Source organism: Vidua chalybeata, chromosome 6 (genome assembly GCF_026979565.1).
Source record: "Vidua chalybeata isolate OUT-0048 chromosome 6, bVidCha1 merged haplotype, whole genome shotgun sequence".
NCBI classification, from domain to species: Eukaryota; Metazoa; Chordata; class Aves; order Passeriformes; family Viduidae; genus Vidua; species Vidua chalybeata.
In genome coordinates, this window is record NC_071535.1 from 8,493,712 (window position 1) to 8,626,582 (window position 132,871).

At 42.3% G+C, this 132,871-nt stretch overlaps 2 protein-coding genes across 3 annotated transcripts; one reads left to right on the forward strand and one right to left on the reverse strand.

The window, feature by feature from the left end:
- Nucleotides 1–28,183: 28,183 nt before the first annotated feature.
- On the forward strand, nucleotides 28,184–106,138 carry AKT1 (AKT serine/threonine kinase 1). 2 transcript variants are annotated; one of them, XM_053945688.1, is made up of 14 exons: nucleotides 28,184–28,577; nucleotides 35,053–35,228; nucleotides 67,108–67,236; nucleotides 73,847–73,958; nucleotides 76,731–76,878; nucleotides 83,315–83,446; nucleotides 83,613–83,678; nucleotides 85,515–85,583; nucleotides 86,292–86,417; nucleotides 87,705–87,833; nucleotides 92,070–92,284; nucleotides 99,616–99,703; nucleotides 104,233–104,335; nucleotides 104,785–106,138. In XM_053945688.1, the coding sequence occupies exons 2-14, from the start codon at nucleotides 35,183–35,185 to the stop codon at nucleotides 104,862–104,864; spliced, it is 1,443 nt and encodes a 480-aa protein (XP_053801663.1). In that variant the 5' UTR covers nucleotides 28,184–28,577; nucleotides 35,053–35,182; the 3' UTR covers nucleotides 104,865–106,138. The 2 variants fall into 2 exon arrangements, with proteins under 2 accessions (XP_053801663.1, XP_053801664.1); XM_053945689.1 differs by lacking the exon at nucleotides 28,184–28,577 and adding an exon at nucleotides 28,853–28,871.
- Nucleotides 106,139–121,868: 15,730 nt separating this feature from the next.
- On the reverse strand, nucleotides 121,869–124,013 carry SIVA1 (SIVA1 apoptosis inducing factor). Its single transcript, XM_053945690.1, has 4 exons — nucleotides 123,718–124,013; nucleotides 123,418–123,594; nucleotides 122,592–122,748; nucleotides 121,869–122,112 (listed from the first exon to the last, which is right to left on the reverse strand). The coding sequence occupies exons 1-4, from the start codon at nucleotides 123,833–123,835 to the stop codon at nucleotides 122,055–122,057; spliced, it is 510 nt and encodes a 169-aa protein (XP_053801665.1). The 5' UTR covers nucleotides 123,836–124,013; the 3' UTR covers nucleotides 121,869–122,054.
- Nucleotides 124,014–132,871: the final 8,858 nt, after the last annotated feature.

The window sequence follows — 132,871 nt, forward strand, 5'->3', positions numbered from 1 at the left end:
TAGGACATCTTCTTTGTGATAGTCCAGTTGTATTTCAGAGGGAGAGTCAGGGCCTAAGACTGTCTAATACTTGCAGGATTTAAGCTATTTTAAGTGCATTGGTCATAGTGAGGTTTATTTGCAGAAGTTCTTCCAAACTTTTTCAAAGGTTGTTTTATCCCTTGCAGACAGCAGCGAGCATTAGAAGGACTGAATGCTTCATTCCCTCCTGTGAAACAGGGAGGAATTTAACTCCAAAAGATGCAGAGATGCTGGTGGTAAGACAAGGAGCTGCCCTTGGCATCCACGGGACTTCCCCAGTTAGCAATCTCCCCCAGCACTTACCCTGCCGTCAAATCCAAGGTCAGCATTTGGGGGGTTGCTCAGTTTGCAGTCAAGTCATAAAAGTGGGCACGACTTTCCCAAAGATCTTTTCAAGCATGTCACCCAAGACTCCAGAAAGCATTAACTTGCACTGCTGCCATTCCAGACATTAATCAGAGCATATATTGCAGACAGTCTCCTCAGCAGTGCGCTTATGTGAGTCGTATTTGTTTTATGGCTGTCCTGCTGATTTCTCCCCGATAACGAGACCCTGCGTGTGCTGCAGTATTTGTGAATATATATTGGAGCAGCCAGGGCCATTGTCAAATCATCCTACCAAATGGAGAGGCTGGTGGCACTAAGCTGCCTGTATAAATTACATATTGTTCTCTTTGCCATAACGTGGCTGTCAATAAGGCTGCATCAATCTAGGAACACACATTAAAATCAAAAAGGACTCTGCAGAGGTACCACTGGCACAGGTCACATTCTACTCTGCAGTGAGAGCTTGCAACATCCCTGTCCAAGCCAGCCAAGCATTAAATATCACACCTGTACCTTGTCTCCCCTGTCAGCATCTGGAGAAAGCTTTCACTCAGTTATTCATCTTCCATAGTTTCACTCACCCTTAGTTTCTGGTTGTGTAATGATTTTTTTTTACAGTTTGCTGTGTCCTGTTTTTCTAGAAATGGTAAATGAAGGTACCTTTTCAGCCTTTATAAAGCCATTGCTTTTTCAGTAAAGAGAGCATGCTTCTTGCTTTGCAATGGTGAAGGAAATTTGCATGGCATTGACAAGGCACACTCTTCTTTCAGAGTTTTTTTTTTTTCCTCTTTCACTCTGGCAACTGCATTTTCATCACCCTGGCAACCGTATTTTAACATTGCTTGGGTTTTCTTTGCCAAAATTAATTTAAAAATTCAAATAAAATTAAGCATGTTCCTTCCTTTTTAATATTTGTTTTATTTATTTATCAATGCCCAGGAAGGAACCTGAGAACCCACATTATAAAATAACAGGTGTATAGAAGTTTGCAGCAGGATATATAGAGAAGGATGGTGAAAGACCATAAACACCAGTGGACAGTAAGAGACAAAATTGGTGTCTGCTTTGGGACCAGACATAAAATTTATCAGACTCAGACAAAAGTCTTTTAATCAGAATCTGCTGTATCCTCAATAAGGGTCCAGTGTAGAGTTACTAATTTCTTATTAAAGGAGAGAATTTAATTGGCGTTGCTCTATTTGTAAGCTAATAATGCACTGTATTAACAATGCACTTTATTTTGGTAACTCCCAGAAGAGACCTTAATACTGCAGAAGTGTTTTGCTAGACTAGGACTGGGAAATCTCAGGATGAAAATACTTGCTAAGCAAAAAATATAACCTAGAATAAAGGGCTTTCGTTCTAAAGATGTTCTCATACCACTTTTGCAGCAGTTCCTCAGAAAACACTTCATCCCAGGACAAATCAATGTTAGCCACAACTACTGCCCTGAGCTTTGTAAGGCAGAGACCTGGCATATTTATCCCACTATCTGCAAAAGGTCTCTTAAGCAGGATCCATTTCTCTCCTGGGACTTGTGGGGTTGGCAAAACGTGTTCTTAGAACAAGTGTTGGGTTCCTTATTAGATAAATCAGCAATCTCAGGGCATAAAAGACTCTGTCTTTCCACACATGTGGAGTATATAATATCAGTCTTCTCTTTTGCTTTTCCATGGGGTTTCCAAATCAACCTAGCCTGAGTACAAACAAACAAGTATCCCAGATGTCTGTTAAATAAGAAAATCCCAAACATCTTGCTTTTCTCCATTGCCCATACTAAAACCTCCCTGTGTTACACAGTTCAGACTGTCCTTGTTACAATCTCTTACTGTGATACACACTCCTGCCCTCCCAAACACATCCCCATAGCTGCAGCAATCACCTCTACTATTCCTTTATCCTTTTATCAGGTACTGAATCAAAGCCAAGCTGCCTGTTCCCACTCCAAGACCCTCTGTAACTTGGAGTGCTCACACTGGTATCATCTTCTAACCTTATTCCTTACCCTCCTAGGATGTTTTCCTCTTCCCTCACCCTCATAACCTTTTTGTGCTGACCCTTTCAGCAAAGGCAAGTCCTGCTCTTTGCTGTGCCTCAACCTTGCCTTGATGTTGCTCACAACGTAGTCAGAGGAGCTGGGATGAAGATTTTGGTGACACTGGATAGGAAGGATTTTGGGGTGACTCAGGAGCTGTGTGCAGAAAGAAGCTGGGCTCAGTGGGCTGTCTCTGCTTGACTCCTTTGGGAGCTTGAATTCCAAACCTGTGCCTCTGAGAGCAGCCCAGCTCCAGGTATGGAGAGAGAAATGGGAGGCTGGGCATGAGGAGAGCAAGACGGACCATTTTTCTAGTCAAAATGAGCTGCTTTTGTCTCAGAGCTGTACAGTAGCCATCACACTGGTTGCTCCACTTCCCTCTGATGTATTCCAGGTGGAGGGGAAGTCCAGAGAATGTCATGTAAGAAATGCAAATAAAAATGTCTTTCTAGACTTCCTTCTCTTACGTACTGTCTGCCAGAACCTTCGCTCCCCTCTTTTACTGTTTTGCCTATGGATGCATTTTATGTTTTTATGTTGCTCTTCTGGTAAAAGAAGAATTACTTGCTGTGAGTTTACATAACTTGCCTTTTACTGCTCTGGAAATGAATATGGGACTTCAGTCTTAATTAGGCTTTCAGTGTAAGTCCTGCTTTAATGAATCACTGAAAGATGTGAATAACATTAAGCTTCAGAATGTGGCTGCAGAGTTGGATACCTGAAGCTGATCACCCAGCTGGTTCTGTGGGAGGATGAGCACTTAGTAGTGAAGGTGCAGTGAGGGGGAATGACCTCCCTGAAACCTGAGTAAGTTTGAATTTACATGCAGGTAGACCCTTGCCTGTGGAAGAGTTTTGATTTCAGAGCGTGTACTTGTGTATTCAACACTTTGCTCCTGCATCGTGGCTTCACAACAAAGCAACAGACTTCACTGCATCAGGAAGTTCAGGCTGCAGTCTGAGATCCAGGCTATCACGTTACCGAGTTCCTCTTGCAACACAGTGACCAGCCTGAGCTCCACCTGCACCCAGGGAGAAGGATTTCAGTAGTTTGCTCCTGGAAATAAAGTGGGATGGTAGAGATGTCAGAAAATGTACAAAGCCTTGGGAAAAAATACCAGCTCATTAAGATATAGTCCTGATGCTTTTGCAAAGTGTCTGTCTCATCTGGTGAACCTGGTGACACTTGCTAAAGAGCAAAAGACACTCAGCACCACACTTAACCTGGAGGCCAGCCCATAACAGTTAATAAGTGAAAGGAACAACCTGGAATGGTGATCACCTGCCAGGGACCTGCGGGTGTCGCTGGTAGGATGTCACCTGGTCACAGCAGAGTGGGATGAATGGGCACTGCCGTGGAAATGGTGCTGGTGACCGTTTGTAGACAAAAAGGGGTTTTGTAGAAGCTGGCACGACAATGAAAGGCTCCTTTGCAGAAGACAAAGAAGGGGACAAACTAAAAGTAAAACTAAACAGACTGGGAGAGTTGCAGAAGTAGCAGTGGGCCAAAACCCACTGTGGTTTTTACATCTCCCTTTTTTGTCTGACCTTCATGACCCAGACTTGATGATGTGCCTAGGGGGTCCATTGGGCTGGGGTGAGTGTAGGACCCAAGGTTTTTGTAGCCTGCAGTGTGCATGGTGTGATGTGCTGCTGCTCATGCCTGCCTTTAATTCCATAGTCCAAAAGGCTAAGTATTTATTTTCAGCTGAGGGAAGTAGAGATAGCCTCCAGCCCTAGTCCAGAGCAACGTTCAAACTACACCTTTGTAATCAGGATACTCTCAGGCTCTCTGCTGCATCTTAGTGATGAATATAGGAGAGGATTTGTGACTACATGCATTTAGACCTAAGACTACATGCATTTAGATTCCTAAGAAGGCAGGGACAGAAAAGGAAAGCAAAGGTCCTTTTAAGATCAGTTCTAACAAAAAATATAGTTAAAGAGGATTTTTTTTTTAATTTGGTTATTGAGAGTTACCCGAATCCCCCCAGCTCTTCCAGTACTGCATTTGATGTGGAGTCAATACTGAGAAGATCAGCTCTGATGCAGAAGCTGAAATCCAAACAATTTCTCTCTCCTAATTTGGAGATCAGATTGCCCATTTGATTCATGTATACAGGTAAGGTGGGCAAAAGTAGCAAAATTTATATAGAGCAGAGATGAGAAAGAAAGGAATTAAAAGGTAAATAATGTTTGGAATCACAGGGAACTCTAGGGAAATAAGCAAACACCAAGGAACAGTGAAAGGATAAAAATGACAAAAAAATACATTTTATTTACTGGAAAAATAAGATGGGTAAAGGCTAAATCCCACAATCCTTTACTCATGCAAGGATTCCTGTTGACTTCAATACTTGTGTAAAAGTATTTCTCTGGGTAAAGGATTTGTTGGACTGTGTCCAAAAGCGGGTTAAGGTTGATGTTTTCACAGAGGCGGCAGTCTTTCCTATGCCACCCTGGGTAGTAAATGACAATCATGGGACACCTCTTACAGGACACACCAAACAAATGAACAAACAACAACAAAAAAGCAACCTCTGCCGAAGTGCCTGGGGGGTTGAGGGTGGCGGGGGGGCTGGCAGGAAGGTGACTCAGTGGCCTGGGAGGAAGGGTCGGTGGTGTCTGCTCGGTGCAGCGGCCGAGCGCGGACCCTCGGCCGGAGCGCACGGCTGCCAGCACAAACTCACACAAGTTGTTCTGGCACCTGGCCTAGAACAACACGGGGCTGTTTTTTCCCTTCTGTGCTCAACTCTGTTGTGCTGGGACAATGTGAGATTTTTAATTTTATATGCAGAAGGAAGAAAGAATTCGACCTTTTCCTTTTTTTTTCTACTTTTCTGTTTCTCCACTGTACTTATCTTTATGTGTGGTGGTGTTACAAGGCCAGGTCAGCAAATACTTTATTCCAGTGACAAGTTTTTTGTGCAAAGGTCACAAGGGGTGGCCGTGAGTGATCAGGGCACTTCTAATAGTCACAGACAGATGTGCTGCTCCCACCTTTAATTTTCTGCTTCTTCTGTGGGCTGCCAGGTCCAGCTGTTGCTTAAAGAGGGAGAGAACAATGAGTACAGCACTAGAAGGGAGGCATTTGGTGCTTAAAGCCTGACAGACAAATGAGATAAAAAGTCCCGTCTCCCCTGTGCCTTGCTCTTGGCACCAGTGACTCAGGGAGCCACATTGCAAACCTTGCACTTGTCCAGGTGTGCCTCAATGGAGAGGCAAGAACTCTGGCCAGCCACAGCTCTTCCCACATCTTCAGCAGAGCCATCAGAGTGAGCCAGCATGTACCTGCCCAGCAGCACCAGGAAGGGCTCGACTCTGCCAACATGAGCCCAGCCTAAGGAAGAACTGCTCATCAGCCTTATCCTCCTCCAGGACTTTTGCAATAGGTGCCATGAACATGCACAGCCTGATGTCACTGAGGCTTAACTCTAGGCAGGTGCTCCCTGGATCAGGACCTAAATGGTTAATTTTCAAGTGGCTTCTTAGAGCAGATGTTCCCATGTGTATCCCCTCCTTCCTTCTTCTGACACATTTCCTACACAAACAGCAGATTGCATTGCTGCTGTCCTTTTGATCTGAAGGAGGGGGAGGAAAATCCCACACAAATTATATTAGTTCTCTTTTCAGGCAGGCTGGTGACGGTGGGTACGGGCATGTGCCTCCCTCCCACCTCTCCCTGCCCAGATGCTTTTTCTGGGACTTTCTTCTTTAGTCCCTGCCCACTTCTGAAGCTGCTTTTAAGGTTGCTTACCTTAAAGTCTGGAAAGAAAGAGAAGGTAAGTGTGGGCAAATTGTGGAAAAGTTGTTGTTGCAAAACACTGCTGTCTGTCTAAACATATCCAGAGGCTGGGGTACTGCCTGCTCTATCTGCTGCCATGCTGCTGGCTCTCATGCATGGCACTTGGGTACCTGCACTCTTTGTGGGCACTGATGAATTAAGCCACACTGCCTGGGTGAAGCTTAACTGCTTACCAGTCAGGAGAGTCTCTTTGAGCTTGTGTCTAGATCATTCCCAATCCCGAACTTACTGTCCAGACTAGTGGACATGGCCACGTAGTCTCAGGCTGGTTGCAGAGGGACAGCTCTTGCAGCCTCTGTGAGAGGTGACTCAGGGTGGGGTGGCAGGACACTGCAGGATCAGATCATTATGGGGGGCCAGACCTTCCCTCTTTCTTCCAGGATAAGAACCAAGAACAGCAGAAAACTCGGCAAGATTGTGGGTTCAGGATGAATTAAAGGTGATTCTCTATGGGACTGTAGTTAAGGTGTGCATTTCCTTGATACAGCACCTCTAGGGCGTCAAGACTGCACAGGTTTGGAGGACCATGAGAAAATTTCATGGTTAATAAATTCATCAAAAGGTGTTAAATGCAATGCACAGATTTGGGCTTATAAAGCCACACAGTGCTGACAGCGTGAAGAATACTCTGGGGTAGAATCACTGATTGCTTACCCTCTTCTTGCATTCATCTGACCACATCACTGCTGTTCTATTTTGGAGAGAAGACACTAGACTTGATGTACCTCTGGTCTGTCCCAGGATGGCCTTTTTTCATTATTATCCTGAGACAGAGAAGAAAGCTTCCTGTCACTCTGCTACGAGTGGCAGTTGCAGAAGCCCTCTAGATGTGTGATGGAGATGATGGAGGTAAGGTGTGGTGGCCACTAATTTTTCTAGCATCACCCACCTGTGACTTGACTGGGGTGAAAAAAACAAATAGTTCTGCCTGAGCTCCTTCCTAAAAAGACCAGGCATCGCTGCCCAGGAAGAGTCTTTGGGATGTCTGGGAGGCTTAACACTGCCAGTGTCCCTGGCCTTGCCACAGCAGCAATGTGGGTGCACTGATCCAGGGCAGGATGCACATGTGAAGTAGCCTAGCACTGAGCTCGCTGCTGCTGAGACATCTAAACGTAGCCAGTGGAGTTTTGGAAATCAGATATTTTTCTTTATTTAATTTTGTCTTTTTTTCCCTGCTTTAGCAGCATCCTCATTTCTAACCCTCAGCAGTGGGCTAATAGCATCAGTGCTCTCTCCTGTCGCCTTTGAAGGCTTCCATAACAAACACCTGATTATTATGAGGATGATATTTCTTGAGGCAGGGGATGGGAAGGCTCAAACGTGACACTGTGACCAGCCAAAGCAGCAAGGCAGGGAGTGACTGATTGAAATGCTCTAAATAACAAATTCTTTTAAACCAAAACCAATTCCAAAGAGACTCAGCATATTTGCAGATGTTATTCATATAGAAGGAGAATCAAATATCATCAAATAACCCACTAAGCCTGACTTGCTCACTGGCTTAGATGGGATAAGCTAAGCTTTGCGTGTTATTTCGCTCGATTTCTTGAGCTTGTAACCAGAACCAGGCAGTTTGCAGCAGTCAGCCGGCACGTTCAATTCAGCTCCTTCTTCTGCTGCTAAATTTATTAAAATTGCCCAAGAGTGTGCACTGGAGCCATCTCCATGTGGCTGTTCACCAGCATTTCTGCAGAGACATCAAGTTCACAAGGATCCTGGGCGGGTTGTGTGTGTGGGGGAGGGTGTGTGCAGCCGTGCGGGCTGGCCCGGGCACTGCCAGCACCTCTGCTTTCCCAGAACATCTGGGAAAGCGCCAGAACATCTGCCCCTGGCACAGGCCACTGGCGTCAAGCAGTGCTGCTCTTGCAATTGCTCTCACAGCAACAGGCAGCAGTGGGGAAAGGGAAGAACACTCCTGCAAGGAAAAGTGCAGGCTGATTTTCTTTCATGGTGTTTCACATGCAGTGGTTTTTACAGTTGTGTTTGGGATGTTTCCTAGATGGTGATTTATGGATATCTTTGGATTTCACAAAGATCTGATGTTTAGTGTTTCACCCTGTCTGCAGGGAAAAAAAAATAACCTGCCCAGTTCTTTGTTTTCCTCATTTACATTTTTTCATTACTCTTCCATTGCAACCCATCAAGTGAGCTCTCATTTCAAAAAGTATGGGGGTAGAAAAGCTAGTTTGCTGTATTTTCATTTCCCTGAAACTTTTTTGAAGTTTATGAAGTGATGAGAACTTAGAGCCTGCAAAGAAAAAGCAGCCAGAAAAAAATGGGGACAAGTGAATCCCTCCCACTCGTCACCCTGGCATCACCCCAACATCTTTCATTTCATTTTGTTCAGCAATAACAATAATAGGAAACAGACTTTTTTATCAAGTTATCAAGTGTCCTTTGTGAATACTCAAAAAGGTGATTGGTTTTTTTTTTTTTTTAGTTTATTACCATAAGCATTGGGCTTCATTGCTCAACACTTGGAAACGGAAAAGTTAAAAAGAAAAGCAGGTTGTGGTAGGCACAGTCCCAGTCACTGGGAGCTCAGACTGAATCCTTGGGACACAAGGATTCCCCCACAAGCATCAGAACCCTGAGGTCTCCACAGACCATAAGGGTACACTTGCTCTTAGACACTCCGTCCATCAGACCATATTGGCTCTGCAATATCAGTAAAAGTTGAAAGCAATTTCTTCGTGCCTTTCCCAAAGTTGCCAGCATCCCTTGGTCCCACCCAGCATCTGTCACCAGGTACAAGCTCTCCTTCCCTGATGCTTTCACAGGTCATCCCAGCAGTGTTATCAGAGCTCTGGGCTTAGGTGGTTGCCCTTCACATCAGGAGACTGTATGATGCATTTCAGAACTTAAAAAGATAATCTTATCAGTTTCATTGCCTTGTGTGTAATACATGTGTATGAAGAGTGTGTCCATACAATTTATACCACTAAATTTTCAACCCTCTGGCAGCCCTTAGTAACCTTAGATGCAGCAAGAATCAAATTCTTTCCCTTTAACATCAAATTGTTCGTTATTGTGTGATTTATTCAAAGGCTGCAGCGTGGAAAGTAAGAAATGCCAGTTGTTGCCAATAATATAATCACATGTGGGACTTAATCCTGTAAACATGCACAAGGAAAGTTACTTACATTTCTAAGTCTTTGGTGCAAGCAGCCATTTGAATAAACTCCTCAGCCTGAACATGCATCTGTACAGTATTTAACATGTAGGGTTTGAGCCAGCCTGGGGTCTTTGTGCTAAATATATAATAATTATTATAATGAGGGTATTAATGATTTGTTTGTGTGCTGTTCTTACATCTAGTGCCAAATATTATACAGAATGTGAATCTGGGAAGAATTTAGCCCTTCACATTTTATATCTGTAATAATCCATGACTGAATTGCTGGATTCCATCTCATTTGTATATGCCATATTTTTTTCCAGAACATCTGTTTAAACCCACACTGGACAGCTGCCAGATTAGTGGAAAGGATATGGTATAAAGAAGACTTTTGTTTCCTCCAAGCAAGGAGAAAAAATAAGTTACAAGTTGGTGCAGATTGCCGAGAAGAAGCAACTTTTTCTCTCCAGAAGCAGATGTCCTGTAGTGTTTGAAAATGAAATGTTTTTGTGTCTTGCAGGCAAAGGTTCTGTGCTTCAACAATATTGATTGTCAGTTAGTGCAGGCTGTCAGCCTGCCGTGGTTAACCTACCAGTTGTTGGAGAGACAATCACGAGCAATTAAGAATCACATTTCGCAGTTTCAAATGCATCCATATTGCCACTTCATTCAAAATCCTTTTTTTTCCATGTTGGAAAGTACATTGGTGAGAGAGAAGGAGTTTTCTTTTTTCCTCCTGCCAACCATATTTTCATTGCTGGCCAAATTAAGAAAGATATATAATGCTCATAAAGTTGCTGCAGTTTCTTGATTAAAATCTTACATCCAACACTCCTTTCAACATCAATCTATATTAATAAGGAGGGAGCACATTGCATTGCATGTCTCTGTGTTGTGCTTTAGACACAAAGCACCAGGGAAGCATCAAGGAAAGATTCAGCTGCAGAACAAGCAGTAGCACAAAGAGGAAAGGACTGTTCTTCATGAGGATGGACCTTTGTGATTTGAAACAGAAAAATGGATAGGAAGATTAAAACCAAGAAGAGCCAAGGGCTTAGCAGCAGTGCTGACTATGCAGCAGTTATGGGAATGGCTGATAGAGGCAAGGTAGCAAAGTGCTGATATCAACCTGATACACTGAGAAAAACAGCCCACGTGAGATGAAAATGGAGTACTACACATTCCCAAATTCAGCAGTGCCTGGAAAGCCTGTGGCTCTTGCCACCCCTCTGCCAACCATCCTTCAAGGCTTCGGTAGCTGGTGGCCCTTTAAAGAGAAATATCAGAGTCATTGGGTCTGGGCATTCTCTTACCATAACTCAATTTGTCACAAAGCCTGTGCCAGGCACTATGCACGTTGTGTTGTGGCAAACTGTGCATACTGTCACCTTAGTTGGTGGTTTCAGTCCAAACACCTGGGAACCATCTCAACATCATAAACCAGCGTGACTTAGAAGGACTTTAGGCAAAGACAAATCCTGCCTCCTTTTCCAGAACTTTTCCATACAAAATCATTCCCTAAAAGCAGCAAAAAATCCATTAGTTCCTCCATGACAGCACACCACTCACAGCCTCAAAAGAGGTTTTCGACCACCAGATGACTCCCACCATGGGATTTTTCCACACCCCAAACCTCAGAAGCCCCTCCTGTGCCTCTGTAACACACCTCCCATAAAATCCGTTTGTTGTCTGGGTCTATAATGCTTGGGGGAATGGGACTGGGAGCAGCACTTGCAGGTTTTGTTGGTGAGAATATGCCCCTTGCAGACACATGGGGTTCTGCCTTATACACAGACAGAGCAAGAAAATGTCAAGTCCTAAGCAAACCCATATACATTGTTCAGAGATTGTCAAGAGCAACCAGTAGAAAATGTCAGCATATGCTTCACAGCTCAGAGGATCAGAAAAACAAGTTGGCTGTGACCCTGTCCTTGGGAAGGGCTTTTTCCCCATCCTGCACTCCCTTCCAACAGCATTATAAGCCCCCCCAAACACAGAGCAGCATTCAAACACACTAAGCCAGCAATGGACTTGAGCTGAGTCCCACAGAGCTGCTGTGGCATTGCAGCATTGATGGATTAATACAGTGAAATCTTCATGATTTAGAATTTCAGCAGAAGTATTTCAGAAAGGATGGGCAGTTTGGGTCAGCAGTACTGGAAATGAAAGATGCTCAAACCGGGGAATCCAAAGAAAAAAGGGAAATTATGCAGCTGAATAATATTGAAAAACCATTTCCTACATTCAAATGTACACAGGTTCTGATACCAAGGTTGATATGAGTATAGAAATGAAGAGTTTCATCTTTAGTAAGACTTTGTCAATTCAAAACATAGATTAAAATTACTGCACAGTAATCTGTGCAGTAGCTCTCTGACCATCTTCACCTCTTCTCTGTACAAAACACAAGTTTGTGGTTTTACAATCACATTTTCCTATTTTTAAAGCATGTTTTCTCTGCTGTCTTGCTCTGTGAGAAAGACATTGAAACTGCAAGAGAAACTGTCTCAACAGAGGAAACTGAAATGGTTTTGTGCATGACATGTGAACAAGGGAACAAAGTAAACACCGACAAAAATAGAAAGCAGTGCTTTATTTTCTCTCTGATCTTTCATTTTTAGGGGATATTTGTGATTACAGAGAACTTCCAACATTTCAGGCAAATGGGAAATTTTTAAACAACTGATGTAATAGAGAGTTTAGGTGTTAGCATGCGATGAAACAATATCTTATTCTTACTGACAGCAGGATACAAAGATTGTTTGTGTTTAGGACTCTTCCTGAACTGAGCAAGAGCAATGGATAAATGGCTTCAAAAGGACTGCAGATCTTTGCAGTACACTCCGTAACTCTGATAGCTCTGTATCTTTGATTCATCTAGGGTTAAGCATTCAAGAAAACGAAACATGATTTTTCCCCCTTCTCCTACGTCTGTCTTTGAGCTGAAGAAGAGGTTTCTGTCAAGCGATTCAAGCTGTGGAGAAGTACCCTGAGCACCTCACTGTTATTTATGATCCCCAAAATCTTGCTTCTGGTACCAGAGATGAGAAACTTGAGAAAATTACTTGGTCTTATGCTAATCTCGATCAAACTGTTGACACTGACATTAAGCAAACATACTGGGGTGTAATTACATTTCACACTGATCTATGAAATATTCATGTAATAATAACGAATACATACATGCAATCGTACAATATCATCCTCATAAACTGTGGTCAAATACGTATGGTATTTGCAATTCTTATACCTTGTTCATATAAATAAATATTCATTAGAACTGAAACTAATTACTGCATGGTTGATGACAGCTGAGAATATTAAGCACCACTACTGAATTATGCCTTCAAAGGCAATGAAATGACATTCATTTTTAAGTTGGGTCAGTTTATTTGTCCAGCTATGATAATATTTTTTTTCCAGTGGAAAGAATAATGTTTATACTAATTGTCATGAGAATGTCTAAGCATTTTCTGTGACTAGTAATCAAATGAGGGAGCTGCAAGTGTCTGTAACTACACCAATGTTAGTCTATTTTCATATTTAAAATTGGCCTTTCCCACAGCTCATTCAAGTTTATGTTCTAGCCACATGTCCCACAGATAAATAAACAGATGCTCTATATAAAGAGTTAGATCATATTCTGAATGAGTGAGGAACATATGTCATCATTAAGGGAAGCTTCAGTGCCAACACTGGCATTAAGGTAGAGGAAAGAAAACAAGGAGGAACTTGAAATAGAGCAACATAATCCCAAGGAAGTTGTCAAAACCAGAAGAGAGGTTATTTGTGCTAGAGTTGGCAAGAAAATGTTGTTCGGCAGTTTTTACTGAAAAAACAAAAGAATAGCTAGAGGAAATTTTGATTTTTAATTAAAAAACATCCTCTGTTGTTGGTAGTTCTGGCCTGAAACCAAAGAGTATGTTTTTTACCTTAACATGCCAAATCCCCATGTTTTGTTTGCACTGAACTTTTTGTGCCGTGTTTGAGGTGCCCAGTGAAAACAAGAAAACAAATAAAACTGAAATTTCCCAAGAATATTTCTCTTTGTTGGAAATCTAATTTTTTTTTTTCAAGTGAGAAATTTTCATGTAAGTTTTTTTTTACATGCTGCTGATGAAAGGAGGATATCCAGATATAGCTGATGATAGTTCTTTGCTGTCTGAATGCAACCAGATGACATTGCTTTTATTGTTACTGTAGTGTTGTGTGCTTCATAAATAGAGACTGGAAAGACAGTTCATGCCCAAGAGATCATTGTAATCTAAATATAAGTCTAGAGACTTTATTTATAAAATGTACAGAATCAGGGGTTTTTAATTGCATGCAGAAATATTGTTCAGAGAAAAGTACTATGCACACATAAAAAGAATTTTAGTTCTGAAGTTTTGAGAAAATCATAAATGAAAACTCATGCTATAAGTGACAATAAAAAAAAAAAAGAAGAAGAAGAGAAAAGGTATTTGCAAATACCTTAAGGATTTAACTGCAATTCAATCATAGCAAATGAGCAGAGGACTGACACAGAAAACCTGGAAAAGACCAAAGATCTCCCTGAAGAACCAAAGGAGGGAGGTGAAGTCTGTGATGGGCAGAGATCACTGATGCAATCAGAGGGTTTATGCAGCCTATTGATCCAGGTGATGGTTGATTTCCCTAAATAACAATCTTTCTAAGATACATCCAAAAGTGTGGTGAATAATAATGCACAAGGTATTGGAAGGAGCAGCAGAGCTGCTGCTACTCCAATTTTTATTGCTAAATTCCCTAAAAAAGGGTTAATTTTTTTGGTTTCAGGGTATCCAAGCGTAGAAAGGGAAAGACTGTCTAGAGGAAAAGGAAAGACCCAGTTCACTGCTATCAGCATAGGGGGATGAGGATCAGGAAATTGGGGGCCAGGCTGGGGAGCCTCTGGCTGATGGTACATGGAGAGGAGGGAGGTTCTGCATCTGCACATCGTGCACCACCTCCGGAGGAGGCTGCTGGATTTAGCAGCCACTTTTGGCTGCCAGTTGCATCGGTCAGTGGCAGCGTGTAAAGGTTTGGCAGTACACAGCCGGATCTGTGTGAGACTTGGCTGCCTGCACCATCTTTTTATGTACTTGATTTGAGAAATGAGTACACGACAGAAATTTCTCATGGCCTGACGCGACAGAAAACATCCAGTGCTTTGTAAGCTGAAAACCTCCCTTAAAGCCCCAGATCCAGGAAACACCCGCCTGGCACTCTGGATTTGGAAAAGAAACTTCACAGGAAAGTTGTTGAAAGACTATTTGGAGCAGGATCATTTATACCAAGAAGCTTTATGCTATTTCTTGTCCATGGCTGTGCAACTGCCCTTCTGTCCAGGTGTCCAGCATTGCCACTAAATGAGTCTACACCAACCAGTCCCTGCCAACAGGTCCTGGCCTCCTGAAAAGGGAGTGAGGGAAAGGGCAGCCTAGACCGGGGTAGCCACTGTAATTGTCTGCTCACAGTTGTTGTGGCCGCGACCATCTGCTCTGGGTCCCTTGGATGGGCCAGTCTTCTGAGGCTGACTGGAAGAAGAGCAGAGCCATAGGTTGCCAAACCCAGTCAGCAGGCACTGGCAGGCAGTTGGCAATCAGGTATGTTCCTACCTTGCTCTAATTATTTCATTTATGTGACCATTTGGGGGAAACATCTGGCACAACATCTGACTGACACATATCCAGCTACAGAAAACTGATAAAAACCAAAGCAGCCATCAGGGATAACAAAATGCATTTTTGTACATCTTAAGCCTCATTCTCTTCTCTCAGCCACCAGGAGTGAGCCAGGAGTAACTCAGTTGTGGTCAGTGAAGGACAGGCTAAAGATGGTATGAGTTTTGGTTAAAATGTTCCTGCCTGATGAGACATTCTCTTAACCAAGCCATCCAAATTTCCCCACTTGCAGCATCACTGATTTTGTGTAGGACCTGGGATAGTAATTTTTCTTTCCCTCACCTCAGTTTCTGTCTCTAAATGAGGGAAACAAAAGGTTGCTTTGGTCACACAAGTTGATATCTGCCAGTGCATTCTAGAAGAGTTAAACATAATTACAGCCATTCTGCTCCATCAATGTAACTTTTGGTGAACATTTAACAACTAAAGATAAAACAAGATCAGGAGATGGAAAGTGAAGTACTTGCAGTTTAACCTGACTGTAAAAAGCATGTTTTCAGGGCAAATGATGAACCACGGCAACCACAGCTTTCCAGCAACCATGGTGGATTCTCCGTGCAGAGCATTTACAGGCTGCCTAGCTTTTTTCCTGACATTAAAGACAGAGGATCTAGAGGACTAGAAATATGTCTTAACATTTAGCTTTCCTGTATGAAACAGCTGCTGTCCTCACTACTTTAATTTAAAGATAACAGTATGATGTGAGGGAAGCCCAGGTCCCCGTGGGGCTCAGATGCACGATCCAGCTACCGCGAGCGAACAAGCTACCTCATGTCAGGTGAGCTGTGGTAGCTCTGTGGGTGCTTGCTCCTACAAGCAATAACAATAGCTCCCTACAGCAACTGTAGTGTGCTACCTCAGCCCTGCTTTCACCACAAGCAAGTGCCATTCTGCTGCCTTTACAGGAGGCAAAGCCCATGGTTACAGCAGTCACCCCGCTCAGCTGGGCTGACAGGCAGGAACTCAACTGAGACCTCTCCAGAGATGTGGTCATTCTTCAGACATCTTAGAAGTGGACTGTGGCTGTGCAGTGGCAAAGTTCAAATGGGAAGCCCACAATCTTCTCCCCAGGTCTACATGAAGTTCTACGGCGTCACAAGCAGTCACTGCTGCTGCTATCCAAAGTGAATGCTTAAAATACTTTCTGCTGTTGGAATACGCCAGAACAGCCCTCCTCCCACATCCAGCCCCCATATGGAACGATCTAAATGCAAAAGAAATGACTAAAAGGGTGTTTTTGGAAATAATTAGGTCAATTAGAATGTAACAAGGAGAGTGGTCTAGACATAGAGAACATTTAAATTAGAAACAAACTACTCCATTTGGGTTCTTCAGTTCAATCAGCTATTTAATCATCAATTCATCTATGTGAATTCCTAGCAAATTAGGGAATTTGCTAATTTAATGTACCCTCAAGGTGGTGACTAAATTATGTATCAATGTCACTGATGCCTGCTCTGTCTAAAGCATGGAAACACAGTCAAGCTCTTCAGAGCGGGGCTTTGGTGTCACACTCTCCAGGGATCCCACAAACAGATGTGTTTTAGAAAGGTCTGTAAGCTTAAAAATGAGACTTTGTTTCTGCATTAGCCAATCTGAATTTCGTTTCATGTTTCCTTGCCCAAACCTGAAGCCCAAGCACAAAACTGCTAATAAATGAGAGGGAACTGAAATGAATTTGTTTCTCAGCATGTCCTGTACTCTAAAGTGGCAGGTGGCCATTTTTGAAGCCAAAGGTAATAAACAATAATCACTTTTATAACTGATACAGTATAAGCAGATGTAAAAGTGGAAGGTGATATAGGAAACCATAGCATCCTCTTACACGATATGTTAAGAAACTAGTCCTGTGGCATGTACAGCATGTCTCCCAGGCAATATAAAATGCCATCAGTCTCTCCTAGTGGAGCTAACCCTCACCTGGATGAGCCTGGCCCCTGTGCAAAGCTGCACAAGAGTTATCCATCACTCAGGTCACTCCTCTAATTGTAACTGGCACATTAAAAAAATCTGTTCTGACTCTATAATTGATGCCCTGCCAGAAGCCAAAGTGTCCCTCCTCTGGGGCTCAGATGTGATCATCTCACATCCTTTAGGACTGACACAGACTTTGGTGAGACTGAAGTCAAGCTCTGAAGAAAACAAGTGTTTGGTGTGTCTCTGAAAGAGACCTTTGCAGAAAACATGGGAGGGGAGGAAATGGAAGATGAGAAAGTTGGGTAGAAAGGAAAACAAAACTGGAATTTTGGAAAAATTTTATTTTGTGCTGCACAACCTGCATGTTACCCTCTTTGCCATTTCATTTAGCCTCAGCAATTTGAGGAAGCCCCCACTGTGTAGTCAATAACAGGATTCAATCTTGGGTCCTGCCTAGAGCAAAATGAATGCTATTATTTGTCACACAGTAGCTCTGCTTAAACACCCCATAGAAAAGGGTGTGCTCCTGTGTGGTGAGAGCAGGCTGATAGCCCCAGAGATCCTTTCTGGATGGAGTGGTACCTCTACAGGTAAGAGGCAGCATCATTCCAGCAAGAGGTGCTCTTTGTCAGACACTGTCATCTGCAGGGGTTCCTGAGAGGTTACACAGTGACAGGAAAACAGGCTGAACGTCACAGAGTTCAGATGTTCCTTGAGTGGTATTCAAATGCCTGGAGATAGAGGGATGGGTGCAGCCTTGGCAAGATCTTAAAAGCAAGATAAGGAGCAAGGAATAATTAGGCATCTGACTGGAGCTGAAAATTCACATCTCTCGTCAGGATTGGTGAACAGCTTTGGCTAAAATAAGATGCAATTTGAATCTCTGCCAGTTGCCTGTATTAAAGTGAACCCTGCTTTTCTTTTCTTTTTTATTTTTTTCTCCTTAAGATCAGAGATTGCTTTGTTCAATGTTGGAGCACGTCAGAAATTCTTCTGTGATCCTTGGAAGTCTAAGTGGGGGGGAGTGGAGAAGAAGGAGTTGCCATATTGCTGCATTTCACACCTGGTGCAACCAAGTGAATGCTGCCTCCAGGACTGGGTCTGGGATTCAGCAGGGATTTTTGAAATTACAGAAGCTGCATAGATACAGTTACCCACTTTGCTACCTCTCTGTGCCTGTTTTTAGGACATTTGTCTTGGTTAAATATAAACTCCTAAGAGAGGGACCCTCTGCTTATGCTGGGGCTGGCTGTTTTTAGAGAAATTTGCCCTTCAGCCCAGGACCTTGCACAGAGATCAGCTTCCTCCCATAGCAATTTGCTGGCTTTAAAATGACTTGCACCCTTCCCACATGGGCCTGAGATGGCATAGAGCTGGCCTCCCCAGGTCCTCAGGATTCTGAAAGCTTGCAGGCACCATTACTGAAGCCCAGAGCAGACCCAGGAGAGGGGTTTCAAGAAAAATATCCTGTGACTTCACCAGAAAGTGAATGAATAAATGAATACACCAAGTACAGACTAATATGGTCAGATTTGAAATGAAAATAAAGACAATTTTAGCATTCCTTTACAGTGCCTGATTGAAGAATTTGGTCACATGGCAGGAAAGAAGGTCACTGAAGAGAGCTCTTTTAACAGAAGCTCGTTCGTATTTTAAACTGGTCACATGCCTTTTCATTTGTGTTTTCTCTGATGTGAGTTCCCTCTTCCTTCATCTTTATTTACACTAATCTGTTTTCATAATTTGCTTTGAATTGCAAGCAGACTTTTTTCTGTCAGCAAGTTTGAAGGGGCAGCAGAGGTATCCTCCTCAACTCCTACTTGCCTTGTGCCCAAGAGAAATCGTTTCTCCTAAGGAAAGATCATCATTGCAACTGCTTTGACATGATGCATTTCATGCTGACTGGTCAAGATCAATTTTAGAAATAAACTAGCACGCAAGTGTTGCTACACTTCCATTTGCCTCTGCAGTCAGGCTCACGTCAAACACATTCCACGTCACGTCACGGACCAGAAGAAAAGGTTTGCAGCTAGAACAGTTGGACTCACTGCCAACACTATCAGAAGTGTTCCATAGTGATGGCACTGTGGCAAAACACCAATTTCTATTGGAGAAACATAGATCATGCTCAAGAGGACAGCAGTGTTTGTAAAAGCGTGCAGTACATAATGAGGAGAATTTCACCACACACAGCAAGGAGATGTGTCGGCGGCTACAAAGCAATAGATTTAATTCATACCTGCAAATAATTTGATCTTCAATTTTCCTCCACATTACTTTCTACACCCAAACAGCTTGTACAAGCTATCAACGGGCAGAAATTGTCAAGGAGTTATGGCTTTTTAAGATCTGACTTTCTCAGCAGTTGTAAACGCAAGAGCAGAATGCTGATTAGCCCTAAGATGACATATGCATAAAAAAAGGACCCCAGGAATATAATAATTCAAGGCTACTTAAAATGAATTGTGTTTTTGTAAACACTACACAAATAGTGATTTGGGGAATCTGAGCCCCAAGCTGAAAGCCAGGCTGAATGCATTTCCAGGGAATATGCAGTTAGTACCTTGACTATGCTAAGATTACAATGAGCATTTTTGACTAACTATACATTTGAGCTGTGTGGGTCAGCGTGGTGACTCAGCAATCAAAGTTACTTCATCCTGCTGCAGAGGACTGCAGCTTGGTTTCCAGCACCACATTTAGGATTTCCAGGGGGAGCAGGAGATGAGTCAGGGAATTAGAGCAACCTTGCATTACTTAACTAGTGCTTGTGGCTTGATCAATGGCACTGGGAAGGCTCTGCTGTAGGGAACCCCTGCAACAGTGTCGCAGTGTGCTCACTGCTACAGAGCGCTGTGGAGGCTGCCACTGCCCTCAGAAACAGGGGGAAATAGAGAAGACAAAAAAGATACATACTGTGAGCAAATAATGTGAAAAATTACAGTAGCATCACATGGCAGGTACTATTTACCTTACTGTGTGTGAATTGATGCATACTGTATCCCATCTGTGATGCAGGCACACAAAAAACTTCATATTGCATGGCAAAAAAATACTGCTATTTTGTAAGTATAGCCAATCCCTGGTAAACTGGAATGTACACACACCTCACAACATTCTTTCGAGCAGGAGTGTGTCCTCGCTGGTCAGCTGCAACATCGGGCAGGTAATTAACAAATGCCTGGATAAAACTAGCAAGGTCTTGTTTATCAATCAACATCCTATTAATTAGCTCACATGCCAATTTTAATTGAAGTGATTTGTATTAATAATGGTTGTCTGTGCAAGTTGTGTGGCTTACCTGCAAGAATCTGTCCTTGCTCCTGGGCTTAAATTTTGGCAAATATTCCAGCCTAGGAAATACCTTCACAATTTCAGAACACTGATTTTTTGAGAGCTAAATAGCTGTGTAACTGATAACTATTTATTAATAGAACCTTTACATGGGAAACCGTCACCTGATAACTACATCTGAAATGAAAACAAAATAACAGTGTTATGTAAGGAACTCTCTAGCTGAGTCCATGTCATAAAAAGCTCCAATGACACACATAAGGGGGTAACATTATTTGCAAATTATAATAATGGCTTTCCACATCTGTTCTCATGAAGAGGGAAAGCTGTGTGGATGCTGGTATTTTATTTAAGGTTTGAATCCATCCTATATCGCTTTACATTTTGCAAAAAAAACCCACGAAACTATTACTCTTCATTTTACCTTTTCTTATTTTGTTAAAGGCAGAGCTGTAGCTCAGGATACTCGGAGGTTGTCATAATCCCAAGATCAGGCCAAGCCTCTTCTGGAACTGAATTATCCCAGGTGTGCTTTCAATTAAAAATGACTCTGTGAAGACAAATATTAGGACAATCACAGCTGCTTCTGTGCTACTGCACGTGATTGTTATTTTATCATTTATAGACTTGCTAAAGCTCCCTGGTGCTGTGTGCTGTCCTCACACTTCACAAGAGGCAATGCCTGCCCCAAGGAACTTATAATCAAAAGCCGCAGAATGGGCTGGGAGAAGGGAATTAATCAATGATTGACTTTCTCAGCATTAAATACAGGAGTATCTGAGGCATGGAGATTTAATGACTTGGCTAGGTTATGCAGAGAGTCTATAGAAGAATTGGGAATTGAAAGTAGCCCTCTTCCATCTAAATCCAGACATGTTGAGTCATCAGTCAATAACAAGACTGATTTCCATGGCAGTGGTGTTTGGAGGCTTTAATCAGGTTTCATGTCCTATTATGCTGGGTACTGTGTAAATATAGAATAACAGATACTCTCTGCCAGCATGTCCTTAAACAGATCCCTGCTGATTTCAGTGGAACTCTACACGTCCAGAAGGATACCCTGGGGTAGATCTGATTTTCTAAATAGGGATGAGGCACAGTAGGTGGGAGTAAAATCTTCAGGATTGATGGGTAACATACCATTATAGGTAATGGGTAGCAACTTTGATCCCTTGTTTTATTTTGAAAGAGGGTAAATGAATGAGGGAGAATCATAAACTTTTTCAGTGATAGTCTGGTACCTATATACTTCGAAGTATCTCAGTAGTGGTGTTTTACTGTATGTAAATGTAAATTTTTCTGCCCAAGAATAAATCAAAAACACTTAAAACAACTTTGGCAAAGCTCTTCACCAGTGTTGGACACAGTCTTTAGCAAAGAGTAACTTCTTTTCTAGCTGAAAAGGTGGGACTGTGAAAGGTAGATGTAAAATAAAGATGCTATAATGGGAGAACTGTGAGCACGTTTGGAGGACATCTGCTAAGATGTTATCGGTGGCAAAGAAGCCCTGCCTATTCGGTGACATCATTCCCTACAACTGCCAGCCTGTCCTGGCAGGCTCCGGGGCTGCAGCGGGAGCGCTGTGTGAGCGCCAGGCTGCATGCGGCAGAGGAGCACAGTGGGCTTGATTCCCTCTGGGCTGCCAGGCAATAAATGGCTGAGGAGCAGTCGCTCCTCCAGCTGAATGCAGATGACAAGGCTGAGGGCAGTGAAGACGGCAAGGCCAGTCAACAGATTGATTTCTTTCGTGGTTGCCTTTGTTATCTTAAAAGTCAGTATGTTAGATGAGCACCAAGAAGCTCCTGCAGAGATGGTGCTCAGCACTGGACGTGGACATGTGGAGAGGTGGGTTCTGTCCCACACAGCCCTGGGGGGATAGTCCTGTCCTGGCTTACACAGGCTCCTCTTGGACCCAGCTAATGCATGAACCCTTCTGTTCAAGGCTGGGGATGGGAAGCTCAGCAGACAGGAAATGTCCAAGAAAACCGATGCTACGTGCCAAGTATGCTGAGGGGTGGGGTGGGCAACCAAATAGTTACTTGTTACATCAGCATGTGTGCAGGGGTTTTGACTCTGAATTTTGCAGTGCATGTGTCTGATTCTTGCTCCTAATATCTTCTTAGACTTCTCCCTAATATCTACTTAACTTCTGGTTTCAATGCCTTACTCTCTACTAGCGTGCTTGAATCAGGACTGTGTTGTTGAGGCAGACCTCCAGATCACATTGATTTATTGCAGTTAGGTTTGTATCACAGACCATTCTGGGAGTGCATGAACTGAATGCCCTTCCAGTGAACCTAAAGCAGTGTGATCCTCCAGAGCAGTTCACACGAACTCTGGCCATCACTGGGTATATAGTCCATGGGACCCCATTAAAGCTAGCCTGAAGCACCCCCACTTCCCTGAAACACCTTTGGTTTGGAGATGGGGTCCTCAACATCCACAGAATCACTCCAGAAAACCACTCCTCCAGGGTCACTGCTGCTCACTCACACCAAGTGCATTGCAGCTTGTTGCTCTCAGGGAACTTCAGGCTGAGGACAGAGAAAGAGGGTTTGGGCTTGGAGAGGACCCCAGCCCCCTCAGAGCAGGATGGACATAACTCACTCTGGCCACAGAGTGCAGCAGCCACAAGCCTATCTGTAGGCACAGCTAACAAGACCAGTATGGAAGTAGCCAAAGGCTAGAAAAGCACTCAAAAGTTTTTTGATAATAAGACATCTTGCAGAAAAGGAGTACTCAGTGATTTCACTGAAGGCAAGTGGTAGCATAAGCTTAGACATCAAAGAAACACAGAAGAGAGATTCTCAAACAAACAAAAAAAATTTATAATTTCTAAATTATTTCTGCACCTTTCCTTTCACAGGACTGCTTCTTGTATTACAAATAAAGTAGAATCTGTATATAAAGACATCAGTAAGCACAATTTTGTGGTTACAGTAGCCAGAGTGTCAGACCAGAATGATGATGAAACAGTTATTTCTCCCCTTAATTTTCCAAACTATATAATTTTGAGCAGGTGATTCAAAGCATAGCAGATTGTTGTGCGCATGCAGATGCCATTAAAAACACACTGAAGAAATGACAAGCAATCTCCTCTCTTCTAGCATAATTATGAAAATGATAAAAATAGTTGCCAGTCCACTGGGTGAATGTCATGGTATATACACTTTAAAGGATATGGGAAGCCCCTGTCACCATAATGCTTAAAACCTTAAAAACTTGATTGCAACTCTTGCTCTTTAGGAAACTGCAAATGTCATGAGGAAGACTGAGCTGCTCTGTGCTGGCTGTCACCTGGAGAGCCATGTGGCCAGAACCAGTGCTCCAAGAACCCACTGCTGTGCCTGTGCCCTCATCCAGCAGAGTGGCTGCTGCTCCTTTCACAGAGATCTGTATGTGGGGATCTGCAGGGGTAATCAACCACTGAAGTAGCCCCCAGGTTAAGATGCCCACATTGTGCTTAGCTCTGTAATTTTAGGTGAAGAACATAATCAGCACTGAGTGCGTGAGTGTTGGGAATGCAACAGGAACCTGAAAGTTTTTTTGCTTTTCTTTTAGTATGTGTCTATAATGTCAGTATTTCAGTCTCAGAGGATTTGCCTATCTGGTTATAGTTAAGATCATGATGTTCCCTCACACTGATCATTGGAGTTTAGTTTTTTTTGGGTATCTTTCCTGATCTAAGAATTCAAAACAAGTCACTTTACAAGGAAGGGGGAAAAGCAGAGGTTTGAAGCAGACTTCAGTCCCTTCAGATCAAAGCCCAAGTCTTCTGATGTGCCTACAGCGCCTAACAGTGCCTAGTCCAGACTGAAGTGTGTGGTTATTGCAGCAGGGTATGGCACAGAACTGAATATTTGCTATTTTTGTATGTTTTATTTAGTGCATTTTCTATGCAAACCAATTGGGTTCCTATTTATGTATCAAACTCCCCACAGCATGTTTGCCCCTTGTCATGCCTATCATTACTCCTGGTGAACAGGACTGTACTGCTCTCACTTTAGAGTTAACAGCATTGACACCCCACCATCCTAGGGCTGTCTAGCTTTAGCATCCCAGGAACAGAAGCAGGAAACCAAAGAAAGGTCTCCTGTCCAGCCTATTCCAGGACTTCCAGCAAGCCATGAGGAAGAGCAGCAAGGCCTCATTCAGTGCTGCTCTCCAGCAATGTTACCAGTTCAGATGATAGCAGTTTTGTAGGAAATTCATTGGAGAATTACAGACGAACTCATACATCTATTTAGTCTCAAGATGAATTTCTAAAAAGTAAATGCACAATGTTTCAGCATGACTATATTTATTATTTTTTTCCAGATAGCCTGCTATTGTTTTGCTATTGAGAAATGCACCTTCAAACATTGGATTAGTTGAGTTTTAGAAGCACAACTATGTTTATTATATTTGGCACTGTGAAAAGCACTTCTAATTTCTATTTATATTGAGCTAGATTCTTCTCTGAGACCAAAACTGAGTTGTTTGTTTAAAAGCTATTAATGCCTAGACTGAGATACCAGCTCTGTAAGTCTAATAAGATGTCATACAGTTTTTTCCTCTGAGCATGTCTGAGTACAGCCCACCTTTTAAAAAGGGAGGAACAAATTCACTGCTGGCCCACAGAGGTGCTGTCATTACTTGAATCATGGAACAGAGCTTGTTCTACTGGGGGTTAACTCAGTAATTCCACTTCATCTTACCATGCTAATCTTTCTTGTTATGCCTGACTGGATAATTTTATCCAAAGCTTCATAATTTAAAAATTTAGAAATAATTTTTAAAAGTGATGCTGAATTAATTGTTACCTATGTATGTGTTAAAAATGGATGGGAACAGGAGTGCCTGCTCTTTTGGCATGGTATCAATACACTGTCTGGAAATCATCCATTCTTTGCCACTAACTCCTACATTCAGTATTTTCAGGTAATGTAATACCAAGGCTCAGTTGATGCACCTTATCCTGAAGCACTTAATAAACTAGAGTTAACAGATGTGAAATCTGAGGAAGCGCTCAGGGAAATCTAGGGACTTCCCTGAAAATTAGGGTTTATAGACTATAATCCCACTGATGATAGCTGAGTGATAAAACCCACATTGTTTGTATTTATAACAATTCTTGAGTGATTTCATTGTTCTCAAAGAAAAAAAAAAGCTGCTTTTGTTCATTGTTGATACAAAGTCACTCTTGTTGTTGCAGACCAGGCACTTCCTACTTTACCTGGGTATTTTTATCCACAGTACTTTGCTGTGTTTGAGAGATAAGCCCTTACTCCAGACTCTGAATCACACTTCCCCCTCAGATTTGGGGAATGTCAGATCCAGATCGGGATCCAAACTTTCTAGTTTGGGCCTGTCTTTCATCATGGTAAATCAACAGTCGGCAAATCTAAACAATATGTTCATGTTGAAATCTGGAGGGGTTTTTTTAATTGTACTTCCTTTCTAGCAAACAACAGACGTTTATTTTCTTCTCTTCAGGACAGAAAACTGTTTACTCTGTGATCTTATTTTTTAAACTGCTGCTTCATTTGCAGGGGAAAGTCCTAATGACCTTGCTCACCATGCAGCCTGGGAGCTTATCAGTCAGGAGAGGGGTTGTCAGGAAGGTGAGAAAGCTCTCCTGAAATCAGATCTATTACCAGAGATCCCCCTGCCCCCACTGTCTCACGGCCGGTGAACTCCTATACTTACATGCACTCTTTACTTCTGGATGTAACTACAGCCTGAAGGCTCAAAATTAGTTGATAAATTAATTTTGTCCTTGTTTTTGTTAAGTAAAATACACATCCTCTGAGCTGCCTGCAAGTTTTGCACGCTGATGATGAATTTAATTTTAAATACATCTTTAAGGACTACCTACATTTTAATACACACTAAGTATTTTGTAAGTAATGCAGGATAGGTCAAAATGTGATCACAAACCCAAATTTTTCCTTTCCATTACCTTTACATCTTAGAGAGTTCCCACAGCCATTCAATTCTGCCCTGGGTAACTGGGCCAGCACAATGGGGCCTGCTTACTCTGCTAAAGTGCCTGAATGGTACATTTTTAAAATTGTGCTGAAATATGCCCCAGCAAACCTAAAGGTGACACACAGAAAATCCCACACTGGTGTAGCTGCTCTGCCAGCAGCAACTGCTCTGTACGTTGGTGGGAAAGGAGGCATCACTCTTTCTTCACCCTCCATGAAGAAAAGTGAAACATTTCTCTTCTGCTTCATCGTTGGCTCCTCTAGCACACCAGTGTACCCAAAATCCAGGAATCCATTTGACATTCAGGAACTCTGATGACAGAAATCTGATGATCAGTCAGACGTAGCTGACCAAAATGGAAGAAGAAAGTGAATTTCAGTAAACATTTACAATCGTCAAAATGATGTGGTAAAAAAGCCTCTTATATCCAGTAAGTTTGTAAAGGCAGCGCTGTATTCCTCAGCTTTACTGCTGTAAATGTGTTTTATGCACTTTTATATTGCTAACAGTGCAAAGCTGTGGGAAGATGTGCTGTTTCCTACATTCCAGCCAGCTTCCGATTGCAGAAATGTGATCATCAGTGATCGTATGTTTCTGAAGAAATCCAATCAGTTCTTACAACCCAGTTAACGTTTATGGCACTGTCAATTTGAGAATAAGCACGATCTCTTAATGACTGAAGAAGACAAATTTTGATAGTGGAAGGGCTAATCTGTCATAGGGGTTTCCACAGCATTGTTTTTTAGAGCAGAATGGCCCTCAAAAGCCTTACCAAAAATATTGTCATGCTGTAAGCAATAGCTGAAGCAATTTGTCATGTTTTGAGCCATTCCTACTGTGAAAGCAGGACGGCCTCGAGTGCAACATCCAGAATCATTACCCCAGCCCCTCCATGGGCAATTCCTAATGCAGCCTGTCCACTGTGGAAAGGGATATGGAGCATCCTCCAAGGTACCGTGGTACCTCGTTATTTAATCAGCTGGTATTTTACAGGAGTACTGTAAGGGAAGACTCTGAGGGCAGAGAAGCAGAGCTGACACCCCATGCTTTTGGGGAAGCTTGCTGGAAGCACCCCAAGAGGTTTAAAGGAGACTGGCCCTTCCTAGAGTCTGAAATGCTGGGACTGCCTGAGCCTCTCACCTGTGTGGGGCAGGATGCCTCATTTTTGGGGATGCCCTTTGTCCAGAGAAGGGCACTAATCTGGTGAAGGGTCTGGAGAACAACTATTACAAGGAACAGCTGAAAGAGCTGAGGGTGTTTAGCCTGGAAAAAAGGAGGCTCAAAGAGGATCTTATCATTCCGCAGAACTCCTTGACAGGAGGGTGTAGCCAGGTGGAGCTCAGTCTCTCTTCCCAGACAATCAATGACAGGACCAGAGAACATTGTCTTATGCTGCACCAAGAAAGGTTTAGGCTGGACATTAGCAAGAAATTCTTCACAGGAAGGGTGTTTTGACATTGGAATGGGCCGCCCATTTCAGTGGGAAGTGATGGAGTCACTGTCCCTGGAGGTGCTTAAGGAACGACTGAAGTGGCACTTAGTGCCATGGTCTAGTTGACATGGGGTGTTCGGTCATAGGTTGGACTCGATGACCTGTCTTTTCAAACCTAATTGATTCTGCGATTCTGTGAAATTGTCCATGCTCCAGGCAGCCGGTTCATAGGCCGAGTCAGGAGAAGCCACATCCCTCCCCTCCCGGGGCACAGCGTCCCCACCGCTCTGTTCCAAGGCCGGGACGGTGCCAGGGGAAGGGGGAACACCGAGCCGCCCGGGGCCAGGAAACGCCGCCCCCGGGGCCTGGGGCCGGGCCGGCGGGTGGGCGGAGGGGGCCGGGCAGGCGGGCGCTGCTCCGCCGCGCTGTGGGAGCTCGGAGGGTGGCGAGGCCACGAATCCCGTCCGGGGAGCGGCGCGGAGCGGAGCGGGACGGCCCCTCGGCACGGGCGGGAAGCGGCGGCGGGACCCGGCGGCCGCTCCGCGGAGGGTGTGAGCGAGCGCCGCGGAGACGCGCGCGGGACGAGCCCGGCCCGGGCGGCGGGAGCGCGGCCCGGGGCTGCGGGGGGAGGCGGCGGCGGAGCGAGGCGAGGGGCGGCCTCGCAGGGCGGAGCGGCGGGGAAGGCGAGCCGGCAGCCGGAGCGGGCGTGCGAACCCCACGGGCCGAGCGCCTGCGAGAGGGGGAGGAGGAGCCGCCCCGCCGCCCGGGGATGGTGAGGAGGAGGCGGCGGCTGCCGGGAGCCCAGTGAGGCCTTCGCTCGGCGCCCGCCGCAGAGCCCGCCCGCCTCGCCGGCCGCCCCCTTCCCCCGCTCGCTCGCTCGCTGGCTCGCTCCCCCCTTCCCTCCCCTTCCCCTGACTCCCTCCCCAGCTCCCTTCCCCTGCCGCCGCCGCCGCCTCCTCCCCGGGTTCCAGCCATGTAAGTGACCCTCTCTCCGGCTGGGAAGGGCTGGGGGAAGGAAGCGCCGGGGCCGGGGCCTGCTCGGCGCGGCCGCATTGTGCGGGGCCGGGAGGGAAGGGAAGGGCCGGGAAAGGGGGCGGCCTCTCTCCCTTCGCCTTCCCCGGGTGTGGGCTGCCCCTCCGGCCCCCGGGCACGGCCAGGCGGGGTGGGGGACGAGGAGGCCCGGGCTGCGGGCGGCCCCGGTCGGTCGGTCGGTCCGTCCTGCCGGCGGGCCCGGAGCGGACAGGAAGCTGTTGGCTCCCCGGGGATGCGGTGGGTGAGAGGGTGGCGGGGCGGGGGTCTCCTCTCGGGCCTGCCCCCGCCCCGGGCCCTGCGCGAGCATCCCCCGGGGAAACGGCGGTGGGGGCGGCTGGGGGGTGGTTTGTGACATTTGTGAAACAGCGGCGAGCAAAGTAGCCGAGGGCCCCCCATTTTCCCACCTCCCCCGCCCCCATTTTCTTCTCTTGTCTTCTGCGGCCGCGTTGTTCAGCCCAGCTCCGCTTTGCGGACCACTGAGTGTTTGCCGACGGGGGTGTGATTCCCTCCGTGGGCATTTGGCGTGTGTAGGTGGCTGTGTAGCGCTTGTGGACTTGATTTTTTTTTTTTTCTCTTTTTTTTTCTTTTTTTTTTTTTTTTATTTTTTTTGCAGTCGTGTTTTGCAGAGGTGTAGGGAGCTGTCTGCAGAATTCCCCCCCCGCCCCCCGGCCCCCAGGTGAAGCAGTTGCCGAAATGTTCTTAGAGACTTGTAGGACTTGTGTCTGTTTCTTTGTAAAACACATAATCAAACATATAAACGTTGTGGTACTTTCAGTTTATTTTACTGACAGGACGCTAGTGATGCAGATACAGCGTGCACCTTATTGGTGGTGTGTGCCCCCCTCCCCGGCCACCCCTGTGAGAAATATTTAACTGTTTTGCTTTGTTTTCCTACCACCTCTATAATGTAAGAAGCAAATTCATGATTTGCGCTTGTTTGTTTTATTTATACCACAGGAGGGATGTACATTTCAAAATACAGTTATAAAAGGGAGTTACTAACACTTAATGCTGAAGAATATTTGTTTGCAGGTAAATAAATTTGACATACTGCATGACTAGTAATTACTTTCATGTAGTAGTTAGTTTCATGGTGACAGTCACAACATTTGTCTGAGTTAGCAGATTTAAAGACACTCTGGAACTACCTTTGATTTTTTTTTAAATAGTAGGTTTGTGTTGTGTGTGGTGTTTATAGAACTGTTTTTGGTGTGCAGCAGCGGTAAATCAAATACAAAAATTGATCCAGTGTCCACAAGTCACTTTCAGCTTCAGTATTCACTTTACAATCTTATAAAAATGTCCTGTAAGTGATTACATTAACAATTAAATAGTTACACAACTGCCTTGATTTCTTTGGGGACTGAACAAAACTTCATTTACAAATCCTTCAAAATGGAATTTGATTAAATATATCTCAGGTTGGCAGCGAAATTCTGAGCAGCACAGTTCTTAAGTTATATGAGCATAAACTGTAAAAGGACTTGTTCTTGTTTGGGAACATAAAGAAGATTTTGTCTGGGCTGCAGAGGGGCTTATGAAGAAGTCACTTTTCTGCCATCACTCAGTTTTGAAATAGGTAGCTTAGTTTGTCCTATCAAACTGTTGTGTTTGCAGCATGGACAGTTGGATGTTGTAACTATGGCCCCTCACCTGAACAGCATTAACCTCCTCTCTATTGATCAGCAGAGGCAGGAGAGCACAAATATTTCAAATTATGGTTTTGTAAACCTAGTTTAGGCTAATAGATTAAAAAAAAAAAAGGGGGGGGGGATGTGGCTGTAGAGATTTTTGTTTTCCAATTACCATTTTCCCCATAACTTAGTATCTGAGACTCCTTTGTGAACCTTGTGATCTGCTGCACTTGCTGCCATGAAATTCCAGTTTAGATGTGGTGTCATTGGACACACAGAGAGCATAGTAGCAAATACTGGTGGCCACACCTAAGTCATGGCCCACAATGCCTTTTTGTAAGGGAAGCTAAGATGGTGGCACAACCTGGTCCTTCTAAGCTTCCTTGAAAGCTGTCTGCCCAGATTTGGTAACTGGGTCATGGTGCGAAGCTGCTGCAGGCTCAGAGGGCCTTGAGCACAGTGGAATCACTGCTGCTCCCGTGAAACAGCCAGGGCAGGATTTGCGTAACGCAGGAGATGTACTTCACTGGTCAAAGCCTGGTGGGAACATCTATCTGTACGCTCCACTTGAAATGTTGGCTGGAGCCCAACTTTGTTGTGTCTGGGCTGTTTAGGTGCCGTTGGCTGTCAGCTGGGAGCACTGGGAAGAGAGAGTAGATTGCTTATGGCATCCCATGTAACGGGCCTGAACGTACCGCCCTGGCCCAGTCCAGTTCCCGTGTACCCCATCTGCTCTCATGAAAGTGTCATGTGGCCACAGTAGGCAAACTTGGGCAGCTGGATCCTGTTTTGCCTGATCCTGCTGCTGTGCATTATGAGAACATATAAGGATGTGCAGCATGTTTGGGCTCAGAGTGTCCTGGGAGAATCACGAATATGCCACACCAGGGCAGTGGGCATCAGTAACTGGTAGTGTGACAGGGCAATGTGTTAGCCCAGGGGAATGCTTTTTTGTAATCTACTTTCTGATCTGGGCTAATGAGTGCAGCCCAGACACAGTCTGACGTGCCAGGACTGAGGCTGGTGGGTCCATCACCCTTTAGTCCCTTGCTTACTCTCCCTCATGAAGATGAGCTGATTACCATAGGTGCTCCTGCATCCCATAAGCTTAAGCTTCAGCTTAATGGAAGACTTCCTTTTCTTCCTGATCTGCTCTAGGGTATGAGTGGAAACAAATATAAAACTTTACATTGAAAAGAGGACAGGAAGTACAGATTAATATTTCTACTTTCTTAGAGAAAAAAGGTGAGGATAATATATAGAAGAGAATGAGAGGAGCTCTAACACGATTCTCCCAAATATGGAAAAAGGGGTTCTGCTCCACCTTCTGTTGGATGGTTGGTTTGACTTACTCCTTAAAGCAGGTTTCATTGCTGCAGTGCCTACGGAAGTGAGTTATCTCATTATTTATGAAGAACTTAATAACCTTTAAGGAATTAATATGTACACAAAACTGGTGTCACCATGATACAATGCTGATGTCATACCATTCATGATTTACAGCACTTCAGCTGCGTGAGGACTATTGCAGTGTTAGAAAAAGTATTACAGAAATGCGTATTGAAAAACAAGCGAAGAGAAGACTAAGAGAAAGACCAAGTTGTTTAGCTTTTGACAGTATTCAGTCCTGTGCAGAGGCAGACTGGAGCAGCCAGGTCATACTTACCTCAGATGCCCTCTCTTCACTGGGAACCATTCCTAGATGGCCATAAATGAGGACTGTAATCATTCCTTTTCTTTTTTAATTTTTTTTTTCTTTTTCCCCTCTAAGGATTTTATGGAAAAGGAACTTTTTCTGGTTTACACATCTTCAGTAGTACATTGACCTATAGTTAACTTGCTCTTCTACTCCAAGAAATTACTCTTGCTTGCTGCCACTGTCTTCAATAACGTCTCTTACTAAAATAGATGTATTAGGCACAGCTTGAATGTGTGTTTTAAAATACAGTAGATACAGCAGTTTTGCTGCTGCTGGAGCTGTGCCTATGGACATCTTGTTAGACAGTGAGAAGGGATACCCAGCTCTTCACATTGCAAATTAAAAATAGCTTAAGTTTCTCCATGTGAAGTAAGTGTTCTGACATGGCTGACTGAAGGACTGAGGTGGGACCCGTGATACAGGTTGGTGTCAGGAAGTGTTTAATGTTTTTCCACCTTGTTGTGCCATGGCTTCTTTACAAAACTCTCCACCCCTTCACCACCCCTCTCCCCTGAAAGGAGGAGGGCAGGTAAAGACACATCCCTGAGAGCACGGCTTCAGTAGCAAGTGGGAAATGTTTCTTGGGTAGAAATGGTAGGGAAAAGGCAGTCCAAGCTGCTTGGACACCACAGAGAGTAGAAAAATTAGTCCCTCTGAACTTTGTATTTCTTAGTTGATCTGCTTTTTTTGGCTCTGTTGTCATTCAAATTTGGATTATTAAATGACAGTTTAGCTGATGACAAGCAGGAAGCTGCCAAGTTGTAATCCTGGCAAGTGTTAACACAGGAAAACCTGGAGTAAGTTAGCTGCAGATTGGAGAATTCTGGTCCTTCATGCTTTTTCATGTTTTTAATAACAGTATTGCCCTTTCTACAGTCTAGTTTGTCTTGTAGCTTCCTTTTTTTTATGTATGGTTGTTGGAAAGGATACTGATTGCTCAGTGCCTCTAAATGGTTGAGTTCAGGATGCAGAGGTAGGATTGCACAGTCCCTGCACCCTGTATGACACAAAGTTAGAAGCGTTAATTTTCACACCTGGGTGTTGCATTTCCATACTCAAGCTGTGATAATCTTGGGGGTTTTGTTCAACACTTTGCAAATTGCTCAAGCCTCTAAGTGAGGTCTAGTCTTCTCTTGACATCAGCAAGCAAGTCTAGCTTGCATGGCTATTGTGCATTGTGCATGGCCATTTTGAAAGGAAGAAGCCTGCTGTGTTTGTCAGGTTCCATTCTAATTGCTCTGGAGCTCAAGGAGTTTGTTCCAAGGTATCTCTGGCAGCTGTGGATTACTGGTCTCTATTCTGCAGCATAAAGTGTTCTCATATTTATTTATGAAATTAGGAATTACTGCATGTCACTTGTTCCAATGTAATTTTTTGTGTATCTTCCCTCCCTCAGGCAAACATCTGTTTCATGGAGTTGATAATTCTAACTAGTGAGATCGGCAGATTTGTAATTTGGAAAAAAAACCCAAACTCACCTTGCTTTTGGGGAGAACTTCAACATAAACTGTTAACTGGAAAAGCTGAGGAACAGTAACAAACAGTGTAGGTTTGTAGGCAGAGTGTCAGGGGCGTGACCTCCTTTCTCCATCCATTTCTGCTGGCAGTGATGGAGCTTGTTCAAATTCGAGCTTTGTGCTTTGAACGCTGCCTGTTTCACATCACTCGGATGTAGTACAAAGCCCTCTGCCCCTGCTGGGGTTTCAGTTCTAGGTTGGATTCATTTTGACCACCTGTTTTCTTCCATCCAGTGTTGTGTCTTAGTGAGATATGGGGAATTAGTTGCTTTTTAATCTAGTTTCTGATGGATGGCTATCACCTGCATGCTCAGAGATAATTGATGCACACGTGCCAAATGCATGCAGAGATGGTATATATTTGTTAGGTGGGAATGGGGTGTCTCTGTGGTAGGTGAGAGACTCCAGTAAAAGCCAGGTCTTTGGTGGCAGTTTACAAATGCTGCTGGGTTTTGTTTTATTAAACTTGTTGGTTACTGCTGGGAATTTGTCACCAATTAGGTTTTTTGATCACTCAAGTAATAGCAAATTGAATGGCAGCATGGACACTTGGAGAGCACAAAAGAATGAAAAAAAATAGGGAATATTTGTACCACAAGTAGAAAAATAATCAGATTCAATTTAGAAAAATAATAAAATCTAATGCATTTGGGAAGAGATTACATTCAGTGAGGGAGAGAAATGCACAGAATGCTTCTGTGGTAGTCAGCCACGAGCAAGGCACATTTTCAATAAGAAATGGCAATCTTGAGCTATTTAGAGAGGGATTTTGTCTCATAAAGCAGAGGGGTAAAAATCCCAAGTTGTGCTTGGGTATATTTCATTGTGAGAAAGGCAGCAGCAATCTGCAGCATGGTTAAGGAAGAGCAATAAAATTGATCAGGGTGCTGTAAGGGCTGATTTGGGATAACAGTAACGTATGCGAGCTTATCTGTGCTTGTTTGTATACCTCTAGGAGAGGCAGAAGTTAGAACTATCAAAGGTAGAGAAGATACTTTTTGGGGAGTCAAGGAGATCTGAATGGGATTAAGGGGATGATGCTGAAGGTAGGAAAATCTGAAGCAGGATAGAAATATTTACTGTCAGAGGTTTATCTCTAAGACACGCTGTGTGCTGGTTAATAGACTACTATCAGGCTGTAAAGAAACCTTCCAGGAAACGTTCTGGAAGTCTTCCTTACCAGGAAACATTGAAAACTGGTTTTTGTGATATTTCAGAATTTTTATTGTTGCAAAGAATGAGGTGGTGTTGCAGAGATAGAGGTCTACTAGGTAAGGTCTTCAATCCACCTGTAAGTCAAACAGCACCTGGTAGTATTGTGAGTCTGCCCATGATCAGCCTACTCAGTGAAGAAGCAGGACTTTAGCAAACCTGTATTTTGGCACCTCCACCCACCAAGATAAATTCTTGTGGAGAGCTAAGCCCTCATTTAAGATTTGTAATAATAATAGAACAGAAAAATCCCAAACCAACAATGCAGCAATGAAAACTACTCCCTGTTGTATATGTTGTTGTACATCTGTGACATGCTTTGAAATGATGGTGTACTCTTCTTTTGATCCGTTTAGAAATAGCTGGAAAGGAGGAAAACGGAGGAAAAACCCTCGTCCCTCTTGTGGAGCCTTCTGCTGGAGTTCAAGAATTTCAGCTGAGTGATCTTTTGCCATAAACTGGTTTTCAAGAGACATTCCTGCCATTATGAATGAAGTAGCGATAGTGAAGGAAGGTTGGCTTCACAAACGAGGTAAGTGACTCTTCCCTTCTGGACAGTAAAATTATTCCATCCCTCTCTAATCTGGTGTTTAGTAGCATGTCCTCAAGTAATCCATTATTTTCCTGTTCATCCTAGTGGGAAACAGCACATAGGTAGCATACCTTTTTTCCAAGCTTTAGAAAATGCATGTATAAGAGGTTTTCTTGTATGTGTGTGCATGTGTTCACCAAAAATTGGTGTCAAGTGCTTTGAAAATAATGATAAAGGTAGCAAGTGAAGGAGATTAAATTACTTAGAGTGCTAGAGGTTAAACAAAGAATTTTGGTTTGTATGTAGGTCTGTAGCTTTCCTTTTTGTACTAGAAGGGAGAATTAAGATTAATGTTTTTGAACAGTGAAAAATACGCATTTTGTGCAACTGTATTTTGTGAGCAGTGCTGTGCTCTTGCAGAGACTTGCTAGAAAATGTGCTATTCTGTGTGTGTCTGAACTGCTCTGGGTACCAGTGTCCTGGACAGGAAGAATAGCCTTGAGTTTCTGCACTCTGTGCATTTTGGTTGCACCATGAATGACATTTGATTTTTATAAAAAGTCTTTATTCTTGGAAGAGTGGCAAAACTGAAAAGACAGTCACATGTATGGTTAGGCTTTTTGCCTTCTTACGTGTTTTCGTCCCAAAACAGTGGGTTTGGTTTTTTTGGGGAGGTGTTCATTTTTGAGTACCACAGCATTGATTCTGTAGGGTATTATCTGTTCCTTTATATTCTACTTTTGTTTCTTGGAAAGGAGAGAGCAGTATTAGGTACTTTCCATGATAGTGTCATCTTTTTGGACCAAAACCAGAATCTGTGTGCTCCAGCAGTAGGGAAGCTTACATGGTTCTGCAGACTCAGGATTTTTCTAGAGGGTTTGCAGCAACTTGCCTGAAGGTGCAAAGGTGTAGCATAATTATTTATGGAAGAAATTTGAAATGCGTTATCATAACCTTGGTAAAGGCTGGTGGTTCTTCGGCAACAATAAGAAATATCTAGGAATTTAGAAAACATGTTGATAATGTGTATTTAAGAGGGTGGAAGTGTATACTTCTAACAATTGTATATGCAGTGTAGTTTAGCAGATTGATGCCTGATGTACAAATGTTTTGTTCAAGTTTTTTTAGGGGGATTTTTTTTTTTTTTTGTTCTGGTTTATTTCATTTGGAAACACATTTGCACTCGTTAGCTTAACTAGCTCATTCAGTAATTCTGGTGTACCCAGGCTGCTTTGTTCTGACAAAGTATTTGAGAACTATTCTGAGTTTGGATTAAATAGAAGAAAGAAACACAGAGTTACACTTCCCATTCTCATTTATGAATCAAGAAACTCTTCAAATCAGAGATATTTTTTTAGTTTTAAACAATGTTTTCAGGCTGAGTGTTTTTAACCATCTGTTGTTGCAGTTCTTCCTACACTTACCTGTAATTAAAAAAAAAAATCTGTTATTTTGAGGAGCACTGCACAACAATCTGAGGGAAAAACATTTATTTTAAACAATATGGAAAAGGCATTGTCAGGATGATTCAGAGGCACACGTGTCTGAAACTTTTAAACAATCATGTTGTATTTCAGGTTTGTCTGTGTTTAGTTTTGGGAACTGAATTTTTGTTGTTTCTGGGATTACGATAAAGCTACTTTCAAATAAGAAGACCTCTGAAAGAGGTCTTAGTAAAAGATGCCCAGATCTCCTGATCTGATTTTTTTTGTTGTTTTAAAATTGCCTCAGAGAAACAGATTATTATCTCTGATGGATTGTTGATAATATTATGATGAGATTACGTGCTGAGCACATTCCCATTTTCAAAATGTTACTCTGCATGTTCCACATATTCGATGCTGCAAATTTGTGCCCAAACTCCTAAACTGTTAAACATACCGTGGCATTTTTTGGATGCCAGGTTTCCTAATCTTTTTAACCTGTTTCCCGATGTCCTTTTGCCCTCTTGGTATGCACAGTGACACCTATTTCATTCCACTCCATTGACTCTGCAACTGTTAATTCGGTGTTGTCCAAGTGAGGATGTTTTTAGAAAGCAATGCTCTATTTTCTCTTCAGCCTGCTGGTGTCAGCCCTGGGAATCTCTTGGTTTTTGTAGCTATTCAGGGATAGGTTGGCAAATTCAGTTCATTTGGCTCTGTCTTTGCTGGGGAGTAACTTATCCACTCTGTATATGTGTGTGTTTTGTTAAGCATCTTTTTTTTTAAATACTCTACATTTATTACCAGACACTATCAGTTTGCTGGCTCTGCTAGCTCAAGTGCTTCAACCACAGGATGTTTCCAAAACTGATGTCTGATACAGTGAGCTTCTGAAGTCAAGGCATAAACAATAATTAGTGCAGGGAGGGACTGCTAAAGGGGGGATTTCAGATATAAGAAACATATATGTGTGTGTGTGTGTGTATATGTGTATATATATATATAGAGAGAGTATTTTAGATCATTTATAAAACCAAAGGTTGCACTGCATGTGTTCTCTAAAGATCCTAGGACTTTCCACATGCAAGTATATTAGGTAGTGACTGACCAAAATCCAGATTGGGCAATGATGTTCTCTCAACCTAACGTTCCCCATAGCTTTGGTTGGATTTGGTCTCTCTTATAGTTCCTGTCCTGAGCAGTCTGCATGCAGTTAAACAGTTGCCACATCTCACCCCAGCAGTGGCTTAATTTTGGTGGTTTTAATGATTTGTGTATGTATAAATCAAGCTGCAAAGTGCTCTGGAGCCCTTGTGGATGGCAGGTGTAAGTAAGCATAAAGCCATCATTAGCAGGAGCAGGTGTTTCAGCCTGGCAGGGAAGTAGCAGGGCTTTTTAGAACTATGCAGTTGTTTTCTTCTGTCAGCATGCTTTACATTTATGTTTTTGTTTCCAAGATTAAAAATACAAATGGAGAAATGAAATTAAACATTGCTGCCTGACAGAGAGCTCTTGGCAGTTCTCTAAGTCAGTCACTGAAGGAAGCTCCACTTCCAGTAGTGCAGATGTTTGTTTGTGCAGGGGCCAGTTGTGTCCATGATATGTCTAACCTCAGCCAGGCAGAAACAGAAGAATTCATGGATGAACTTTCCCCTCCCCATCCCTTTCCCCATTGGCAGTGCTTGCTGCTGTTACTCAAATCCCAGCAAGGATAGACTCTTGTGACCACTCTTTGAATACCTGCATGGCTGGACTGTTCCAGCACACAGGTGGGAGGTGTGAAGGAGCTCAGGCTTGGGGTTTGTGCATCCAGCCTGTGTGTGTACATCCAGGGTGTGCAGTCCCCGGTTGTGTGATGCTGAAGGTTTTGTTTAGTGGGAAAGGATGGGGGGAATGGTTCGATGCAGAGGTGCTATAATTGTGATTGAATATGAGGGGAGAAGGAGAAAATTATCTGCCCAAATTGCTGCTTGTTGAGCTCGGAGATTATAGGTTTTTTCTGAATGTATGTATGTCATGAGGATCCTTAATTTTGGTTGTGTGTGGGGAACTTTTTGGAGAAGAGAGGTGTGCCCAAGTGTATTTTACTTGCTTTACTGATCCATTTTAAAGGTCTCATTGGATTTCTTGAATCTTTCTGCTCTGGTCCCTGTTTATAAAGGTCCTTCTATTGTTTTCAGTCTTCATCCTGTTTTTTTTTTTTTTTTTTTTAAAGTCTTTCTGCATGGCTAACAAAGAGGGGATTGTGCATTTTGATACTCTGTCATCTCTGTCCTCCCTAGTATGTCCGGTTTTCTTATTAGGGCATAAACTTGTATGAAAAAAGGAGTCTTTTGGAGGCAGGGAAAGAGGAGGAGGGAAAAATATACACTGACATTTGAAAAAGGAAATTGAAAAATCTCCATTTCTCAGTCTGAGAAATCTGAAGCAATTATAAGGAGCTGGAGAGACCTGTGTATTCATCCATTAATATTTAGCAGGAAATGCAGAGCTATTTTGTTTTTAAATAGCATATTAACACCACATAGTAATTTTAACTATGAAAACCATAACATGTCCTCCAAATGCCAATTTTTATGGACTTCAGTCAGGTAAAACTATTTGACTGATGGAGTCTGTAGCTTAAAAAAGCTGATCCAAACTAACAGAGACCCTTAAATGAGAAATAATACATATGATACCTATTCCACTTCTGGATATAACACCTTTTTTTTTTCTTTTGGTTAAAGAATTATTTCTGTAATGAATGGAGTGATACAGACAACCTAATAAATAACAACTGGCCCATTGTGATTTTTCTTGCTCTAGCTTTACTGCATAAAGTGGATGCAAGATCCATATGTAAAATACAAACTAGGACTAAAATGCTGATTGCTGCTCTTTTTCTCTAGCAGAATAGCACAGATGGTGAACTTTACCTTTGTTATTTTGAGCACAGGTTCATACTTTGAGTATTCTGTTAGTGTGAATCAAAAGAGGATTTTACAGGGTATAACCAGATATATTAAGCCAGGGAGTCTTTGGTGTTGCTGTTTTTCTTCACCTCTTCTTTCTTCTCTCTTTTCTGTCCTCACCATGTTCCCTACCTCTTTTCTGTATGTGTGTGTGTGTGTTTTATTTTGGGGTGTTTTTTGTTCTTACCTTGGCTTCTGTCTGTCCCTGGGATGAAGTGATGAACTGTCTTGGTGACCTCTGTAGTCAGAACCTCAGGTTCAGATTAGTTCAAGGGTCATCTGGCTTTCATTGTATTTCAAAGAATGGCTGTGGCACTTGATGCAAAGGATCCTAAGAGCCATCTGAACTTTGAAGATGCCAGCTTTAGAGGGCACAGCTGCTTCAGAGGAAAAGCTGGGGGGAATGGAAAGGTAAGAAACAAGATAGGGGCTGAACAAAAAACAGAGTGGGGCTGAACAAAGAATGGAGTGGGGAAGTTGTGACAGAGGGAGAGAAGCTGATTCTATTTCTCTCATGGTTCAGAGCTGAAGGGTTGAGTTTATAGGGAAATCTGTTGTGCTTCTTGTTGGAAACAAAAGATAAGCTGTGTCAGTTTGTGGTTTTCCTTGTGTGTCTCTTTTTCAACACAAGGGGCAATAGTTTTGCAATTCTAGCTCTTGGTTGCTTTCATTTTGCTTGTCCTGTTCTGGGAAAAGGGGACTGGGGAGGAACCAGGAAATTGTCAACTAATAAATCTGACCTTGGTGGTAGGCAAGATGCTAGAGACATTAAGAAAGGATGAGATCACAAAACATCTGGAGAAATACGAGCTGATAATGGCTAGTCAGCTAGACTTTTGGAGGGTAATCTCATCTGATGGAATTATTTGTGAAGAGATCATAGGAAACAGGCCGGATCCAGTGTACTGTAAAAAGTTTGCTCTGGATGACAGGGGAAGTCAGAAACTGAGAATCAGCTGGTGCAATGTAACTGTACTGTATTTCATCTTTGAAAGAGCTGGTGTAGCCTAGAAATGGCTCATCTTCCTTTCACAGAGCAGACTACTTGTCTTGGAGTGTTTCTGTTACTTTCCAGCAGCCTTTCAGAAAACTGTCTTCCAGAACATTTTTGCATGAAACCCATTCTTTATTCTACAGCTTCACATTTTTGAAGGGTGACATCCAAATGTTTCTTTCTTCAGTAAAAATTACTTCCAAAAAGTCTTTATTCTAACATTTTCACAAAACACTTTCAGTTCTTTAGAGAAGTGATGCTGGGTTAGATGTGTTTTTCATTGATTGTAAACTGACTGGAACTTACTTGGAAGTGAAACTGAGCACTCTCTCTTTGAATGGCAAAGAGGAAGAGCTGGGATGTTGATGCCCAGGTTATTTATGTCAGTCCTGGAAGTTTACTTTCATATTCTGTTTTATTGCACATCAGAAGCGAAACAAACTAGGTCTCAATTTTATCTCTAAAAGTGGGGTAGCGTCATAGATTAATGTTACTTGTTATTAAAAGGGATTTGAGAATGAGGGATCTAGGACATTGCAAGCCCTGTAAAAGTGAGCCTTGATACAGTGGATCATGCAGAAAGTGCCTTATTTGCTTTGATTTTCTTTTTTATGGTTCCCTCCTTTTCAAAAAGAGAAAGATAGGCCTCTGAAGAAAAAGAAAAAGCTCTCCATGTTTTCTGTTCTTTTTTTTTCTCAGTAGGCATAGTGAGAAGTCATCAGGTTTGGATGTAGGAAGAAAGAAGTACTGAGTGAGTATGCTATTTTGAGGTGAAGAGAGCAAGAGAATAAAGCTTGCTCTTTCTTGCAGGGGTGGTTTTAGGCAAGATGCTGTGCCATGCATTTAAAATTTGGCGCCTTGTCCTCACTTGGAAATGTCTTCCCCTGCAAGCCCCTGTGTGGATGCCAGAAGGTTCCTTCCCTTCCAGCTGGTGCTGCTGCCACTGTGTAAGCACCATCAGTTGCGCTCCTTGTCTGTGCCTGTAGCTTCCCCTGCCCAAACTTGCTCCTGGTTATCCCTCGTAGCCTGAGATTTTGCCATCTGAAAAAGCTGGTGAGGACTTTGATGCTCTTAGAGCAGTACATGGTGACGTGTGGTATCTCTCCTTTCATAAACTTTCTGTGTCACTAATAATTCTCTTAAAAATTGGGGTGGTGGTTGCTGTCAGATTAATTTGGGAAACAGACGTTGATATCTATTGCGGAAATAAAAAGGATTTGCTTAATAGTTCAACATTTAATTTTAATGTATTTTAAAAGAGAGAGCATGGTAAAAACCAAATACTTGTCAGCTGTATGGGGTTTTCCCCCTTTTACATATTGGAGTAGCTGATTTACAAAGAAAAAAATCAGTTAAGTCTTATTTAAAAGTCATCTCTCATGGGGGAAGACAGAGGAGGGATTATTATTTTCAGATGCATTATGTTGTAGGTACAATGTGCTTCTTAAAGGGGGAACAAAAACCAGGAAACTATGTGAGGAAAGAGGAAGAAAAATAATGGAGAAAGAAAAGCACCATATTAGGTGTGAAATAGTGTGTTTTTGTGAAAAATATTTACTGCAGCTGAAAGGGGGAAATAATGAAGACTGACTTTGAGTGCAGTTGGTAATGCTACAGACCTCTGGGATTATTCTCCCACCTCTTCAAGTTGAGCCAAAAATGTGAAAAAGATAGCTGGTCAAATAACATTGTGAAACTTGTCAGTTTATTCAAAAGTGCATGGTCATATTTGAGGACAGCTGAGGTAAACAATCATCACAGACTGTGGGCAAGTCAGTTACTGTTTCCCCCGAGCCTCTTGGGTAAGTTGGGAGAGCATGTTTTGAAGTGCTGTCCAAAACCTAGGCCTTTGGTGAACTGCATGTAGAAATACACTTTGGAGTCAGTGGTTCTGTGCATGGTGCAGTGGTATTTCATGCTCATACTGAGAATGAGTGCAGCATCTGAGTCATTTATGGGGCTGTCAAATCAGTCTCCTCTGCCTAGGCTTTACTAATGGACTCCTAATGAGAACCACAGAGAACCAGAGAAGTGGCCTTTATGTTGGTGGTGAACCACAAGCTTCACAGGAGATACCTGTTTTGGGAGGGAGCTCCAGGCTTAGAGTGGTTGGGGTTGGAAGAGACCTTTAAAGATCATCCACTCCAACCCCTGTTTCATAGGCAGGCACACCTTGCACTAACTAGACCATGTTGCTCAAAGCCTTATCCAACCTGGCCTTGGACAGTTCTAGGGGTGGGACATCCGCAACTTCACTGGGCCACCCGTGCCAGTGTCTTACCACCTTCAGAGTGAAGAATTTCTTTATTAAATATTATGTAGTCTAAACCTACTCTCCTATATTTTAAAACCATAACTTGTCACAATAGGCCCTGATAAAAAGCCTCTCTTAATCTTTCTTAAAAGCCCTCAGTATGTATAAAAAGTGAGCAGTAAGGTCTCTCCAGAGCATCCTCTTTTCAGGCTGAACAGCCCCAAACTCTCTTAACCTGTCTTCATAGAAGAGGTCTTCAAGACAAGCATTATTTGTTGATGGAGACTCAAAAGGTTGACACTGGTGTGCCTTGAAATGAACTTCAGGTGCTGATGGAGGTCAGGCTGCTTCCAGCAATTGCTACTAATTCTCAAATTTTAAGTGCAGCCCTTATGTTTATGTTGGCTTTATAAATCAGTTCCCAGCTGTAAAAGTCACAAGATTTTGAAAGTTTTGCCTGTTTTTCTTCATGAAGCAGAGAAGCCTGCTAGTCCTTGTGACATTGAGAAAAATTGGAAAAGATAACCCAAGTGCCTGCTTCATGGTTTAGACTAAGCAGAACAAAAAGGGGCTGTTTAATTACTTGTCAGAAAAAAGCTCAAAAAATAGAGGATTTGAAATAATGTCTAGTGTGTTTTTTTTTTCTGGCCTCCTAGCCTTAGCAGTATTAGTACCCTGCTATTTCTGCAATTGTGTCAGAGGGTCTGGGGATCACAGAACACATCCTGATTACACTTCAGAAAGCAGGCAATATGAAACATAAATTTCTGATTATCTGCAAGATGCTTGACAGGTTTAATTGTTAATAGAAACATAGAAATGAAACTATATTTGAACTGCTTTTTTATTTATCAAATTCCTAAAATATTAAGATTTAAGAGAAAAAATACGTAGCTAAAATTTTGCCATGTCTTCCCATAAAAACCTTTGTATGTGCCATATTACAAATGACAACATACTGCTGCTTTGTGCAGAATGATGTAGTTAAACTGGTGTGGAAAATATTTGCACTGAGTAGGGTTTATGCCTACAAGACTGCACACAATTCTGTATAGTTTTGGTTTTATGCCTACATTGGGGCTTCTCAGTTGGAGTATTAGTAAATAGTTACACCCTTGAACAACCTGTTAAGCAGCTCAAAATTCATTGCCAGGCCTCTGCAGGGTGGGAATACAGCCTTTTATTTACTGGTTGCTTTAGAGGGGCTTCCAGGCATGTGTTCTTACATGTCATACGTATCCCTGCGCCTGTCTATGGTCAATAAACCATCTATAAATAGCAATCATTTAACTAACTGAAAGTGTTTTCTTTGTAATGTAGATTTTTCTTTGTCTTGTTCTATTATTTTTAACTTTTGATCATGCAGTCTCTTTGCCTTTCTGTGCTCATTAAGTAGAATGAAAATTTGGGAACACCAAGGAATAATTCAAGACTCAAATGTGTAGTTGCATAGATTTAGGTGTATTAAGTGTTTATTATTCTTCTGGAAGTTTATGCATGGAGCTGTCTGGAATCCAGTTGTGATTATCTGTGATGACAATTCTCGTTGTAGGATTTGGAAGTAGTTTTCTAGGTGGACTTTGATTTCTGGGCAGAGGATATGAGTCCTATGCCAGTATAAATTCACTGATGAAGTAATTTTATGGGAAGTGCTCTTCATGCTGCTGGGGCAATGTATGGAGAAGACCACACTTCAGTTCATCATGGATTTTTTTCCATAAGTTTTTTTAAAAAGAAATCTTACCTTTTTACATAGTTGTTACTAAAAAAATGGTTTATCTGCTTTAATCATAGAATGGATCTTTAGAGATCATATAATTCAACCTCCCTGCCATGGACAGGGACACCTTCCACTAGTTCAGGTTGCTCAAAGCCCCATCCAAACTGGTCTTGAACACTTCTAGGGATGGGATATTCACAGCTTCTCTGGGCAGCTCTTCCTAGCACCTCACCAGCCTCAGCCTAAGGAATTTCTAACCTCATCTAATGTAAATATTTTCTCTTTGTTTGAAACCATTCTCTGTTGTCCTGTCTGTCTGCCTGTGTGAGAAATGACTCTCTCTTTAATTGCTCTTAAACAATGAAATCAGTGACTTTATTACTGTTTTTGGTGTTATTTTTCAAACAGTGAAAGAGTAGTATACTATTTGACTTTTTCAATTTGAAGTTTTCTTTGCATCAGGGATAGCTGTAAATCTGGTCTTTTCTGATGTATAGGTGTATTTTTACTCCAGCAGGAACATTTGAAAGGTATATAACTGATGTATCTCCTGATATAGAAGTCAAAGTTGCCTTATCACTTGCATGATAAGAAAAGCATTTATTGTAAATAAAAATTAGGTGAAAATTGCATTTTCATTTGTGGAAGACCGCTGCAAACCTGCTGGCAACAACCTCCAGCTGACTTGCAGTATCTCTATAATGCCTAATGAACACTTGCGACAGCTTGTTTCTGTTGTTTCTGCTGAAGTTTAGCCTGTAAAGTCAAGATATCTTGATCCGAGAGATGGGAAGATGGTTAAATTACATCATCATGGAAGAATAGCGGCATACTTAGCTTTAAAGCCATTCACGACTACATTGGCACCCCTTTGTTATACAGTGTAGCTGAAAACGAACTGCAGCAATAATGAACCAATCCATCTAAATCACAGCAGCTGAACAACTGACTGTTCTATCTCAAAATGCAAATGCTTTGTGCAGAATGGATTTAATTGTAAATGTTTGCTTAGTAGGGAATATGAGCCTTTTAGTTTGTGACAATAATTGTGAATACAAAGACCCACAGAATTTTAGGGTTTATATAGCTTGTCCCTACTCTCATAACAATATTTCAAAGTCACTTTTTTAAAATGTACCATTTGGCTTTTTTCTAGCCAGTGAATAGAACTCTAAATGCCCAATCTCCAAGTGGTGTTTTGGAAACTGAAGGATAAATTTAGCTCTATGTACTTAGATCAGGCAGAATTTTCTGTTATATTTCTTTCAATCTATGTTAGGGCTTTTTTGTAGCTTCAGATAATAAGAGGAAAAAAGTGCTGACTTTCAGAGCTTGAATTTGTTTTGCTGTGCAGAAATGCCAAGTGTAACTTAGAGTATTAAGCATTTTCTTTGAGATTCTAGTAAGGTGCCTCTCAAACAATTAAAAGGTTACTGTGAGGAATTTCTTTTGTAGTCAAACTAACAAGCAAACCCCTTCTGTATTAAAATCTTCATTCTTTGTTAAATTCCTGAAGCCTGACTGCTTGAGTGCGGCTTAAGAGGGTGAATCTCTCTCACTGATTTGAATGAATTAAAATTAAAGCAGCATTGTCATTTTGGGAAAGGAAAAAGCTCACTGAGCTTCATCAAAAAAGCAAGAAAGCAGGAATACCTGCCTCCAGGGTGTTTTTAGGTATCCGTGTAAGGAAAAACAGATATAACCTGGAAAACAGACACACACAAAATGTGTGTGTTTATGCTTCTATTGGCATTTTGTGTGTTCTTTAATAGCCTTCACATGTGGATTAGTCCTTCTGAAAAAAAAAAGGCAACCAAGCCCCCTGAAGAATAGGCCTTTGTGACACTGGAGAAGTTTACTGTGCCAAAGTTATGGTAAGAATTTGTAAATTTTGGCTGCTGAAGTACTTCCTTCCCCTGCTATGTTTTTATGTTGGAAACTTGTAAGTGTGGAATAGAGGGTGTTTTTTGGTTTGGGTTGGTTGTTTTTTTTTTTTTTTTTAAATGACAATGCAAACATTCATTTCACAAACTAAACTGCCTGTTCACATGACACTGCTGCTGTATATAAACACCCTGTTGATCTTGTTCTGCAGAAGTGTTTGTTGGGCTTCCTGAGTCATACGGAAATGCTCCACTGCTCTTCTTGGTACTGTGCTGTGGATTTGGGCTGTATCTGCTCAGATTTAGTTTCCAAATTAATGTCCCTGAAAGACATGTTTTTACTTGGACCAGGGCCCTCTAAGTTGGGATGTTCTTCAAAGACTCATTTTGTCTCTGTGTTTAATATTTTACATTCTGCTCTCTCAGGAGTAGGTTTTGTCTTCGTTAAAGCTGAACCTATTGGGAAGATGTTTGGTGCTTCATAGTTGGGAACCTCTCTTCCTCTTATATGTGATACTTTTTCATACAGATCTTGGTTTGTGGCAGGCAATAGCTCAGGCTGAAAGAGCTGTGCAGAGCACACAGGCCCAAGAGGACGCTGGTGGCTGCACTGCCAGGTGAGCCTTCCCGGCAGCCTGGGATGCAGTGATGAGCTGTGCAACACAGTTGACTTCACAGGGGCTTTCTGGAGTAACCAAGGGCAGAATTAGAGTCCAGAGCTAGACTGTCATGGTGACAAAATATTTAGAAAACATTTTCTTGCTTGAAACAAAAGCTTGGATTGTGCAACACAAAGCACTGTCCCAGTGTAATAAACGATGCTGTGTATTTTTAAAGGGTTCTGTGTGTTCCCTGATTGTTAGTTCTTGCCAGCTTGAGCACATTCAGGTAAAATGAGGCATTTTTCCTCCAAACTGTTGCTTTTACAAGCTGGGTTAATTCTTACCCTTTATGCAGTGGGGTTGCAAAGATGTGGCAGCCAAATGTGACCTCAGATTTTTAACACAGTAGGACAGCCCTGTTAAAGACAGATGGAATGGAGCAGTGTCTTCCCTTCAGCCATGGTGGCACAACTGCATTAAGAGCAGTTGGTTAAAACTTACACCTTGTAATTGGCATAGACTGATCTAATTTCTTGTGTGCTCTGTGCCTGGACTTGGTGATTGCTTTTATTGGGTTAGAATGTGCTGTTCTTGCTGCAGTAGGAACTTTTTGTTCTGTAGGTGTTTCATCCTTCCGTAATAACTCATGTAACTTTGCTTTTGTTAATGCCTGAGGTTTTGTGATGCCCCAGTCTTGCCAATATCTACACTCTGACTTGAACGGAAGCCACAGGTCTAAAGTAGATTGATTGGTCTGTAGAAGATTGTTCATTGGGAATAATATAAAATGATTTTAAGATAAGCAAACCTATGAGAACAGAATGAAGACTGCTAACCAGCCATGTTCAGTTCAGCACACCGCACCATTTGGAATTAATGCATATTTTTCCTAGTCTAGTCTGTGTTTCCTGGGTAATATCAGTTGTAATTTCAGAGAAAGCATGATTTTATATGTATCCCGCCTTCTCTGCTTAGAGCAGCAGGTGGCCAGATTTCTTTCTGAAAAATAGCATGTTGTCTCTGCTCTACAGCCGCTCTAAGCAGATCAGCTGCAGAGACTTTTTTAATCTCAAAGTTGATTTTTTCAAAGTTACTGTAGTTGTTGGACTATACTGTTATTCTTGAAAATGGAAAACAAGCAAAACATGGAGGGAGGGAGGGAGGGAGGGAGGGAGGGAATATACTTTCCTAAGGTTTGCATCATCTTGCATCTTTGTATGCTTGGCATGTAACCGTGTCCCATTCAGAGTGCTCGTTCTTTAGGCTGCTGCTTTGTCCCTACCACTAGTTTTTCTGTTGCATTGAGCTACAAAACCAGCTGCTTTTGCTTTTCATACCTATTTTTACCATCTCTAATTTGCTATTAAGATGTTAACTTCTGCCTCCTGTTAGCCTAGCATGTGTCTATACTATGACTACGACGTAGAGGCAAGCAAGCAGTTTTACGTGCTTTCTCTTGTGCTACCCTTTCACACTTGGGAAATGGTCCCTGTAAACAGCTGCAGTGCTGCTTTATTATCCTCTTCAAAAGCTTTGGCTCCTTGTGTTGCTTATAAAAGGGCCCAATGAACTTGTAATGTGTGTGTACTGAGACTGCTGTTCCCAGCAATGCCCAGTATCGGTCCCCTTTTTGTGTGTGTCTGTGTCTGGCTTTCCATTGTCCCTGTCCTGTGACAGGCAACTCTGCAGAGCAGGGACTGTCTCATTGTTCCATGTGTACAGCAGGTGGCTCAGATCCAGATGTGTATCTGAAGTTGCTGTGTACTGCAGTAACACAAATCATTATGTTACAGAAAAGCTGCATCTAAAATAGGGGAAAAATTCAGACACACTCTAGTAAGTTTTATGCACTTTTAAGGGTTGGATTTTAGGTTTGTTTTTTTATTAATCCTCTGACATGTTACTGGTAGGATTATGCAATAAATGGATATATATGAAGTTCCCTTCACATTTTAAGAAACTATATATATTTTCCTATAGCCAGAGGAAAGCTTTCTTCTTGGGAGCTGCTCCAGGCTACTAGGAATGGGCTACTTGACAACAGCTCTTGTTGGTTTCTTGGAGAAGTTTGTTTATTCCTGTGAATAGAGTGGGTGTGCTTTGGTGAAACCTCATGTTTCTGGAGACTTTCCTCTTTTCAGGCATTATTTTAGAAATGGAATGACACGCAACAGGATGTGTGGTTGTAGATACACGTTCACCATTCAGGGGCCATGCATACCTTTGTGACCATGTACAATCCTGTGCTTTTTCTCTCATCATTCATGTGGTGAAATAAACCATGGGGGAACAGTGGATTCATTTCTCCTTTTTATGCCCAGAACACACAGAGAATGTATTGATACTCGTCTTTCTGTTGACTCTTAAAATGCTCAGACCAGTTACTGGAGGTAAGGAGATAAAAATGAGGGCACATGCCCATGCAGGCTTGAGATTTTATTCCTCAAATTTGATTTGAAAATTACAGTTTGATAAAACTGCATTTGTTCTATTTCTTGTGTTTGTATGTTTTTTAATTCTAAATTACTTTCATGCAGTATTAGTGCATGAAAGTAATGCTCTTACAGCATTCTGAGTGGCCCCACTTTGGGAAGGATGATCAGACCAGATCACCTCAAATAGCTCTTTTGACATAAAGTATTCTGTGATTCTTGACCGGTTCAATATTGGGAATCTCATGCAAAGCCCACCTTGATTTTGAAGGAGAATAACAACTTCATATGTAGAGGTGTTTGGCTTTATTTCTCATATTCCTTATGATGACCATCAAAGAGAAAATAAATAGCAGTTCCTCAGTTGTCAACAGGCATTTTCATTTTTCTGTGTTGGCTGGTCTGTTCATATACAGAAGTTGGGATTTTTTAAGGGAAAGGTTCAAAACTTGGAATAAACAAACTGTGCTTATTTACTACTTTTTGTAAGTGTTCTGGGTCTGAACCCAAACGTTTTTTGCTTTAAATGCTAGAACGTCTAGTTTACTAAAATTGCTGTGTAGCTGTGAAGCTGCTGGAAGTTTTGCTTTCATTTGTTTATTTCGCTCTTGTTGATGTGCGGCTTGTTGTCAGAAAGTAGAAATGTTTCTAACCTCATCCCAGCCTTTCTCCTTCTCTTTTTTACAGTCTTGGTATAAAAGAAAGGGTAGAAATTTGGGTGTAGCAGGATGTCTGGTAGAACTAGCTCTGTTCTTTCTGGTCACCTTCAAGGAGGGCTTCTATTTTGTCACTGACAGGAGTTAAATTAGGTGCCTGATGGTGCTGCCTTCAGAAGAAGCTGGTTGGCTACAGCTCCTTCAGACTCTGTGGCAGAGGAGGTGTGCTTTAGATGCAAGTTGTGTTGCTGGTGGCTGGAGTTTACAGCAACAGCCCGTTGTGAAAGTTGAGGCCTGGGCCATGAGGTCCAGCTTATAGAGAGAGAAGAGAGACAGAATAGTTCATGGATAGTAGAAGTGACCTGGAAGTTCATCTTGGCTGACCTGGTATCCTCAGCCACCACCAACTCACAGATTTCTTCCTTTGACCAAATCAGTGGTCAAGGAAAGAAATTTGAATGACTGTGTCATTCATCAAGGCCTGTTCGTGATGGATTAGTAGCAGTCTTGTCATTTTTTTGGCCGTTGAGATGAGCAGTCACCTTTTGTAGTCAGATTTAATAAACCCAGTGATCCATAGTGTGATAGATCTCGGCTGTCTCTTCCAGGGTAGTTGACATTAAATGCTGCTTTATGAAAGCCCTTAAGTTGTAGATTATTTCATAGCAGGTTCTGTGGATGGTTGCAACTGAAGTCCCAAAGGACAGAGTAAGTTTTGGACCCAATGTGCTGTTTCACTTAAAAAAGAGAGCCTTTGAGGGCAGGATTGAAGCCTAGCTCAGCCAGGAATGGGAAATCTTGAGTAGTATGCAGTTTCTGGAATTTGTTTTATCTGACAGGAGACAGTATTGTGTGAAGTCTGGAGCCAAGGTCTTCATATGAAACTACATTAGGCCTGTGTTTGGATCTGTGTATGAAATGAGATAGCTGTAGTACCAAAGGGACTTTTTAAAAATTTCTTATTGTTGTATAACCTAAACTCTCTAGAGCAGGGAGATTCTTGAAGGATGCATGTCTAATACCAGCTTCCTGTTAAACTTTCACTAATTATTTTAAAATTATACTTAGAATCTGCTGTGGATGTTTTTAATTTTCTGCTTTGAAAACTTGATATGTCTTCCTTCCTTTTCCCACAATACCAGGATAGTGGTGGTTATTTTGAAAATTGTTTTCCTTGTTCAGGTTTGGATTTTTGAATGCAAACAGCCCTTATGTCTGATACCCTCTTCCATTTTTCTTGGGCTGGAAATGCTGTTGCTAAAATGCATATCCATTGCCCATTCCTTGTGGCCTGAGGGAGCTTGGTAGGTCAGTCAAATTGAAGGCAGAGCATCCAAGAGCTGAAGAGGTGTCTGATGCATGAGGGTACCATCCTGGAACTGAGAATTGAAGCCAGTTTTCCCCTGTTCTGCCACAAACTTCCTCCTTATACAATCACCTCGGACAGGGTTATTTTTCTCTCTCTGTGCCCCAGTTCCGTATCTGTAAAGTGGTGATAACAGCACTTCCTTACTTCACAGGGATGTTGTGAGGGCAAATGCAGCTCAAGCTGTGGGGCTCTTGGATACTGTGGTAACTGGGAGCACAGATGGAAGAAGGGAAATGTTCCACATAAAAGCTTTCTGTTCTTTGAGCCCAGTGGTAGATTATGGCACTGATGTGAGTGTGGCTTCCACTGAAGTCATGGCTTGACTGGTGCCATGTCTTCCCTTCAAAGGTTTCCTTCCTTCCATGTGCTGACAGGGAAAGCCCTTAATGTCCTTCTGGATGTGGTTGTTTGGGTCCTTGGCTGCAGGCTCTGTGAGCCCAAGAGCCTGAGTGACTCTTGCTGTCTGTTTTCTAACCTGGCCTGCTCACAGTTACTGAATGGAGTGTGTGCTTCTGGCACCAGCCACCCAGGGCATTTCACAGACTAACTCACACCCTGGAAGGAGTTAAAAATACGTATGAATGGATTTTCACTTGCGAAATCCAAACTACGGTAGCAGTTACTCTGAGCAGGCCCTGGACTGCAGTGTGACCAGAAGAAAGCAATTGTCCCTAACATAACTGGTTAAATTTCATAGAAACCACATCCTTTGTGTTGCCACTGGCAACATAACATTCCTTAATGTTTGATTTCAAGCAAAGCTTTATTACCCAGCTGTACATGCAAGCATAATTCTAAAGAATTTCTGTCACCACAGAGTGAAGCTCTTTCATTTTAACGTGGACTTTATAGTCTTGTTTATTTATAGTACAAACAGGTAAGAGACAGGAAACCTATCTGCTTAATATGTACGTTGTGACATGTCTGAAGGGAAGGAGGCAGTGAGTTGAGTATTTGTTCTTGAATCTTGCTCATGCAAGTAAGTTTGGTTTTGGAAGCTTTTAGGGCCAGGAGGTAAAAGTATACTTCATTTATTCCTTGCTCCTTGGAACATGGGGCTCATGTCATCTTTCTTGTTCACCTGCCTTGATAAATTCTATATTTAGTTGTCTCTGCCCATCCAGTTGAACAGGACAAAAATAACTTCAGTGTAATCCATCCTCTCTGTCCTTTCCTCTCCACCCCTTCCCTCCCCTTTCCTTTCCTGCTGCTAGGTTTAGGGCATTCAGTTGTTTGGGAAATGGTGTTTGTTTTGCTTTGTTTCCTTACAAGTAGGGTTGGAGGGCAGGAGAAAACATTTATACTCTGACATAAAGTTGTTGTGAAGAGTAGGCAAACTGTCAGAAGCACTTCCTTCTCTCTTACAACATTTGCTGAGGGGTCAGAGTGTGTGCAGAGTGTGTGGAGGGAGGTGGAGCAGAGAGGTTGGGAAATGACTTGCATGTGGCATACATCTGTCTGACAAAAAGCCAACCGTGCCAGGGGATAAATGGACAAACAAATAGTGTTTCAGTTCTGAACTCAGAGGTTCAGAACTTAAAGTTTGCACAGGAGCAACTCTTCAGATAAGTTTCCAATTGGACCTTGACTTGTGTTGTGCAAACATGTGGTAGCTAGCACAGAGGAGTCTGTCCTCTAAAACCCTGCCTGGAAGAGGATCTGGGCGCAGGCTGTGCTTTGCATGGCTTCTCCTGTGTACTGCAATGGGCATATATAGATATAAATAAATAAATAAATATATTTGTGTGTGTGCACATATACATAGTCTAACACAGATCAACACTGGTCAAAACCCCCAGAAGTATTTAAGACTTAACCCCTTGCCTTTAGCATGAATTAAGGTGAAGTCACATTTCTGTTAATCTGGCTGTGGACGTTGGCTATTTTCGGATTGGATAAAGAATGTCCACTGAATTTACCAAAATGCTTGCTGTCTATATTATCTGAAATATTATGGTCTTCCACTATTAAGCTGATAGGGATTTAAGGGAAACTATTGTTTTGGTGAAACTGCTTTGAAATACAGCCTGCCAAGTTCTTGTATCTCGAGCTGAGTCTTGGGTATGTTGTTCCTGACAGATACGTTGTCTGGAGATGTAGGGGGACTGATTGTTCCAACAAAAAACATTGCTTTTTGTAACTCGAGCATTTTTTTATTAAAGGTGTTAAAGAGGTTGATGTGGAGCAGAAAGATTGAGGGAAAACCCTTTAATTGATGCCTAATATAATTCAAGTTATTTTTCATTAAATTTTTCATTTCAGTTATCTGCTTTTCAAAAGAGAGACATTTTCCTTCTTTTTTTTTTTTTTTTTTTGCTTATTTTTGCATTCATAGAATTGCTGCAGGACAGAAGGAAGAAAGAGTTGGTTTTGAAAATTGGTCACAATTTTAAAGATTAAAATTCTTTGTTCTTCCTCCTCTTTTGCCTGTGTGCCAATAAAAGCCTGAGCCATATGGCAGTGTCAGAGTAGCAGTGCAGCCCCATTTTGAGTTGCACCCTGAGTGATACGGGTGTGAAGAATAACTAATTGGAGGACACTGATCATGTCGGGTCTTCTGTGGTGTGAGCTGTGTTGGGCAGTGCAGTGGAACCATTCACCCGACCTGGCTTGCACTCAGGTGCCAAAATCCTGGTTTGAATCTCCACACTGTGAATTTGTCACTACCAGAGCCCACCTCGCCTCTGTGCAGTGGTGTCCGATTGCCTTGGCCCCCTTGCTCAGCCCTGCTTTTAAAGCAAAGGGCACTTGAGTTTCTAGGAATGTTAATTCCTTACTTTGCAAGCACAAATACATGCTCTGAGTGTTTGGAAAGGAGCAGGCCCTGAATTTAGAGCTTGCACTCCCAGGCACGGGGTAATCCTGTTAGGAGTCTGGGCTGCTGCAATGGTCCCGGGCAGCCTGTGCTGCCTCCCAGGCATCTGCTTCTCTGCCGATTGAGTCAAGTCAATATCCTCAAAACTGTAATTTACACTGTAATGATGGATTACACTTGTCATGGTTTACAGAATTTTGTGTTGTGCGTTTAATAAAAGAAAACGCTTTCTAATGCTTATTATGTCTGAAGTCCAACACGTCTGAACTAAAGCTCAGTGTATGCAAGGCAAACTATGCTTTAATTTTACAATTGTCTGATGGGACTTTGCGATTTATTTGTTGTTACTTCCTTAATGATGTTGCAGTCAGAGGCACTGTTTTGCTAAATGTTGTGTAAAAAGTAAATTGTAGCACAGCAGATGTTGGTATTTGGATGGATGTCGGTGCAATGGGGGGACAGCAACAGTCATCTCTGTCAGCTGTCTTCAGGCTCGGCAGGCCTGCTGCGTGGTTACTTTGGTGTGTAAAAACAGCTCGTTTTGCAACTGGGAAGTTTGGCATTACATTTGGCACTGAGCCATGTAGCTGGGTTAACACAAGTGTTTATCCAGTGATTTTCTCAAAATTGGTAACTTGGAGAGAGTGTTATTAAACTTCAGTACAAAGAGAGGGGGAATGTGGATGGATCTCTTTGTAAAAGGCATCGATGTTTATAATCCTAAATTCCACTTAAAAAAAATTCCTTTTATTTCCCTTAGCCCTGTCTTTTTTGCTTTTTCATTATGATCCTTTTTCCAGCTTACTGTTTACAGTTTCCTTTTCAAGGATTTCAAGGATTCTGACATGGAACCATACCTAATGGTTCAAGGTATGGAACCATACCTAATGAAATGCCGTAACCACCTGTTTCTCCAACCTGTCCTGAATTAGGTGCAAAGAATAGAAGACTGCAAAAGAAGCTGTTTAATTGCCACCATCCAAAATTTGTTAGAAATTCCAACTGCAGCATGAAACGAGAACCTGCTCATATGATAAATTACTGTAAATTTTACCTTTGGGTTAAGTACAACAATCCTTGCAGGCCATCAAGAGGTTTTTGTAGAACTCCTGTGTTAATACTGGATATATTTCTTTATGGAAGTAGCAATTTAGACTGCATTTTCAGTAAGGACAGGCAGGAGCATGTGGTGGTTTTGCAGAGCAGCAGTTTCGATCAGATTTTATACCTGAAATTTGGAACCTGTTGATTTAGTGTTCATTGGGAAACTTTAACATAAAGGATTAATTTTTCAAAGCCATTTTAATCTTGTATTGCATCTGTGATTAAATAACTAAATGTCTTCATTGCTTGGAAAGGCTTCCATTTCTTTTGCAATTGGGAAAATTATTAAACTAGGATATTTTGATTCTCTGATGAGGGGAAGAAAAGTGTATAGAAAAACATTTTCTCAAAGCAGTGATAGTTACCCAGTAGTGGACTTGTGCTTAGTTAATCTTGTAGTTGAGCTGCAATTTTACTACCAAATAAAATACTAGGACAGTAATTTTCATTTGGGTCCTTTATTCTCTCTCTTTTTTTCTTTTTTCTCCTTTTTAAAGAAGAGGCTGTTACCTATATTGTCCAATTTCTATAGCTAAATGTGTCTTCATTTAGAAAACTGTAATTTGCAGTAAGTCTGCCCACGACTAAGGTTCATTTAGTATGCTGTGGATAAATGAAAATTTTAAGTGTTCAGTGACTACTTTTTGGAAACATTTTTGTCTCTTAGTTTGATACTCAGGCTCTAATCCTGAAGTTAAAAAGATTTTCTCACAGGGGATGGGGACATAAATGTGCATAAGCATTAATAGGGGAATAACCTAAACCTTACAGCTTCCCCAGACCAGAGGGTGGTACAGTCTTTGTGGCCAGTGTGACACTGGAAGACTTTCCTGGGAGTGTTGGCTGTGCCTGTGAAGGAGCAGGGTCAGTGCAGCGACCCTGTGCTCCCAGCCAGGCTCCACGTTAGCTCTGTGGAACATAGCTACGTGTCTGTGTGTATCTAAAGGATATAACTTTGAGGTTCCAGCTTGCTGGATTTGGCTGAGTGTCAGCAAGGAGGTGCTGAGTGGGAGCATACTCTCCCCACAGACTGGGCACAACCTGTGCTTCCAGCTACCTGCATTGGTGCTGGGGCAGGAGCAGACGACTGGTGATGGCCACAGGCACAACTGGCATGGCCTGGGGTGGGGGTCAGGCTGCAGCCTCTCCCTGCCCTGCCTGCGCTCTCAGCCCAGTCAGCGCCTTCCCTTCTGCCCGTCAGAGACCTAGCTTGTCCCGTTGTCAACACTGCTCCGATGCAGCTATTTCAGCCAGAACTGGAGCCACATCTTAACTCATGTCTAGCAGAGTTCTCTGCCTCCCAGAGGTGCCTCTATCCCTCCCCTCCTTTTCTCCTCCTGCTTCCCTCCCACCTTACTGGCAGCAGCAGGGTTTGCAGGGTGGCCTTGCTTGGCTTGACCCCTGGAGTGGCAGAGGAGCCCCCAGCAGCTGCCACCTGAGCTGGAAGCATCAGCTCAGGGGCCAGTGGCAGGAAATGCTGTAAAACCGGGTGTACCTAAGCATGGAGCAGTGCTTGCATGCAGGCTTTTCTGCATGTGTGGCTGTACCCTTCCTTGCCAGAAGTCCCTGAGGCACAAGCGTAGCCCCAGATGGCCTTCAGGAATGTTACCCCAGGTGACCTGTAGGGCTTTCTTTGTCCTTTTTAAAAAAAAAAAAACAGAACCTATAAACAAGAAAAAGCAAAAAGCTGTCATTTAAAAGTTTAAAGCTTTATTTATGGTTTTCTGGTGTTCTCAAAGTGTGGCAATCTGACTTTCCTGGAGAGCTTTTGTAATTGTTGCAAGTTCTACACCTGATGGATAGCTGTAATGAGGTTAGGCGGGGGATGTGTTTAGGCATTTGTTTTGCTTCTGTTCTTTGGGGACATCCTAGGGAGAGTGGGAAAATGGAACTAGAGAGTGTGTTCAGTTATGGGATGGGGCTTTCAGGATTCGGGTGGATGAAGGAATGTGTGTGGTGAGGAGCAGTTGTGTGGTGTGCTGTGGATGGAAACCTCCAGGTGTGGAGGAAAGGTGGGGCTGATGAGGCAGTCCCTGACCTCAGAAGATCCAGTGAGGCAAGTGTCAGATTTGATTCCCACAGAAACTGGTGTGAGTTCAGGGCAGGGTGGGGGTGATGTTTATTTTAACACTGCTTATAGGAGCAGTTTGAATAGAAAAGATTTGAATTTTTGCCATGTCCTCCCAAAACAAAAAATAAGAGGCACTGCAGACTGGAAACTGTAATTCAGGCTCCCATCTTCTGTGTCCATCTGCTTCCCACTTCTCTGTGGGATATACTGTTCATTTCATACGCTATTTTTAAAATGAAAAGTGACTTTAGTGTAGCAGGATGCTGTTGGCAACAAGGAAATTAATTTATGGTAGCAGTGTTGAGGTAGGTGGGTCTTTATTATGTCTTTTTTCAGGTTGGTCTTTATTTCATTTGTCCTTGTGTAAGAAACAGATCTTTGTGTGACTGAAGTGCATTCTCTCCTAGAGCTTGGAGCTGTTATAGAGAAGTGTAATGAGCTTAATATAATAGATAACTTTGGGGTTAAAAAATAGTTGTGATTATATGTATGTGGTTTTAGTTGTATTTTAGACATGTTTCAATGTCACGGGGCTAAATTGTGGTACCACTGAAATCCAGCACGAATTTTGCTGTTTGATTATATTAAGACTCAACATTTTTACTGTCTATTATAAAAATAAAAATAAATAGTGTGACTGACTGAGCTTGTGACCCTGTTGAAGCAGCAGTGTGAACTGTGCTCTGCTTTACAGTGACAACACACCTTAGGTCAAGGCACAGAAATCCTTGGCAGTTTCTTATGCCTGTGTTACTTGGCTAAGCTTAGCACCAGAGCTGCGGTGGCTGTTCTGCTCTTACACTACTCAGTGGTGAAGTTGCTTTAATAAATTCTCAGCATGCAATTAAGTTACTTTGCAAAATTCCTCTGAAGTGAGGCAGCACTCCTGTTATCTGGAGGAGATTTTCATTACTGAGTTTGGGGTAGTGACTCAGTAAAACTTATCTGTGGAATACTAAATTTGGAGGCGTAACCAGGAGGTTGCCATGATAACAAATATTAGGACTTGCTTTCTGGGAAGTGCTCCTAATTCTTCCATTGATGGCCATTAAATGCCTCAAGATAAATGAAACTTTTTATTAGAGCTAACTTGGTCTCCTTGTGCTCCTCCAGGCTTTTGTAGACTTGCTAGTGACAAAATGAAGAAAGGAAATCCAGATTAGCCCCAGCCCTATAAAGACACCACTGCTTTTTTAACGTTCTTTCTTATTTTTCCCATTGAAATGTTTGCTTAACTTAGCTTTCATTCATCTTTCTACGAAATATTTATCAGTTTGTATAAACATTTTAAAATTATACATTGATTTTGTTTTCTTGGCACTTTTAAGAAATTTCCTGATGCACAGCATGATCACACAATTACTGGTAGAGCTTTCATTATAAGTGACCGAAAACAACTCTGTGCATTTATGTTGAAAATTAGGACTAAAACCCAGAAGTTAAAGGATAACAATACAATGTGTTAATTTCTTACTCTCCATAAATTGCTTATTTATTAAAATCCATGTTCTGCAGCTTAGTTTTTACAAAGAGAGCTTTTTCCCCCCCCCTTTCAAACTGCCTCTGTAGTTGGTTCAGATCTATTTTAAAAATGCTGCTGTTTCCATAAATCTCCCCTAATGTACTTTAACCATTTTTTTCCCCTCCATTTCTTTACAATTCCCTGAGGTTTTGATTCACAATGTGAATGACACAATGATTTGGTAATGGGAGCCTAGGAAAGCAAGCCAGGGACTCAAGGAGTGGTGGAGGAAAACATCCTCAACGTGGATGTTTTCTGTTTTCTTCGTGGCTGTGTCCTGCTTTTTGCCTCCCCTGCTCTTACTTTCCCATGGGCTCCCACCCCCCAAGCTACCAGGTCATCTCTCAGCCTCACCAACTTTGGGATTTTAATGAGGAACCTCTGCTGAGTACTTTCAGGTTTAATGTTAGTAAAATCATAAAAATCACTCTTGCTTGAGTCTTAGTTTGTTCTGGAAGAACTTTGGTTTGTGCATGTTTTTTTGCTTTGTCCCCTCAGACACTCCGCCAGTCTCTAGGTGTGTTTACTGAATAACAAAACTGGGTTTGTGATATTCAAATCAGGCATGTGTTCAGATAAGCACAAGTGTCATGCCTAAGGATTCTTAGGCAAAAAGGTAAAATCATTGAATCAACTTTCAGCGGCTGTCTAGAAAATCCCATCCTTGTTCAAATACACCAGGGTGTGGTGTGTTTGGTGTTTCTGGTTTAGTTTTTATTTTTCTTCATATTTGTAGTAGACATAAAATCTTTGGAGGACCAAGTCACACTGTTTGTATGTACATGAGGTGTATTTAAGGGCCTGATCTGCAGAAATACTGACCATATTCAGACTGAGCTTGAGGAATAGCTGTAGCTACCTCCTTCCTCTAAGGGAAGATATTTAAAAACTTGCAGAGGCTTATTAGCTTAAGTGCCTTGTTAGCTGCATGTGCTATTTTCCATCATAGTGTCAAGGTAAAATTACTTGGGGAGAAATAATTGTTCTAAGTATGCTTAATTCAGTTCAGTGAATCTGACACCTCCTTTGTCATTTTTATTTATTTATAAAAATTGGGAGAGAGTTGAGCATCTGTCAAAAGCAGAGAAATACATTATGGCACTTTCTGCTACAGGAATGTTTTATTTTGTTAAAATCCTGTAGTTGCTTGCAAGTTTATTGTAGAAGATTTCTCTAATCGTGTTGGACACCTCATGGAAGTTTTAAGTCCTTTTGTTTGCACCATGAGGCAGTGAAGATGCAATTCACTCTGAGATTGTTTTCAGTATAGCTTAAGAAATCACTTTATATTTTCCTGTAATTTATGTAGCTATCCTTAAAACTGCTGTTTTTAATGAAATTTCATTTACATCTTCTCCCACTGGAGACAGCTGTAGGTTAGGACTAGCCTGACTAAGCTGTGCCAAAGGTAAGAGTAAGGAGTTTTTTACATGCTGATTAATTCTCTTTTGCTCCTTTGGGAATATCTGGTATTGCTTAAATTGATTGTTGTAAGCAATATGGCAACATTTTTGACCTTCTAAACTGAAATTCAGCAAAAAAAGAAAAATATAAACCTCCATGTTTTAGTTTTACAAAACTATACAGTTGAAGTACAGTGGTAAAAAATACAGGGGTATCATCTTCTTGCAGTGGTGTTGTTGGCTGGTGATCTCAAACCCTTTGGTAGAGATGGAATCTGAGAACGTGGTAGTTGTTCATCCTCTGCACAGAGAAAGTATTGGGTGAGAATCTCTTTTTATTTCTCTGTAATCTGGCTTCTCATCTCTCCCATGGCCAGCTTTGTGAATCAGAGCACCCTGCTGCCTTCCTTAGGCGCTTCGCACCTGCACTGTTGTGTAACTACAGACAGGGGCAGCTTCCAGTACGTTTACTTTTCTACATAGCTTTGTGGGAAGCCCGAAGCCAAGGCTATATGTGCTTTCTGAAGTTAATTTACAGATGTGGGGTGCCAGGTGACCAGGAGTTGTCCTCCCACTGCTCCCTTTGTCGCGAAGGCCAGACGGCTCATCTGTCACCCCCGCCCCACCTCCGGTGCCCACCTCCCTCCCTCCCCCCCCATATTCCCCCAAGATATGCTAATGAAGCAGGTGCCCTGGACTGCAGCTCTCCCTGAGCTTGAGAAGCGGCAGGAGGTTTAGAAAAGCTGAAACCAAGGAGGAGGAGGAGGTGGCACTTTTCCTGAACCTGTTGGCAGTCACGTCAGTCACGGCCATACACCCCACAGCCGTCCCACTGCCTGCGGGGGAAGAAAGTGAGGAACCGATTTGTCGCACCCCAGTCAGCCCACTGGGCCTGTGGGACCCCACGTTCGGGTGTTCAGGCCATGCCAGGCCGGAGGAGCTGGGCTGTGTTGTGTTGGCCTGGTGTGGCGGCGGTCGTGCACAGAGGAGCCGAGCTGTTCACACAGCCCTGCTCTGGCGCCGAGGCCGTGGGCTGGGGGTGACCTCCCCGCCGGGGAGCAGCCCCGTCGGCAGGCCCAGCCACCTCATTGAGATTCCAGGCACAGGGAGCGCCTCTGCAGCTGTACGCTGGAGGCGGTGGCCGAGGAGGCATCCAGAGAGGGGCCCCAAAAAATCATCAAAGAACCGGCCCCTTTGCTGCGCCTCTGAATAGGCAGACAAACCAGAGGTCCTCCTCTCTCCGCCAGCGTGTTGGGAAAGACATTAACATAACCTCTTTTTTTTTTCCTTTCTTTTTAATTTCCCCAAGCTACCGAAAATCTACTGTGTTTAAATAATCTTGTTCTGACAGTTTGCAACGGGGAGTGAAGAGTGGTGCACCAGCCTGGTGGGTGTCTGTGCAGCTATTTTTATAAAAAACGAAACATACTTGAGCTGAGAGTTTTCATTCAGGTCACCCTAGACTTAATTGTTTGGTGTCAGGTCGTTAAGATCCAGAATTAGCTCCCTGCACTTGGAAAGGGATTGCTTCCGAGTGCTTTAGAAATGCAAAGGCAAGTTTTCAAGCCCTGCTTTCTTTTTCCAGATCTGTTTTGATTTCAGCTGGTTTTGAAGCAAGTGGACACTTACTCGGTTTACTCAAGCAGTAAGAACTAACTATAAATCCCCATCCCACTCCTCAGCATGAGCGAGATGGCAGGTCCTGAAAGCTTCACATCTTTAAGGAAATTGGCATCTGTTTTCCGAGCCCTTATTAGGCCGACAGGATGCAGACCACTTCTCGTGGCCATTGAGGCTCAGAAATGAGTCACTGTGCCTTTGATGGGTGGCACATTAGCGCTTCGATTGGCATAACTTTAATGTTCCCTCGGACAGGAACTGGGGCTGTACAAGCAGGGAGTGCCCTACATCATCAGAGCGTGTGGGAATGTAGAGAAGGCTTGCATAACTCAAAAGCTCTAATTTTTTGAGTGTTATGCTTAAACGCAATTAAAGGTGCTACTTCTGATGCTCAGAGCAGAAAGTTTAATGCATTATTTATTGGTAGATTTGTGGTAGCCACTTGACTGCATTTCATATAACTGAGACTTCGTCAGTGCTCCTGGGCTTGTTACTTGGTTACTTTGGGCCATAAGAAAGTTAATAGTCGGTCGGGTGCTTTTGTAAATATCAAGGGTAGCATTGGATGCTGACTTGGTTAACCTAATGATTTTTTTTTTTCCAAACCATTGGTATGTATGAGTTGATTAAAACAAAAGCAGAGGCTTCTTAAATATAGTCTGTTCTGAATTAAAGGGTGTGGTGTTGGCTTTGAATGAGCTTGATGCAGCAACAAGCATGCAGCAGTTGGTAAATAAAGATGGATTTTCTTTTGTTCTGCTGGTGCTTGCTGCTCATTATTCTCCACTTACCCCGTGAGCTTCCCAGGGAGTGGCAGCTGTTTCTGATGTTAGACACTCTATCAGTGGTAGACAGCTCCAGATTCTGTGAGATACTGTTGTGGGGAGGAGAGGAAAATAATCTAACCCTGCATTATTGTAAATCCTCAGTAGAATTAACTTTTCATGAGCCAAAGGAGTTTTGTGTTTAACTTTTTCTGCAATATTCAGGCATAAGTGTGCTTTGCAGTATGTGTTACAGCGAAAAAGCTTTTCTGGCATGAGATGGATTTACATTCTGAGTGTGTGTTAAGTATTTTAATGTGCAGTGTGTGGGGGCAGGCACAAGGCAATAAAGGGAAATCAGTCTGTAACAATCTTTGTGTATGTTTCCAGATATATACAGTTTGGGAATCTTTGCAATTTGGAAATTGCTCGGAGTAAACAGAATGATACATAAAGATTTTAAATAATAAAGCTAGCAAGCTACAGAGGAGTCTGTTTGGTTCCAGGATTTTATATGTAGGATTTATAACCCATGCTTTTGCTTTCCTGTCTCTGCAGTGTTAGCATTCTGTTACTGAAAACAAAGAAGGCTCTGCCAGGCCATTACACAAGCAATGAATCACAGAGGAAAAAATGTTTTGCTTTGTAAATTGTTCACTTTTCCATGGTGGATCGTTATTTTTTTTTTAGTGTTGTCTGATAGAATTTGCCACACATGCTTGCATTTACTGTACTCAGTACGATTCTTTCTAGTGTGACTACATAACTGCTTATATTAGTGACTTCAAGTAACTTCTTCTTGTGATTCTTAAAAACAAAACCACAACAGGAACAAAGAACACAGGGCAAAAATTGAAACAGCTCAGTTCACTCTTGAGGCATGACAGCTTGCTGAGTATATCGGAGGAAGGAAAAGGTGTTGATGTTTTTCAGACAGCTTTGTCCCAGCAGTTCCACATAATTATTTTTTTGTTTATATTGACAATCTTCTGCCTCCAGTACTCAGATTTGCTGTCACCTTTTGATGTGGTCCTCGTGGATTGTAGGCCATTTATAGTCTTTTAGCTAGTCATAAAAATATAAACTTGTTTCTTAAGAATATGCACTTTGTACATCTTTTTGATGACTGTTGATGAATCTGTGTTTCCGAGCTCCTGCAGAGGAATGATAGCTTGCTCAGGCTTGAATGTAAAATTATACTTGGAGATCATCTCTTTGGGAAGTCACACACCAGGCAATGTCTTGCCACTTTTTTGCAGGATGCAGAAGTAAAACCTCAGTGTGTTATATAACAAAAACTTGTACCACAGATGCTGCACTGTGCCTTATACTCTCCTTGGCAAGAAGAATAATCGATAATATTTTGGATTGCCATATTACAGTATTCATTAAGCTCCAGACGTGGAAAAATTTTAAATAAAATCACATTACTTATTTACAAAATAAAAAGGTGGATCAGGAACCAGCTAAAGCAATGCTTAAAGGAAGATCCAAGTAGAATGATCCCTGCAGAAAGGCTGGTGGTAATGAAATCCTTGATTTTTCACACAGAAGCAGTGAGTGTGGAGGAGGATGCTATATATGTATGGAATGCACCATTTTAAAGACTGTGTGATTAATCCTGTTAGAGGATGTGTTTCTAACAGAGAACCAAATTGGTGGGATAAAGCTGTAAGAAAGTATGAGCCAAACATAAGCATCTAATCTTAGAGAAAGTCTCCTATGACAGTACAGTCTAATTCCATTTAAAATGATGTATAGTTCACTGCAAATAACCAGATAATAATTTCAGAATCTGCAAAAAATTATTGTCCCCTCTGTAAATGCCAGTGGAGAAGATGTGTGCATAAATTAGGGAGTAAGGGAAGTAGAAACTCTCAGTCTTGTCCCTGTTCAGTTATTATTTGTCCCATCCAATCTGGATTTAGTCCTAAGTGCGGATATGATAAGGGGTGTGAGGTGGTCATTAGGTCTCTTGGGTGTGCTTTATGCAAGAGAAGAACATGCCAATGAGTCGGGTATGTAACAGCATGTTCCAAAATCCTGATAGTCTGGGCAGCCACCTCCCCAACCTGCTTACCTGGCAAACCTCTAGTCAAGAGTTGGGCTGAGCATGCCATGTGTCTTCTTGTCACATCTGTGGTGTAATAGTAATGAGATTGGAGTAATCTCACTGATCTGGGCCGAGTTGGACTGATAATTTAAATGTGAAAGGCTTCATAATCTCCTGCTGATCCCAGAAAGTTTTCGGCATTTAATTAAGGTCAGAATTAAAAAGATGATGACAACAAAACCTTCTACATTTACCTCCTTGCCTATAAATGTTAAACCATGACAGGTGAGTTCTGAAATTCCTGGAGTGATGATGACGCTTTTGTAAACGCCTTATAGGTTGGTGTAACACTTAGAGCAGTAACAGCCATCTCTAAAAGAAACAATGAGAAGGTTTGTGCTCCTTTTCCTCTCTTTCTTTCCCCATACCTCTTTCATCAGTTCAAACGGATGTTTTCCGCAGACTTGGCCACTGCAAAGGTGGCTCTTTGTGACTCTCTAACAGTTCAGTAGCTCTTCATTTTTTGGTTTAGATTAGGAAATTGAAAGCCCAGGGAGGACTAAAGAGGTGAAAGCAGGTGGTGGGGGCTGTGCTCACTTGTGTCTTTGTTGTGTGGGCATCGGGGTTGCTTCTACTTCTGTGTGCAGGAGGGCGAAGGATGAGTGTGAATGGAGAAGTGGCACAGCTGCTGCCCAAAGCAGGTTGAAACTGCACCGCAGACGGAGAGGAGGTCTGTGGGGACAGGAAGGAGACAAAGCAGCTGCAAGGGAGTTCCTGGGGCAGGGTGCACTTCACTGGGAGAGAAATCACCAGCGGAGGAAAGCTGAGCAGTGGGAAAGTATGAGAGGAGCCTTGGAGAACAGGAGAGCAGCAGAAGGTTGCCAGAGCCAGTAAATCTGGTGAGCCTTCTCCTCTCACCATTCTTGCTTGTTTGAAGAGCTTGCCAGCAGGTGAACCTGTGGGCACTGGGCACCAGACACTGCAGGACAGCATTACAGGGTACACAGGCTGGAAAGGAGTTCAGCTCCTAGTGTGCTCCCTCATCTTCTCCCCAGTGTTAAGCAAACCAGTGAGAAACCATACAGAAGCAAGGAGGATGTGGTTGATGCGCGGCTGTGGGTGCTTTGTAGTTGACCATTTGCTTTTAAAATTTTTAAATAGGTTGTTGGGGTGAGCAGAATTGGAAAAGTGTGACCAGTGCTGTGTTTAGAATAACACCTTGAATGAAATTTTTGTGACTCCGTTGAGTAGAAACATCACCGCAGGACCTTTTAGGACCTAGAGGAGCAGCTTGGCACTGTGAGAAGCTATTTGAGGTTCTTGAGAGACTGCCTCAGAAAACAATGATCTGGTAAATAAGCAAAAAACTCAGACATACTGCCAGTCATCCAGAAGAGCCATCAATGGGATTTCTGTCTTCCTTCCCTGAAGATCTTGATAAATCCAGTAAATAACTGAGGTTTTGATTAGCTCTTTTCTTCTTATTCTACTGCTGAACGTTTTGAACGTGGCTGTAACAGTCACACAAGTGTCACCTGTGCAGGTTACTCAGATGAGCAGTAGCATGGTGTGAGCAATGGGTGTTTCCTCAGACAAAAAAAGGTGGCATATCTTTCAGAGTAGATATTTGTTTTCGACTTTGTGGTGGCTATACATCATCCAGTGTTTTCCCCTTCATATTGTGATATATCATCTTGTGTTTTATGCTTGAGATGTTGTGAGAGAAGTGAGTGATGTTATGTAACATAAGAAGAGAATTATCTTCTTATGGTCTGAAAGTGACTGTTGGTTCGATAAAGCAGTTGACTAATTAGTAAATTACCCATTCTTGTTTAAAATACTTGCGCTGCAAAATGTAAATGAAAAAAATTTCTCCACTTGTCAGTATGAAAAATGACAATAGCAAAAATAATACATAGGACATCTGCTCTGATTTTTTTAAAATTTAAAATGCATTTAAGGCAGATGTTGCAGAATTTGAATGGAAATCGAAGTAGATGGAAGAACAAAACATAGCTGTTTACCTTTTATGAAGTCCCATTTTTATGGCTAACATCGCTATCAGTATGTGACTCAGTGCCTGTATTTTTCCACTGTTTGTATCAGACTGAACTGAATGTTCTTAAAACTGCTGCTGTCAGGATGACATATAGTTCCAATATTAACAGAAATAATTGGTGTGTCAGTAATTTGGGGTGTTTTCTGATGTTGTTTCCCTTTGCCCATCCTCTCTTTCCAGGAGAATACATCAAAACATGGAGACCGCGGTATTTTCTGTTGAAGAATGATGGCACCTTCATTGGCTACAAGGAAAGGCCACAGGATGTGGACCAGCGGGAATCACCTTTAAATAACTTCTCAGTAGCTCGTAAGTGTTTTTAGCTGTTTCCTTGTCCAGTTTGGGTGTTGATGTCTTCTTGTAACAATAGCTGGTAAGCTGCATCAGTAACATTCAGATCTGCCCAGAGCGCTGTATCTAAGTGTGTTTATTTGAGCTGATAAATCCCACTGTATTTCTCAGGAATGATTGTAATGTTGGGGGTTTGCTCTGCTTATTTTTCTCGTTTTTTAAGTTTTCTAGTAATGTAGTGTTTCTGCTTATTGAATCAAATGGGCTTATTTGTTAATATTTTGTATGTATGTTAGTCAGCAAATTGCTTTAAAGTGAAAATTCACCCAGGTGCATGTACTTGGAGGGTAGGTACAGCAGAAGTATTTCTGCCACCAGATCTGGATTCCAGTGGCATTGACATTGGTCAGAGTTATTTAATTGTTAGCATAAGAGAATGCAGAGTGAGCACATGTTTTAATGAAGCACACTTGGATTGTCTTAATTTTGAACACAAACCCACAGTTCTTCTATCAAAGCCAACAAAAGGGTTTTGAAATAATAACATCTCCTAACCTCTGCGCTCTCTACTATGCAAACATTTCCGACTTTGCTCAGGTGCTGCAGCACAGGATGTGATAGAAGACTCTGAAGATAATTTCCTTTTCTTGCTCATGTTTTTAACTTCTCACTGTATACTTCCAGCTTTTATTTTCTCCTGTTCTTAATCTTTCCTGTCTTGTGATTTGCCTGTGTCTTGTTCCACCAGTTAAAAATAGATCATTGTGGCATCTGTTATTAACAATGATCTATTCCATGTTCCTGGTGACTACTGGAAGCAAAGCTCTGCAGAGGGAAGGGTAGGGGCTTTCCCTCTTTATTACAAGGTAGCTCAGAATACAGGGGGTTCATCCTTGTAGCTGATCATTAAGCAGGTATTTATTTTGAAACACCCTGCTCCTGGAAGAGGGCTGGGCAGCAATAAGAATTAATGGGAATGTTCATTATTTTTCCTCTAGTAGAAGCATATACCTGTTCTGAGTGATGATGGGAGCACATAATGGACGTGCTGTTGACTGGTGCTCCTGTGCAGGATTCCAAGAGTGCTTTGGGGCTTTTTGTGTTGTTTGAGAGGCAGAATTCTCATAGTGTTTTCATTTCAGTAATGACATGGTACTTTCCTCTTCAGACTGGTATCTTCTTACAGATCAAGAAGGTAAAGCAAAGCAGAAGAAAGCCATTAATTCATAAATTAATTCAGTAATTGGTCTATAGCCAGAGGCTTTTAAAAAATGCACTTTCTGGAGGACACTTTCATCCTCTTGCTGCTGCTAACTGCATTACTTGGGCAGCTCAGTGCTAAGGAGTAAAAATGTGTCCATCACCTTTTCTTTGTCTAAGTTGCCTTTAAAATGGGTTAACTTAAATCAGTTTTCACAACAGGAATATGGTGGGTTTTTGGCAGATTGAGCCCATCAGTCTCAGTGTTTATGAATAAACGGGTTTGTTACCATGGCATCAGAGCATTGTTGGAGAAGACACAGCACATGCCTACAGATGAGTTGTAAGAGTTGCCTGTAAGAGGCATGGTGGGCTGGATGGTGGGTGGGAGGATGTTCCTAGCAGTGGCTCTTGCCTAGTGGCAGGTCAGGAAGGCCTTGAAGATTGGAGTGGGGCTTCCTTGCTAGAAGTCATTATTGTGGATTTGGGGCCACAGAAGCAGCTATTTCCCCACCAGGATTTAATTTCTCATGTAAGCAGTAGCAGGCAGTGTTGCCAGCACTTCTGTCCCTTCTGGGTGCCCTCCACGCTTTCACAGATTGACAGAGTGCTCTGAGTTGGACAGGACCCACAGGATCATCAAATCCAACTCTTAAAGTAAATGGCCCATATGGGGACTGAACCCACAAACTTGGTGTTATTAGCACAAGGCTCTGACCAGCTGAGCTCATCTCAGGGATCACTGTTTGGATGTATTTTGCACCACAGGTTTTCCCTTTGAACCTGCTTGCCTAATCCTTTCATTTAGGTTAACATGTTGCATTAGTGTGGAGTTGCATTAGTGTGCATTAGTAGTGGAGGAAGGCTCAGGCCTGAGCACAGCCCTGTAGAAGCCTCCTGCCAGTAAAAGGTAGGGGAAATAAATTATTTTGTTAAAAAAAGAAAAAATTAAATATTAATATTAATATTTTGTAAAAATTAATCTTACTGGTTTTTTTTTTGTCCAAGAGACCACAGTAGCCCCTGACTCTTTTTGTTAATTAGTGAACCAGATTTTTTTTTTTAATGAGATGGCAGGCTGTCTTTGTCAGTCTGTTCTTTGGAAGTGGTCCCATGTTTCTGATTAAAATCTTTACCCTCTTCTGCTGTACAAAAATGTAGGCTGTTTTATCTTTGCAAGTAAAAGGAAGGTTTTTTTAATAGGGGAATTTTATTACTTGTAGTGTAAAATTCATATTGAGTGATTTTGTTAGCACATGAGAAGTGGGAAATAATTAATGAGAAAGCTATGACAGAAGATAACAACTAATGGTCACCTGTCTTTTCCTTTAATGGGTATGAAGAAAGTATTAGCAATAAATAGTGTGTGATTTCCATGTGCTTGACAGTCTCTTCTTTCTCCTACACTAGGCTTTTCCTTTTGGTCTATGAGGGTTTTGATCATACATTTTTGAAAACTTGTTTCTAAGCCTCTCTAGCTAAAGAGAGGCGTACTGTCTATTTTAAATAACCTTTTCTCTATCTAATTTTCCTTTTAAAATAGCCATATACCAATGTTTGCTGTTTATTTTCTCTGGAATTAACCTATTAATGATTTATTTAAAAAAAAAAAACAACAGCAAACAAAAAACAAATACAGAAGAACCCAAAGTAACACTCGTGAAACATGGTTGCCTGAGTGTTTGAGTCTTATTTGTGTTTGTGTTCTGTACTTTACTACTAATAAAGTAGAAGGAATAAAAAAGTCTGTACCTAAAAGTTCTGCTCCAGAGCTTGTGCAGATGAATAACCAATAGAGGCTGAGTTGTAAATCTGTGAGATAAGTAGCCTTCATACCAATTGTAATCTGGGATTATCATGTATGTCTCCCTATTAGGTTATAAGCCTTTAAAACCATATAGCTGAGAAAAGCAGTATATTGTGAAAAACCACATGGAGAGAGAAGCTGTTCCTGTTAGAAAGGGATTATTGCTCCCGGCTGTCAAAAGGGAAGATGGACTGTGGTGGTTTTGTTGTACTGCTGAAAACATAATTGCTCAACAATACGAGAACTCCTTTTGGGACAGGACTGTGTGTCTGCAGTCAAGCATTTTTCAGAGGGCACAGGATGGCCAGATTAGTGGTTGGATTTTTGTCTGCTGTTACTAAGATCCACCTTTGTGCAGGTCTGTAACTTGGTGCTCCTGGCCCATCACTTCTGCCATCCTGAGCAGTTCAGAGTTGAATCTATCCAGTGTTGTTAGCTGAAAACAAACACTTCAACATAATCTTTGTGTTTTATTTCTTCATCACTCTATTTCCCTTATTTACCCTTTTTTTTCCCTGTTTTCTTTTTTCTGTTTCTCCATACCCTTCCTTAAAGAAACCAAAGCACAAATAGGAAGGATTCTTCCTTGACATTATTGTTTTAAGTGTGATGTCATTATATAGGGAGCAGAGTTTGACACTTTCATCGAAAGTAATCTGCCTTTTAGCTTAAGTGCTGGGAAATCAAATATTGTGACATTTTAGAAAGTCACTGGGATAATACTAAGTGTCTTTCAAATACAAAATGGTAATTTACATTTGAATGCCTTGGTGTCTATTCCTGTTAGGAACAATTTCTCTGTCCTACTTACTTTAAAAGACCAAACGCCAGGAAAGAACCAAGAGGTTCTTTGGAGAAATTTAAATAACTTTTAACAGGCTGCTGTTTCTAGTACCTACTCTGTTGCAAATGGGGAATACTGACGTTGGCCTGTTTCACAGGAAAAACTTCCTTCAAAGTGGGTAAGCGACCGTCAGCCCCTATTTGTAATTGAATGTTTTTATAGTAGAATTCCCAGACATGCCATAAATCAGACCTAATACTGCACAGCATCTCTGTCTGTGCTCTGCTGGAGTGGTGCACATTGCAGTAATATATTGACGAGGATTTGGTGCTTCTCTAACTTCAGCTACAGTGAAGAGCACACAGTTGGGTTTAAAAGTAAGAAAAGAATACTCTTCATTCATTTCATTGATAAAATCCATGTGATTATCATAGATGGTGAGAAATAAGTGGTAGTTTCAAACTCCTAGAACCTATATGGTATAGCACTTTGGTAAAAGTAAAGCCTTCTATATTTCTTGATATGTGCTGTTATGATTGAGCAGGGTAATTAGACAGCATATTGTTCACTAAACAAAACAATTCTGGGTGACATTCCTGAATTATAGTGGTTATTAACTGACAAATCTCTATTATTCATCTTGCTCTACGCCTTAAAGATTGCTGGATCAGCAAGCTTAACAAATATCAATGGACAGTACTGATTTAGAGGAAGAGTGACGTGTAACTGGTCCCTGTCTATGACAGAAAAAGCCTTGTGTGGTTTATTATGCTGAAATTAAATGGTTAAATCTAGAGTTCATGGCTAGTTTAAGTATCTATGCAGCTACTTCAGTATATGAATCTAAAGTGTTTTTAAAACTAAGCAAAACCTCTGTTTATTTCTGTATGATGTTATACTTTGGGATAAGTATGGGAGATCAGCTCTAGATTAGCACAAGGTTAGGAAATAGCCTGATGTTGTTCTTCCAGTCTTCAGCCAGATTCAGTGTCTTAGGGCTGCATTGTGCAGGTTCCTAGAGGACAACCCCAGTCTTCATCTAATCACATTAAGCAGATAGAAATGCGAGGCAGAACAAACAACAAAAAAAGAAGGGTAGCTAAACGGAGGTGGGAGGTCTGAAAGCAGGAGTGAGATCTTTTGAGTGGAATTTATCAGCACCAGGCTCACGGGGCTGCCAGCCCGGGCAGTTGTGTTTGGCTTTCACAGCCATTCTGTGAGAGGACAGTGGTGGCTGCAAGGCTGAACCCAGCGCGGCCGCATTGCTGTGTGGAAGTTGTTTAATCTGAATGAAGGAGTGCTGGTTATTGCACTAAAGCCTTGGCATGACTCATTAATAAACTTTCTCTTATCTAACTGGAGTGCTTTAGTAGGATGCAGTATAACCTCAGCATGCTATTAAAGAAAAATTATATTTTCTTATAATGAAAAATGCAGAGTTACTAATTGAAAAGCTTATAATTCCAGCAGCAAATGAGGCATGAAATATAATGCCAAAAATACAGTGCTCAAAAACACTGGCAGTAAATATTTTATCTTCGTGCTAATTAAGAGCTTGAACTTAAAACTGAGCATTCTAAACTCACACAATAATGAAATTAACCTAATGGTACCAGTGTAGCCTTAGTAATGTGTACTGTTATTCTGGTGGATTCTGTCCTCCACTTGCACGTTCCTGATGGTGGAGGAAGTTCATAGCTCTAGCAGTAAACAGAAATTTCTTATCTTCATAGTGCCTTTTTATTTATTTAGAAGTCTATTTAGAAACTGAAGACCAAGTAACAGCAAGCTTGCGGTTTCATTAACTGCAAGGAAAAGAGTTGAATGCAAGAAAAAACTCCCATTATTATATTTTTTTCCCCTGCTCACTTGGTTTCTTCACTTTCCTCTAGCAGGATCTGTTTAATTAACTAGCTTTTCTATTAATGTTTATCCAAAAAATTTGGTGGTTTGGCTCCTGTTGTTATTTCATTGATTTTCTTTTTGTTTTTCAGAGTTAAAGTGTACCCTTTATCCAGGAGCATTTTCTGGCCCAAATTTAAAGGATAAACACTTGTAACATCCTAAGAAGCTTAAAGTAGTAGTTTAAAAATTAAAAATAATTACACTCAGCTCACAACAGAACATTTTGATGAAGGAAGTGGTGGCTTAGCATGTAGCTGTACTTCTGTAGCCTTTTTAGGCTGTGCTTAAACCCTGGCAGGGATGGCAGCTGCTCGCTGTGTGTCCGTGCAGCATCTGACTGCCGCAGCTCTCCTGAAGGCTTTTGGAACAGGGTCTTCTCAGGGGTGCCTTTGCAGTTTGATGTTCCCTCTAGTGTTTGAGGACTGGAAATGCTGAGTCTTGTCTTCATCAGGTTGCTGCAAAATGATCAGATGCTCTTCTGCAGCTCCCTGGAACCCATGGGACAGGGTTTTATGTGGGAAAGTCAATAGGAGGGAACCCCACTTGGGGGCTTGACTTTAGTTTCAGTGTATGTAATTGCTACATTATCAAATGGCTTTGGCCATGTGCTGTGCTCTGGATGACTTTTAGAGTATGAGACTTGAGTCTGAATGGCTTCTGTGTTATCACATCACATTTCTGCTTACCTCTATGGGCAGACCAAATGTGGAGCCTTTCAAAGCAGAATTTGATTTCAGAGCTGCTTAGATGGCTATCTCCCAAGCTATTTATTGGTTTCATCAACACAGTAAATTGTCTCAAGTCTCCTAAAGAAGTACTTACAGAGATTTCTATGGCTGATTAATTGCAAAGGTTTGCTAGATAAGAATAAAGACAAATGATTATTTAAACCTGCTTATGTACCATGACTCTTTCTTCCTTGATTGTGGTAGAGTGCCAGCTGATGAAGACAGAACGACCTAAACCAAACACATTTATCATTAGATGCCTCCAGTGGACCACAGTAATTGAAAGAACATTTCATGTGGAGACTCCAGAGGAGCGGTATGTTTCATTCATATTTAATGCATAAACTCCTTGCAAAAGCAGATGCAAGTGTTCAGCATTAATAGTGAGTCCTCTGCTGAAGCTCTTATTTATCAGATGATGTACATCTGGACTGAAAAGTGACAAATAATCTTTGAATGCCTTCAGTTTTAGTGTGTTTTCCAGTATAAAAGCAACCCTAAAGGGGAGGTTTCAGAGAGTGGATTTTGAGCAGTGTTTGTAAGTGAATTGTTGCTAGGTTGGGTATCCAAAACGGACAGGTGCAGGTGTGTACCAGCACACAGGTAGTTATTTCTGGAATGTAAGGTTCATTTCTCACTGGAAGTGTTGTGGTATGTAAAATGAAGGGTTTCTGACCTGGGAGTTTCTGGAAGGATGAGCACAAGTGAAATAGAAGAGATTCAGGCAGAATTGAGTTATATCAAAATAGTGACCTTTTAAAGTCTATTTAGACACCCTATTTCTAAAGGAAAAGTTAGTTGTATCATTGCTGATTGCTAATGTTTTATGCAAATTAGATAATAAAGGTGATAGTTATCTGCTGCAGGTGCAGATTTCTGTTTCATCTTTTAGGAAACAAAGCTAAGAGCAGAGCTACATCCTGTGCTCTCATCATTGGAGAACTGATCTCTTACCTCCAGAGAGAAGAGTTTTCCAGCACAGCTATAATACAACTACAGGGTATTTAAATATTTACTTGCTCTTCAGAAACTGAACTTAAATTGTTCCAGTATCATTGCCCTAAGCGAGTGGGTATTTTAAAACCCTCGTCCTCCCTAGATATGATCCTAGCACATATTTATTTTGAAGACCAATAAATCCTACTCAGTATTACTCACTTCTTTCGTAGTCTTTGCATGCACTTCACATGCTTCTTATTATGGCTTTTGATTCTGTTACAATGATCAGAAGAAGGTTTAGTCAAATTAAAAGCAAAGAAAAAGAAACTGGTCCTTGTTTCTTTTAGGAACTTCGTGGTCAGTGACCCTAAAGGGAGTGAATAGCGGTTTCCACTTGGGGGAAGATTGTATTTCAGTCTTGTTTTGTTCCCTCCTAGCCAATTAAGTCAGCTTTGTGACACTTCAGGGCTCAGTGTTAGTCACCTCTGTTGTGTACTCTTGAGACATAAAAGCTGAGGGTGAAATTCTGTTCTCCCAGAAATCAAAGATACTCACTTCAGGAGGGCCGAGATCTCAACCAAGTCAGTAACAAAAGAGATATGAAGGTCAATATGCCTTTAGCTTTCTATATGCCTTTAAAACCAGTGTTTGCTTTTTTGAAAGAAATGGAGAGAGAAAAGTGCAGAAGTTCTTTTTGCAATAATTTTGAATATAAAAATATGACTAGTAAATAAGGGAATGTGTTAGTGATGGTGAATAGAGCAGTCTGTGCTGGGAGTACAGGGAGAATGTTCTGAATGTTTGACATTACCTTGCTGCCCCAGACAGGGCTGGATGAATTGTGCACAATTCAGGCAAAATCCAAAATAAAAATACACGAGACAGGAAAGACCTTACGTGGTGCAATTTTTATTAAAATCTTGTGTTGGATACTTTTTCCCATGGACTTTGCTTCCTCTGGGGAATGATCTGCCTCTTGCATCCATTATAAATGGAAACTCACATGTTCAGATATAATCTTTAAAAAAAACCAACTTCATAGGGCTAGTGAAAAATTGGACATTGATAAGGATGGCACAGCTGCACTGCAGATTGTGCACAGAGTTGGTCAGCATTGGCTGCTGCTGATCCTGCTGTAGTAGCAAAATATTTTATCTGGGATGTCCTTAGGAGAAGAATTTAACCAGTCCCTAGAAAACATCAACTAAATCACCACATCCTGTTCCCTGCATGTACAAAAGACAGTAAACATGTTAAGTTCAGACAGTCCACTGGATGTGTCTTCAGCCCCTGTGTGTGTCTTTAAAGCCTGTCCCGAGACCCTGGAAGCCCTTCTGAGTTGTGTTCTTTGTTCAATAAATTTGCAGTGAAATCGAGTGAAGGCCAAGAACTTTCACTTCAGTAGCTTCCAAAGGTGTGAAATCTCCCAAAGGACACTGGAGTGGAAGTGGTCTCCATGGGAGTTGAAGGGGTCACTGTTAGAGCACTGGTTGCTGAAACAGCTGTGGAAGCTTTATCGTAACCAAGATCTGTGTCTGAGATGAAATGTCACTGCTTTTGCTGACATTCTGCTAAAGTTTACACAGCAATTGCTGTACTAATGTCATCATCTTTACAACAGAAGAATAACCTAAGTGTCCTGAGCTTTAAGACCTTCTCCAAGAACATCTCTTGTCGCTACAGCCACTAAAATTTGGGATATGTGTGTGAAGAGGTGCCATAATGTCCCCAGGAGCTGGATGTGTGTTTCAGTGCACCACAGAAATGTAGAAACTGTCTTTAATTGCTTTGTGCATCCTGTAAACCTTTTGCTTTTTGGTTTTGGCAAGTCTGTTTCGGTTATGTAAATCTCTGTGTCACCAGGTCATATCCTGAGCTGTTGACTGAATGCCCATTAGAAATTCTGTTATCCAAAAAGTCTTGTATTATGTCCAGACTGGGAAGACTTCAGTTGTCTCTTGTTTCTAGTATAATTAATAGAGATTTTAAAAATGCATTTTTACAGTGCTTGAAAATGTGCATAATTCATCATATCTTCCATTGATTCATGAGAGAGTGTTAGTGGCTCTGTATTCCTTGGTGATCCTTGCCATGGCAGATGGTAATCTAAAGCCACAAGTAATTAATGTCTTTGCCTATATTTTGCCAGGGAAGAATGGACAAAAGCCATCCAAACAGTAGCAGACAGCCTCAAGAAACAAGAGGAAGAGATGATGGATTTCAGATCTGGCTCTCCCAGTGATAATTCAGGTGCCGAAGAAATGGAAGTTTCTATGACAAAGCCAAAACACAAAGTGGTAAGTGGGTATAGCAGGAATGACTGTTTTTTAGGTCTTCTCAAATATAGACAAGAAACAGCCATCAAGCCATTTCTGCACCCCTGACAATTACAGGATTGGCTGTAGCTGCAGCTTCTGGAGGAAACAATTGTCTCAGCTGAGCAGAGCCTGTGTGGGTCTGCCAGAGTTCTGAGTTCACGTGTCCTTACTGGATGGCTTTCAAGGCCAGCTCAGGGCTGGGTTTGGTTTGCCTGTGGTACAGAGCCTGAAACCAAAGCTCCTGCCGGACCTTGTGACTCTGTAAACTCCTTGCAGGCTGGTGCAGAGGTATTCTGGTAGATTTGCAAGATTTAGGGTGGGTCCATGGATTTAATTGCTCTGGATTAAGGGTTTAGGTTAACTCCAGCCAGCCACTGCAGTGTTTGTCCGTAGTGCTCCTACAACTTGGGGTTTTGCATTAGGCACTACATAGTCTGAATGCAGAGGGCCAGCTAGGGAATGGCCTTCCATGACATGAGTATGTGCCAGAAGAGAGCCTGTTGAGCTTTTTTAGGTATCTGTCTTTAGTTTCTCTTTATTTCTTTCTATCCCATTGTTTGCTCTTCATATTTCTGTTTTCGAAAGTGTTCCCACCTGTTCCTGCAAGAGGGAATTGATGGAACCTTTCCCCATGCACATGCATTGTCTGTGGATTTTATGTGGGCACTCATCCCACCATTGTCATCCTCACCCACTTTCATAAATCTGTTTCAGTTTTGGGAAAGCCAACGAAATTTTTTATAGAAAAAGATATCCACTAGTGTCTTCACTGAGTCAGAGCTTGCCATTAGGCTTCTGGATCTTTTTGGCTGAATAGATCCTGCTTTTGCTGAGAAGTTCTCATAGAAATGCAAGAACCACCTCATTCATCAGATGGATACAGTCTTCTGAAACAGTGAATGTCTCTTCCTGGACATGTTAGTGAGCATAACCGAAATTATTACTGGGGTCCTGGCATCAACTGTATTGGGCAGTTTAACAGAAATTCTCACCCAGCTCTAGGGAATAATATGGAAAAGTTTGCTGTTGGGAGCATTTTAAATTTTTCCCCAAACAGAGGCTGCAGCAGCCTTTGGTTGTGTCAGTCCTATAGTTGCCATGTTGGCAATGGACACTGATCCAACAGTCTCTGCTCAGCCTCTGATTCCTCCAGTGTTTTACCTCATGGTGAAACAAATCAGAGCAAATGCCTGATCTGTGAGGCAGTGTCAGAGACTGGAAAGATGTCTCAAGACATTTTGGGATGTATGTGTGTGGGGAAGGGGACAATCAGGCCTTCCCCCGGTGAGACAGTGAAGTGCCCCGCAACCCCCCAGAGCCTGTGTGGCAGCCTGGCAGAGCTGCCAGGCGCTGACACGCCAGAGGCAGTGCTCCATTCTCCCCTAACCCAGCTCCTGAGTGGCCAAATGACCACAAGTCCTACCTGGGGGAAGGGCCAGTGAAGGCCAGAGGGGTATTTAGAGTCCAACACAAGGCCATCACCTTGTCTAGAGCCTACCTGTTCTTGGAGTTTCTATGTGGACACAGCTGGAACCCAGGAGTTGGTAGCTGTATGTGTGCTTTTCTAGATCTCTTCTGTCTTTTTTCTTCTCATTCCCTCTTGTTGGAATATTCTGAGTAACTTAACCATTGAATGGATTTATAGTTTGCTAAGGTGAATGGTCCTTCTCACGTTAATGCTGTGAGAAGTGTTTTATGTTGATTGGATGTTGTAGTAAACCTTTAGCCAAAGTTGCCTGATTTTCTAAAGTTTGCCAGTAAGTGTTGTTGTGTTGTTTTGCCCTCATGAGAATATCTGGTTGGTATTTCTCCCATGTGTCCAGCTCGGAAGAAGAAGATAGTTTTTGGTCAAAACCAGTGTTTTCTGGCAAAAAGGTCATGGAATCCCGGGTATAGAAGCTTGATTTGATGCAGACATGTGGTCTGAGAAGAACTTGCAGAAAACGCAGGTGTATATATTGGAGCTTTGTCAAAAGAAGGGAAAAATTGCCTGGTAAGGGTTCCATTTCGGAGTCCTAAATGGCTGCCCAGAAAGATGAAGAAGCATGTGTTGGAAGGGGCAGAGAAAGAGCCGATGAAGTTGCAAATTGCCTTGGAGGCTGAAACAATAGCTCGCCTCAGGGTGGAGTGAGAATTAACAGCCCAAAAGCAACTAGCCCGAAACCTGAGAAACCTGTTAAACAACTTTGTGCTGAACCAAAGAGCTTTAGAGTTGCAAATTAACACCATTGAGGAAGCTGTGGAGGATGAACCAGGGTCTTCCAGCTTAGGGGAGGAGTTGTGCCTCCCTGAAAGTGATTTCAACCCTCTCAGCTCTTCGGAGTTTGATTCAACAAAACCAAACCTCTCCTCAAACCATAAACTCCGCCCATCGGTAAAAAATGGGGAGTTGGACTCCCTGAGCGTGATGTCACTGATGTCACCTCCCTCCACTCCTTGGAGGAGGGGTTTGACTCAGCAAAGCCAACCCTCACTGCCCCCTACCTCAAGCCCTGCTATTCAGAGGCGGAGCTGATGGTGATGATCTCATACTCTGCAACAGAATTGGTTAATTTGCAAGGGAAAATTAGCAATCGTCTTAAAGAAAATAAAACTGAGAATGTTTTGAAAATTTCACTCATGCAGAGTGAAATAAAGCTTTCTGAGGAGGGAGTGACCGATTGTGTGAAAAGTTTAAACCTATTGGAGTGTATATTTGTTAGAGAGGGAAGAACTCATCCCTCTCCCCACTCCAACATGTGGTAAAATTACTGTGAGAGTATGGGAGGCAGTGGGCTTCCAGCCAGTGCATGGGAAACAGCCAGTGCCCTGTTGGCCTTCTCCAATGTTATTGTTATTTATTGCAAAATTTAAGGATCAAGCCCGAGACAAAAAACTCTCTGTGCCACCTCCAAAAAGTGGGAGAGAGTGGTGAATTCAAAGACCCTCAAAGTTTCCCTGTGCTTGCAATGGAGCTTTCCAAACTCCTCCTGCACTGCCTCCTCCTGGAAGCAGTGGGTATTGAGCCTTGCCGAGCACTAGGGGCCAAAGGTGGAACTGCAGAATCCGTAGCCCCTTGGGGAAAAAATACTTTTGTCATTGTGCAAGTTTGTTGTTTTAGTCTTGGTAATAACTTTGCATGTTTAAGTATATCCTGACCAGGCAGAAGACTGGGTGTATGTCTGGAAGTGGAATAAAGAGCTGCTTAAGCAGAAGTGGAAAGGACTCTAACTATACACACAGCTGTGAGATCTGCAGCTGGAAATACCTAAATTACTTGAATAAAGTCAGCTCTGGACAAAGAGGAGCACAGAGGGGCTGTATTGGACAATATAGTAAACAGAAGATCCAGTAGGAGATAAAGCTGCAATGAAATCTGAAATCTAAAATGAAATATGTTAAATGGTTTATAATTTTGTATTTTCAGAACAGTGTCCCCAGTATGCCAGCACAGTTGTTTGCTCCTGGATTAGTCGACAATCCTAGCAGGACTTTGTACCTAACAATTGTAGTAGCAAGTATGGTTTCAAGGCAGTGAGCAAGAAAGAAAAGAGAGTGGTGTCCTTTTCCCTAAGGGCCACTCTAACATTACACACACAGAACAAATATATGTTATTGGTTGACTTTTGAACTGGAGTCCGAATTTGCAAAATTGAATGTAACAGAATATGTAGATCCAATGGAAACTGTTTTGTCTAAAGTGAAAAGGCCTCAAAAGGATGGCTGGCTACTCTAACTCAAGTTAGCCTACATGGCTAAGAATGTTCATCAGTATTGTTAAGGTACTACATAACTTAAGTTTCGTTAGTGATGGTTGCATTTTTTATATGTTCTAAGGTTATTTTTACAGACTGTTAATTATTCAATGAAATTTTCTATAGCAGAGAACACAAAAGATTGCCAAGTAGATGCGTCCTCTTTTTGAAGTAGGTCTGAGTGGAACGAAGTTTTCTACTTCTAGAAGTGTTCCATGAGAGGCTGAAGTGGTGATAGGACAGAGGAGTTGCTGTCCTTTGCTGCATCAAGTGTTTACATGTTTTTATCTTGAAAGGTTTTAAGATATTTATGTTCATGTATGTTTATATGAGTTTGCTGTAATATTTTGAGATGTTCATATTTTCCCTCTGGTTGCCAGACTGTGTGGAAAGATTTCTCTCTCCAGTTTAGCTTTGGGAACTCACACATAGGATTTCATATGATGATGGAAACAAGTTTGTGTACCTCTTCCTATCTTCTCAGTGCAGAGTATAAAATTACTGTATTGAGGGAAGCGTGTGTAGTAATAGTAAGCAATGTGTGAGGCACAATTGTACAGAAGAAAGGAATGTTGAACTGTTGGTGGTCCTGGAATGAAGGAGAAAAGGGGCTGACAATGGAACTGAAGCGGAGCTGGGAAGTTCCAGCTGTAGATGAACAAGACATAAGTGATTAAGAGAAAAAATATTTAGGGTTTGAGAACTGCTGAAGAGTCTGGTAAAATTGGAAAGTATTTGGTCCAAACTCAGGACCTTGACTAAAATTATGTGCTCAGGAGGTTGGAATGACCGTTGTTATATATTGGACCCCACCCCTGAGGCAATTCAGACAATTAGGTAGTAGAATTTTACTGAACGTTTTTTCCCATGGTGCCCACTGACCTCTCCCTCTTTCCCTGGGTACAGGTTCTGGTAACCCCCCTGAAACCTGTTTGGTGGGAGGGATACCAGGGGCAGTTTGGGACATGTATATTTGTTCAAATGGTGCTTATACCTGGACCTATAAGATAATGGACTCCAAAAGGCAAAACAGCCTAACTATGATCCTTAAAGAATTTGACAAGGAGTGCAATGTATGGCACTATCAATAAGTCAAAGAGAATCCTAAATTGAACTCACCAAGCTATTTTGGAGCCCAGCTTACAGGTCCAGCAAGTACCAAAAATAATTGTATAAAATTGTATAAAACCTCACAGAAAAGGAGTGCTGTCTCAAGGAAGGCACAGGAAGTCACTGACCAAACTGCTGGACTCTTCAGGCACTGCAGCTGAAGGAATGGTTCATGAACTCTTCCCCCAGATCCTGATGTGCATTGCACCTCACTTGCAGTTCTAGAGACTCAGGGAGTGGGGAGCGCTGAACTGCATAGGAGGATATTAACTAGACTTATGTTTTGGTTATTGGAATAGCAATTGCCCATTATATGAGTTTTAGTGTACTTTCCTCTTCTTTCTGCTCTGTTTGCTAGATTAGACCACAAGAAGAAAGGTACCATTACTGTGGTTCTGTCTTGCGGCATGGGGGGGTTCTCAGAGACTGGAAAGGTGTGATGTCTCAAGATGCATGTGGGGGGGGAAGGGGCAGATCAGGCCTTGCCCTGGTGAGACAGTGAAGTGCCCCACAACCCCCCAGAGCCTCTGTGCCAGCCTGGCAGAGCTGCCAGTCGCTGACACGCCAGAGGCAGTGCTCCATTCTCCCCTAACCCAGCTCCTGAGTGGCCAAATGACCACAAGTCCTACCTGGGGGAAGGGCCAGTGAAGGCCAGAGGGGTATTTAGAGTCCAACACAAGGCCATCACCTTGTCTAGAGCCTACCTGTTCTTGGAATTTCTATGTGGACACAGCTGGAACCCAGGAGTTGGTAGCTGTATGTGTGCTTTTCTAGATCTCTTCTGTCTTTTTCTCCTCATTCCCTCTTGTTGGAATATTCTGAGTAACTTAACCATTGAATGGATTTATAGTTTGCTAAGGTGAATGGTCCTTCTCACGTTAATGCTGTGAGAAGTGTTTTATGTTGATTGGATGTTGTAGTAAACCTTTAGCCAAAGTTGACTGATTTTCTAAAGTTTGCCAGTAAGTGTTGTTGTGTTGTTTTGCCCTCATGAGAATATCTGGTTGGTATTTCTCCCATGTGTCCAGCTCAGAGTGCATGAACCACTGGAAAGCCCTTCCAAAAGTCCCATTGAGCAAGTAGATAGAAGCCTTACAGGGAGTCAGTTTGTCTCTGGTTTTTGGTACTGTTCCATGAAGCACAAGAAAACTGGTCTCCTAGAGAGGTGGGGAACATCAGAAAAAAGGTGTGGGTTTAATCCGTGGAATGAGAGCAGCATGTGCCTTTTAATGAACGTCTGCACTGGCTAAGAGGTCAGAATGGCTATGGATTAATATGATCAGTGTTACTTGTACAGTTCAGTGTTGAGTCATGCAACAGAGCGTTCAGTTAATTGAAATCTTATGGTTTTCTGTAGATAGTTTGATTGATTATCTTTGGGAGTGCACTGGCATTCATTTTTGTGGAAGAATCATTTCTGCTCCTGAATTCTACTAAACAAAAGCATTAAAAAACCCACACGTGTGACATATGCGATGCATTCTCACATGAATGAGAAATTCTCGTCTGAGAATAATACACTTCTTGTTAGATCATGTAATTAATTTCTTCTTTATCTGTATCCTTAACAGACCATGAATGAGTTTGAATACCTTAAGCTACTGGGAAAAGGCACTTTTGGAAAGGTCATTTTAGTTAAAGAAAAAGCAACTGGACGGTATTACGCTATGAAAATTCTGAAGAAGGAAGTTATTGTAGCAAAGGTGAGTAGATGGGAAACGTTGGGATGTGGTTTACCCTTGATACTGCCTTTGACAAAGTCATGGGAAGGATTCTTGGGGTAATTGTAAATAATTGCTCTGTTAGTGTTTGAAATGGACGCCTGATCTGGGGAATCACTTTGCTGATTTCCTTCTGCTTGCATTTCAGGATGAAGTAGCGCACACGCTGACAGAAAACCGGGTTTTACAGAACTCTCGGCACCCATTCTTAACAGTAAGCATTTCTGCCTCTGCACACTGTAACTTGATATCACCACCACCGAGGCTTTCCTTATTTTTTGTTTCTTACTTAATGCATCTGAGATCTGTGTTTACAGAGTGGCTTTGTAGTTTTGTAGCCTTCCATTTTAGGGGTGCATAATTGAAAGTACTTTTTCAAGTTTTCTGATTCTTGCAGGCAGGTCCTTAGCACCTCTTGAAGACAGTGTTTCAGGCTGTGGTTTGACATAAGGGCTCACCCATTTAATGACTTGCTATCTCTGAGAGGAGTATCTGCTTTCCTTGCCCTTCAAATGTTTGGTCTCCCCTTTGTAGCAGAGGTCAGGGTGATTCTGTTCTGTGGCAAACAAATTCAGGAAGACATACTGGGGAGAAAAACCTTTGATTTTGTCTTTGTTGTTTTTCTAAGCTCCCAGATAGGCTCACCAGTGGAATCAGAGCACTGGTAATGCCAGCCAAAGTGGAATGGAAAGGAGAAGAGCAGGACTGTGCTTTATCTGCTGCTATCCTTTTGAATAGTAAAGTCAATCCATACTCTAATTTTAGAGCTCCAGTGCCAGCAGTCTCTCTGGGCTGAGTTCAGATATCCAAGTTCCATCTCAAGATTTTGTTTCTAATATTTATTACAAGTTGTCTCTGAATTGTTTACAACTGCTTAAAGCCTCTAAGAGACTGCATAGGATCCTGGTTGTTTAATTTGGCCAGGTACAAGGGCTTAGCTGGAACTCAGACCTTTTAAGCATGACCTCTAGAAGTAAATATTGCCTGTATTGAGTAAAATCAATAATGTTGACATGTCTAAAACCTGGTCCTTCATTTTTCCGGAAAAAAATATGACTGGTTTAAAAGTGCCACCCTTTGTAATGAAGACAATAATATCATATGCAGTATTTTCTTTTTAATGCTTTTATAAACCCAAATATCCAAAACAAGGGCTGTCTTGAGATGTTAGCTACAAGACTGGGTTTAGCTTGGGTACTAGGAAAAAGTTCTTACCCAGAGAGTAGTTGGGCCCTGGAATAGGCTGCCCAGGGAAGTGGTCACAGCACCAGCTTGACAGAGTTCAAGAAGAATTTGGACAACACTCTGGGGCCCCTGGTGGAATTCTTGGGGTGGTCCTGTGCAGGGCCAGGAGTTGGACTTGATGATTTTTTTGGGCCCCTTCCAGCTCAGCATATTCTGTGATGATAGCCTTAATACTATGGCAAACAAGTTGATGTTACTCTTGCCACAGGAATACATGTGACAGGCCTATACACAGGCGCCTTGTGACTCTCCATCACAGCCTCCATCTGGTCTGTTTTTGTGAATTGCTCACAAAGTGGTATTGCCAGTGTTGGCCAATCCCCTGGCAGGCTGTCAGCAGGGAGCAGTTGCAGGCAGCAGGGCAGAGGCCAGGGGGCTGGTGTGTGAAAATGCATATGTTTCATGTAAGAGGTCTTGTAGTCAGTGTGGTAAACCTTGTGCTCCAGGGTTTGGTTGTGGCCTCTTTTCTGTCAGTTGAACCTGTGGCCAGAGGAGGAAACTTCAGTTACTGTTGGTACACTTTGATTCCCTGCTAATAGGCCAGGACTTTGTTTCGCAGCATTTTAGGTGATGGTGGCTTCTGCAAGGAATTTGTTTAATGGTTTATTAAATTCATTTAATGAAATAAGTTGGCGGTGAATCAGTCCTCAGCTGCAATAGGAAAATACAAGTATTATATAAGGTATAAGGACAAAAAGTTCACTAAAATAGAAAATTTCATGTCTGCTTCTGAAAATCTATTAAAAATGCTTTTCTAACTGTCACTATGATCTGCCTTCTAAGTTTTGGTTTAAATCTGTTTCAGGCCTTAAAGTATTCCTTTCAGACACATGATCGCTTGTGTTTTGTTATGGAGTATGCTAATGGAGGGGAGGTAAGGGAAATACAGTAATGTTTAATACTTTAGGATTTTCCTGTTCTAGTACTAATTTTGCCTGACATTATTTAGCTAAGGTCCATTTTTGCAATTCTATTTAATCCAAATTGTCCCAATTAAACAGAGCTGTTCAAAGGTTTAATTAATATGAAGAAGTAAGACTTAATTTTTTCAACTCCATTTTTAGAACATAGAGATTTTGGGCAGAGGTTCATATTTTACATGACAGCAATATACTGTAATCTGACATTTAGAAGTTCAAGAAGGCAAGGTTGCTTTCTAGTTGCTCTAGTTGTCAGATAAGTTTTAACACTTAAATTAATATTGTGAGTATACTTGGAGGGAGAACTAGAAACTGCCGACTGCTATTACAGTCAGGAAGGAAAAGTTAGAATATTAACATTTCTCTAAATCATGCATTAGGCTGTAGGTTTTATATGTAATTGTAATTCAGTCAAAAATAGTTTTATAATTTTCTGAACCTGTAAAACTGTAGTACATGAACTGGTTATCAGTGTGCATCTGTGAATATGAGACATAATTATCTAATCATTTAATTTATGATGCTTTTTAACACATTTGGGAACACAGCTGGGTGAGGGTGGGGTTTTCTCTTAGTTAATAGCACCTTCCAAGCAGCATGGCTTGTGAACTGCAAGATATAATTCAGAAACATTTAAAGTTAACAAATTACTGTTCTTGTAGTTGTTTTTCCATCTGTCAAGAGAGCGTGTCTTCTCTGAAGACCGAGCTCGGTTTTATGGGGCTGAGATTGTTTCAGCGCTGGATTACCTGCATTCAGAGAAGAATGTGGTTTATAGAGATTTGAAGGTACGTAGAAAAATCATTTTCAGGCTTTTGGTGTTTGGCTTTTTGTTTGTTGTTTAAAAAAAGCAAATTATCCTGAACCATTAGAAATCCTTTCCTGACTGAACTTTATCCAAGCTGTTGTTGCAGCTGTTGGGCTGGACTTTACAGGATGTCTAAACCCTTTGATAGTCCAAGAAACTGCATAAGGCATTTATTGCGGCTCTGGCAGCATTTCAGAGAACATGAAGGGTTACTGGGCTATAGGGGTTTCATTTTCACTTGCTCATGTTCTGAGAGGAGTTTTTCCGGTGCTTCTGCATGGTGGAGCATAATCCTGGTCTTAGCAGAGAGATGGGAGTTCACACTGCATGGATGTTGTGCTTCCTTGCAGTGTGCTCACATCATTTTCATAGTAGCTGCTTGCAGTTAGAAAACTGCCTATGCTTCAAGTTACTAATTTGTTTGGGGAGCACAGAAGAGGAAAAGAAACCCCAACCAAACAAGATATCTCAGGGCAAACAAACTTGAGAAATTCTCAAGGAAAATGCAACAATAGTATTTTCTTTCTTCCTGAGAAGAGTTTTCAGAACACGATGAAGGGATCCTGGTAGTTTATTTAGGGGCAGTCTAAAATGAAGCATGCTCTGTAATGTTCTCAGACTATGTCAGAGTAATTTTGGGATCTCTGCTGGGATTTTATCTTCCATATCACTGTGATTCCCCTGTAATGCACTTTATTGATACACTGAGGAAAGTGTCCTAATACCTGGTGACTTTCTCAAAAACCAGATGTTCAGGGTGTGATGAATACCATGTGCTGAGTAAACGTATATAGTGATTCTCATTTAAAGAGTCTCTTTGGAAATGGTTCCTTAACCTTGCATATGATTTCTGTTTTATTTATTTTATGCTATTACTTATTGGTACAGATTATTTAATAAAGTCAGAGTAAAAGCAGACATGAAGTTGTGTGAGGGGGAATACTTAATATACTTTCTAAAGAACTGGTGTTCTATTGATGATGATATTGTAGAAGCATAAATACAATGTTCATGTTCTGCATTCTTTCTGTATATATGGTAGGTTACCCCAAGACTACAAACTAGTTACTTAATGTTCCCTAAAGGACTGAGGAAAATGTTACAAATGTATATTTACATTTTGCATGCTCTGGCAGCTGCTCTGGCTCTGACCCCAGTGAGGATGAGGTTCAAAACTGATCTGCAAAATTCATGTCTTTGATTATCCTGCTCAGGATCAGTGTATGTTACAGGTAATCATGTCTTTTAATTTGGCTTTTCTTCCCAGTTGGAGAATCTTATGCTGGATAAAGATGGACACATAAAAATAACAGACTTTGGACTATGTAAAGAAGGCATCAAGGATGGAGCAACAATGAAGACTTTCTGTGGCACTCCAGAGTATCTTGCACCAGAGGTATGTTTATGTTGACAGTTGTGTTAAATTGCCTTCTTACGTGCCTTCCATGGTAGCAGTAGGAGTACAGAATAATTCCTGTGCCATGATGTGCTCATGCACTAACTGCTGTTACATAATTACACATCCTGAGACTCCTTTATTCATAGTGATCTGGAACACATCTTTAGCATAATGATACATGGTAATTTTTTGGCAGGGTAGTTTCTTCCACTTGACAGAATATGTACATTTTACTGGAACAGTGCTTGTTTCTTGTATCAAGTACATAATTTAAAAAAAAAACCCTTTTAATCACTTCAAATATTTCATGATAGATTACCTTTTTTGCAGCTTGCTATGTTTTGTCCTAGTTGAAAGGTTATCAATAGGACTTCACTTAAGAAGTAGAAGTATTGTCCAATTCTTTTACTATTTTAGGGCAGTAAAAGTTGACATGCTTTCAGAAACAGGACAGACCAAGATTTTTCTGTGTTATTTAACATGGCATGCATTAAAAATGCTGACTGTTTTATGACTATAAAAGCACAAGATATTTCTCAGTGTTGATTTGAGCACTCCAGTTTCAGAGGAAATAAATCCAGGCAGAGGATCTCAGTTCCCAAACAGTATGTTTCGGGGAATTTTTTTTATGCAAATTTTTTTTTTTTTTTTTCCTTTTCAAGTGCAAAATGCAAATGCGTGTTTGCAGGTTTGTTCCTGGAAGCACTGTGAGTTGTGCAACAGAGGTGGTGTTAGAACTCGGAGTGAGTTAGGGGCAGTTGAGAAGTGAGATCAGGTTGCAGGGGGATGTGCGTACGCTGGTGCTCCACAGGCACACACTGGTTTCTCTGCCCACACTCTGAGCTGTGTGGAAGTGAACTCCTGCACTCATAGGGCACGAAGCCCGAGCCAAAGTGGTGTGCCTTGCACGAGGGCTGCTTCCCTTGCAGTGGGGCTTTGCTTCCCGTGGCGTTTACATTTCCATCCTGCTCGGAGCACATGCAGAAGCGAGCCTTGGGCTGCCGGCAGGTTATGGATTGTTGGCACAGCTTTCCTTTGAGCTGGGAGACTTGAGCCTTGCAAACCTGCCTTGAACTGAACTGTGTAAAAGTAACAAAGATGGAAAACTGGCGTGGAGGAGGAATATTTCTGCTGTGAGCTGATGTCCTTGCTGATCAGCGCTTTTGTGCTCCCTGCTTTCATAGTGGTGGCAGCGTGCTCTTGGGTTTTGTTTGCTTTTTGTTGTTTTTTTTTTAAACTCCCAGCTGCTTTCAAGGGCCTCCAGTCCTTTGTAATAATGAAGAACGTGGGCACCTGTCGAAGTAGCTTGCAGCAAAGAGGTGGAGCCAGTCTCATGATGACTGCCAGCTTTTCCATGGATCACCAGAAGTCTTCAGTGAATCTAAATTGGGGTCCATGCACTACAATTTGAGATTTACTGATGCAGAGAGTAATTAGCAGCATGACGGAGTGTTTATTATTCATAAACATGCCTTTTATTTTTGCTTCCCTCTTAAAATCAATTGCTGAACTTCAGTTTCTCATCAAGGATTTTATGAGGATGCTAAAAATATTTATTGTTTTTGTTTTTCCTAACTTGGAATGTGGGGATTCCCTGTGCAGGCAGTTGGGCTGTTCTTTCTGTTCTGTTAGTTGCTATTTATTTTTTCTTTTTTAATATTTATAATGAGTTGGCTCATCCAAAAACCCTGAAGGACAAATCCTTTTGATTAACTCAGTTCTCTCCCTTACTTGCAAATCCCATCTGTGAGTTGGAGTGTTAAATTCTGGGGAGGCTTTTGTCATCTGGTTGATAGCATGCAAAAATCTGGAAATTGTGTGCAAGTGATCTTCTGTGCATTTAAGGTCATACATCCTTAAAAGCAGGGATGTCAATGCTCCTGTCTGCATTTGTAACTTGAGTCCAGCACAGCAGTGTGTCTGTACAGTTGCTGCATCGTTGTTTTTAGGTTCATACTGGAATCTCATGCATGGATGACAGTGACTGACCCGTGTCAACTTTGATGTGTCAGATGCATCAATGGCTGTGATGTGTACAGCTGTTCTGCCTTCTCTTTCGAATTCCATCTCACAACAGTCTAGAGCTGCTTGTTAAGAAATTATGACCCCTTAATTTAAGTGAAATGACCTTGTTACTTTACTGCTCCCCAGCTATCCAGTGTCTTGCAAGAAATCATGGATGAGTGCAATATCTTTTTTTGTTACGGTGCATTTTTGGTACTCACTCCATTGTTCTCTTCTACACAATCACTAATATGATGATACAGTCATTGTGCTGAAGAACGTTGAAGAAATAAGCATTTTATATTCTGTTTAAAATTAATGGAGGTGAAGGAAATAGTTGTAGTTAGTAATCTAGTTTATAGTACAGAGTATTAATACACTTTTTAAAGTAACATTTGAAGTGTTTACTGCATTTCAAAAGCACCTGTAACATTAACTACGTGCACAACAAAGGCCTCTGTGGTTTTCTTTTTCTTTCAGTCTCTCCTATTGCATTTCTTGCAGCAGTTTAAAAAACAAAAATACAAATCAGAGGCCGTGTGAGTGTTTTATTTTAGGCAAGCCAAGTGTAGGGGAGTGTGAACAGGAAGCGCTGGTTGAGCGGGGTGACTCAGAGCGGGAACTGCATTGTCACACAATCCCCGTGAGCCGAGGGCTGCCGTGCCTCGGGAAGGACGGGGCCGGCTCCTGGAATCCCAGCCGGCGGCAGCTGTGCCGGCCGTGTACATGGAGGGGGCAGCTGCACAGCCAGCTGTCGTTTGGTGTGAATCATACGGCCGGGGATGCTGTAAATAGACCGACGTGGGGTAATCTAATACCTGGCAGCCTTTTGAATTTTACTGCAGGCCCTCTCCCTCGTTCAGATAATTAAGGGGAATAATTAGTGAATAAAGAGAGGCAGAGTGCAAACAGTTGTTACATGAAGTGCCTCGATGCTTCTTTTTTATGTGCAAAACCTTTATATCAAGATTTGTAAGACATTAAGATCTTGCTTTTGTTAAACTTGCACTAACTTAGGCTCTTTTACCTTTTTAATTTTGAATATTAAGTATTCTGAATCGCAGGAATGTAAAGCTCACACAGACACTGTCCAGTAGGAAAACAGGATAGTGGTGCAGTTGTGGTTTGTGCATTTAGCAAGAGTAAGCAGCTCAGTGCAGGACTATGCAAGGAGTAAAGATGATAACTAAAACCTGAGGACAGGGTCTGGAACATGAGATCATGATGTCAGCTACGGACAACTGCATAGGAGACACAAAGTCTAGAGCAGCCCTTGTAACTTCCACTGCACAGGCCACAAAACACTCCCCACTCCTTTCAGCAACACACTGTACAGAAGATCAGAAATGCACTGTGGCAGGGCTTCTCTGGAGCCAGGCAGGAGAGGTGGAGAGTGCTGCTGGGGTCCTGAGTCCCTGTACCAGCCACTGCTTTGCTAGGTAGAAGTACCCAGGGGAAAGGAAGAATGAGCTGTGCAGGGCTCCTTTTGCTGTGAGACCTGGCAGAAATCCACCCCAGTGACTGATCCTGTGTTTGCAGCCCTCTGAGCAGAGGCAGGAGTGCCTTTGGAGCGGGGCAAAGGGTTGGAGGGAAAACGTTTCGAGACAATTTGGCTGCCATTTTACAGCCTTAGAGGCAGTCAAATGTTAGAAGTGTTGTTCTGGCTCTTAGTGTTTAATGTAGATTAGTCATTGAGTATTTGTGGGTGGTCTTTTAGGATGTGCAGAGCCACCCCTTTTGGGATGCAGGTTAATAAGAAGATGATGGATATGTTTGGCTTTTTGCTTGTGAAGGAACAGGTTGATGGCCTTTTCTCCCTGTACTGTCTCCTTGGTGGGTTGGGGTTTTTCTAAAAACTTGGATCCCCTTTGGAACAGTTTGTGATGAATAAGTGAGCGTTTAACAGCTAGCTCTGTAATGTGAGAACAGTTCTTGGCCTTTGGACTTTCAAAGGTTGTGCTTATCATGCCCATAATGTGAGGGAGGATGGGAGAAGGAAGACAAGGAAGCTGCTGTAACATACCTGCTGCCTTCTTTTCCCCCTCTGCTCACCCAGGATGGTGAGCATGGATGCCAGTTCTTTTCACATGGTTCTTCTTCAAATACTCTGCTGATAGATTTGGCTGTGTTGTGAAAGATGGACTTGCTGGGGTAAATTCTGCTTCTTGAGTTCTGTGTTAATGCCTGGTTTGGGTGTATCTTCAGAAGCCTTTTTCTTACAATCTGCAGGTTCTGGAGGATAACGACTACGGCCGTGCAGTGGACTGGTGGGGTTTAGGAGTTGTGATGTATGAAATGATGTGTGGCCGGCTCCCTTTCTACAATCAGGACCATGAAAAGCTCTTTGAACTCATCCTTATGGAGGAGATCAGATTTCCACGCACATTGTCACCTGAAGCAAAATCCCTCCTGTCAGGTTTGCTGAAGAAAGATCCTAAGCAAAGGTGAGGCTGTTGCTTAATAGTTGCACTTTCTCTAAGGTCTTTGAGACAAAATTGTAATTTAATTTTTAATCTGTTCATATTGATTATCCAACAAGATGCAGCAAATGGGTGTACTAATTTATTTTTAACTTTTTATATGAGCTGACAGTGTAAATAGCAACATGAAGCAGCTTTGTTGCTGACAGAGTTTGGTGGCTGCCATTAAAGCAAAACTATAGCCTGGGAGAAACAAAGTTAACCCTGCCTTTGGTTGTAATGAATCCAGTGGCTGCTGTCATGCTCTACACCAAATGCTTTTATCTTCTGTTGCAGTTGAGACTGCTGTCCCTTTCTTGAATTTTTGTCTAGATATGTGTCAGTGATTTAGCATCCTGCTTTGGACAGTAGGTGGTGGTGTTTGTACCATGATTGTTGTGGAGTTTATACCATGCTCAATTGACTTTTCCTATATCCTCCTTTTGTTTTTGTTTTTCTTTTATTGCTGTATTTTTTAAAAAATAACCTCTGATTTAAAAAGAGAAAAAAAAACCACAAAAAAAGCCCCTAATGGCTAACAAACAAAAAATGGAACAAGATCCAAAAAGGATGTTGTCCTTCACAGAGATAAACATCAGTTTAAAAACCTGCCATCTTGTCAACCCAGACATTTTTAAAACAAATAATGTTGTGATTCTGCCCCTGATCTCCTGTCCTGAACCCTCCACTGTTAATGGGCCCCAAATAGGAAACCTTTCATGTGAGGTGCAAGCAGAGAATTCCGGTTTACTTTCTGGTGTTTGTTTAGTCTCCATGCATGTGTGTGAACACAGCAGGAAAATGGGATTGCCAGTACCTGGAGGATACTTGTAGCAAGGATTTCTGTCATCACTGTAGGCTATTTCCTTCACTATTTTTTGATGGAAAATCCTGTTGGGAGGTCTCGTAATGCAAATCCACAGTTTTTAATGTTGGAGGATTGATCTTGGTGGTGCTGTGGGGAGCGGGGCATGGCTGCCCAGAACGTGGCCAGCCCTGTACAAGGTGGCAACAGCTGCAGCCCCTCCTGAACCCAGAGGGGACCTCACCTCCAGGAGAAGGTTGTGTAATTGATGAGCAGCCCCCAGGCTCTGTGCTCTGTGAGCCTGGCTGCAGCCCCTGCCAGCAGCATTCCTGTCCAGTAAAGCACTGGGTTAAATGCAATTGTGACCCTTTCATAGCTTATTCAGGTGGGGCCTTTCAATCACAGGGAACACAGGCAGCATCTGCTGCAGTTTGTTCTTAAAGGAGCGTCTCTGATGAGTCAAAATGCAATTTGTTTACAAACAAAGAATACCCACTCGTTTCTAATTACGAGATTTTCCCAATGCCAATAATTACTCCACAATATGCTCACTTTATACAAATAGCCACTTCTTCACATGTATCTTCTGCAGGCTTGGAAGCAGTGCTGCTCTGATCTAGTGGACAGATGATTTTCATGCTGCTGATAGAAATAACTGTTGACTAGACAAGCCTGCACACATGCCTTATTGTAATTATGCCTAATTACACTGGTGCTTCCCAAGCTTTTTTACATCATGGACTGTTCTTAAATACTGGTTTCTCCCCAGTTAGTGTTCCCATAACTTTAACTGAAGTTGTGGTTCAGCAAATCCCCTGCACTTTGGGACATTTCAGGCAGCATGGAGAACTGATCTGGAAGCACTGGAGGTAGAAGTCCTGCATCCTGCCCTTGTAGTGTTATGTTCCTTTTTTCTGGGTGGTCTGGGTGCTGGGGAGGGCGCCTGGCATACTTGGTAGTTGACTCACAGTGTGCTCATGGAGCCATATGGACAAAAAACAGCCAGAGAGCTACTGAAATACATACACCGAAAAGTTACGTAATAATATGATAGTCTGGGCTTTGGGGAGCCACTGTGTAATTCAACAGAAATGCCCTCTGGTGCCCAGTGGTGGACAGAAGTTGGTGTCATTGTAATGTTTGTGGCAGAAAGCATCAGAATTGGCAGCGTAACTTTGGATGAACTTTAGAGTGAGATGGAGGAGACAGCCAAAACCATGAGAAAAAGGAAACTGGGAGATGTTGTCACTTCCCCTAAAATCATCAGAAAAAAACAACCAACCCAACAATAAAGGTTGATATAATGAAGCTTAGTGCCAAGGATACTTTAGGTTAAATATCAGGGAGCTAGGTAACTGTGATCTGTATTAGTGAATTAAATCTTAAAAATGACCTGTTGTACCTGAGCTGGATATACTGAAGCAGTGTTAGTGCACTGTGTTCAGTAATACCAGTTCAGTCTCAAACTCCCAGGCATATGGAGAAAATGCGAAGAACAATAAATTGTATTCTGCTTTTAATCATGGCTATTTCCTAAATTTGGTCATACGAAATCCATTTTGTAAGAGAAAAGGAATTTTGAAGTTTCTTTTGGGATCAATAGAAGTTTATTAATCTTGTAATGTGAGCCCTAATTTTCCTAAGAAGGAAAAAATCTATTCTGTAAATATTTCCTGTTAATGTGACCTGAAATTCCCCTTCACTGCTTTGTGACATGGATCAAATGAAAGAAGGTAATCAGAGCATTTTTTCATACATGAAACAACACATTTTTTGCCTTTTATTGTTCTTCCTCTGGCTGCAGAGACTGCAGCCTGTGAAAGTGGGCATGGATCAGAGCACCCCATGTAATTGGGCTAAGTTTAGATGTGTGGGTGGGTTTATAATCAGTGTCTTGCAAGCTCTGAATCTTGGCAGGTTTTTAACTTGATAGAACTTCAGGATGGTTTAATCTGAATTTTGATCATTGGATTTCACTACGTGCCTCAGTCCCTGTCATAGGCCAGGGTTGTTCAGCCTGGGGTTTGTCACAGGCTGCTTCACCTGCCTCTGTGGTGGTGCTGTTGGACATTGCCATTCCATTGCCATTCAGCAAGAGCAAGAGGAAGATGATGCAGCCTGTTCAAAGATCTGATGACTTGAAAGAGTTGCAGTTGTGGCTTTGAAGAGCTGAAAGTGCTCCCTGGGCCCTCGTGGTCAGTTTTTGCAGTGACATGGAGATCTGGTACTTCATTCTTCCCTAGCCATGATGGTTCTTTTCATATCCACATGAAAGTTTGGTCACAGATGTTCAGGAATGTGAGAGTTGATCAAGCCCTTACTGGTATGAAAATTGAACTCATTGGTTTTTTCCCTAGTGAAAGGAGGAGATTTGTAGTTAAGCTGTGTGTCTGTGTCCTCTCTGCTGCTCTGCTACAGGAAGGTTAGGTGGCTCTTGAGCACCCTTGCTCTCAGGCACAGGGAGGTCTGCAGCCCTCACAGCCACTGCTGGTGTTGGAAGAGTTAGAAGTGACACTTGAGGGGACTTCAGGGGCCTGGAGATGGTCCCAGCTGGCTGGTGGCCAGCAGATGGAGGTAACCTTGAGGAGCTGGTCCTCTTGGACAGCACATTTGGGTGCCTTGTGGACACGCAGAGTTTTGGAGCCACACATGACAGGTGACTTGTGTTTGCTCTGAAACGTGTGTGCCTTAAGTAGGAAAGTGCTTCTGCCTCCAGACAGCTTCAGGGTCCTGTGTATCAGCTGAAGTGCAAAATGCTCATGTCTTCATGTTGCACCTGGTGCTTTGAGACAGGCTGAGATTTAGCTGTTGTGTATGATAATTTTAGTCTAAATCAGTTCTGTCCACAGCAATTTAGACACAATCAAACAGTTCTCCCACAGAGATCTAAACTGAAGCTGAGAAAAACATAAAAGGCAAGTTTAAAGATTTTTTTCTCCCAGCTTTCCAGAAATCACTATTTTAGAGACTTCCCAAGCTTCACCAACCTCAAACGTGACTCCTCTCGATTACTTGTGTTGCAAAGTGGGAGCTTTTTCAGTGCTTTTTGGATCTACCATGTTTGTGTCACATGCATGTGGTTAATGAAGAAGTGGGGAAGTAAAGCTCAGCAAAGAGCTGGGAGTTAGCTGCATTAGGCTTTCCAAATGTTTTAATCTCTGAGCAGGAAAACACCCAAAGACTCTGGGTACAGGGCTTTGGGAAGAATTTGGCCTTTTCCTTCCAAATCTGGAGTATTCAAATCATGCTGTTCTCAAAGCCAAAGACAGCTTCTCTGTGCTGATAGTGCCAGTCACAGGAAACTGATGTGGATACAGCTCCCAAATCCTTCCTGTGGCTATTAGAATCCTCTGAAGGTAAGGGCTGTAGTAAAATAAGCTACTGTTGTCCATCTTGACTGTATCAGAGAAGGAGAAATAAAGAGTCTGTGTGCTTGGAGCTGGTGAACACCAGCAGTCTTTGCTGGGCTGTTGTTCTTGAGCCTGGTGGGGATGTTTGTGCCATTGTAGAATCAGGTTTGGGGGCAGGGCTGACTCAGAGAAATCATGTGAAGACAGGGCTGAAAACTAGAAGTGTGCAGGTTTCTTTTTAAAGAGCTGGGAATGGACCTGGGAGTTGAGCACTGGGTACTTCTACATGGGCAAATAGAGATACATTATTTTTCATGTGATCCACTAATTGCAATCTTCCTATGTGTTTACAGATTATATTTATATACATTGTTAAAAATACAGTACAGCAAATTTTTAAAATTATTTATATATGATACATCTGTGGAATGATGGCTGATTGCCCTCAGTTTATGGAGCACAGGCATTTGTCGTTAAATGGTTAAAGGGACTTAAAAGCAATACGCAGTTTCATAAAAATTTAAAATGTGACAATCATTTCATTTTAATATTGATGTTGCACTTTTTTAATAATTTTCACTTTTGGATTTAACTAAAATAAGAAAGTCTCTCAAGTGTAGATAGAAGTTGAATGAATAACCAGAATTGTTTGCTGGTTAGGTTTTGAGGAATGTTTTCTCTTGTTTTTCTTTAAATTGCTTTTTGGCCTCTATATTTTCTGTTCTATTTATTTTTATACTGTAAATTTCTGTAACTTTTGCTTTTCAAGTCCTATATATACTATTTTTGGTTCTGTCTGAGGACTTAAATGTGCAGAATTTAACTTCATTATCCAGGAATCTTTTCAGAGCTCTTATTTCTGCTGCATTTTACTTCATTTACTGCATGTCCATATGAAAGACAAACCTGCTGCTCTTTACATTCTCACTGGTGCTTAACCATGATTTTTGTGCTAGTTGCTAATTTAATTGTGTTGTCCTTGAGACAGACCTTTCGTAATAATTCTGGAAAACAAAACTGTATTTTGGAATAAATCCATATCCAAAATACGAGGTTTCTGTTGTTTCGCCATTCACTTTGACTGGATTTGTGTAATTTTTAAAAGGTAAGTAAAACATCTGGAGTCTTTCTTGGCATTTCCCTGAATATGTGTTTGCCCTTCATGGAACACAGGCTCGTATTAGATAACATATTCTGCAAAGCACTTGTACATGGCTGCAGCCAGCCAGCCTTCCTGCCTGCTTCTGCAGAACACCATTCAGGTGCTTCTTAGCTCAGAGTCACTGCTGCACTCCTGTGCAGTCTGTTGGCATCTGTGGATAAAGAGGATTGACTCCACCCTCTTCATCAGCCATCATCATTGTGCTGTGGAAGCAACAAAGAGTCTGGCAGAGACTTGGCAAAGCCGCTACACCTGGAGGGAGCCAGCGGAGAAATGATTACTCACAGAGTTTGTTTCTGTTCCCAGGCTGCCCTGAAGTTTGTCTCTGTTCCAGGCTGCTCTGCAGCTGTAGAAAGTGCTGCCAGGCAGATGGGAGAGTCCTCGTCCAGCTTGGTTTGGCCCGTGGGGCTCTAGGGTGGACTTGGGTTGGTCTTAGAGCTCACCTGGGGAGGAGAGAGAGTCACCCAGGTACTGGAAGGCTGGGGAGCTGTTCCACTGCACATTTCCTAAAGGATGATAAGGAGCAAACCCCTTAGGTCACTGTGGCACTGTAATGGAAGAGGGCAAGGAAGCAAGCAGAGCCCCTGGACTGTCAGGCACCTGTGCTGCAGGGTGTCTCTGGTACAGCTTGCCTTCTCTGCAGATGGTGCTCAGGCATGGCTGAGGGGTTGAATGCATCAGGATCCATTCCCAGTGAGCACTGAGAACAAAGTGTTGCAGTATTTGACTTTTCCATGCTGAACTGTCATCCAGTGCTGTCCCAACAGCATTGTGCTTTCATGCTGCATTCCAGAGCATGCAGTCTCAAGCTGTAAAAATACCACTTCAATGGCTTTTAGCAAAGCCTTCATATTTTCTCTGGTATTTTGAACCAAACCCCTCCCCTCTGTCCCCAGATAATCATGAACTGGGGCGTGGAGTTACCACAGGTGGCCCAGGGGACATTCAGGGCCAGATGTTGTACAGCAGTGGATGAGGCCTGGCCAGGTCTTGGCTTCAGGCCCAGAGAGCAGGCCTTGTCCCTGATGTCTGTAACAGTGTAACTCTAGCCTGGGTCTTGTAGAGTCATTGCTTCCAGCTCTTGAAACGGTGTGAGGATCTCAGTTTGCCAGTGGCACCAAGCATGGGAGAACAGGCAGATCCTAGAGATCAGCCTAGGTGAACATGGTAACACCTGAACGTTGTTTTAACCTTGTTACCTGAGTAATCCTGCTGATTACCCAGTATCTGTTTTGTTTTCTCAATGCCTGCTTTTGCTTGCAGATGTGGTTCAGTCTTCTAGAGAACATTTTAACCTCCACAGCAAAATTTAAGCATCAGTTAGCTCAACACTGCAGCTAAACTGATTGCATCTATAAGCTGTGTGGACAGTTTTATTTTGGAATAAAAGTGCTTTATCTTGATATACCTCAAGTCAATAAAACACCCTTTGTGCTTTCCTGAAGCCAAGGAAGAGGAAAGATTTGCATATGCTGTGATATTATCACTGCAGTTGTCAACTGTTTTCTTTAATGGAAATTTAAATCAGGTTGCATAAATCAGTTTGCCTTAAAAAGCCTTGTCTCTCTTTCACTTCAAATTTGGTTTTACTGCTGGCATCACTGTGCTGTAGAAGACTGTTAAGGGGTAGTTGCATGTTAATGTAGAGAGAAGGATCTGTGGCTCAGACCTTTTACCTTACAGGATCTGCTGTGGTCCCCAAGACAGCATCATTCCTGAAGGCCAGGTCTTTTGAACTGTGGGTTGGTTTTTTTTTTTTCTTTGTCTAACAGAGACATTTTTTCTAATTCGGTTTGTTAGCCTGTTTTTAAATCTTTTAGAGGGATTGTGTTGAAGCCTAAAATAGGCCTTGCACAAAAAACCAAACACACAGCAAATGCTAGAACTGCTCCCAAATGCATTATATAAACTCAGAATTTCTTCAGTACACTGCAATAAAAATTATATTAGAAAAAATAACTGTACTCAAACATTTAATTACTTATTTTGCCTCCTACAGGTTAGGTGGCGGTCCTGATGATGCCAAGGAAATCATGCAGCACAAATTCTTTGCTGGCATTGTTTGGCAAGATGTATACGAGAAAAAGGTATTTATACAACTGTTCTCCCAAGGTGAATTGTAGCTGTGGATGTATCAAATGTTTCAGATTTTGTTGCTCTCTAAAGGTACACAGAAACCCTCCACAGAAAAGGTTTGTAGTTGTTTTTAGCAACAACTTAATATACTGTAATCAGATTACTTGTGGATTTTTATTTTGCAATGATAGGAGTATCTCTTAATGAGATACATGGTTTTATGGCTGAATAAATAGGATGTAATCAAAATAGCTTCCAAATTTAGAGAGTATATAAGCTTTTAAATGGCTTTTCCTATGAACTTTTGCTGCCATTTCTTGTGTTGACTGACGCATCCCTTGCAAGCCCAGAGTTAATACTGGTTCCTGAGCATCTGAAGCCAGACTTCCTAGAGGGAGTAGTAGAAGATGGGCTCTTCTTTCCCATTGCATTTTTCCTGCCTTTTCAATCTAATGTTGTCAGCATTCAAGACAAGTCCAGACAAGTGTGGACTCTTAGATCAATCCAAGCCTAATACTATTTTTTGTGTGTGGCAAAGGACTGATGTGAAGTGTCAGTCATGGTACTGACATACTTCATGGTATTTCTCATGGGTTTTCTTTGAGACCTGCTGGATTTGTTGGCTTTTTGGTGGGAGCCACTGAAGTCAAAGAGCCCAGCCCTTCGTGTAAGAATGTGTTTCCTCAGTTGCCTGTGCCTCAGTGCCCCTTCCTTCTCAGATAACTATTTCACACCTCCAGGATGCCCTGCTTTGTGCTCTAAGGATGGTGTGCTGTTGTCCTCTCACGTTCAATTCTCAACAGCCACATTTTCATAGCACTCATGAAATGCAGCCAAACGTGGGTCTGCTGATTCAAGGCTCCCATCTACTGGTGCCACATGATCTCATTCAGTCCCAGAGTTTCCTGATTTCCCTCCTTCCCCCAGCAGTCCCTCATGGTATCAGATCTTACTTGATCTCTAAATACAGTTTGGTTGTCCCTCCAGTTGGTGGGAGCAGGTAAGAAACTTGGCAGATTCTGAGTTTCCATATTGTAGTGGGAGCATTGTCCAGTGCCTGTATACAGCTACAGAGAGGGCTCTGTTTCCTTCTCTTCTTTCACTTCCTCACAGATCTGTGTGGCTAAAAGAACTGAAAAATCATAAAACAATTTTTTGTGCCTTGAAAGTGTGGATATGACATTAAGATCTCAGTCCTTTCAAAACATCCCTTGAGGGAGAGTATACAGTCATGAGAGCAGGAGAAAGTTCCATGAGTTTATTCAGTATAATGTGAAAAGTAGATCTGAATTCTTATTCTAAACAGGAAGTTGTCCCCATTTTCACCCAGTTGACAATCTGAATGCTTGAAGGTTTGCTGGTTTTATGCAGTTGAAGGTAAAAAGCTGACAGTGGGGCTCAAATATTTTGAGTAAAGCTATTTGTGATTTGGTAGTAGTCCCAGTTCCCTGAACAGAAGAGAAATCACACAAGCTGGAGGCAATGTTTTATTTTGCCATAGGACTCAAAAAGCCTTCATAAATTGTTCCATAGTGGTAATGATTCAGATTATTCTGAAAACTATCAGGAAATTCCTAATACTTGCATCTTTTAGAGCAATTGAGACTAATCCTGACCTTGGCCTATCCAAGGAGTTTAGATCCTGGCCTTTCTCGTGTCCCATTAGTGTTTGCATCTGAGGTAGGCATGCTGGTAGGAGAGCCTGTGAATAGTTGCTGCCTATATTCTGGTGGTCCAAAGAGGGTCTTGCAGCACTTACCTGAAGTGCAGTCCCATGGATTGAAGCTGCATTTTGTCAGCTGCCGAGAGGTGTTTGTGTGCTAAGCTTGGTTCCCCACCATCTCCAGTAATGCTGGGTTACGTGTATGAGTATGGGCCTGGGTAATCCAGAATGTTTCCTTTGTAATTAAACTTTTTGGAAGCATAGCTTTGCTTTAAATTATAAGGAGCTTTGAATAACTGGGGTTGTCTCCCAGATTTAAAATGTTTATTAGGCTCACTTGGAAGAGTGCTGTCTGTCTCTGGTGCAGAGAAGGTGCAGTTTAATTCGCTGTAATTTGCCCACCCACAAGCAAAACATATGCAAAGAGATTTTAATCACATGGGGGCTTTTTTCTGGTCCTTTTCCTTTCTTAAACCAGCATGAGCCTGTGGGTACCAATGCTGGTCTGCAGCCGTGGGAGGCTACAGGTGGCACCTCCCTGCCAGTTGAACTGCAGAGCTATTGCAGTGACAGCTTTTCAGTAAAGCGACATATTTGCTTGTTAAAGCCAGCGTTGGAGCTTTCTGCGGCTTCCCCTCTGTTTCCAGCTCAGCGCTTAGAATTTGACAGCTAGGGGGAAAAGATGTCTGGTGGGTGCATCATAATCTGTCTCAAATTGCTTTTAACAGATACTAAAATAAAAAGGAAAATGATACAGGCAGTGCTAGCCTGTTCCACATGTGTGCTGGCTTGGGATTGCTGCTCCAAGTCGCTCCAATGTGCTCAGTTCAGGTGGCTGCTGCAGTGCCCAAGTCCTAAATCACTCCGAGCTGTGCACAGCAAGCAGAGCAACTGGGGGCACTGTGAGTGCCAAAACCACCATTAGCTTAAAAGGACAGATAGAGCTACGCACACATGCACAGCCTGTCAAACCCAGGGTTGCTTTGGGAAGTAGGCAGAAACTGCTGCAAGGAGAGAGAGGATAGAGTTACATGAGGAAGAATCTTCCTGCTCCACAGGGCTTTTATATGTAATATGTTGGTGTGATTTGATTGAGAAGGGTTATTAACATTATAATGTAAAGCATTCCCTCTTCAATAGCTTCAGGGGACTTCAAGGCTCAGAGTAACTCCTGACTTTGGGATATCCTATTTCCTTTTCCTTTTTGAATTCAGGACATAAATACCACTTCTAAGGACCTAATATTTTTTTGTAAGGGTAATGTACCCAGCTGCGTTAAGCCATTCTTGGGCACAGAAATTGTGAGTGTAATTGGGAAAAAAAGATGATGAATATATACTATAATTGTGCTGTCTTATAATAAACAGAGTTTTTATGCTTTAAATTTTTAAAGATTGATTTTAAACAGTAAATGCTTCTTCACATATGGGAACACTGCCATATGTTTACATTACATTTCTTACAGTCTTTACATTGAAAATGAACACATTTTATTGGATTGCTGTTTATAAGACAGGACACTGTTAGGTGCTCTCAAAACAGATCAGAAAGACCATCTTGATGATAGGGAGCTTGAAAGTTGACAAACAAATGATTCTTCACATCCAAGCAGGAGGCAAAGTCAGGGGTGGGGAGGAGGCGTTTTGTGTATTCAGGATTTGCTGATGTTTTCTGGGTAGTGATTTCTGTCAGTGTAGTGTTGTTCTTGTTTGTAGAAATGCAGAAGTGCATGTATTGGGGTCACTGCATAATTTCAGATGGAGCAATTTACCATCCACCTTGCTAAACTTCTCCCTGTAGTTTTGGATTGGAAGCTTGACACTTCCTCAGTCACGCTCCTAAATTGCTGCCCGGTGTGGCTGTGTGCTATTAAAAGATGGCCACGTGTAACCCCGGTGGTGGGCGAGTGGGATGCTGGCACTGTTCCTGTGCTCAGGAGGGCTCAGAGCCCTGCTCACATCCTGCCTCTGCCCCCCCGTGCAGGGGAAGGTGAGCAAGGTCTGAATCCCAGCTCTGGTGCCCTCCAGAGTTGTCCATGTTCCAAGTGTGTGCATCTGTATGCAGCCAGCTCCCCATCCCGCTTCCCAGGCGCGCTCCTCCTCCAGCCCCAGTCAGGCAGCTCTGCTCCATCTGGAGCTGCTCTTGCCAGAGCCTGCCTAGGTACACATGGATGATTTCCAGCCTGTCTGCCCAAGGGAGCCTCGGGAATAAACCCCAACGAGTGCAGCTCCTGGTGTAGCAAGAAGAGGATGTTCACTGCTGACTGGGCTCAGGTTTTTGTAAGCACTCCAGGTTCTTGAAGTTTAGAGTTGACATCAAACTGCTTTTGGGGACCAGGAGTGTTAATTAAAACTTAGTGTTGCTGCTGCCTTGGCCTAGATCCTGCTGGGTTGGTCAGACCTCCAGTCTGCATGGGCACAGTAGCACTGTAGCTGAAACTTTTGGGTGATGTTACCTTTGTGGTGATACACAGGGTTAGCTGATAAATTTCATATCACTTAGAATCTTTCTTACTTATTTTATCCTCCTTAAGCGTAAATCTGACTAGATGAGGTTGACAATTTCCATATAATTATGTGGGGAACTACTATGTGTTATTTTTAAACATTGGTCAGCATGTTATTACTTGAAGAAATTTTAGGATTCTAAGTTTTCTTTTTGCAGTTAAATCCTAGGGAAAAATGCCTTAAATGCCCCATAAATAGTAAGTGCACACCTAAGTAAGTATTTTTTACTGTATGTGCTTCCTTCTTTGTGAACTGGTGTTTTTTAGACATTTTAGGAATGTAGAAAAAGGCACTGTAGTTTATGTCAAATTCTACTTACTTCAAGCAGCACTGCAAGAACCTGTAAATAGACACTTTGTTCTTTCCTTAGCTTGTACCTCCATTCAAGCCACAAGTTACATCTGAAACAGATACAAGGTATTTTGATGAAGAATTTACTGCACAGATGATAACAATCACTCCTCCTGACCAAGGTACAGTTTTTCCAAATGTTTCCCACTGTGTTCTCCACACCACCAGAAATAATTTGCTATGATGGGTCTCTTCAGCCCATATGAAAAAGTACCAGTTTAAATTTGAGGGTTTTCCATATGTATTTGACCAAGAAGTTGGTAAATTGATGTGAAACTTTCCAAATCTGCACATTCCCACTGGAAATCAGTGATAATAATGTTTATAATAATAATAATTCATGTCCATATCCACATGCACTGTGTATATGCAAGCAGCTGATTGAGCATGGGCTAATGTCCCATCAAAATATTGTATTTTTGTGATAACTGAGCATGTTTGATGCTCTCAAATAGCAATTGCCAGAAGTTCAGAACAGCAAGTTCTTTACCATGCATTATCTTATTGTTGATTTGCTGAAAATAAAGGTAGCAAATGTTACCTGATGTTTTTTTTTTTTTTGCTCTTTCAGATGACAGCATGGATTGTGTAGATAACGAGAGAAGACCTCATTTTCCTCAGTTCTCCTACTCAGCCAGTGGAACCGCTTAATGTTTTGCCATTCAGAAACAAAACAGACTGCATTTTGGGGACCTTACTTCAATGGACACTAGAGAACTTTCTATATTATCAAGTTACAAACTGTGTTTGTATTACGACTTAGATGAATTTGTAGGAAGCCTCACAGATTCTGTATTTAAAACAATTCTTTGATGCATTTTTGAGAAGGAGAACAAATCCATTCTTTAAGTATTATGTCAAGGCTTTTATGCTGAATCACCATAGGTTTTTAAGAATATACACCAAAACTGTTTACTTTAGAAATAATTAAGGTATTCAACATATCAGCAACTCTTACCAGAAAATCCCCTTATTTTATTTATTTCATACAGTTCATTATCTAAATACAGAATCTGCACTCTGATCAATTAGATTTATATAGGAAGATATAAGACTTTAGTAGCTAGTGCAATAATATAAGCAACAAAGTGAACAAACTCTGGAGGGTTAAAGTTCAAACTCACTTTGGACAGCAGTAAAGTGTCATCCAACTCCAGAAAACCAACTATAGGAACAGCATTAATGGCCTCAGTGAGGTAAATCAAAAAGCAAAAGTTATTTTTGTTATAACATCTGCTACAAGACATTACATATCAAACTGAATCCGGTGGGATTGCCACGCCGTACAGATGAGTATTTCATTCTAGGCAGTACATTTAATTATTCCGTTTGCATAGAAGCTAGGAATACTTCATAGGATTGGCTTCTCAGAACCTAGAAAATGCTTGATTTACCAATCTAATATGAAAGGCAACAACACAAAATCACCCACTTCCACCACTGTACAGAAATGCCACACAGGTCTAAGAGAGAAATCATCCTCATGAGCGAGTCAGCCAGACACGAGTACATTTGGCACTGAAGTAATGACTTGTTGCCGCTTTTTTTTTTTTTTTTTTACGAAAAGAGATATGAATATATATAAACACTTAATGAATTTTTGCATCATGCCAGATCATTTCTTCTTTCTTGAGTGTGCATTAAAGGTATCAACCAACAGTTCATGGTGCCTTCTCACTCTTGAAGATTCAGTTTAACAGTGTTTCCCATGTATAAAAAAAACTAGGTTGAAACTTCATATGTGTTTGAATAATAATGGTGTTCAAAAAGTGAACTCTTTTTTTGTTTTTCATTTTTAATCTTAGTGGGAAATTCCCCACACCCTATTTTTGTTGTATCATGTTTCTTTGTAATTTTCATAAAAGCAGTCTTATTCTGTCTCTGCTGCAAATAAAGTTATTCCATTGTAGGTTGCGTTCTTTAAATTGCGCTTGGTTTTTTTTTTATTCTCTTGACTGTATAAAAAATGATGACATGTATTCCAGTTAAGTAGCATTTAATATTTTTATTTGGAAGTAATTATATTATGAAAACCCTGTCTTCCCCTCTCCATCAGACACTGCTGTGCTTGCACAGAGAGTCCATCATCTTGACTTTTTTAACAACATTCAACTCCAGTATTTTTACTCATGATATGAAAGTTTCCCTCCAAATAGTTAAATAAAATTGCTTTAATGAGTTAGGTTCTTATTTCTTGTGGTAGGAGCCTTCTGAATTTGTAGAGATGCAACAACTGCTCCAGTTTCTCAAGTTTGATGTGCACATCACTGAGGGATTCAGGTTGTTCTGTTCCTCCTCAGTTGTTTCATCTCTGTGCTGATCATTATGCAAAGATAATTTTGGAAAATGCTTGTTCAGAGAAAAGCAACCTGTGCCAGGAATAAATTGTCTTGAGGTGAATGACGACTGGCCTTGTTTTGCTGCCCTCCTGGTGCCAGCAAAAGGCCCTGATCTGCAAAGGTATTTCTGTTCCACCACTCAGGCCAGTCTGTGCTGCACAATCTCTAACACTCTCCAGGCACTAATGTTAATCACAGCTGGGAGGTGGTTACAGAAGGCTGGAATGTCCTTTTTCAAACAAGAATACAAAGAACAAGATCTGAACATCCAAGAACAACTGCACTGTGCTTCAGAATAAGCAACAAGAGTTGCAACCATGGTAAGCCATTAAACATCCAGCCTGTGTTTTGTTCAAAGAATAAGCTGTAATTCCCAGTGCAATTTACTGCGTGTTTGTGCAAGGAGGGAAGGGGAAGAAGAGATCTGTGTCTCTGTAGAGACTGGTGCTGGACAGCCTGTCCCGTTCACCAAGTCTGATCTAACTGCTCTCCTTCCTTTGCTTCCAAGTCTTCATCTACGTCTCCAACCAGCCCAGGGACCAAGTCCAAGGAAGCTCTTCTGCAAGTGTACAAGTCTTGACAAGTTCTGAGCCAACACAACTTTGTGCATCCAAATATAGGCAACACTACTGAGCAAAGGTTACCATTATCTGCCCCAGGAAAATCTGCTCTGTCAAATGCAGGAGCAGGCATGGATCAGGTTGTTTTGTTGAGGCTGATTATGTCTCATTATTTTTCTGCCAGTTGTTGCTAATGGATTGTTTTAATTCCCTTATATAAAATGGAACTCATAAAAACCTGCCAGAAATCTCTGACTCAGTATTGTTAGCAACTGAGAGCTGTGAGGGCCACACCTGAATGCTGGATCTTCCGGACATATTCCCTCATTTTGCCAGTGATCTAAACACCTTGTTGTCCATAATTGAATGATTATGGCTGTTACAAATGTATATCTGCAAACATAAAATGTGTTCTTTACATTTTGATGCAACACATAAAATCCTAGTACAAAAACCTGTGACCTGAGTGTCATTCACCTCAGATTCTTTTTATACCACATATGCTGAGACTGCTTAAATCTTGCATGTTTCTTTAGCTCTTTGATTTTAAACCTCAAAACTTTTCTAACAATGTCTATTGCCAAAACTTCCCTATTCTTCCTTCTGGCATTCAAAAATGTCACTTTGCTCTGGTGCTGCACATTGCAGCAAAGATGGTGCATCCCAGGTTCTGAACACCAGTAGTGTATCTGTGTTACAGCCCAGGAACTTTGTTGTAAATTCGGACTTGGAGAAAAACAAGAAAAAGCCTCTTGGCAAGGGCACATAAGTAAGTTCTCTGTGTGCCTGTGATTGCAGTGTGGAATTGAGGTCAGCTGGGCAGTGGTTGAAACAGATACACTCCTCTGTGTTCTGCTTGGGGTTGAGACATGGGCTGGAGCCAGGTAATTCTGCAAATTCCAGTTTATATTCCCTGGTGTAACTAAAGCATCCAGTAGAATCCCATTAGGATATGACAGGCCGTCCTGCCTTTAAAGTGGATGAATATAACCCTGGTTCATAGCATTCCAAACTTCTGCACAAACTGTGCAAAGGTTCCAAAACTTTGCACAAACTGTGACCTCTACCCCACCCCACCCCACCCCCCCCCCCCCCAGTACAATAAGCAGCTTTTTCTTCATTTTTCGTTATGCACCTTCACTCCTCCAGCAGGTGATCTTCACCTGCTCTCCAGCTCTCATCCTTGCCTCGAGTCCTAGCTGTTTTTTGAATTCGCTCAGAGTTTTCCACCTGAGAAGCAAATAATGATAGTCTTTGGAGGTTTGAGGGCAAAAACTTGCCTGGATTGTTTGAATTGGATGGTCCTTGCTGTAACTAGTGGGAAATTCGTCTGCTGCTTTGGATTGTGCCCATGTGTTGAAGTGCTCAGTACACCAGCACTGTTTTCATACTCCTGAGTGTTTGTGGGGCCTTTTCAATCTTTGTCAGAGAAAATACCCTTTGCTTCTTAGAGAGCACATGCCAAAACAGATTTTTATCTCCAGTAGCTGGCTGTAGGATGGTGGTCTCAGATCAGAGGTCACAGCCCACAGTGGGAGTGCAAACAAGGAGACAGAGGTGCAGAAGAGGAGCCCACACACGGAAAGTGCCTGTGCAAGTTGTACAGATCTGCCTGAGAAGATTGGGAAATGATGATTTAGCAGGTCTGGTTTATTTCACTGTATCTAGAAGAGGTAAAAACAGTTGAAGAAACAGGCGAATGTAAAAGATCTTGTTTCTTCAGCGCTGCAAATGAGTATTTGCCTTCCACTTTGAGCTCAGTTTTTGTAATAACAGGGAGGTTAATGCCACAAGGAGAAACACGCAAGGAACACACAGTGCCTGTAGCGAGTGCCTGTAGGGATTATTGTCCCCCTGCAGCTGAGTGTGCAGCCGTGTGCCCGCTGTCTGCTGCAGCACATGCTGCATTCTAATCAGGTGATGGCTGCTTGCTCTCTGCCCAAAATCATTTTAAACAAATGCAATTTGTTACAGTAGTTCCTGCTTGACACTTTTTAAAATTTCTCTAACTGATGGTCGCCACCCTGGTTTTGTGAGGGTGGTGGGTTCTTAAGGACCAAATCAAGGTATTCATGTGTAAAAACTCTACTTCCCTCTGTGGTTTTTCAGCCTGCACATAGCTCAGTTCTGTTTCCCGTTTGCTGAAGTGCTGCTTCACATGGGGTTTTTTTGCCTGTAACTGGGTTTTTTTGCCTCCCCCCAAAGATCAGCTTTGTGTTAAATGTAACCCTGTTTTCCACACTTTCTTCATGTCTTTTGTCAGGTTACTGTAACTGCTTGTAATGTTGAATTTCATCGGGGCTTTGAATTTGTTTCAAGATAAATGGCAACACAGCATTTGCTGTATTTTCTGGATTCTGAAGGTCTCTCAAATTCTCCACATATTAATTCATTCACCCTGCAGAAGATACAATTATTTTTATGCTGGAGTGAAAAGTTTTCACAGAGGACACACAAACCCTTCCCCAGACACTGTGCTCTTTAGTTAAACTCGCTGTATCTGTTCCTTTATGCTCCTGTGTCCTTACAGTACTGATGCTGTTACCCAGGAAGTTGCATAGTACTGAAGAAATTACATCAGAACAAAAAATAGTGATTGTGATCTTCAGCAGAGTGCCTGGGAGTTCATTGAAACTGGATTTAAATGAACATGAAATCCATTCTTAAACATGCTGGACTCGATGGTCCTTGTGGGTCCCTTCCAGCTTGGCTTATTCTGTGATTCTGTGATCCTGTGATCCTGCTCTGCATTAGGACTTGCTGCACTTTAGAAGCTCCTTACTCTGAAATTGGCTTTTTATTTTAATTTACTGGGGCACAGATCTGACTTCAGAAAACAATGCCAGCACCTTCTCCCACACACAGGGCTGGAGCTCATAGAGCATTTGAGTGATTTTTTTTTTCTAAATAGCTAATGAACTTTTCTCACATACTTGATAAATTGCTCCAGTGACTTTTAAAGGCTTTATAGATATGCAGAAAGATCAAAACATTAGCCCTTCAATGAGCTTCCAAAAATAGAGTGATATTATTAGGATGGTTGCAGCACGCAGTAAGTTTTCCATATGATATGTTTAGCTGTTGTGATTGTTCCTCATTCTGATGATACTGGGAGAAATGAAACTAAACAGGAAGACAGGAATACCTGGTGCCCATCCAGTAATGAGTGTAGAATGAAACTGAGTAAAAAGCAGAGAGAACAAAGTCTCTTGGAGCAACTGCAGCTTGGAAAGTTGCAGAGGAAAGGAAGTGGAAGACAGCGGAACAAAATGTACTTATTTGCGCAGGTGAGGTCATAAATTTAATGTGTAGCTAAGATAAAGGAATTAAACTTAGTATCTCCCTTTATTTGTTTGTTAAACTTAGAATCAGGTTACCTCTCCAAAGTTTTACTTTCTGTGGTGACTTGCTCAGCATGAAGGAAGCAGGGATCAAAGGTGGCTGCTTGGTATTTAAAATGATCTTTTTTTTTTTTAATTCCCATAAGCAGCAAAGGGAACTGTAATGAGGGCAATGCTTCCTGGACTGCCCAGTGATTTTTCAGGTAACTTTGAGAAACTCTCATAGCTGTGCCTTGTTTGAGGTAGGAGAGGCATCCCAGCAATGCAGGAAAGCACCGAGTTTGGCTGGAGGTCAGTGTGTGAGTGGCACAGAGCTGTCTGGGGTTCCCCTGTGCAGAACAGTTGTGTCAACTTTTTTTTCAGATCACTGACAGTAACTCGGCTTTTATTAGCAATCCCTCTATAGTCTCTCCTCACAAGAAAGGAGAAGTCAACAAGGACACCTCAAACAGGAAGAAAACCCTGGATACAAATCCATTTATTTTCCTAACGGGTTCAGCTGCAGTTTTCTCTGAGCAGTACTGGATCAGGCATGCAGGCTGGTGGAGCCCCAAGCACCCGAGGGCTGCTGCACAGGAAGGCTGGAGCAGCACAAAGAAGCTTCCAACTCCCCATCTGGAAAAAGCCCCCACAGGAGCACAGGCAATGGCAATGCCATCTGTCTTCTGCTGAGCAGATCTCCTCTCCTGGGAGCAGGAAAAAAGCTGGCACATGGAGGTGGGCTTTCAGTTCCCTGCTGCATGGAGGTTGGATGCAGATTGCTGGGTGGCACCTGTAGAGACCAGCCTGCACTACTGAGTTTCTTTTCCCTTTTTTTTTTTTTTCTTCCCAGAATTCCAGTTCTCTTTATTTGCCTTTTGCCTTATGATCATTCTCATCATCATTCTCCCATCTATTCCCAGCAGACAAGGAACAATGGATTCCTTCTTCCTCTTCTCCCTCTCTTTCATTCTTTCTTTGTGCCTTACCCTGTTTCTTATTTTCTGCAGTCCCTTCTAGAGGGTGTGTTATCAACTGACAGAATACCTCTTTAAATAATTATTTTCCTCATGCTGGATGCTCCTTGGGTCACTGGGAAGACTTCATCTGACCCCAATCCATAGGAACACTTAGAGTGTCTGTACAGATCCATGTCCTCAAGTTTCATGCAGACTCTTGACTGGTGTATTTTGGCCTAAACAAAGAAAAGAGCAAGGCTCCCATTGAGTTTTAAAGTGATTTCCTATTCCTATTGATATTTTTTATACCAATTCAGCTACAGATAAGAGGAGGAGATAAGTGCCCAGTGCCTTTTGTCACACACTGTTGCTCCTTTAGTAGAGTTAGAAGGGAATTGATTACTTTAAAAAATATTTGGTTACCCCTTTCTGTCTGGAATCCATTTCTGTTACAGGACATACCTAAATTTGTGTGAATTTCCACCTGATAAATATAAAAAACCTGGGGAAAACAAAACAGAAAATTTGTCTGCCCTTTATCTCACTTTGCTTTGCTTTGTGGCATGAACTATCAAGTTTAACCTATCTAGAGTTCTCTAAAAATGTAGAGTTAAGTACCTGATAAGACACTAACTGAAAATTGCTGATGGAAAATATTTACATCTTCTCTTTAAAACTCTTACAAACACTTAAGAACTCTTTAAAATGTGGGAAACTAAACCCAAGCTACTTCACCATCCTCAAGTTCACTGCCTCAGTCTGCAGCCTGAACATCCTGAGACCAATTTACCCACTTTCCTAGGTGTGAAAGGCTTGCAGTCCAACTCAACAATATTGATAAAACTCTTGGAACTCAAGACTTAATCATGTCTTTTCCCATCCTACTGCAGAACCAGGGAAAGCTTCCCCTCTCTGGCACCCAGCCCACATTATCCCCTGGGTACCCACTGATCTCATCTTCTAAGAGGAACTGAGGGGGAATTCCTGCCAGGCAGCTCTGTGGAAGTTGCCCAAGAAGTTTTAACACCCTATTCCTGGATGATATTGTCCCATCCTATAGTTACCCTGCTTGGCTCCAGCTAGTCTGCAGATGCAGGTTCAAAATAAAATCAACCTCCATTCTGCTCCCTCCCCCCTTATTAGGGCAGCTAAGTGAAATCCAAACATATGGACTCCATAAATCCTTTGTAAATGGCCTCGTGTTAAACACTCAGCCAAAGCAATGGTTATCATTAAACAAATAATGACACCACTAGAGCAGAACACAAATTACACACGGAGGCAGATCCTCAGCTGTGCAGCCCAGTTTGCCCAGTGACACCAGGCTCATTGACACTGGTCCCTCGGTGTTGGTGCTGCCTGCTATGAAACCAACCTGGAATGCACACAATCCTCCTGCAAAGGGGTTTAAGGGGTGCCCTGGCAGGGCCAGACTCTGAATGAAAGGGTGTTCTGCAGCGTTTGTGGAAGAGTAGGACGTGAGCACTGGGACAGGCTGCCCAGGGAATGGTGGAGTCACTCATCATCCTGGGGGTATTTAAAAGCTGTGTGGATGTGGCACCTGGGGCAGGGTTTAGTGCTGGGCTCGGCAGTGCTGGGTGAATTGGTTGGATTTGATGTTTTTTACAACTGAAATGAGTCTATGGTTCTGTGACAGCAAATTTTCAATAAACACAGATCATAATCAAGAATGCATCCACAGCTAGGCAAACCAGAGTAAAACAACTGAAATAAAATACTGCTGGAGACAGGTTTAAATATAGACTGACTCGAAAGCACATGAAGAGCTGTCCTACTGCTGGGGCAAACTGTCTCTCAGTAATATGAAATGCCACAGGGAATGTGTCAGAATAGTTTGCTACAACAAATAGACACACACACACCCCAGCCCACTGATTTTTTTCAGTAATTATAAACTCTTACATGCAATCTAGGTAGTCCCAGAACTTTCTGAACAGTAATGAAACTGTGGACCATGTTGCATTAAAATATGTATCAAAATAATAATCTTAAATTTATTTTACACCTTCCAAGGAGCTCAGTTCATCACACTTTGCTTTTGTGGCATCTGACCAGATTGTCAAAACCCATTCTTACAGGGTACTGCAGGGTACTATAACTTAAGTGGTTCATGCATGCAGCTGTTGGAACTGCTTGTTGGGTTGTGAAAAAGCTTGTGGTGCCAAGTGCTGATCTAGGAGAACTCAGATCTCCATCAGCCGCCTTGGCTCCGAGTTGTTACTGAACAACAGATGGTAGCAGGAGTTAAGCAAACTAAGAAAATATTCTAAGTTAAAGGCCTTACAAGAACTGAAATTCTTGAGAAAATACAGAGAACAAGTGTTAAGGTTGGAACTAGTTTTCATGTCCAAGTGATGTATGCCACTAAACTTTAAAGGGTACTCTCATTTCTGGCAGCACTCCTTATGGTGGCAGTCTTCATTTAACTTGGGCAGAAGCAACCACGTATGGAATTAATATCACAGACATTTCAGGTACAGCTCGGAGCCACGACTCCTGCACATGAAGCTGCACTTGCCACAATGTCTGGCACTAAGAAAAAGAAGAAAGAACCCCAAGTTGTGTTGTTTTGCAGTAGATTACAAGCAGCAGCAGCAGCAGCAATGAAGGGACAGCATCACGAGCACTGATGATTTCTCCAGCAGAACAAGGACAGCACTGCAGTTCACAAATGGGAAACTTGTTAGTGCTAAGGGGAACAGCAGTGCACAGGCTCTCACTGTGTCCTTATCAGCAGCAACAGCACAGAAGGGACAAAGCCTGTGCAAGATGTAAGAAAAACTCTTCTAGCAATGATCCCAAACATGACAGGGAGGGTATAGGAGAGTGCACAGAGTAAACAGAGTGAAGTCTTGTACCAGGGAAGAAAGGAAGTCCCTCTAACTTCATGTTCAATAACTTCTAGTTTTTGGTCTCACCAAGACAACGCACTCCAGTATGAAATAGGTGAGGAACAAAAGGTATTTTCAGGACTTATAGAAGTTTGTGTTCAGTAGTGCTGATCCAAAGTCACAGGAAAAAAAGCAGTTTTATATAATACTTTTTACTCCATGCCCTGGCTGAACAAGAAAGATCCTGCATTTCTGTGACCCATCTAAGTACACAAATTTCTTCAAACCAGCTCTGTAAGCAGCAGTACAGGTGACTACACCCAACTGAGACCAAGTTCTCTCATTTTTAGAGAAGTGAGGACTTCCAGAACAACCTGGAGTGAAACCACTCAACAGAACAGAAAACAGTTTATGAAGGAAATATTCAAATGGGCTTTCTTAACATTTTTGGGAGGGGACCGTGAAAATCTGCACATTGATTACATATTTTCAACCTTAAATTTTACTGTACTTTAACTCCTTATACTGGTTATCCCAACTGATCCCAGGTTTCTAAGCTTATTTTTACCACATTTAAAAATACTTCAAAAATATTTTTGGGGCAGTAAATAATCTTGCTATCATGGAAAGCAAAATGAGAACAATCAGATTACTCATTTGGGGAGGTATTACTCAGTGCAAGAAAGCGTGGGAGAACCAAGCTCCAATGAATGAAATGAAACTCACTGGGATGAAATGCATAAAAGTGCATTAAATTCTATATGTAAACTACTTGGTTGAAAATTGAATCATTTCTTTAGGTTCAGAAATCAATATTCAGCGAAGTGCTGCACACTACAGCACATCCTACCAAAACACCTAAGGAGATGAGTAAGTTTGATATTATCAGTAGTTCTAGCAGAGTAAACAGGATGTGAGAGTGGACATACTCATAGCCTTTTAGCAGTTCCTCATTTCTGGCAGCAGCAATCAATGCTCAGGAGAACAGAAGAAGGCAGCAGATCTCAGAGTGCTGAAGAGTTTCAACAGTACTGTAAACTCCTAAATGTGTCCAAAAGCACCACACCTCAACATACAGCCTTGCAGTCAGCAGAAACTCATGAAATCCTTGTGCTTTGGTAGAGGAGCACAGATGTGCCCCATGTGTGACCTGGAAGTCGCCAGGCTTCTTGTTCCCCTCTGTGGTTTCTCCGCACTGCAGGGTCTCCAGGGCCACTAAAGCCTTGTGTGCAGCAGCAGCAGCAGCTCTGGATCTCTGGCACAGGGGGGTCTGTGCTGCTCCTGCTTCTGCAGCCCAACAAGGTTTGCCTTTCCCCTGGCAAGGACACCTTCATTTCTCTCCTCCAGTGCTCCTCATCTCATCAGAAAAGCCAGTGAGGTTGGTCACATGTAACAGGTCCTTGATGAATCTGTGCGACTGTTCCCAATTATGTTCCCACCCTTCCTGCGCTGGGCTGTGGAGCTGGACACAGCTTTTGTGAGAATTCACACTGTAACATTCCTGTGGACTGAGGTCACACTGACCAGCCCATCGTTCCCCAAATTGTTCTCCTCAAAGACTGGCACAACTGTCACCTTTTTTTCCACCACCACCAGGACCATCCCTCAGGTGCCACTGCCAGTCAGCACCCCAATGCACATTTCCTGGTCCAGATTCACAGTCCTACTCTTGGCATGGACATCACTGTACTCTTTCACATCTTTATGAGAAGCAACTTGAGTAGGATGTTACTTCAATTCAAAGAATTGTGTAATGGGAATATTTGGTTTGGGTTTTTCTTTCTTTTTTTTTTTTTTAAGAAAAGTGTGACATAACTTACATGTTGGCATATAATCGCCCTTATTTGTCATACTGATACATTACAATTCAAAGAAACAAATGGAATCAATTTATGCTTTTGCATCTGATTTACATTTTGCTCTTGTCTTTGCAGGCAGCAAAACGGTCTGTTCGGAATTTCAGGCCATATTTTATGAACGGTACAAAATATCTGGGATTAAAAAAAAATCTGTTTCATGAACATTTGACCTACAGATTTATGAGGGGAATATTTTAAAACACACTTCCTCTCCAGATTAGCAGTCCAGTTAGTTATTACAGTATCAATTGAGCAGTGAGGACTTCATAAAAACACCAAGAATTTGGGTCACAATAGGCATAAACCCAACGTTGTGCTGCCACCCTGTGACTTGAAGATGAAACTTCTGCTGCAAAGGCTGGAGGAAGGATTGTTTCATCTTAAGCCTCTGATCAGATTAAAGAGCACTTCTGCACAGGGAGCCGCTGGCAGCTGGAGGAATTCAGTGCAAGTTTAAGAGAAATCATACAGACCAGATCAGGACAGTACTGGTGCAGGTTATCAAGGGGACACCTGCCCTCAAAACCTTCAACTGGGTCTTTGTCAAGGAAAGAAGAAACAGAAAAACACCTGCGTCTTACAGAACAAATAAATGAGAAGGGGATCATGATTTAAACTATGACGCTTGAGCAAAACAATGTAAGAAAATACAATTAAATAAATCCTAACATTTAAAGTAAATCCTATAACCACAAAATGTTCAAGCAATAATAAGCTCTGCAAGAGATAAGTAACTTAACATCTATCACAGGATTTTAATGCAAATCGCAGCCATGAGTATAAAAACTTTTAATAAAAGTGTAAGACAAAATAATTTGATTCCAGCTGAGTTTTTTCCCAGAGGAAGAAAACAAAATAACAAAAGCCCAGAATACACACCACCAGCAAATATTAAAGCTTATATTACAATTGTAGCAGTTCAAAATGCAATCAAACTGTAAAAGCGAAAGGTATTTCAATACCTATCAATATGAAGTATCTATAGAAAAAAAGTTATATATGTGTATGCATGCATATTAGCCATCAAAATATACAACACTGTGTGATCGCTTTCACCCTATTGCAATTTTAATAATGTAAAATAAAAAGTAATTTGGAAGAATTTTATTCCAACTTTCTAGCCACAAGTATTTGCCTTTAAATTACATAGCTCCTACTTATTTCTTAAATAATCATTAACATTTTCTGGCTGCTTTTAATAGGTTAACCAACCTACATCACTAAAAACAATGTTCAAAGCTTTGCTACCTTCCCCTTCCCAGTACTGAAAAACCCTAAAGAGAGTGGAGGAAAGAGCAGGTACAGGTGACCTTTCTCAGCCTTACCTGTCCTCACTCAAAAGCCTGCTGGGAGCAGGATGCTCTCTGGGAGAAGCCCCTCACAGCCCTCTCCTCTTCCAAGCTGCCACACCCAAGGTTGTGCTGCCAGGTTGGGCTCTGGACTCCCTGTGCTGCTGCAGCAGCTTTGTTCTGCACATGTCTGAGTGCTGCTGTTGGTTTGAGGTTTTCCTCCCTCTCCCTGGACAACCCCACATATTCCTGCAGGAGTCTGGATCTAAGCTTAGTCTGACAATTGATGGTAAAGCACTGCAAGGAACAGAGGACAGAGCTTGACAGACACAGAACAAACTGTGGAGGTATTCTGCCACACTCTATCCCAGCTGGAGCTTCACCAAGCACAGAGGGCTTCATGTCCAGGTAATCAGTGCTTTTGGAATCCAGATGGGCGGTAAAGGCAAAAGAGCTTTTAGGTTGCAGGATTTGCCATGATGAAACAGTATCACACCTAACCAAAAGTTACAAAGCAGCAGTAGAAGCAAGTTTGTACACATACTTCATACGTGGGTGATTAATGACAGGTAAGTTTTGCTGGGATTCAATTTTTTAATCCAGTTTGATCCTGTCAAAACCCAAAGCCATCACATAATGACTGGTAGGGAGCATGGTGAAAGAGAGAAGTATTTATTCCTTGCATGGTGCTGGCATTTGCTGTTGTCTGACCAATCCAGCCAGAGGCCAGTTGAGTGTTTTCAAAAGAAAACAGGCCCAACAAACCTGGGGACAAAGATAACTGTTTCCATTTCTACTTCTTGGCTGCACCTCTTCAAAGTAAGATTCAGAAGATTTAAGCCCTTTGCATATTGCTGCCACTTCTGAGTGTCACAGCTGATGGCAGCAAAGCATAATAGCCTTACCCATACTTGTAAGGAAAAAAAGGACATTGTCTCTCACTCTCACCTGCATTATTTGGGATTCATGCCCTGTCCTGAGATAAAATACAGCAGCATCTAGTTATCACCTGTTCAGAAAGGAACACAAAAAAAAAAAAAAAAAAAAAAAAAAAAAAAGCCTATGAACTGGCTACAAGTCAGGGCCCAAATGTGTAGGACACTAAAACAAAAAGGAGGGGAAGAGGCTGAGGTGCTGGCTGTATTAAACAAAAGACACATCAATCACAGAATGGAGAGCTAATATTTATTTATTTTTAATTTTCACACTGGATCACCTGTAGAATGGCTCACTTTTCGCTTGGAAGAAAGCAGACTTCTGGACTGAACTGCAAAATATTTGGGAATTCCTTTGTACATGGGACAAATGCTATTGAAGGAGAAAGCTCAAGTGTATTTGTTCTTTTCAGTGAGCTTTTTTACAATGTTGTGAGTTTGTTCTAATACAGTCTGTAGATACTGGAGACTACTGCAGTAATTTACCACCTTAGACTGTCCTTAAATATGTGGTGTCTATGAAACCACACATTTCTAGAATTGACTCAGTTATTAGTCTTAAAAGAAATTGTTTTATCCCCATCAGATCAGCTGATTTCCTTTTGGACATAAAGGTCTGCTCTTTGAGACATATGTCACCAGTAATGATACACAGGCCTCAGAAGTTTCTCATCCATCTGTAAAATCATTACTGCAGGATATTTTTACCCATCAATTTGCTGGCTCCTCAGGGGATCTCCTTCCCTTGGAACAGCAGGAAAACTTTGATTTTTGACACTTTGCACTGAGTGGGAGGGGAAGAACATGCAATTACAACAAAAAAGCACAGGATTAAACCCAATTTCCTGCTCAGCTAATAAACCAGACAATTTCTCTGGCTCTCATTTACAGTCCTAGGGGTACCCTATGTGTTGTATTGTAACTCTATGACAGCTCAATGATCAGTGGCAACAGACAAGTCCTCGTGAGGAGGAGTTAGTTAGACAAAGAGAAAAACCTTTGTACTTCTCACCCAAAGATTTTTTTTTCCCTTCACACAGGTTTTCTTTCTTTTTCTGTAGGCATTATAAAGATTTACAAACACTCTTCAGTCTTACCTCCCATTGTTTATCTGAGAACTGCAGGACTAGAAAAAGAACTTTCCTGAATAATATTTGAGTCTTTTGGTAGACACAGGCAGTTTTCTCACCTTCTGAAGCCAGAGAAGCAGATGTGGTAACCACTAAACCCCATTTCTCACATGTATGCAGGACCTCCCCTATGCAAGGGGTGGCCATGCTGTTCTGTGCTCCTCCTGCCCTTCCCCTCCCAGCCTCTAACCTTCTTCCAGCCCTCCTGCTTTTCTTCTCTCCCAGCTCTTCACGCTGCATTGGGTATCTATCCTAATGCACAAGCATCTTTCAAGCAGCTAGAGGATAACAAATAAGAACATTAAGCCCTGAAATTTATGTCATTGTTTACAGAGGACAGCTTTCTATGAAATACAGCAGTGACTAAATGAGCCAAAAAAACATTTCTATCACTAGTTTGAAACACAAATCATTTGTAAACAACATGTCTCATCTCTCCCAGAGCCTAGAAGGAAAACATTATTTTCAGTCTCTCACCCTCAGGAGAGAGTAAGAAAAAGCAAACACATACTTAAAGGTTTCATTTTGAAAAATATGCTTGACTGAAAAAACGCTTTAGTTCACTGCTTAAAGCTTCAAATGAAACAAAGCCAAGTTTTAAAACTCTTTCCTAAAACTAACACCTAAGTGCAGTAAACCACAGGTTCTTCCCATCCATAAAACTCAGCTTTGTGGTTTAAAATGATTGCCACAGGGGCAACATTTTTATCTGCCCTGTGATACCAGCTGGGAACTGCACCAGAGATCTACCACCATCCTGACTTCATCTATTAGAGCTTTGAAAAGACAGATAATGCCATGGAATTCCTGCACATTCCAACTAATTCTTTCACTACTAAGTCACGCAACTTGAGACTTTTTATTTTGTTTGTTATGGGAATGAAGATAAGACACATTTCACAGTTGCTCAAAATGAAGACTGGAGTAAGAACCAGTGAAGTCTCCCACTTTAACTGGCTCCAAAACATGCAGAACAGGAAAACTAACCAGATTCATCAGCATGCCTAGGCTGGCACAGATGGTCAGTCTAAGCTGGCACAGATGTTTGAGAGTGAAGTGACACCCCTCAGGAAACCCTGAAGGGCACAAAGTGCTTTTAAAAGTGTGCCTGCATAGTTATACAAAGTGCTACACAGGCTAGAGAGGATGCCATCCTGCACCTTACTGTGGCTGACACACCCAAAACCATGACACTGCAGTTATGAAGAAGAGCTGCTCTCCAGCAGCAGCCACCCCCACCCTTTGCTAAAACATTTACCATTCTCTTTGGGTGGCTGCAGGATTCTGACAGGCAAATACCCAGAATGCCTCCAACAGAATGTCAAAAAAAGGTGCTCCCACGAGGGAGAAGTCAGGCTCTCAAATTGCACTGCAGTGGACTTTCCATCTCTTCAAACAGAAATGGCTAAAGTGGAGGGAAAGAGGTAAAACAAGGTTACTCCACCCAAAACATACTAATTACAGTTGAGAAGACTGGGAAGTATGAGTGGCAGGCTTTTCTTCAGGAGTTCAGGACAAAGAATTTGAGAAACAGACCATTAGCTGTGCCACAAGGAATTCTTTTCTTTTGTGTGTCAAACCTATTCCTTTTATCCTACAGTCTGAAATCAGTCACTCAAATCAGCATTTTCCTGAGGTAAAGACCACTGTAGTTTTCTCTTAGGCATAGCTGGTTTGCCAGATGAAAAGTGGCTTTTTTTATGAAACACAGCAAAATCAGTTAAAAAAAACTACTTTGAGGGGCTGTCCAGTAGTACTTTACTTCACTCTTACAGCACAAATAATATGAAGCCTCTGCAGTGATTTGAAAAGAAAATGAGGAATGAGCTGGTCTATGGAGAGGTGTCCCTGAGTGCTGACCATTTTTCAGACCACTGCATGAGCTATTTCTGAGTGGGTATTCAGAACAATATGAAGTTTACAGAGTGGGTGATAAACTCATACAGATAAGTTGCTTTCCAAGAAAGACCTTTCAGTGAAGGTACTGGAAAATTTACTAATGAGAAAAATTTTCTGCTCCAAGCCTGGTGTGCTTTTGCTCTATTAAAGTTACCACAGAAAGATTAAAACAATTCAAGCGGTCAGTAACCACAAGATGTTTGTGATATCTTAAAAAAAACTTAGCCAGAATCAGCATATTCTCTTATTTGGAAAAGCCCTCAGGCCTGGCTGATTTTCTTAGTTAGCTCACAAAGAAAATGTTGTGTGTCCAGAATGGATTCACACTCACCCGAAAGCACAGGAGCAACTGATTTCTATTCTGATCCCACAAAAGTGTGTCCTAACATGACCAACAAGCGAAGAGAATATTCTGAATCCTGTATCACATCAGGAACACCAGGTAAGAGCACAGAGTGGTCCCTTCCAGACGGGCATATCACAACTAGAGAAAAGGAGAAAGCCGACTCAAAATAATCTAAAAAGCTTCAAAATATAAATGTTTATTTAGCTACAATATTTAAAAGTACAATATAAAGATATAAAACATAGAAATTCCACAACTAATTTACATGCTAAAATGATTATTTGACCAGCTGTAAGGAGAAGACTTCATGAAATTCATGGATGTTTTAGCCACAAGGGTTATTTCATCAAGTTTCAGACTTGAAATACTGAACAACCATTGCAGAGAACTTGCTCTCCCACATCACCATAACTAGGGGAAAAAAGAAACAAAAAAAAAAAAAAAAACAGAAGAAAAAGAAGTCAGAGTGCCTGCTGTTTCTGGAACATAACAATAGCATACTATTCCATTATCAACTGCAACCATGGGACTCCCACACAGCACACTCAGTATTTCTTTATACCACAGAACTGTTAACAATGAGAGAAAAAAATTAAGATTCCTTGGAAGTGCATGCATTCAGCACTGGCCAGCATGCTATATTGCTGGTGGGAAAGCAAGAGAAATTTTTGCCTCCTACAGCATTAAGTAAGAAGCTGAACTAGACTTGTACTACGATTGATTAGAGTGCTTCACACAGGCATTTTGGTTTGCATGTTTCAGACAGTTTTACTGCTGCTAAAGCATGGGAAGAGTTTAACTCCTTTATGTGTATGAGCTAGATATCGGCTGCATCCAGCTATCAGGCCACGTGTAATTAAAATAAGTTTCCAAACTCGAAAGGCACTTACTCAACAGCGGAGCACAAAGAGCAGGTGACCGTGTTACAGCAGCTGCAGAGCCTGCTGCAGCTCTGGCAGACGAACCGGTCACACTGCGCACACGCCTCCTTCACATCGGCCGTTCTCACACACGACGAGCAGGCTCTGGACGCTCCCACGGGCGGAACTGCTTGGCAAAGACACGGTAAAGAACGGATGAGCTCTGCAGCAAGGCAGAGACAGCGGCTGCAAGTCCCAGCAGCTGCAGAGCGCGGCGCGTCCGTGCACAGCTACAGGTGGCAGCACTTCGCAGGACGCTCGGGAATGCGAAGGGACAGGGAGCGCCGCTTGGAACTTTCTTGGCTCTTTCTCTGCTCAGTGGCAAGATGCAAAGGGATGCTAAAGCAAAACATACACGCGGCAGTTCCGAAATCCGTCCGCTCAAATCTAACACTTCCTTTAAGGAAAGCCAATAAAGAAGAATTATACAGCACTAAACTACTCATCATAGTACAGACTTCCTTGGGAGGGGAAGCCAAAGGGCAGCACTGGTATCTGCAGTGACCAGGGACAGGAACAGAGGGAATAGCTCGAGTTGCGTCAGTGGAGGTTTAGGTTGGATATTAGGAAAAGGCTCTTCACCCAGAGGGTGGTCTGGCACTGCAACAGGCTCCCCAGGGAAGTGGTTAAGGTTTAAACTCTGGGAAGTGCTAGAGTTTAAAAATCATTCCGACAACGCTCTCAGGCTCATGGTGGGAACGTCGGGGGTGTCCTGGGATAGGAGTTGCACTTCGATGGGTCCCTTCCATCTCAGGGAATTGCGCGGTTCTGTGACACGGCCCGGGCACTCACTCACCCCTGTCCGCGGGCCGCCGCCGCAGTTTCCCGTCGTGGCCGATGAGGAGCTGCCCGCTCCAGCGGGGCCCCTCGCCCTGCGCCTCCCCGGCCGGCCCCGGCTCCGCCGCTCGGGCGGCGGCCGCCGCGCCCTCCATGTACGCCTGGGCACCCCTGAAGAGCAGCCGCCGGGTCCTCTCTGCCGGCGGGAGAGGAGAGCAGAGTCAGGGGCGGGCTCCCCATGGCCGCGGGCCGCGGTGGGCCGGCACATCCCCCCGGCGGGGCGGCCGGCCCGGCGCTCCCCCCTCCGCGCCCCGCTCACCGAACACCTCCCGCCGGTACTCCTCGCCCCGCACGCCGCGGCTCAGCTCCCGCAGCCCCACGCGGGTCTTCAGCTGGAGCGGGGCCGCGTCCCCGAAGGGGCAAGAGCGCTTCGGCATGGCCGGACCGACCCGCGCCCGCCCCGCCCCGCGCCGCGTCACGGCCGCGCCACCGCCTCCTTCACATCCCGGCCCGGGCGCTCGGGAACCGCGGCCGCTTCGTTCTCTCCGCAGGGAAGCGAAAGCTTCGTCCGCAGCGCAAAATTTGTCTTCCCGCCGCGTCCCGAGCGCCCGGCGGGGTTGGCAGAGGCGCCGGCCCGGCCCCGCCGCCCCGCCCGCTGCCACCGCCCCTCAGGCGTCACCTCCGTGCGCCCGGAGCGGCGGCGCGGACGCGGCGGGACAAAGCGAAACCATCTGTGGGACTCGCGTTTGTCTATAAACTCAGAATCACGGAAATGCTGGGCTGGAAAGGACCCACGAGGATCATCGAGCCCAACTCCTAGCCCTGCACAGGACACGCCAGGACTCGCACCATGTGCCTGAGAGCATTGTCCGAACGCTTCTTGAACTCTCTGTCAGGCTTGCGGCTGTGACCTCTTCGCTGGGGAGCCTCTTCTAGAACCCGACCACCCTCTTGGTGGAGAACCTTTTCCTAAACCTCCCCTGACACAGCTCTCGCCCATTCCCTCACGTCCTATCGCTGGTCTCCAGAGAGAACAGATCAATGTCTGCTCCTCCTCTGCCCCTCATGAGGGAGCTGTAAATGCAGTGAGGCTGAACAGAACAAGTGCCCTCAGCTGCTCCTCATACAGCTTCCCCACCAGACCCTTCATCATCATCGTAGCCCTCCTTTGTAACCTCTCTAATAGCTTTAATACTTTTTTATATTGTGGCACCCAAAACTGCCCCCAGGTCTCCAGGTGAGGCTGCCCCTCCCTTGCCCGGCTGGCACCTGATGCCCCCAGGACAGAATTGTCTCTCCTGGCTGCCAGAGCACAGCTGACTCATACCCAACTTCCCAACACTGAGGACCCCCAGGTCCCTGTCCTAGTTCCCCAGTCTGTCTCTACATTCAGAGTTGTTCTGTTCCAGGTGCAGAAACTGGCATTTGTCCTTTTCAAACTTCATACAGTTGGTGATTGCCCAGCCCTCTAATTTGCTGAGGTCTATCTGCAAGGCCTCTGCCTTCCAGTGAATCAACATCTCTTCCCAATTTTGTTTTATCTGTAAACCTACTTAGTATCCTTTCCAGTCCTGCATCCAACTTGTTTATGAACCCTCTTTTCCCTTCTTGGCAGGCCCCCACACTAGACTGGGCTCACGGAGCTCTTTGAGCAGCCTAAACCCCCTGCCCAGGTTTGGGCTGTCTGATGCTGTGGGACCAACAAAAATGGGCACAAGCTTGAGAATTTCCTTTTTGAAAGATCACCAAGGAGGCCGGAGAATCCCTGTCTGGCCAGGGGGCTCCGGTGGGCTCCTCAGCATCAGCCAACATCATGAGTGGGTTCACCACTTGTGGGCACAATGAGTTTTGGGGACTGACACCCAGTTTCAGCTAAATCTGGAGCTCTCCAGGAGCTTCTGATGTGAAAGGGTATTACTGCAATTAATTTGCTTTAGAGGTGGGCTCTATAGCACCCTAGGTGTGGTTACATGGGTTAAAAGTATCAGATGCCATTCCAAGTGGCAGCCAGTCTGCATACTATGTATATTTTGAAAATACATTGTTTTCCTCAGGGCAAACAAGTTTAAAACTGGTGTTGGAGTTTAGGTGCTATGTTTTGTGTCACTTGAAGGTGATCTGTCAAGACAGTTTATTTCTTACAGAGGTCTCTGAATTCAAAACTTCCCCTCTATGTGCTGTGGACAGAATCACAACCAAGTACAGGAGCGATTTTTCCATGAATGAACTTACAGTCGGCTAAGGGTGAAGGACTTGTTCCTGGTTTCTTTGTTTTGTTCTGGTCAAGAACAAGTTATCAAGACTTACATTTCTTCTTGAAAAAAAAGCAAAGAAACAAACAAAACCTCTAAACACCAAAAACCAAATAATAACAACCTTCTCAAAAAGTAGTGATAGAATCAATATTTTGTAAAAGCCTTTCTTTCATTCTGAAACTCATAAAAGTGTACATTTTCAATGTACATTTTTAATACTAGCACAAGATTTAGAATGGCATAGATTAATGTGCTGAAAATGGGCCACAAGACCTAATAGACTAACTCTTGTCTGGTTTCATTGCTTGAGTTCTTCCAAAACTATTGAAACCCCAAGACCAGTAGTACTGAGCACAGTGCCTAACTATGGCTGTAGGATCACAGGCTATCCCGAATTGGAAGGGACCCACAGGGATCATCAAACTCTGCATCCTGGCTCTGCCCAGGACAGCCCTAAAAATCACACCAATGCCTGAGAGCATTGTCCAAACACCAAAATGATGAGAGTGAGTTGCTGAACTGCTAATAGTTTGCACTCTGGTTTCCTACAGGTTAATGGGATTTTTAAATTGTTTTTCTGTAGAGCTGATGAGTCCAGCCTTCCAGTCTGTGGTTGTAATTCACAGCAATTCCCAAAAATCCCTTCTGAGCTCCAAAACTTTACTCCTGCCACCTTTTCTTTATCTGCAAGGATTTCTGCTTTTGGTTTTTCTGCACATACTTGCAAATGCATGCTTAAGGATGTTCAGCAGACTTTTCCAACTGCATATTGAAAACTCATGGCCTTTTCTTTCTGTCTAAGGAAACTACTTTGTAAATATTCACTACTTTGTAAATATTCTGATGTCCCTTAAGTTCTCTGGGGAATATTGGTTAATCAGAATGTAATTGCAGTTGGAAAGAGCCCTGTCAGGATAGAGGACAGTGGATCACACATGCTTCATTAACATGGCATGGGATAAACATGGATGGAACTCTGAGAATATCAATACAAAGGAAGAGCTAAAAGCACTATTCCACTTGTGGGGAAGGAGAGCTCTGAAACACTGATCTCAAATAAGAAGTAGACTTGAAAGGGAGTAGCTCATGCTGAAACAGTGCTGCTGGTGCTGTCACCAAAGAGTAAATTTAAGGGCACTTTTGCTGAATCACAGGATATTCTGAGTTGGAAGGGAATCACAAGGATCATCAAGTCCAGCTTTTGCTGAGGGCTGATCACATTTTACACATTGCCACCACTACCCCACTGCAGGAATCTTCTGTTGCAGCTCTGAGTCAGCCTCAGGTGGTGACAGCTCTTAATTGCTTTGTAAGACTCATCTTCACCAACATCTGCTACTGACCAGCTCTCTTCTCTTTGCAAGCTATGAATTGTCTGCTCTGTACCAGCAAGCCTGAGCACCCTGCAGGGAGGGAATTGGTTCACTTGCCTGTCTTCTGAATTGTTACCCAGCAGAATGGTGCTGAGTGTTTTATTAGTTCCAGAGCAGTAAGCCTTGAGGAAGATCCACTGGTGATTTAGAAGTAGATAAATAGTGATCCAGGCCTTAAAATACTTTATCTATCCCTTCAGCTTTACTTATACCAAAGCCCTCCTCTCTATGTGCTTGTAGTAAAGCTTCCCATTTTTTTCTATTCCTCCATTATTAGGCCATTTAGAAAGATATCAAAGCACATCACATAGAGATGGGACTCTTCCTCCTACACCTCTTTAAATGGGGAGTTTCCTTGGTTGAATTGTTATAAAATGAGTGGCTTTTGGCCAACTCGCTGGTTCTTCTTTAATGTTTTCATGTTAAAACGGTTAAAGAAATAATCTGGAAATTCTTTTAAGTGGAAATTATATGATAGTAGCTGATATAGTTGGCCATGTGCCAGCACACAGTCTGTGTTTTGTGGGATGGGCTATCAGGATGGACACACATCCCCTGGTGGGCCTAGGGTAAAGTGCCACACCCCATGTGCTCAGTCCCACTGCACTGCCCTTTCTCTGCTCTGCAGTATGGATCTGAAGATAAAAAAAACTCCTAATTGCATAAAACTGCTTTTACTGGAAGGGCTAGGGGCTGTTTTCTTTCTTCTGTGTCCTTTTCTTAGTACATCAGCCTTAACAGACATGTTTACAGCTGGGATCAGAGGGCTACACCTGGTTCAGACATTATCTGTTCACAAAAGCATGTTGTTTCATGAGGACTTGCTAGCACAGAGTTCATGCCCTCATCTTGATGAGCTCTTGATGAGGTTCATGCATCCAAAAAATATTTGACAAGCCAGTGATATGCAGGATTAAGGGCTGGCTCTTGAGACATGCTGCTGTTAAGAGAAGGCTCTGCCATCTTGTCACTCCAGCCAGTGCTTGCTCTTAAATTAGCACAGCATGGTTTAGTTTCAGGGCATGTTTTGTTCCTGCCAGCCCTGAGATGCACCAGTGCTGCTCAGCAGATCAGAGCACCCGAGGGTCCCACTCACTAGAGGGCACCCTCAAAACTATAAATTATTTTTGCTGTTACAAAGATGTCATTGTTCTGCTGACTGGGGTTTACAAAAGGGCTGCTTTCCCTGTTTATTTTTTTTTGGTTTTTTCTTTTTCATGTTTGTTGCTGTTCCTGGCCCTCCCATAGTGTGCTTTCATTTCTGTTGCACTGTTTTCTTTCAGTTTGCTTCTTTCCAGATTATTTTAATCTGGAAAGAAAGGAAAGAAGGAATATGAACTCTGACAGTGAGAACTGCTATCACTGACCTAACACAGTGCCAAGCATTCTGTTTTCTTTTTCAGCAAGCAACAATGTTTTTGATTTAATGCTAGGTGGTTGTCCTAAAAATTCCTTAAATCTTTTTCCGAGTATCCATTACTGAGTGTAGATTTACGTGGGAGAGGCTCTGAGACATAGCTCTGTCCTTTCACTATCCCTACACAGTACAAACATCCTCCCCAACACATGGCTTGGGAAGGGATGGGCAAAACCTTCCTCCCTCCCTGTTGCAGCTGCCTCCAGCCCTGCTGTTATTATTTTGTTGTGGAAGTGAATCCTTGCTTCGAGACAGCTTGATGTTTTTCCTTGTATGCTCTTGTCTCTCCATTCCCCAGAGCAGCCATTCAGCTGGAATAACTCAGGGTGCATCTGCTCAGCTCAAAGGGGCTGTGTCAGTGCAGGCTGGCCAAGAACCCAGCTCTGCACTCACCATGTCTAACAAACCATCCCCAGCAGCAGCCTACAAAGTGTGTTTATTTCAAATATGTGTGGCTGTGTTGTCAGCTCTGCACAGAGAAGATCTCTGTGCACAGAACAGAAGCTGCACAGAGTCGAGGCGATTCCCTGAACGTTGCCAGGATAACGTGCCACAGCTACAGGGACCATCACAAGTGCTAATGTGGAAATTTCCTGAGCACAGCTTTTGCAGATGAAATCCATTTATGCAGGGAAGTCTTGAAGGCACTCGTTCTCTTTGCTCTCTTCTGAGCAGTTTGCATGAGTGGTGTGGTACAAGCTATAAAAATAATGCTCAATTCTAGGCCTACCATCCAGGGTGCCAATTAATAGAATGAGACTTTTTTTGTGCTGCTGGCATGTTTCCTCTGCATGGAAATCATCAATGTATTTTGCATAGGGCTCAGACTTTCATCAGTACCAGCTTTAGTATTTTAATTACAAAGTGTGAGGCAAATCAATCTCTAATAGACAAAATGCCTTACCCTATTTGTAATGCCTTAACTATCTAACTTCTTTTATTTCTTTCACTTGACTTCTTTTCCATGTATATTAGAATTTATTATAACTTACTCTATGTATTTATGCTCAGTAACTTCTTATCATGTATTTACATTAATGTTTTTTGATTTTTTTTCTGCATGAGGATATCAGAGAAGGTATTGTGTCACAAACCTATCCTTCTTTTTTTCTCTCCCATCTGCAAGATTTAGAAGATCCCCAGACTGTTGGTGAAGGTGTTCAGTATTGCCTGTTTCTAGTACTGATCCATTTTCTCTACCTAACTGTAGGAAGGGTTACTTAAATATACAAATGTATCACGACTGTAACTGGTTCAAATATAAAACTGTGCTACTGCATTGAATAACTGATGGAATAATGAAGAAGAGTAGCTTGACATTCCTCCTAGCTCTTCAAAATTCACAGCCCCCACCCAGTTTGTCCCAGGCACAGGTTGTTCTTCAGGCCAGGTCCAGCACCCAGCACATAAGCTTCCTGCCATTTTATTCCAACTTCAGTTCTTCTGGCAAAGAAGAGAGCTCTTACTTATTGGAGATGTTACTTATTCCAGTACCCAATATACGCAAGTAGAAATCACTGAAGGCATATTCTTTTTTCTGCAGAACATACAGTACTAAAAATCAGTGGACCAAATACTCAGGGAATGGGTTTGATGTCTTAGTCCCCTATTCCAATAATTTCCTTTGGAAGCTATAGATAGAAACTTAATGCTGTTTCAGAAAGACAAGGCAAACCTTTTATGAACTTACTCAGCAGATGTCTTCAAGCTATATTTTATCTGAGACAGACATGATTGAGGCCCCGTTGGTACAGCTACAAACTGCATTCCTGAATTCTGCAAGAACCCAGCTTCCAACGAAAGCATAAAACAGTGATAAGAGATTGCCAAGGTCACCACAAGGGCACAGCCTCAATGGCTGCGAGAAATGAAGCAGAAGAAAATTGGAATGCAAAATCTGAACTGTTTTCAATGATATGGGGTGGTAACTGAGCAGCAAATCTGTGACTGTGGTACTGACATACATGTGACTGTGCACTGGGAGCAAAATGAGTCTTATCTGTAGCAAGGCAGAGTCTTGAAACTAGAATATCACATCATCTTGGCAATTCTCCCTTTCTTCCTCACCCATTTATTCAAGATGCAAAACATGCCATTACAATGGATGCATTACAGTGGACATGTAGCAGGAATCTGTGGTACTACTCATCAACATGAGTAATGGGAAACACCTTCCCTGTCTCTCCTGGCCATTATCCCCCTCAGTTTAGCCCAGCAGACCATCTGCTTTATTCAAGATGCATGTGCACTGTTGGCTCATGCTCATCCTGACATCTCATTTAAACCTCAGGTCGTTCTTGGCAGAGCTGCTCCTTAAGCAGGTGCTTCCCAGTCTGTACAGAGACATGAGGAACCCTGGGCCTCTTCCTGAGCTTCAGGAGCTTTCCATGGCCTAGCCCCCAAACATAAATTTTTCAGCCATTCTGGAATTCAGAGCTCAAAGGGCAGGTTTCCATTCATGGTAGAGGGCTGCACTATTTTAAGAATCTCAATGGAAACACTACTCTAATTACTATAGGTTTTACACAGTGAGTTTCCTCTTCAGAAGCAAAGAACACGATGAAACACCTCTTTATGATCATGACTGGTAATACACTGTATTTCCACACATGTCATTTTGTCAGACTCACCAAAAGCTGACTCCATGACCACATGCTTGGGATCTTTCCCATTTACAGGTCAGCCAGGCTCACAAACCTCAGGAGCAAACACCATTTCCTCACATTTTAAGAATTAGGCCCAGTTAGCAGGAAAAGTTTTGTTTTCTGTGGGGGAAAATGGACACTGCCACCTCTGCTGGAAGGGCATGTATAGTTGACTGTCCTTAAGACAATCTTTTTTATATATTCTGCAGTCCTTAAGAAAACTTGTCTCTAGTGACTCAGCCCAGGATATTTTGAGGATTTCAGCAGCCACCTAAACTGTCTGAAGTGCTCTGCCACTCCTCAGGCACTGGGAAGGTATCACCTGAAACCCAACACTGCTGTCTGAGGCACTATTTACAGCCCTGCAATGTAAACTCTGGTGTCTACGCTCAGCTCCTGAAAGGTAATGCCTGTCACAGGAAGGGTGCATTATCTTGAGACTGTGGAAACATTAAAATACACAAGTGTTTGGGGGCTTTTTCCTGACAAAGATATTTTCTTGCCAAACATTTATTTAGACAGTGTTCAAATTTGTACTGCTTTCAACCACTGAAAAATGCAGCTGTTGGACAAAATTTTTTACATTAATGGAAGATATAAAGTATATGTGCTTGCAAAAGACCTTGTCTCCTGTTTTTTCTTACCATCTCATAGAGCTGATGGGCAAATATTTAATGAACAGTGTCTGCTCCAGAAATCTACAGATATTAATAACACATGAAAGTATTTTAGAACAACTAATTTCCTGTAAGTATACAAGAATTTAAATGGCAAAATCTTGCAAAATCTTTGCATTCTGTAAAACAAGCTCATTATGAAAGCTCGTTTGTGATGGACCAGTGATTTGGGAACAAAGGATCCAGTTCCCTACCTCCCTGAAGCAGCCTGTACAATCCCACTGCCCTCATGCCATAGATCCATGTAGCAACGTGTCAGCTGAGCAGGCTCCATGCTTCAGGCATCCTCTTTGTCACTGGCAATCTGGATCTAATAAAGAGACAAAGCAAGCACTGACACACTCATTAGTGACCAACAAACCACCAGGTTACACCCCTGATGAACTGCCACATGTAACAAGCACTTCTAGAAATGAGATGGCTGGAGCTGGATTTCCTTTCTTGCCTGATGCCCAGTTAAAAGGGTAATGTGAGCTCATCCTTTTTGCCACCATCTGACACTTTAAACCAGCTCTCTCATGGAGATGACATGTTACTGTACAGAAGGCAAGGCCACTTCCACAGGGAATAATTAGTGGGCTAGAGCTTGACCCCATGTAAAGTATTACTGTCAGAGGTTAGGGGTGGGAATGTATTTTTTTCCTCCATCCCAAAGATCAGACACAGCTCTCCAGCTTGGGTTTTTTTTTTTTTTTTAATTTTTTTTTTTGGTGTGTGGTTTTTTGGGGGTTGTTTGGTTTTTTGACTCGGACATTGCCAGCCTGACATGGATTTAGATGACACTACCTAAGCTGCTTCAGCTACCAAAGACCATTCTATGTGAAATTATACATATGTGTGTGCATATATGTATATAACTGATGCAAAGGAAATAAAGAAATAATTAATTAGCAGATCAATTCTCATTTAGGTCTCAGGCATTGGCCTGAGTGGTGTGTGAAGCACTGACCTGCTGTCATTTACTGACCAGGTCACTTACCTGCTGTTTCTGACTCCTTCTAAAACAGAGGGGAAAAGGAGTGGTTTCTATGGAGGCTTCTGGAAGCCCTAACACACTTGTCTGAAGCCCAGTCAGTTTTAGAGGTGATAATTGTTTATCTGAGCCA

Excerpts from the sequence above, each read along its gene's own strand:
- AKT1 (XM_053945688.1), top strand. The coding sequence starts at position 35,183 with ATGAATGAAGTAGCGATAGTGAAGGAAGGTTGGCTTCACAAACGAG. Across the intron at positions 85,584-86,291 it reads AGTATGCTAATGGAGGGGAG|TTGTTTTTCCATCTGTCAAG; the intron begins GTAAGGGAAATA and ends CTGTTCTTGTAG. Across the intron at positions 99,704-104,232 it reads AAGATGTATACGAGAAAAAG|CTTGTACCTCCATTCAAGCC; the intron begins GTATTTATACAA and ends TTCTTTCCTTAG.
- SIVA1 (XM_053945690.1), bottom strand. The coding sequence starts at position 123,835 with ATGCCGAAGCGCTCTTGCCCCTTCGGGGACGCGGCCCCGCTCCAGCTG. Across the intron at positions 123,595-123,717 it reads GTACCGGCGGGAGGTGTTCG|AGAGGACCCGGCGGCTGCTC; the intron begins GTGAGCGGGGCG and ends TCCCGCCGGCAG. Across the intron at positions 122,749-123,417 it reads GCGGCGGCCCGCGGACAGGG|TTCCGCCCGTGGGAGCGTCC; the intron begins GTGAGTGAGTGC and ends TTTGCCAAGCAG.